Raw genomic sequence first — 144179 nt, forward strand, 5'->3', positions numbered from 1 at the left:
CTCTGCTCAGCAGGGAGCCTGCTTCTCTCTCTCTCTCTCTCTGCCTGCCTCTCTGTCTACTTGTGATCTCTCTCTGTCAAATCAATGAATAAAATCTTAAAAAAAAAAAAACAAATTAGCACAGACCTGAGCTAACATCATGGTGTCAGCAGGACTGGATTCTTTCTGGACTCTAGGAGATGAGCCTTATTCCCCAGCTTCTAGCAGCTGCCTGCCTTCCTTGGCCGATGGCCCTTTCTCCGTGTTCAAAGTCAGCAGTGTTGTTGCTTCTTTGAGTCTCTCTCTGTCTAACCTCCTGCCTCCTCCTTTCACTTGGGAGGATTCGTGTGATTACACTGAGCTCCCCTGGATGATTCATGATAACCCATCTCAAGGGTTGTAACCCAATCACTTCTACAAAGTCCCTTTCTTGCCCTGTCAGGTAAACTGTGTTCCCAGGGGGCACCTGGGTGGCTCAGTCAGTTAAGCGTCTGCCTTCGGCTTGGGTCACTGTCCCAGGGTCCTGGGATGAGACCCTTGTCAGGCTCCTGGCTCAGCAGGGAGCCTGTTTTTCCTTCTGCCTGTTGCTCTCTCTCTCTCTCTCTCTCTCTGAAAAGTAAATAAATAAAATCTTTATTAAACAAACAAAACAAATCTTTGACAGCACAGGAAACAACCAACTCTGCCCGTGGGAAGACCCATTACATTTGATTGGATCCTTCTAGTCTCTGCAAGTGTTTTATGCAAGAGAGCCCTGGCCCAGGAGGCAAAAGGGATTCACAGGAAGAAGGTGCTTGCACAAGGCCTGGAGAAAAGAAAGTATGGCTAGTATTTTCCTTTTTTTCATGGCTTGCTTATTTTTGTTTTTGGAAAGACCCAACCTCTGCTGGGTTGCCACTAGGGTTTAGAGGCTTACTACCCTCCACGGCAGCTCATTTCTTCCTATGGATGACTCTGAACAGAGAAACTTCCTTAAATTGAACCCACTGCCTTCAGTGGAAATGGAAATGTTAGTAGATCCCACGATGCCCAGGAGGTGGACCAGAAAGGGGTGCTGGGCAATGGGAGGGTCACGGCACACAGGGGTCTGCTACATTCGGAAGTTTCTCTGAGGTTCATCCTTGGACAGGCTGTTCTACCTAGATGCCTCAGAGCAGGTCACCAAGGCCAGTAACTTATTAGAACAATACCATTCCCACGGCAGGATGGTCTGCAGAATTTCACTGATGCCACCTCCTCTACTCCTATGCTACAAATCAACTGAAAAGAATCTGAGCTGAGGCTGAATTTGAACTTGAACTCGAGGGGATGAAAACTCAGAAGCGCTGACATGTGGAGCTAGGGAGGAGGCCCAGCTCTCCGCCCTCTGCCAGAGACAAGCCAGGGTTCTGGCGTCCTCAGTCTAGGGGTCACCGCTGTCGCCCTCGGGGCGGGGAAGGGAGGGCATCGGAGGCCCAGGAGCTCCAGGCTGGGGGCTGTGGAGGGAGGACAGTGCCACAGAAAGGCTGGCTGAGAAGACAGCTCCAGCACCTGATGTCTGCACATGCTCTGTTGACATCCTTTGCCCCTGGGCCTCCTCTGTGCCAAGCAGCACCGTTCTGGGTGCTGCTTCGGGGGTGTGAGACAACAGAGCAGACGCCGCCCTGCCCTCAGTGCTGAACAGAACTTTAGTTTACAGCGCATTTTTATACCCAAGACCTCTGACTCTCGCAAGCCACTGGTGAGGGGAACTGAGTCTGAGGCAGGGCTGAGACCCGCATCTGAGCCCAACTCACCCCTGTTCCCACCACAAGTAGACACCACCGGTGGGCTCTGCTCATTCCTGCTGGGTCAGGGCCAGGCCTGCACTTGAGATTTCCAGCGCCAGAAGAGACTCTTAACTCTGGGGAACAAACTGAGGGCGGCTGGAGGGGCGGTAGGTGGGGGGATGGGGCAACTGGGGGATGGGCGTGATCTAATGAGCACTGGGTGTTATTGCCACTGATGAATCACTAAATTCTACCCCTGAAACTAATGATACAGTATGTTAACTAAATTGAATAGAAATATTGGGGAAAAAATATATTTCCAGCTTCTTCCTCTCGTTTACTTCCCTTTCCACCACCTCTCCCCCCAACTCTTTTTTCTTCTGTATCTGTATTTCTCTATTTCCCACTTCTTTTCTCCTTCTCCCCAGCCAAGAGCCCCACAAATGATGCTCAGCTCTCAGGGGCGCCTGCTAGACTAGAGGGACTAGAACCCCTGAATCAGAATGCCTACAACCATGAACATGAGTGTCCTCCTGGTTCCTGTGTCCCCCAGTCAACAGGTTCCAGCTTAGGCAATTGAGCCATTCATACCAGAAGCAGCATTGGGGGTGGGATCTGGGAAAGCTCTAGGCCAGAAGCCGGGAGAGGACCTCACATGACAGACCTGTCAGTCATAACCTTAGATATGTTACTGCCCCACCCTGGACCTCAGTTTCCTCATCAGTAAAGTAGGACAATAACACCCACCTCCCAAGGCAGTTGTAAGGGCTAGGAGAATTGATTTCATGGTGCTGGGCATGTATTCGATGTTTAATCAAGGTTGGTTGACTGTGGCAGCAGCTGGAGTACAGGAGCCTCCTGAGGGCTGGACTTGGAAATATCAATATCTGTGTTGGGATAATAAGAGCCAGGAAGCACCAAGAGAGAGGTAGAAAGGGATGGAGGAAGGGAGTCACGGGGCAGAGGCTGCTCATCATTTTTTTCCCCTAGGCATCTCAGGTTCCCGGTACTCTGGACCCAGACACTGAGTGCAATTAATGCTTGTTTCTTTACGATGTTGATGAAATCATCTTGTAACATTCCAAATGCCTAATGAGGGTGTGTGCAGCTACTGGACAGAGAGTCCTGGAATCTCCCTGCCTTTGGCACGCCCTGGGAGTAATGGTGATTTTTAAAAGCTGGGAAGCCCAGAGTGACTTCTCCCCAAACAGACTTGCTCAGTCCCAGTGTCAGTAGGGATTCAGAGTCCAACCTCCAGTGGTTCCAGGAAGAGAAGCCAATTACAACTCTCAGTGGGTGGGGGAAGGGGTGGAGGATGAGGAGAATAGGGGGGATCCCAAAGTACAGGAGGAACCCAGGACGCAGAACAAGGGAGACTCAATTTTGCCCAGGGGCACTCAAAGAAACTCCAGAGCTAGAAACTTGTAAACTAGAAATAGATGGGACTTTCAGTTAAACAGGCAAATTAGTCACACCCAGTTGTCTTCTCTCCCTCCTTGGATCTCACTTAGATGGCAGGAAAGGTATTGAAATGGTATAAACCCACAGCATCATAGGGAATGGGAGAGGCGTATTAGTGGATTGGAGACCTCAGCAAGTTTATGGAACAGAACAGTTGAAGGTAGGTAAGGAGAAGGAGGAAGTAATTACCAGCATGAGGAGAGAGAGCCCTTTTTCCTCACAGAGCCATATGGAGGCCTAAAGATTGATTACACCAGGTACAGGGCAGGACAGATGAGATGAGCTATGGAAGTAAAAAACAGGGAGTTAATTGAAAGCCAGTACATGGGACAGTTGTCTCTATATCCATCCCTAAGAAAACAAACAAAAAAGTTATTTAAAGAAATTACAAGGGCCTGGAGAAAACAACCCTCTACAAACATTCTTACTTGTAGAGATTCCTAGTATAATACTCAGCTTGCTACCCAGAGCCCTAAAATGAAGCTTGTCAGCCCACGACTCTTGTCCACGTGTAAAGTTCTCAAGGTGGGCTAGCCCTGTTGCCTCACTTTTAAAATATGAACTGACAAACAAGGATTTAAGGGAAGGAAGCAACAAACAACAGCAACAACCACAAATCCCAGAGAAAAGAGATAGTTCAGAAAATAAAAGGGAAATTGAAAAGCTGCAAAATTTCAACTCTAGTGTCCAAAGAAAAATCCAAAAGAGACCACATCCATAAAAAAAGAATAAGAGTCTATAAAAAGGAAAAATTAAAGAACAAGAATCACAGAAATGAAAAAATACAACTACAAGAATTAAAATTTTAATTCAAGTGTTAGAAGATAGACTTGAGAAGTCTCCAGGAAGTAAAAGAGAGAGATTGAAAAGAGAAGAAAAAAAGAGAAGATAAGAAAGATTTAAAGAGAGGACAAAAAATTAGGAAAGTAATAGAAAAGAACTTCACAAAACTTAAGGTTACCCCTCTCCTAAGAACACTGGATGTTTTCAGCAGTGTGAATGAAATTGAAATAAAGAGCAACACATGGGTGCAACATATTGAAACCAGAACATAAAGAACATAGAGAAGGTCATAAGTCTTCTAAAAGAAACAATGAGTCGATTCTAAGTAATAACAAATTCTCACTGACAACCTTTGGGCAAGAAGATAATTTGAATTCAGAATTCTATACCTAGCTAAACTAGCAATCAAATGTGAATGAAGAATAAAGAAATTTTTAGGCAAGGACTGAGAAAAGGGGATATTCTCTGTATCCCCTTTATAAGAAGTTATACAACGAGGTGTCCCTAAGGTGGAATTTAAGTACAAACATAACTTTTAGAAAAACTGCAAGTGGTTCTGGGACTTGAAAGTCGAATCACATGAAACTGTTGGTTTTTATGTTAAAAATGGTTGAATATCAGAAATTTCACTTGGTTCACCCTAACCCATATGAGCAGAAATTTACAGTATATCAGAAGATTAAGTTCAATTACAAAAAAAGAAAAATCCTTAACCAAGTTTGAAACAGTCGAACTCAAAGTTAAATAACAAGATACTGAAGATGGTTGTGTGTTCCCTGGGGAGGGAAGACAGTAAAATCCACAGCATGTTTGGAAAGAGAAAAGATGGGGCACCTGGGTGGCTCAGTCCATTAAGCATCTGCCTTTGGCTCAGGTTATGATCCCGGGGTCCTGGGATCAAGCCCCGCATTGGGCTCTGCCTATTTCCTCCTCTCTCTCTCTGCCTGCCTCTCTGCCTACTTGTGATCTCTGTCAAATAAATAAATAAATAATCTCAAAAAAAGTAAAAAAAATAATTCCTAAAAGAACAACAGACAACAAACAAAAAACCATATATATATATATATATATATATATTTATATATATATATATTTATATTTATATACACACACATATATATGTATATATACGTATATGAGACAGAGGAATACAAATTTATTAATCTACCAGCGAGTGTGAAAAGAAGAGGGCAATAAAGCAAAGACAGAAAAATGGGAAATAGAAAACACAGAGTATCTCCATAGTAACAATACAACAGGGAGAAACTAAAATAAATGTCAAAAGAGCAATTTCAATTATTAACAGAAAGATGTTATCTAGATAAAATTTAGAAAAATCCCACTGTATGCGGCCTACAAATACACACCTACAGTAAAGCCAAAGAGAAAAGGTGAAAATAAAGCATAGAAGAATAGACACCCTGGAGGGACAAAGCAAAATAAACTGGTATGGCTACAAAACCAAACCAAATGAAACCAAACAAATAAACAAAAAATCCCATATAAAATAGAATTTTAAAAGAAAATGCTATAGGGATAAAGATTAATACTAAATAATAACTTTTTAAAAAGACCTATAAAGGGGCGCCTAGGTGGCTCAGTGGGTTAAAGCCTCTGCCTTCGTCTCAGGTCATGATCCCAGGGTCCTGGGATCGAGCCCTGCATCAGGCTCTCTGCTCACTGGGGAGCCTGCTCCCTCCTCTCTCTCTGCCTGTCTCTCTGCCTACTTGTGATCTCCGTCTGTCAAATAAATAAATAAAATCTTTAAAAATATAAATAAATAAATAAATAAATAAAAAGACCTATAAAGCTTTAGGACCTTAAAAAAAAAAAACTTACATAAATAACCTTACAAAATATTAAATTAACCAGGAATTTTAAATTTCTATGTGGCTATTATATATTATATACATGTGGCTATATATATATTATATATGTGTATATATAAAGTATACATACAATACTTCTATATACTATATATCAATTGATAGAATTATAATAGGAACTTAAGAAATTCACAAACTTTTTTTCTGTAGGTCAGCAAACTAAATCTTAGTAAGGATACAGAAGTCTTGAACAACACAATTACCAAGCTTTATTTATTTTTTAAAAGATTTTATTTATTTACTTATTTGAGAGAGAGAGAGAGAGAGAGAATGAGCAGCGGGAAGGGCAGAGGGAGAGAGAGAGAAGCAGACTCCCCGCTGAGCAGGGAGCTTGATGTGGGGCTCCATCTCAGGACCCTGAGATTATGACCTGAGGTAAAGGGAGACACTTAACCAACTGAGCCACCCCACTGCCCCAACAAGCTTTATTTAATGTTTGTATAACAACCTGAACCAGTTTATTTATTTTTTACGTTAATGTGTATACCCAGTGTGGGGCTTGAACTCAGGACCCTGAGATCAAGAGTGGCACGCTCTCCTGACTCAGCCATTAGGATGACCCGTGAGCCTGATTTAAAAGAGAATTTTTTTCTCAAGCACATAGAGCCATTTACAAACATTGCCTACGTACTAGGCCATAAAACAAGTCTCAAAAACGTTCAAAATATTGGGATCACACAGGGGAGGCTCAGTCAGTAGACCGTGTGACTCTTGATCTCAGGTCGTGAGTTTGAGCTCCACGTTGGGTATAAAGATTACCTAAAAATAAAATCTTTAAAAAACAAAAACAAAAAATTGAGACAAAAGTATTCCACGACTGAGTTAGAAGCCAATGCAGGAATGTTTCCTAAAAATCGGAATGAAAACATCAGAATGAAAGGCACACTTCTAAATAACCGAGCTCAAAGGCAAGCCCCTAAGGGGAATAAGAAAATGCAGAAGGGGCGGATAACAGAGACCAAACAGGAATAGCAATACCCCAGCCTAAAACAGGAGCGGCTGGCGGAGAGGTACCTTGGGCAGACGGCCATCCTGAAGAAGAGAACAGTAGAAAACTACTGGGCTAAGAATCCCACCCACAAAATCATGGGGAAGAAAAAACTACAAAGACTCCGAGGAAACAGAAGAGAGCTGCCAGCGAATGCGAAAGAAAACAATCATACCATAGAGGGTTGTCCCGAAGCCCAGTTTGCTCTTAGTAAAAGCTAATTAAACAGAAAAAATAGCCCAAGACGGATCAAGAAAGAGGAAGATGGGTCTGAACAACAGTGAGGACGAGAAAAGGACAACTACACATACAAGAGAGATTTTAAAGCAACACAGAAATAAAAATATGTGGAAAATGTGGGGATAACAATTTTGGAAACTTAAGAGACAACAGGAACAATTTCCTAAAATATATATAATGTGACAAGAGTGGGAAATAGAAGATTGAAGAGATCGCTAACCACCCGAAGCCATGAACTCAGTGGTTAAAAATAAGCCACACAAAGGCACACATGCGGTAGGAGCCCGGTTCCAAAGCTGCCCCCAAGCACTCCTTGCGCCCAGGACTCCCGCTCCTTGGACAGGTGTCTCCCGTTCCAAGCAGGGCAGACCTGCGTAAACCAGGAGGATGCTGTGCAAAGGAGGAACCGTGACTTCCCAAGCTAAACTGTGAAAGACATTGTGACTTCTGTCCTGATAGCTCTCTCTGAAAGGATGAGGGATGCCCTGGGGGATACCAGCTGCCAGGTCGGGAGACATGCGGGCAGCCCAATGAAGAAGGCCATGTGGCAAGGATCCTGCCATCGGCCAGCGGAGACTGCCAACCACATGAGAAACAGATCCTCCAGCTCCCGTCAAGACCACTGTAGTTCCAGCCAAGCTTCAGAGATAACCCATGAGAGATCCAGAGCGACAGCCACACAATGAAGCTGCTCCCAGGTTTCTGACCCTCACAAATGGGAGCAAGTAAATTGAAGCATCTAGAATTCGGGATATTGGGGCGCCTGGGTGGCTCAGTGGGTCAAGCCTCTGCCTTTGGGCTCATGATCTCAGGGTGCTGGGATCATTCACATGGGGCTCTCTGCTTAGCAGGGAGCCTGCTTCCCTGCCCCCGCTCCCCGCCTGCCTCTCTGCCTACTTGTGATCTCTCTCTCTCTCTGTCAAATAAATAAAAATTTAAATAAATTAAAAAAAAAAGAATTCGGGCTATTTTTAATGCAGCCATAGATAACTAGTACACACACGATAAAACCAAGCCAAGATGGTGTTGGAAAGGAGTCCTAGAATACATTCAAGGAAAATGTAATCGTATTTTTTACAAACTGTTCCCAGAGAAATTGTCCCCTACTTCATGAGTCTGTATAATTTGAATTATACTGTCAGGATCAGTCAAAATTTTCAAGGGAATCTTGTTAATGAACAGATAATAAAAGTTCCAAACAAAACATTAACAAACTGAATCGAACATCTGTTTTTTAAATATGTGATTAGGCTTGGTTTACTTTATAGGATTTTAAGAATGAGTTTATTTTTCAAAATCTATACATTTTATTCACCACTTTAACACACTGGAGGAGAAATGCTGTATGAGCATCTGAATAGCTGAAAAAAAAAAAATTCAACACCTACTCACAATTAAAAAAAAAAACACTCAGTGAACTAGAGCTAAAAAGGTCATGTTTATCGATGAAGCACTCAAGGCGTTTGCCATCCGGATGCTTTTAAGGATGTTCCCTGCGACCATTGCTATTCAACATTGTACTGGAGGTTCTGGCCACTGCAAGTAAGATTTTTTAAAATACTAAGTTAATAAAAGGTGTAAGGTTTTAATGGGAAGAAGCAAATTATTGGAATTATTGTTGGATAGGAGATAATTACATAAAAATGAATCCCATTTTTACATACTGGTAATAAACCATGAGAAAATGTAATTTTTAAAAAAGATAACATCTACAACAGCCACAATTCACAAAAGGGGAAGGAGAGCTAGGGAAAAACCTATCAAAATCTACGCCAGATTCTTATGCAAAAAGTTCTGAAACCTCATGGAAAGATTAGAGAAGACCCAAATGGATAGAAAGGCCTACCATGTTTACAGATAATTGCACTAGGTATTGTAAAGGATGAAAATTCTCCCCCAGATTGGTTTACAAATTCCCTGCAATTCCTGTCAGAATTCCAGCAGGTTTCTCGGTGCAGCTGGCCACACTGACCTTAATGTGTGTATGGAATTGCAAAGGGATGAGATTTTCTCCAAGGAAGAATGAGGCGGAGTGGTGACTACTCCAAGAATTATGAAAGCTACAGTGAGTTTCAGACTCGAGCAACAGGCCAGTGTTTTAAGCTACAGAACCCAGAAGCCAACCCATGCACATAGGGAAAACTGACAAGTGACAGAGGGAACTTGGCAGACCAGCACGGAAAGGCTGGGCTGGGTGACGATCGGTCTGGGACAGTGGCATGCACGTTTGTAAAACATACAGTTGGTTGGCTACATCACACTGCATAAAAAACAAATTCCAAAACAAACAAACAAAAAACCAAATTCCATGTGGGCTAAAGCCCTAAACTTTACAACTTTTCTAAGAAAATAGAGGAGATATCCTCTATGACTTGAGAGTAGGAAGAATTTTTTTTTTCCCTTGAAGATTTTGTTTGAGAGAGAGACAACAGCATGCCTGCAAGTGAGGGGGTATGAGGAACAGAAGTAAAGGGAGACAGAATCTGTTTTGTTTTTAAAGATTTTATTTATTTGACAGAGAAAGAAACAGCAAGACAGGGAGCACAAGCAGGGGGAGTGGGAGGAGAAGCAGGTTTTCCTCCAAGCAGGGAGCCTCATGCAGGGCTCAATCCTAGGACCCTAGAATCATGACCTGAGCCAAGGGCAGATGCTTAACAACTGAGCCATCCATGCGCCCCTAGAACATAATCTTTATAGGGCCACTGAAATCACTCTTTTGTATGTAGTAGGCCTTCAGAAAATGAATGGCTATTCATTGTATTTTGCAAATAGTTTTACTTTTTTGTGTTTTGTTTTGTTTCCCCTGCTTATAATTCTTCTTTTAGAATCTGAAGCAGACTCCACACTGAGCCTGGAGCCTGACCCAGGCTCGATCTCACGACCCTGAGACCATGACCTGAGTCGAAATCCAGAGTGGGACGCTTAACCGACTGAGCCACACAGGTGCCTCGAATAGGAAGAATTTCTTAAATGAGATTCTTTTTTAAAACATGAACCATAAAATTACATTGCTAATTTTGACTAGATTAAAATTAAAGCTGCCATTCCACAGAAGACAGCATAAATAAAGTGAAATAAGCCACAAACTGAAAAGAATCATTCCAAAGCATACAATTTACAGAGGATTAGTGCCCAGGATATGTAAAGAATTCCTACAAATCAATAATAGTAATTAAAAAAGACAAAATGCTCCATTATAAATGGGTCAGTGTATACAATTTTCAGAAGGAATCTAAACATTTAATTATAAGTTTAGACATTTAAAAATAAGTATAATAAACATGCAAACATTTAAAAATAAATTCAACTTCAATAGTTATCAGGGAAATGTTAAGATTAAACAATGAGATACCACTTCATACCTATCAGATTGATAAAAATTCAAAATTATAATGCCACCGAGAGTTGAGGAGGATGTGGAATAATGGGGAATAAAAAGAAAAGAAATGGGAATCCATGTCTATCAATAAGAGAACAGATGAGCTGTGGAAAATTCATCCAATAGAATATTATGCAGCTATTAAAATGAACTAGAGCCAAATGCTTCACATGGATAGATCTCAAAAAGCATGTGCGGGGGTGCCCAGCTGGCTGTCGGAAAAACATATGGCTCTTGATCTCACAGTCGTGAGTTCGAATCCCATGTTGAATGTAGAGAATAAATAAACTTAAAAAAAAAAAAATGTGAGCCCTGGGGAAAAGTTTGAAGAATGCTACATGCAGAGTCCCATCATTTATAGAAAACTTAAAAACTGGCAAAGCATTATTTTAGCCTGTTCAGGGTGGTAAACCCATGTAGTTAAGAGTCTCAAAGCAGGGACAGCAGGGTGGCCCAGTTGGTTAAGTGGCTGCCTTTGGCTCAGGTCATGATCCCAGGGTCTTGGGATCGAGTCCTGCATTGGGCTCCCTGCTCAATGGGGAACCTGCTTCTCCCTCTGCCTCTGCCTGCTTGTGCTGTCTCTCTCTCTCTCTGACAAATAAATGAATTTTAAAAAAAGTCTAAAAGCACCACTAGGAATGTGGAATGCCACATTTTTATTAAGTAGCTCCCTGCAGAGGAGTACGCACAGAGAAGATACAGGCAGGGGCTTTCAACTTTGTCACATTTCGTGTTAAAAAAATAACTGAAGGGGGCGCCTGGGTGGCTCAGTGGGTTAAGCCTCTGCCTTCGGCTCAGGTCATGATCTCAGGGTCCTGGGATCGAGTCCCACATCGGGCTCTCTGCTCAGCAGGGAGCCTGCTTCTCTCTCTCTCTCTCTCTCTGCCTGCCTCTCTGTCTACTTGTGATCTCTCTGTCAAATAAATAAATAAAATCTTTAAAAAAAATAAATAAATAAAATAAATTAAAAAATAACTGAAGCAAATATAGTAGCATTTTATTAAGCGGGTTGAGGTATCCATAGCTGTTACCCCATAATTTTCCAAGTGTTTGAAGAGAATGGCCAGGAGTTCGGGGGAGGTGTTTTAGTTGGAGGGGGCACCAAAAGGTAAGGCCCACTGAAGGGTGTACTTGTTCTATGCTTTGCTCTGTCCCTGCACTTAGAACTGGGCTTGGTACAGAGGAGGTGCTCCACAGAGAGCTGCTGAGTGCACGAGCAAATGCAAAGGCACTGAGGCACGTCAGGACACTGTGTTCTGAGAGCTAATCAACGTTAACAGCCAACGTCTGTTAAGCCACCTATGCTCCCCCTCAGCCACTGACTTCACTACGTGGCTTGGGTTATCTCATTTCATCCTCGAGACAACAGTATGGACCAGAATCCTCCTCGCTCTCCTGGTAAGGAAACAGGCTTTGAGAGCTAGGTAGCTTGCCCAACAATACAGTGGTTAGGACTAGAGTCCACATTCCATCCAAAAGTCTGGGTTTTCTCACAAAACAGAGGGTTGGGGGTGTGGAGGGGGAGGGAGAGGGTGGTGGGGTTATGGACATTGGGGAGGGTATGTGCTATGGTGAATGCTGTGAAATGTGTAAGCCTGATGATTCACAGACCTGTACCCCTGGGGCTAATAATACATTATATGTTAATAATAATAAAAAAAGAAAAGTCTGGGTTTTATGCTGTAGGTAAGTCTCGAAAGGTGGAAATAAACAGGACAAGGTAGGGCCCAGGAGCCCACAATGCAGGGGGCACATCAACACAGACTCCAGGCTCCAGGGTGAAGGGTGAGTGGACCACCTGGCAGGGAGGAAGGTGCTTAGAAACCTGAGAGGGGAGTACACAGCAGGGAACACTTGAGGATGCCTGGGCCTCAAGGAAGGCTTTACCCACTTGGCCTGGAAGAAGTCCACGTGGAAATGCCAGGAACCCAGCTCTTCCTGCTCTGTATCCAACTGGCGTTCAGAGGACCCCCTGCTCTGGACCATGAGCACACAGACCTCAACCACACAGGGCTGAGACCAACAACAGGTGAAGACAAGCTGCTTTAATGTGATCTCCCATTTGAGAAAGTTTGCTCTCACCTTCCCATGCACAGAGAAAAAGCCAACTCAGAACTCTTCCTTTTGCAATCATGACAGCAGGAATAATTGCTTGCTCTTTAATAAGAGCTAACATTTATTGAGCATTGACTGTATGCAGGGCACTAGGTGGAGTCAGCACATGATTTATTGCCCTTAACTCTCACGAAAGCTCTGTGAGGGCAGGTCCTCTTTGTCCCTCTCCAGGGATGAGGACACCAAAGCTTGGAGAATTTGGGGGTCTGGCCCAAAGCCCTGTGCAGTTAGTAAGTGGTGGGGCTGGGATTTCACACCATGGCTGTCCACTCTCCAGCCCATGTTTAAACCAGTGCTTCTCACAAGCACAGACACACAATTAAGCAACAAAGGCTTTATAGCTCTCAGCTGGGAGACTAAACGAGAATGTGATGCTACCATAATAAACCGGAAACCAAGCTTATCATCACATTCATGAACACCCTGCCCATGAGAGGTGCTCCATAAATGCTTTGAAATGAGGTGGCATTTAGTTCCAGGAAATGGAAACCAACCCAGTGTCACAATGACACACTTCACCCACAGGGGAAGCTAGGAGAAACTTATAGAGCACGCACACATGCAGACAGAACTCTCCTTGGCAGGCACACACAGTTACTCTGCAGGTCCAACCCCCTCGAGGCTTAAGCCTCCCAGTGACCTCCCCCTCCTCCCACTTCCGTGGGATCCTGGCAGAAAGGCTTTGGGCTCTGTACCTCAGTAGGCCTCCTCTGAAAACAGGCGCTGCAGGAAGGAAAGCCAGCCAGCACTCTCCCCAGTAGCCCACAGTTCAGAGATACATAAAGCTAGAAAAAGATAAAACAAGGGAAGACACCCGAAGAGTTCTGTTTTTCTAGAGTAAAGAGAACGATCCATCCTGTCCCCCAGGAAAAGCCACCGTCCCTGGGATCGCGCAAGTTCATTTTATTCATTCATTTCATAAACTTTTACCGGACATCCCGTGCAGGAGACAGGCCCCGTCCTGGAGTTGGCTGGCTCATCTACACCCTTCCTCCACGGGGAGGAGACCCTTCTCTGCCCCGGGGAAAGTGCAGCCCAAACACACACACACAATCCGCGGCCCCTGGGGCACGGCGCAGTAAGGGTACACAAAGGCCAAGCTACGCACCCAATTTAGAGGTGTAAAGACTCCTTCTGCGGGGTGGAGGGAGGAGGAGGGACAGCAGGAGGTGGGAAGGGGTGAGGGAGGGAAGGAGACGGGAGAGAGAAGAGAGAGGAAGACAGCAGCAGCCCGGCAGTATTCTCCCCCAGAGCCACCTCTGCCAACACTCTGACCCCATTTTAATTAGGTGCAAGATTTCCCCTTTGACTCGAACAAGAGCTCCCTCTCTCTCTCTGATTAATCTTCGAAAGAGCCGGCCGAGTTTAACCACAGCAAACACGATGATCCCTGTTGTGACGGCCTGGGTAGCTAAAAGCAGAAAATAAAGCCCCCAGAACAGGCTGTGGTCTTGGTGTGGACCCCGGGCCCCCTGCTGCGCCCGGACCCCCCCCCCCCCCCCCCCGCCGGGCTCCGAGCCGGCGGGCGCCAAGGCCGTCCGGGTGGCGGCTGGGGCAGGGCAGGGCAGGGAGGCGGGCCGCGGGTGTCCGGGCACTCCGGGTCCTTGTCCAGCAGCGCCCAGAGCGGCAGACCGGCGCGAGGTCCGGGACCGCGGCACCGCGGGGGCAGGCCGCAGTGGCAGCGCCAGGGATGGTGGCCCAGCCCGACTTCCGCCTGCCGGGGCAGACCCGCGAACGCGTCAACGGGCAGGGTCTCCAGCTGGCTGCGCTCGAGCTCGACCCGCTCCTGGGCGCGGAGGTGGCGGAAGAGCGCGCGGGGCCGGGCCCGCAGCCGGTGGCGGCGCAGCGACTCGCTGCGCAGCGGGTCGAGGCCGCGCAGCAGGGCGCCGGGGAGCGCGGCCAGGCGGTTGGAGTGCAGCGCGAGCTCCCGCAGCGCCGCCAGCCCCCGGAGGGCGTCCTCGGGCAGCGCGCGGAGGCGCGGGCTCACCATCACCCCGAAGGCGCGCAGGCCGCTCAGGGGGCGCAGGGCGGCGGCGGGCAGGGTGGGCAGCCGCGTGCTGTTCACCACAGCTCCCGCAAGCCGGCCAGCTCCCCGAAGAGCACCTCCCGCAGCTCTGCCAGCGGGTTCTCGAACTGGGTCAGGAAGGGCAAATCTCGGGAATGAAGGAAGAGCGCGGTGGGGGGAGGAGGAGCAGAAACTCCAGGCGGTTTCTGGAAAGCGTCAGGTAGCTCAGGCTCCGGAGTGTGTCGAGGGCTCCGGGGGCGATGGAGCGGAGGTGATTCCCGTGCAGCGGCAGCTCCTCCGGGGAGCGCAGGGGGCTCAGCAGCCCGGTTCCCAGAGCCTCGAGCCGGTTCGAGTGGAGCGCGAGCTTCTCCGGCCTGGCCTACGCCGCAAGCAGTTCCCGGGGCAGGTGGGCGGGTTGTTTGCCGACACGTCCAGCAGTCTCAGGTTCCCCAGACGGCTGAGGCGGCGAGCGGGAAGGGCAGCGAGCTGGTTTGGGTTCAGGAAGAGCTCCCGCAGGTGAACCAGTTTCCCAAACATGTTCTGGTCGATGTTCTTCAGCTCGTTGCGGTCCAGAAACAGCTGCTCCAGCAGCACCACCTTGTCCACCAGCGCGGCCGGCAGGTGCGTGATCCCGTTGCGCGACAGCCGCAGGGTTTTAAGTTTGATCAGGTCGTGGAAGGCGCCAGGGGCGGTGGAGGCGATGGGGCTGTCGGTCAGCATCACGCGCTGCAGGACCGTCTTGCCGCCAAAGCTGTCGTTCCGCAAGGTGCCAGGGCTCATTCGGAAGAGCAGGATGTGCGTGAGGTTGGCGGGCAGGCCAAGCTAGGCGGGGCGGGCCCCGGGGCCCCGGAGCACTGCACGGTGTCCCGCAACACGCACTTGCAGGCCGGGGTGGGGGCAGGGGAACGGCTGGGCGCGCGGGGGCCCCAGCGCCGCACACAGCAGGCGCTCCTCAGCATGTCTGCAAAGGCGACAGCGGGACGTCTGCAGGCGACACGCAAGGGCTGGCGCTCGGGTTCGAGCCTTGGAACCGTGTAGAGGCAGGAGTCTTTCGCCCGGACTGTCACTGACTTTGAATGTTACCCAGACACAACTAAATAGCCCTCTTTTCCCAGGAGGGCAGATGTTCCTGGGTGGTGGAAACACATTCGCTTCACCCCAAGAGGTCCCATTCTTCGGTTCTGCCGATTTTCTCCTCCCGGTTGAAAGCCCCGAGATTAAAGCGTTTTCCAGCTATAGTGAAAAGCCAGTGCTTTAAAGTCTTTCCACAGAATTAATGAAAACAATCATTCTCACATCGAGGCTCACAGACATCACTGAGCAGGCCCCACGGTGAAGAGAGCCCTGCTCTTCCTGCCTTTACTCAGCGGTGGCTATAGCCAAGTCAGGACGGTAACAGCACAAAGTCTGGGAAAACAACAGCAACTACCACCAGATTCCTTGCACAATTGTGCTACGTGCACAGCACCTATTCTACAAAAACAGAAACACCCTCAAATAGCGAACACCTTCAGTTAGCCACAGCGAGAAAAACAGGGAATACCTATCACTTTATGCCATTCATTAGTCTCAGCGTTTTATTTACATTAATTCATTCAATCTTTACAATAACCCTATGAGGTAGACCCTATTCTTATCTCGGGTTAAAGGATGATGAAACTAAGGCACAGAAAGGGTAAGTAACCTAACCCGAGTCACAGAGCTAGAATCTGAGAACAGTATTTCTGTCTCAAAAAGGAACTATCATTTCTAAGATGCTTAACAAAAAATATGAACTCGTGGCATTGAATTACATGTGAAATATACACAATACTACTCTGCCAAAACATTTCTCAAATGTAATTTTACGCAAATAATTTCTTGTACAAAATTTTATAATTTCTGCCCATAACCAAGCCCTCAGTTACCTTGGCCTTACCTAAAATGGTGCTGTACCCGAAAGTAACGGAAGGACTCAGGGCTTTGCCTGTGGTGCAGCACTTTCCGAAGGAAGAGGGAAGTATCCTTGCATCCTGAGGATAAAGACTTTACCAGAATAAAAGTCATGGGAAGGACCCTATCTCAGAGGGCAGATTCTGGTTTTTAATGACAGAAAGCTTCAAACTGAAAAAGAGACCATATGTAATTTAAATCCTACTATCAACCCTGAGTAAGAGCAGAAGAGAGAGTGGTTTCTCCATAAAATGGCACACTATGACAGTGATGCTAGGACAGCATAGTGACACGGCTGGATCACTGTGGCAACCATACCCCTGGATGGACCACACTTCCATCCAATCTTCCTTTCCCCACCACATTGCCCCAATTCTCTATTCCAGTTCTCTTCTCCCATTCTGAGGAATATTAAGGCCAAAAACATTCTCCAGTGTGTTTGAAAATGGCACCACAGTGTTGAAGGGTGTTCGTATATTCAATTTAACTTAGGAATGTCCAGCTGCTTTCCACAGTAGTATGCATATGTAATGTCACCTACAGTGTATGACAGTTTCTGTGCCTCACAGCTCTGCCCATAATTGGAATTGATTTTTTCAATTTAATTTTTTCCATTCACATAAAGTCATTGTCTCTGTGTGGTTTTTTCATTCTTCCCCATTTCATGAGCATGAGCATCTTTTCATATTTTTAATGCCCACTTGTGCTTCATTTTCTGAGATGTTGGGTTCTTTTGCCCATTTTCCTATATGCAAAATATGTATTTTAAAAAAACTATATATTCTGGATGCTAATCCTTTTGTCAGTTTTTTGTCGAATATCTTCAGCTAGTTTGTGGTTTGCCTTTTTCATCTTCTTCAAGATGTCTTTTGATGGACCTAAATCTTAATATAGACCAAGTTATCAATCTTGTTTTTTGTATTAAAGTAAGTCCTCCTCTCTTCCCAAGTAAAAAGAAGAAAGTTCTCCTATAATGCCTTACTGAGTTTCATAGTTTTGTCCTTTCTTTTTAGGTCTTTAATCCATATTGAACTGATATTTGCGTATGATGTGTTTGAGTGGAATCCAAGTTAATTTTTTTCCATTAACATAACCAGCTGTCCTAGTCCCATTTATATATAACTAAACCCCTTCCTTCAGAGCTACAATGTCAGTATAGTCATGAGTCCATATTTTAGGAACGTGTGGGTCTGTTTCTGGGCTATCTGGTAATCCCTGCACCAACACCATACTGATAGAACCTTTTATTGTTTAAAGCCTGAAAATATCCAGCATTTTAAGTGTGAAGAAACAGACATTCTCATACTACAATGGTGGATCACACATTGGAAAAAACTTTGGGGGAAATATTTAGCAGCATCAACCAAATTAAAAATACACATATCCTTTGTCCAGCAGGTCCACTGCTAAAAATACGTCCTATGTCTAAGCTCATTAACATTTGCTCACAAAATGGGGCACCTGGGGATTCAGTCAGTAGAGCACACGACTCTTGATCTCAGGATCGGGAATTCAACCGTTAGGTGTGGAACCTATTTAAAAGTGTGCACAAAAACACTGCAGGGCTCTGTGTAGTAGGAAAATAAAGAAAAAACCTTAAGTGGCCACTAACAGGGAAGTAGTCATCTAAGTTATGAAACATCTGTGCACTGGGATGGCTTGTGGACTTTTTTTTTTTTTTTAAGATTTTATTTATTTGACAGAGAGAGATCACAAGTAGACAGAGAGAGAGAGGAGGAAGCAGGCTCCCTGCTGAGCAGAGAGCCTGATGCGGGACTCGATCCCAGGACCCCGAGATCATGACCTGAGCCGAAGGCAGCGGCTTAACCCACTGAGCCACTCAGGCGCCCATGGCTTGTGGACTTTAAAAAGAATGAATCTGAGCTGCAAATGCAGACATCTCTCTCTGATACACAGAACCATGTGAAATAAGGGCAGCAGAGCATACACGTATGGTTCTATTTGTGTAGATTTTAAATCAGAGTAAGACTTCGTGTCAGGCTCTTGTAAGCTTCTGTGGCCCATTTCCTCAAAGCACTCAGATCAGAATGACCTCCAACGTTTATTCTTTGAAAAGAGCAGAACATTCTGAATGCCCAGAAGGGTATGAAGTTGCAGTCAGTAGAGGAACATTGTTGAGTCCATTTGCTGAAAAATTGGATGAGGTACTGAGAAGTATTTCAAACACTGAAGTCGGTGGTTCCTGTGTTTTCATGTCCTTTGAATTTTGGACCCATGTAGCAGGTTAGAAATTCGCTATGCTAAGAGGCAACTTCTGTGTAAGTCACCCCGGCCTCTGTGGTTTGGCCTTTCCAAAGCAGAGCTGTCTGCCTGAATGAGACCTGCTTGTCTCCTCAGTGAGGGGAGACTCTATGCACTGGAGGGATCTCTGTGCACTTACAGAGCAATCACAACTCCAATTCTGAACAGTGACTGTCTCATCCAAACTCCTCCTACTCCATCCTTCCCTGCGATACATACTTGAAACACAGCACCTGGCAGTGACACCCTGGGAAGAGAGAGACATGGAGAACCTCGGCCCTGCCACTTCTGCTACACAAAACACAGTGAATGGGAAGAACCTGGGACCCTAAACCTCCACACCGCCCAATCAATCACACCACGGCCAGCCACATAGGCCACAGCAAGAGGCAGGCCTCCTGTAGGACCTGAGACCCAGAAAGACCACCCAGCCTGGCACAATGCCTTCTCAGGGATTTCTAGGACCAACAGTTAGTTCCACAGTTTCTCCCTTCCTGGGAGTGCTCCTTTTGCACCCATGGCTGCCACTTCACTTCAAACTTACAATGCGTTACGTGACATTAGCTCTGCATTTGACCTTCCCAACTGTTAACAGATAAGCCTGTAGTCTTAACATTTTACAACTTCCCTCAGACCTCCTTATACTTACCATCTGGTTCTACACTATATCTAGTGAACGGGTTTCCAAAGGATGGTCACACACATGATGTGGTATCTATGTGGGATGTGGTATTTATTCCCTTCAAAAATTAAAGTTAAAAAAGTTAAAAAAAAGGAAATGCACACGTATGAAGTAGAAAAATAAATCCAGAACGGCAGTATTTGTATGGCTAAAAGGTGAACAAATGTATAAGGAGACAGAAAAAAAAACGTTATTTCATTCATTTACATTTTTATTTTGAATAGCTTCAATCCAAAAAAAGATTTCATAAGGTTATTTACAGTGAATGTACAATTATGAATGTATGCCTTTTCGACATCAGGGTACCATTCTTGAGCAGCAATACAATTTAAAAAATATAAAGATGCAGTATCATTTCTGATATAAAGTTACTTAAAAAAAATCCAAAGTCTTAGGGAATTCACAAATCATAACAGGAAGTAACTATCTTATTAATTTAATATGCACATAATTACCAAATTTTATTACATTAAAAATGTGTAAATGCCCACAGACTGTACAAAAATTAACATCCCACATTTTGTCAAAAGTTCCCAACCACCTCCCACCATAAATATACAAAAACCTATTTTCAGATATGTCAAAATTGCATGCGTGCGGTCTTAGAATGTTTTCTAAAGCTTGAATTTTGCTCTTTTCTGGATATTGTACTATAGCCATTTGGGGAACAGAATACATAAACACTGATATGTTATTTGCCATGCCTCTGACACTGTGCAGTATCTTCACAAACACGGGAGACAAAATACATACAGTTAAGACTGCAACAGTTCTGTTTAAATGCAAGTGCAATTTGGAAAGCTCTCGAATGTAAGAATTATAAAACTAATATAAAAAGTATTTCTTTTGTTGTTGGCTTAGCCGCTTTTATTCAAGCATTATTTGCAGCATTGTTTTACAGCAGTTGGTGCTAGAAGATACAAAACATATAGTTACCACTATTTATATTTGAGGGAGAAAAAAAACTTTAAACAACCCTGAGGGAGACACACATTAAAAATCTTGTTATTTATTTAAAAAGTTAAAAAGTTACATATCATTATTTAACAATTACTTTCCCGGACATTTCTGTCCTTAAGTATGTGCATAAATAAAATTTAAATCGGCAATATTTATTAATCTTTAATACATCAAAATAAGATATGTACAGATTTTTTAATTTCGGTCTGTATACACTCAAATAATTTAATGTGAAGTTTAGAATCAAAATTACTATGTAACGGTGACCTACAGAGAGAGAACTCAGTCTGTCTATGGCACTGAGTAGGACCCACACCTGGATTCACAGACATTCTTCAAATAACATTCTGGAAACCATCAATTGCAACCTGAACAACCCACCTTCTCTATGTTCAAATCCAATATCCTACAAATGCTCTTCCACCTACCTAAAAACCGCATTCCTTTGAAAACAATATGGACAAATGAGATACAAAACCCTTATAAAACCAAAATGTTAAAAAAAAAAGAAGGGTGTAAAAAATACAGCTCTTTATGATCATGCGCGTTAAGATGTTAAATACAAACCGATGACTGGATTTTTAAGCTGCTACTTAGCAATTACTTTAATTATATGCTTCAGTATTTAAATCAAAGAATAAAATTTACAATTCTGGGAAATCACTTAAGAATAATGCTTGTACACACTGAAAATGAATGTGGAAATTAGAAAATGATCAGGAGGATAAGTAACTATAGAAAACAGTGCTAATTCACAGCTCAAGAGGTCTAAGATGCATAGCTTCATAGAATCATTCATGGAACAATTGTTCTTATCTAATGTGTATTAATATCATATTCTACTTTTTGATGGAAAACTTCGATTATATTTTTGTAAGAATCATCAGTGGCAATAGCAGTAACAGTGATCCTGAGTGTAACTTACATTTTCCTATAGTTACCTAACATCATTCAGGTCTCTGCAGCATAAAAAAAGAGAACCATGTGGTTCTATAGTTCTGGCTAACATTTGATAAACTGGTAAATATCTATCAGGAAAATAATGATCAGCTGGAAGTGGAAAGCACAAGCCTGCTACCAGTTAAGGAAGAACATAGGATAACATCACATAGTTTTAGGAGTTCAGTGTCCGTTTTATAGCAATATCAGTTTCCTTGTTTATCATAACTGTGGGCTTTGCCAAACTGCTGGATCTTACCTAGAAAGGCATTTTTAAAGTTACTTTAATTTTGTTTAAAATTTAAACATAACCAGACAAAAGAGAAAGGTGAAAAATACTTTTCACATTTCTTTTGGCTCAATGTATGTCTATTCTTTAACTTTATTTCAATTTTTCTTCCTCCCAGCAATTCTTAAAACCAAAGAATGTCCTGTGTAAACATCCAACCTTAAATAGGTAAGCTCTGGCCTCTGGCGCCACCTAATGGCATAAAACAAACGCACCAAGTTCGTACTGCTTTGAAAAAACAGCTGTCACTCAAAACCACTCACTCATTTTTAAGCCTCATTATTTATAGAAGAGACATGTACCAACCCTTAAAAATTTTAGGAGGTTGAAGTCTAACTCAAACACTAAAACAAAACAAAACCCAATGCATTATTACCCTATGCTGTTTTTTAGAAACATAGAAGAAAATAAAAATATTTAAAATGATATAAAACCTGAGGGGGGGGGAAGATGTGAAGAGATATTAGACAGATTTGTATCTACTGCCAAAAAAAAATTTTTTTCCTAGTGAAAATGGTTCTACAACATTTAAGTGAAGTAAATTATAATAGTGACAGAAGACATACCACAAGATCCATTTAATAACTTTGAGGGACATCTGAAGAAGGCAGTGAAGCACCTTGCTGATTAGAAAAATAAAACCCAGGCAGTTTGTACAGAAAATATAAAACCATAAATGGAAATTACCTGAGTTGTTCTATAAGCAACACCATAAAATTCCTAGGCTATCAAAGGGAACTGGTGTATGTATATACAGAATTCTTTGGAAGAAATTTTGGAATCAAATGAAACGGGCTTTCTACCTATTTTCACTGAAGGTTAATTAACACCCATTTTATTTACCAATCACAAATTTAGGGCCGGTATGTAAACGAGGACTTTTTCTAATGAGGTTGTGAAAATAAATTTAAATGGATAAACCAAGTCTCAGAAGCGAACGTTTAAAAACCTACCAAATACCACTTTCTTCTGTACCCTATATAAAGAGTATCACTGAGGGCAACCAGAAAATTCTAGAAGTATATATAATATGTAGTTACTGAATGAAGATACAGGACTTTACAGACTGACAATTTAACTGATGGGCCAATCTTTTTGTTTTGTTCCTTTTATTTAAAAAAGGAAAAAAAAGCTCTCTATCAGCTACTGTACTAGAAGGGACATAAATTGAATTGGTGCCATTCTGACACAAAGGATCAGAATGTCCTAAAATTACATTCTCCTGCTACTAGCATACCACCAACAGTGATGCACTGCTATGTTATGGTGATGATTTGACATGATCCATTCTCCTTAACTAAAGCTTTAGCTTCTGTTGTTGTCTGAGGTTTTGGTGGCCATTCTGGATCAACCAAGAGCTCCTGAGCCAGATACATGTACTTTGCCTTTGGTATCTTCTTTCTACAGCGCAAGGCCCAGGACAAGCAGCATTTCCCCCACCGATCCACTGACTCCTAAGAAAATAAGGGGAAAAAAGAACACACTAGTAGATTAAGGTCTGCTTGTTTTTAACAACAAAAAAAAATTTTTTAAAGCATAATACATCAAGACAGAAAAATAAGAGGAAAGGACTTCTGAGTACAACAAATAAATGAAAAAAAAAAATCCAAGTTAAAAAAAAGTCAGCTTTTAATTATTTAGGAACATAGTTTTTAAGATTAGACTTTTTAAATTATCAATGCAACTTCATTTTAGTTTTATGTACCTATTCTCTTGTGTACAGATACATTTTTAAAATAACTTGCAGATCTGGATTCTTTAACACAAAATATCAGATGTGTTAAAATAAGTTTAAACTATTCAGAAAGGAAACATTTTTAATATTTAATATGGAAACCCTCATATTCTATTCCAGGTTATACCCTTGCTCCTAGCAATTTAGCCAGCTGACCATTTTTCGAAGAAAGCAGCGTAAAAATATTATTACTATTAACGTCATCTTTCAAAAAAATAAAGCACAATGAAAATATTGTTCGGCCAAAATTAGAACTCAGATCGTGTTTACTGTCAATCACTTCTTTTCACACATCTTCATCAATATAAAACATTTTTTCATTTTATAATTATGGTTTCCCCTGGTGTTCCACTATTGGAAAGAAGTATACAGAAAGGTATAAAATCAAGTACTATTTCTTAGTATTATTTCATTACAAAAAGCTCTGCTGGCGCTAAAATCCTTCTGGATCAGTCCTGATGTTTTTAATGAACGTGATCTTAGATAAATTAATCTTTGATGAACAAGAAGGCGGTCCCTAGTTATTATACAAAAATGTAAATTCAGAACGGGCCCTCAGAATTTAACTGAAATTTGAGATAAAAAAAAAAAAACACCGAAATAAGAAAACTAAAATAACTATACTAAGACCTTAGTTATATTCACCTCTGAAGAACAGTCCATTTCTAATTATTTTGGCTGTTGCTCTTTCCAAGCAGAATTTAAATCCCAGGTTGTTTTGTTGTGCCATCAACATGTAACTCAAGCTGCAACTAGGTTTTCTCTCAACTGAAGTACTCTCATCAAACGAAATGTAATAACTGAGGTAAGCATTCTCATGGCATTACCCAAAATGGTTTCATCATCAAGGAAGGCAAATTTGCCAGAACATGTTTTGAAACATGTGTTTCTAAATTGGCCAGCAGAGAACAAAAATAATTTAAAAACTCTTTAGAACTTTTAAAGGTCTTCTAGTTCACTGTTGTCAACAAAACACAGTAAGCTACTCTGGTGCCAGGGATCACAGACAATAATAATTATCTGTATGAGGATGGGCGGGGGCCACTGGGCATCATTTATCTAGCAGCCTCTTCAATGTCATAGCTACAGAGTTATCCTACCCTTAAAAGACATCTACAAGAAAATATCTGGCATTAGGATACAAAAGAGACTAGGTGATCCAAGTAACACACACAACTGACCCTTGAACAATAATGGGTTTGAACTATGCATGTCCAGTTAATGCAGATTTTTTTTTGATAAATACAGTCACTATGGTACTGAAAATTTTCTCTTCCTTATGATTTTTTTCTTTAAGATTTTATTTATTTATTTGACAGAGAGAGCACAAGCAGGAGGAGTGGCAGGCAGAGGGAGAGGGGGAGGAAGAAGCAGGTTCCCCACTGACCAAGGAGCCCAACTTAGGGCTCTATCCCAAGACCCTGGAGCATGACCTGAGCTGAAGGCAGACTTTTTTTTTCTCCTTTTTAGCTTTTATTCTCTCTTCACCTGGAGATGCCATGTCCCTCCATGAATCCCCACATCACAGTTTCTCCTTTCCTGGAGAGGACCAGCCTGTTTTCACTTCCCTTTCCAAATATCCAGGGATCTTTCTATCCCTGTTCACTTGGGCTATATTGCACTGGTCCTTGCTAATGGCACAGGATCTGAAGGCAGACTCTTAACTGAGTCACCCAGGTACCCTCCTCATGATTTTCTTAGTAACATTTTTTTTTCTCTAGCTTACTTTAAGAATATAATATGTAATACATACAACACACAAAATGTGTGTTAACTGCTTACATTATCAGTAAGGGCAACAGCAGGTTATCACAAGTTTGTTGTTTTTTTTTTAAGATTTATTTACCTGGGCAGTGGGGGGTGGGGGTGGGGAGACAGTGTGAACAAGCAGGGGAGGGGAGCCTGACCCGCGGCTCAATCTCATAACCCTGAGATCACAACCTGAGCCAAAATCAAGAGTTGGACAGCTTAACTGACTGAGCCTCTCAGGCGCCGCAGTAGTTAAGTTTTTGAGGAGTCACAATTTATTCATAGATTTGGGGCTGCAGAAGGAGAGGGCGGTTAGCACCTCTAACACCTGTGTTGTTCAAGGGCCAACTGTAATTCCTGTCCACATACACATGTTGTGTAGGCACATACACAGTACACCTTAATATTTAACCTAACAGGGGACTCACTACTTGGATCCATCTTTTCCCCAGTATTTAAATTCTTCAGTGTTAATTGTGGAAAAAATCATTGTTCGTAAATCAATCTGAAAGCTGTAATTTTTTTTTTTTTTTTTTTTTTTACAGCTTGTAGCAGTGTTAAAGGACCACAGGAAAAGGCTAATGGTGAATGCTGACTTTTTAAAAAAGCTAAAACATATAGGTCTTGTCTGTCCAGACTGAAAGGCCACGCGACAATGCACAAGCAGGCTGAATTAAGTCACAGTCCGGTGTCTTCAAATTTAAGAAACCAGACATGCCTAAGTCCACTGTTTTCTACCTGGAGGAAGTGAGGCAAGCAATAAAATTAAAGCTAATTTCACTGCAAACAGAACCACAATAGAAATCTTTTAAAATTAAGTGCATATTAAAAAAAAATCATTTCCTTATTAAAAACAAGTACACTAGTAATTAAGACAAAATAAATTAAGTCACAAGAAACACTAGGGAATCCCCATCCCCCTTCCACTATAATTAGAAACATTCTGTTCTGTACACTTTCCCCAAATATCCTACACACAGAATACAGGCAAGCATAGGTTTGTTAGTCTACAAACACAAACACACCACATACATCCTCAAATACAATATAATTCACCGGCAGAGAAAAAGAAAAGGTGCTATAGGCATGCTAGAATGAGAAATGAACCAAGGGACAGATGATGGTAGCAAGAGAAAGGCAAGTTCTGCGCCTCAAGAAGGCGAAGAGGTAGAGCATCACGGGGCCCAGAATGAGCACTCAGGTCTCCCCAGATATCTTGGCTTAAGTCCCCGAAGCAGGAGAACACTATTATTACAGCAACTGGATCTTCTCATTTGCTACCAAAAGGGATGGTTAAATCGCCAAGTGTATCCCTCAAAGACCGGTAAGAGGCTACCACGGTCCAGCAAAGAGACCACAGAGAACTTTCAAAAAGATCTACAGCTAAGATTCTCCTGCTTCTTAGACCATTCCAAGCTGTTCATTCTAGAATCCCAATGCCAGTTTACTTTAAGGACATGTTTTCATGGGTAGCATGTAAAATACAAAGCCATGCTTATGGGGAAAATGTTGTAATGATACTGTGGTTTTCATAATAGTCTTCTTCCATACCAATCCTGAATATAAAATAAAGACAATCAGAATAAGCATTCTATCTAAATAAGCTCAAATAGTATTCTAAGTGGCATAAGGATTACAGTTAATACTTGCTTTTGCCCACAAAAGGAAAACATAATCAGGCACAAATCTTCAGGCAGGATCAAACTACATGACATGATCCTAGGTCCACATCTACCACTAAGTGGCCTCAGTTTACCAGACATGGGATACTAACAAATCCTTCTTAGTAAGATAATATGCAGCACAGATCTTCCTGAACAGGGGTAAAGCTTTATAGAAAACTCTTCTTGCAATCAGAAACCCTGGGTTTCAACTCCCTACTCTATCATTCATTAGACGCATAATGACTTGACAAGTCAACTGAATGTTGCTTCTTTCTATAGAAACTGAAGTTAGAAATACCTTAAGATTGGGAGGATGCTGGAGGTGCTGTACACTGTGCCTTGTAGCTCACCGATATTCTAGACAAAGTTACTAGAGATTTTCAGTTAGGGCTCTTGACTTCCCAACCCAACTGTCTAAGACCTGGTGCCTAATCCAGGGTCTCCAGCTTTCAAACTTTCAACCCAACTCAGTGGCCCTTGGGTCTATATGGTAAGGAAGGAAAAAAAAGAAATAGTGTCTTATTCCCCCCAGAATACATACAGCTGGTTGGGAGTTGCAGTCTGAAAAGATCTCATGGGATTCTTCGTAGTAAAGAGCACAGAGCAGGCAGATGTGGAATGAGAGTTTGTGGCAGAGGAGAATTGTTACAGCAGCCACAGAAGTCCTTGATGTAGCAGGTTACTCTCATTTTCTTTTTCACCTTCAACCTTGGCACCAGGACATCCTGGGACTAAAAATTCTTAGTGGTGAGGCTCCTGGATGGCTCAGCATGGCTAAACATCCAGCTCTTGATTTCAGCTCGGGTCACGATCTCAGGAATCATGGGATGGAGTCCCATGTCAGGCTCCACACTGAGCATGAAGTCATGAAGTCTGCTTGGGATTCTCTCTCTCCCTCTGCCCCTCCCCACGTCCTGCTCATGTACACTCTCTTGCTTTTAAAAAAAAAAAAAAAAAAAAAATCTTTGTGGTGAGGGGTTTGTCGTGCTTACTACTCTAGGATGTTTATTTAGTAGCATCCTTGGCTGCTACCTACACTACATGCCAGTAGCAAGCCCTCTGCCTCCAACTGTGACAACCAAATATGCCTCCAGATACCAGCAAATGTCGGGGTGGGGAGGGGCAAACAGAACTGTCTGAGAATCAGAGCCTTATGGTAATAGGACTACCTGACTGGTTCCTGAAGGGTCACAAATATGAAAAGTGAAACGGCATTACACACAGGTGTGTCAGAAGATGAAACTGTATCATTCTGTGCTAAAATACTAAAGAACTTTATCTTTTTTTTTTTTTAAAGATTTTATTTATTCATTTGACAGAGAGAGCACACAAGCAGGAGGAATGGCAGAGGGAGAGGGAAAAACAGGCTACCCACTAAGCAGGGAGCCCCACACGGGGCTTGATCCCAGGACCCCAGGATCATGACCTGAGCCGAAGGCAGGTGCCTAACCAACTAAGCCACCCAGGTGCCCCCACAGAAGTCTTTTCTAAAACCAGTAATTTTTAAAAATGCTTTCTTAATCATGACTACAGGAACTGAAGACTAAAATTCCTGTCTACTCCATGAATCTCAGGACAAAGTGGCAAACACAGGGGATGGTGGAGCTGCCTATGCTAGACCACGCTCTACCTTCACTCTCTACTCTGAATACTTGAGGTAGGACTTCATGTGAGAGATACAAACTCTCAAAAATAAGAAGGACAGAAACTAACAAATTTCTAGAAAACAGGGATTTAGCAAATGACTGAATTTTCTCCCACTTAATTTTGGTTATAGAGTGAGGAGAAATTTCCAATTCAAATATTTTAAAGGAGGCTTATGATACCCACTTTTAACCAAATAGGGGTATAATGCCTCCTCAGAATCTGTGTTTCCTGTTTAAAGATTTTTTTTTTTAAGTAATCTCCTAACGTTGGGGTCAAACCCACAATCCCAAGATCAAGCGTCACATGCTATACTGATTGAGCCAGCCAGGTGCATTTGAATTTCCTGTTTAGATCAACAGTTAGAGAACTCTTTGGAGTCGGTGAAAACTCAATGTAAATGTTTTCCTTGTCCTGGGCCTTTGCCAATACAAACATTTCATATGGGGACTGATGATATGAGCCAGATTCTACCCTTTGAGGTCATGTAGTGAGGTAACCCCAGGGAAAAAACCTGGACACAGAGGATATTTAGCTAAAGACATGAGCCCCTGAAACAGCTGTGGCCGTATCACTACCCTGCTTTAAGAAAAAGGAACTGAAGCTGAAGCCAGACTCATCCCATTACTATCAAAATCTCATTCTTCATCATAAAGCAGTAGAAAAGGAAATAGCGTTCCACAGACCTCTTATAAAGAAAGCAATCTGTGATATTACTCTCGGCATCAAGCCTGCTGAACTAGCAAAATAAAGCTCAGGAAGTTGCTACTTAGGTAAAAGAAGGCTAAAAGTAAAGTGAATGGCCCAACTCAGAAATGCCAGGGAATCCTCTTGAACTCTGAAAGCTTTCCCCGTGCCTCAGGATGAGCAGAAGATTTAGAACTTACATGTTTTTGTAAAAGCACATCACCTACCGACAAACAGCAATGGGTCAGATAATGAGGTGGGAAGACATGGTACTGTCACATTCTCTATACCTAAACGGGGGGATCAGAGCTGACTCAATGGTTTAAAAAAAACAAGACAGATCTTACATGCTACCTTGTATGTTGTATAAGTACATACATACAAATGCTTCTACACAAACCCTATAACATATATTAGTTATATTCTGTATGACTGTAGGTCATAGCATATAATGATACTTCAACATCCAAACACCAGGAAATGGATTTTACTCATTTGTTTCTCTTCTCTTTTTACTATGGAGCTTGCCTATCTGTCATATAACAGGCTACTGAATGGATCCAGACAATCAAAAGTCCTAAGCCATGATTTGTATGAAGATATGCAAGGTCTCTGAGAATTTTTCTAAAGAGAGACCCTATGTCTGGAAAAGCTAAAAATCCACCCCAAATTAAGGCACAGTAATTGCTGGCAACAGATCAGAAATAACTCCTCAAGCTTCTGGCCTCTGAACTCTGATTCATGAACAAGTCCCATCTCATAACTATAGTCATTTACATGAATCCCATTTAGGTTCTAATAGGACTCATGAAAACTGTAAACACAAAAACCAGAGAAAAATGGAAAACTTAACTCCCACCAGTGAGAACAAGATTTTTATAACACAACGAAGATAAGGATTGGAATGGAAAAGAGACTTATGAAATTTCTGAAGTCCTGAAAAGCCTGTAACAAATGTTTGCCAAGAATTTTCTAGGACTCCTGACAGGGAATGAAATGCCAGGCACAGGGGAAAAGGTTGAGGCAACACACAACAGAACCCCATCCTACAGAAGGCAGGGCACACAACTAAAAGAGCCTAAATACACGTGAAGAATTGAGAGTAAGTGCTGATTTCCAACCTGTGGTGGCTGTGTGCTGGTGAAGCGATATTCTCCTTGTTTGTCTCGATTGAACACAACTTTCCAAAGGACCATGTCAAGGAAGAAGTTCTGAGAGATATTCCAGTGAGTTAAGAATTAAAAATGACTAAGTCATTCTTTATTAATGTGCACATTTTAAAAGGCTCATATAATGCTGCATCATTAGTGAAAAACATGACTTGGTTTTCATATAGACAATTTCAGTTAATATCTGAAAAGGATAAAGTATAACAGAACTTTTTTTTTATGAGAAAATTCTTGTAACAAATACAAATCACCATAAAATTCTTGATAAAATGGGGCCTCTAAAATTTCTACAAAATAAGGCTTTTATTTGAATCCTTGGGTCTTTCCCATATTAAAATAATGCTTATAATTTGAGACTTTTTTCTTAACAATGAATTGCTTTCATTGAATAAACAGAACATTAATTCTGTATCTATGAGTATGATTTCATCAGAGTCAACACAAATAATCTTTTCATAGTAAGCAAGAATAATAAATTAAGAGATTATGAGAGGATTCCCTAAAAATTGTTTTTCTTTAAATTTTATTTTAAATAACATTTGTGTGAATAGATGGAACTTACACCATAGAAAAAGGAAAGCTTTTAAAATATATTATCTTGGATGTGCTTTCTAGTGTCCATAAAATAGCAAAAATACTTTCCACTGGGCAACTTAAAAAGATCAGTAGCATAATATTCACACTGCCCACTATGGCCCAAATTTAAATACCAAGTCATCTTTTAGAAAGATAACAAATTAAGCACAATTTTCAAGTCGAGAACTATTATCACAAAAGTATACACATTTTCCAACAAATTACCTAATTTTAATTCAAAAGTTTGCTCTATAAAGAAACCCTTCACTTAAAAATCACAACTCTATCTCCTTCTTCCATTTCATATATTGCTACAGTAGGAGTGAATCATAACAGTTCTGAGAACAGACAGAATTTTATCAATAAGCAGCAAATAAGAACTTACTAGCTCCTTTTATAGAAGTCAACTTAAAGGCAATCCTAGTAGGAGAGTAACTATATAATATACAATGGATCAAAGAGGACATAAGACCTCCAGAGGAAACTCAGAAGTAAATACCAAAGGAGGCAGATCCAGTAAGCAGCGCCAGTAAGTTCACAGTGGTCATTATTTTATGACCACTGTTAACTGTTATTAAAATTTACGTTTCATCGAGAGAGCCCCCTCCCTCTTTTCCTTCCTTAAATGGGAGATTTTATTGTATATCACAGGTCTCTGGTGGTACACACCCACTCTGATTTCATAGCACTGATTTACTAGTTTAGGGCCACCTGAGCACCAATCTTCTCCCCTTTCTATAGATCACTAATTTTTGCTATCTCACTGCTTATTTTCTCTTATCTGTATAAGTGCAGCTGTGACATATCACTTAACCTAACAATTATCAGTTGTGTTTCTTTTCCATGGAAAAGGTCACAAGAGAGAGCTAAATCAATTTAACTAAAATGAGACTGAAACTCTTTGTGGGCTTTCATAATGTTACCTGTCCTCTTCCCCCAGGACTGATAAATCACCAAGAATCCCAAAGCAGCAACGTAGCCATCTGATTATCTGAAATGCTTACCTCCACCATGATAGATACAAGGGCATTGACAAGAACAATCATGAGCATAGTTATACGCCACTGATATGGTACACACACTATCTGTAAGACAAAAAATTTTTTATAAGACAAAAATTTTTAAGTTAAAATTGTAGTATGCAGTTGATATTACAGCATTATATCATAATTTCAAAATTCACTGAATTCCTATTACACATCAAGCACCTTCATATACATTATCTACTCAATCCTTAACAATGCCACAAAATATATCCACTTTTCAGAGGATAAAACTCAAAAGTATAACTCAGGGTGAAAAGAAGAGGGTACAGCAACTGAGCTTAGAGTCAAATCCTATTTACGCAGACTGAAAAGCCCATGCTTTCTACTAGTTTATGAATTTCTAACAATTCCCTATTTTTAAACTAAAATCCTGTGTTTAAACAATGAAGCAGATACTGACCGAATGATGAAGTATCACTCAAAACTCTATATACTGTTACAGAAAGAACTGTAAAAATCAATTTAACAAATACAGTCTAAGTTTTCACTTCAAAATCTGGTTAATTCCTAAGATCTAAAAAATAAAACAAAAAAATCCCATTCATGTGTTCACCTTTTAGCCAACAAATATTTACTGAGTACCCAGAAGACTGGGCTAGGTGCGGAGAAGTAATACGATCTAATATGTTATAGAAAAACACCTATGACTCCAGCAAGAAAAGATTTCAGGGGTGGAGACTCCTATAGTGATCAAGACAAGATGATGGAAGTCAAAACTAGTGATGGGGGCACAAAATAATATATATATATTTGGTCTTGTGCCAATAGGAATGTCTTATCCTGAGCTTCTAAATGCCCTGGAATTTCCTGGGGATCATGTTTTTTATTCTAATTAGGCTACTCTTGGTGGGCTCCTGGATAACTCCAGGATGGGGCCTGGTCATCAGAAAGACTAAGCCCTGATCAGTCTTGGAACTTTCAGCCCCATCCTCCTCGGAAGGGAGAGGGGCTGGAGATTGAGTTAATAATTGACCATGACATGATGAAGCCTCCTTTAAAAAAAAAATCCCTAAACTTCAGGGTTTAGAGAGCTTCTGCTTTGGTCAACACATCCATGTGCTGGGAGGGTAGTACATTCCAACTTCACAGGGACAGAAGCTCTTATGCTCGAGACCCTTCCAGACTTTGGCCTATCTGCTTCTTCATCTAGTCATATATCTGTACCTTTATTATAAACCAATAAACAGTAAGTGTTAACCTGAGTTTTACAGCAAATTATCAAATCTGAGAAGGAAGTTCTAGGAATCCTGATTTATAGCTAATTAGTCAGAAGTACAGGGGTTGGATGATGTGAGACTTTCAACTGGTATCTGAAGTTGGGGAGCACTCTTGTGGGACAAAGCCCTTAACTTGTAGGGTCTGTGCTAATTCCGGATAGTCTGTATCAGAACTGAATTGTAAGATACCCGGTTGGTGTCCAGAGTCAGAGAATTAACACATTTCGTGTTAAAAGTATTGTGAGGAAACAACAGCTTCCCTTTAGGTGGCAAATGGGATGGAGCAAAGCTAAAATAGACTGAGAGTAAGAAAACAGAGAATCTAGCAACTGACTGACGATGCAAAGAAGAGAAGGACACATATACACACACTTCCAACTTGGATAAACAGTGGTACCAAAAAAGACAAAAGCAGGGTTGAGGGAGAACATGATGATAAGCTTAGTTATCAAGATGCTGAATGAGAGAACTGACAGGTGAATCATGCGTATAATATTCAGTATGTCAGTGGATATTCAATTTTAAAGCTCAGTTGTGAGAGCTAGGCCAATACAGAAGATACTGAGGGGGAAGCCAGCACTACAGATGAGCTCATCCAAATATACAGAGTAACACGAAGAAGAACAATGGGACTGTGTGAAACATTAACATTTAAGGAATAGGAGGAGTCTGGAACCACCATGGAGAGTAAGAATAAGGAGTCCTAGGGGTAGAAAAAAATCAGAAGGGAGTACAGCATCATAAAATTACAGTCTTGAGAATGACTGCCTGGCTAACTTGTCAAAAACTGACAAGTGGTCAAGTAAGGCTGGAAAAAAACTAAAAGGACAAGTCCACTGGATTTAAGAAGAAAGCTGTTAATGCCCTTGACCAGGGCAATTTCATTAGACTGGCAGGGGTAGAAGCCAAACTATTTGATGAGTGTGTGAGAGGTGAGTCCAATGCTGCACTCTTTCAAGAAATAATGTGAAGCTGAAAACACATGCGGCAGAAGAGAAACAAAATGGATTTTCTTCTGTTTTCTTCTTTTGCTCATATACACACTGCTGGTTCAGACTATAAACTGTCATCCTCTTCGAAGTTCAGTAACACAGCTGCTTGTACCGGAGACAAACCAACTATGAGCACGGGAAAGACTGCAAGTATACTCCTGTAATGCCGTACTACAGAGTAGTGAAAATGAAACGTACCAACATGGACACATCTTAAAAATAATGCTAATGGAAAAAGCAATTCCAGAAAAATACAAACAGTAAGACATCACTGTCATACAGGTCAAAAGCAAGCAAAACTATCTCTCCAGTTTCATACAGTATGGTAAGTGTACAATGAGAGAAAAAATGAGAAGAGTGGTTCCCTCAGGGTGTTTGGAGAAGGGTATGCTATAGTGCCTTACTGGTGTTGGTAATGTTACCGATTTCGGTTGGATAATGAACTCGTGGATGTTATTTTTATTACTCTTGTGCTTAACAATTTAATATACAGAACAAGTATTTCATCATGAAGTTTTTAATGAAACGATGAACTCAGTGGAGTTCACTTTTAATGAAAAGATGGAACTCAGTGAACAGTGAAAAGGCAGTAGGTACAGATTATTCATAAAGTAGGTTGAGAAGGGACAGATCAAGGAACAGAGTCCAAGTTTTTTATTTTTAAAGACCAAGGAACATTTGTTTGTAGACAAGAAAAGGGAACCAGAAGCAAAGACTGAAGAAACAGGAAAGAAACTTAAAATATCAGCTAGACTCAAAGCTGTTGTTTCAATTATGTTCTTTATTCTTTTCAGGGTACATATGGGTTAATGTAACTGCATCTTAGAAAATTCAGAAGGAAAAGATTATGGGGAAAACAATCTCTGTCCCCAGTAATAAGAGAGCAAAGGAGGGGGTAGATCATAAGTCCTAGCAAACCTCCAAAAGTCCCATTTGGCTGTGTAAGTATCATGTAATACTAACGCGTCATTTTCTATTCCTGCCTTACTGCTGCTATCCTACTTATTATCACCCTCAGACAACCAGTAGTGACTGATGTGCTGAACCCTTACCTGAAGAACCTGGTCAATAGAGGCAACTGGATGCAACATGATGAGTAATATGAAAACATACAAAATCATCACAGACACAACAAAAAAATCTGAAAAAGAAAGTAAAACAATTAAATTAGAAGTTCCTTAAAATAAAAATGCATATAATACAACTGGCATACTGGCAATCTTAAATTTGGTTTTGAATATATCTATTTAGGTTGGTGAAGTATATAAAGTCTGTTTTATGTTATTTTCTAGAGTACAGTACATTATTTAGGCTCAAAGATTTCACTTATGTGATACAGCATTTATAAAAGTAAGAGACAGACCTTTATGGACATTTATTTCTCTTTTTCCCATAGACATCTTACTCTGTAAGATAATCAAGCCCATATATAATTCGAAGACAGGAGACTAGACTATGTAGAGCAAAATGAGATTATCATTTAAAACATGTATGCACTAATTACTATTGACTATGAAAGTACTGAACAATATTTATTCCCAGTACTGGGTAAGCTATAATCCTAAATAAAGGCATTCTAATTTGACCATATTTCTGTTAAATGAATCCTACTTTCTCAACGACCTCCTCTGTAAAAATATTTCCAAAGAAAATGTTAGCTAAAATCCAGAATCTGAGCTGATTTACTATTTTAAATGTGGGCTCACCGCTTGCTGCAGTACCTGGGAATGTTAAGTTCAATCAAGCAGTTTGCATTACTTTCCTAACTTTGCATTACTCTGCATTAAGTATTTTGCATTACTTTCCTAACTCAAAAATAAAACTCCCTGCTCATGGCCATTCTGTTAACTGTGTACATACACACATTCATCTGTACTTATATAAGCATACTCTTATATAATGAGCCTTAATGATCAGAAATTTCCCCATTATACTGATATTCCCCAACATTTTCCCTTTTTTTCTTTGGCTTGGATATTTATTTACAAGTTCTTATTTCAGGTCATCTTGAAACTTAAATGTTATTGTAATTTAGTAAAACCATGTAAAACCAAAATTTTATCATAGAGCCTTCAGATTGGGTAAAGAAGTTAATATCCTATTTTATGGACTGTAAAAGGATCTCATACTATTTTTAAATGTAGGAGTCATTTATAAATAAAAAAAACCGTTAGTATGTCAGTTCAAAACCACAGGCCAATATTTACTGTCCCACAGAAATAACAGTGTATTATATTATTTTGTATATATACATTAATATACATATTTATTGTTGTAACAACTTAGGCTGGAAGTTCTATTAACATTCATGCCAAAGGGGGGAAACTTTTATTTTGAGTCACTGACCAAGAGAATAAAGAATTTGGAACACATGTTAGATTTGTAAAAACTTTTTTTTCCCTTCGATTTTTATTTTTTAAAAACGTATTACTAAACTGTAAATGGGAAATATAATATTCTGTTCAATGAATGTAGCAACCAAAGCAATATGTAAGTTAATTCAAATAGTTATTATGGACAGTTAAAGTGTTTAGAAAGTGCTAGTTGGTAGTACAGAAACACACATAAAACAAAATCAGAAAAAGGACAAGAAATGGTCAGAATACAAATGCTAGAGAATACAATTAGAGAGACACGGAGACAGAACAAGTTATTTCAAAATAGTAATAGCCCATATTGGGTATTTTCCAAATCTTACTGCATTTTTACGGCTATAAGCAAAATAGATTTGTAATCTAGTTCCTGATATATTGCCAGAAAACATTTTTTTACTCAGGCTCACAAACTTCTCACATCCACCTCAACAGTATTTCTCAAATTTTCCTGTCTTTCTCCTAGAGCCACTCCCTCTGATTACAACTCCAAAAACCCACCAAGATTTCCATGTGAAGCAGAAAATAAGTAATTAAACCTCTCCTTTGTTTAGCCAGGGGAGAAAAAGAGGCACGCTATTCAAAGGAATCTGACAGCGACAATGCATGGCTGACAGATGTATATAACCACTGAAATGAAAAGATCAACAGAGAAACCAAGAATGGGAAAATCAGGTTTTCATCTTCTAGTAGACTGTGCTCTCTGCTCCTAGACAGTCCTGGCACTGCTACTGAAGTACAAGTAATACTCTTCACGAGAACACAGCAATCAAAACAAATCCTGTGTTGGTGGTGACTGGAGATCAGTGAAGAATGTTGTGTACGTTACAAATTCAGATTCTACCACAAAGCGTGTGAACATGAACAAATCCTTAGGAGTCAAGGTATTTGAACTAATAAGATGGGGATATGATGAGGACACCATAGAGAAGAGCAGACTTGGTCCTTAAAATGCAAAGCATTTGTAAATTCAAGTTATTATTATTAAATATGTCCCAACTTATGGCATCACAGACATGTTAATGATACCAGATGGTTTTGATGGAATATGGCATCAAAATCAGGCACCATAAAGGATTTCCTTTGCGTTCGTTCCCCTTAGTATATGACTCAAAAATAAAACCTTACACAGAATAAATAAACCTACAATACTCGTTCATGATTTTGATATATACTCCTCTTGCTGTTCCGTCCTCAAAAATATGAACTAGAGTATTCTAATCTATAACCACAAGTTTCAAGTCTTTGAAAGGCCACCTTATCCTGCAGGGCTTCTAGATATCTGCTCCACCCAATTCAGACATGGCAGAGGAACAGGAAAAACATGCATAGACCCTGAATAGGAGGCACTGGCAGTTCAGCAGTAACAACTGCACAGACTGAGAAAGGATTTCGGTGTCACAAGCAAAAAGTTACCAGAGGCAAGTAAGAAACTGTAGCAAAAACCAAAGCCAAATTCCAAGAGATCACATCTAGTTAAATGACAATGTAAGAATTAAGTCCGTATCATCATGGTCCTTGAAATGACAGCATGGTTAAAGGAGAAAATAGAACTGGGCTAAGCTAAAGCTGAAAATGGGTCACCGCAGACTGAAATTCAGTTTGATTCAGAATCCAACCAGTAGGAGAGAACAAAAACATTCTGACGAGAATCCCTGAAATGCCTGAGACTGAGATTTAATTTTTAAAAACAATAATCTCAAAATAGGTTTAATACATTTCACTGCTTAGATATAAAGAACAGCAACCAGCAAGTCCTAACAAAGAACGGCTGTCAATTCTAAAGGAGAAAATGAAAAACTAATGTCAGCTCTAGCAAAGCCCTAACCTCTCCCCATTCATTCCCAGTCTTATTTATACTTTACACATTACTTTATAAAGTTAGACTTTATTTCTATCACTCTCTTTATTCATCAGTAACTCCAAGATTAAGGGGCTCCAATGAGAGACAGAAACAAGATGTGAAAATTAGCAAAATACGTTTACGTTGTCTTTAGTGTTTCTATTTTATTTTTTAGGAGGCATGTTTTAAGATAGCATGCACTTCTGTTTATCCACCAACAAACACACACAAGCTATTTATATTTAGGACAAAGGTTTTGTGGCTGTATTTTTGCTAAACATAATTTTTAATACTATGTTTTAAAAAAATAGTCCAGTGATCAACAACTGAGTTTACTACTTATTCAAGTCAATTTGAAACTAACTGCAAATACAAAATATCTTCATACAAAATTAAATGAGAATACAAAGCCTTTAATTTTTTTTTTAAGTTTTTCAAATGATACAAAAGATACATTTTAAAAACAGGCAATTAATAATCTTTTTTTTTTAAACTGGAGAAGCATGGATAGGGTGGATTTACTTAGATCTCTAAAATTAACTTCACTGACATCGCCATCTTACTTATCAAACAGTCTGAACACCAGTTTTCTTATATAAAGAAAGCATTATTCTCTGATAGATGTTTGAGCTACACTTGGGCATGCTAAATACTTCCTTGAAATATAAAAATATAGAACTAAAAACAAAACATGTATGTCAATTTTAACTAAGTTCACTTCAACTAAAGCTGACTTTAGCTTTTTAGCTTAGAAGTGATTGACCTTCTATGGAAGGCTTTTTGTCCCAAAACATGCTTCCAATATGGCTCTCAGTAATACAGATTCTGCTTTTTAGATAATGGATTTTTGTTTTGTTTTGTTTTTTCAAGATCTACTTATTTGGAGGGGGCAGGGGCAGAGGAAGAGGAAAAGAGAGAATCCTACGCAGACTCCGAACTCCACGCAGACTGATGTGGGGCTCAATCCCATGACCCTGCAATCACGACCCAAGCTGAAGCCAAGAGTCAGTTGGAGGCTCAACCAACTGCACCACCCAGGTGCCCAGTATCAGTTTTTTTTTTTAAAAAAGTAAAAAGTAAAAACAGATTTCAGTATTACTGCTAGGTGAACAGTCTTAACCTGTCCAAAACAGAAACTAATAAAATGTGACCCACAAACCACATACTGTAGAAGAATAAATAAGACATATGGGAAAATGCTTTGCAAACCCTCATGAGATAAGAGATGCTAGCAGATGTTACTTACACCTATGGGACCTGACAGTCTGCCAACCAGAACACCGGCATTTCTTTCTAACTACAGCAAAAGAATGACTACTATTTATTCTAAAATACTGCAAAAATCTAAAGTTCTTTATGAAAAAAATTAAGTTGTCCTACATGTTAATAGTATATTCTTAATTTTTTTAAAAAATTAGCACTTTATATACAGTAACTGATTTTTTCCCATAAACCCTAGTTTTGATCAATAGAGAAGCTATCTCCTACTGCCATAGTTAGATGAGTCGACATAGGCACAAGACTCCATTTTACTGACCCTTTCAGCAGTGGATGCAAAGGTGACACCGATGAAGAATTCCAGGTGAATAATGTCTGTGCCAGTATCAAGAATGATGACAAAGACAGCTGGCACTGTGCAGACCACCCAGAAGCAAAGTATAATACCCACTGTTCCAACTGAAGAACCTCTGTTCCTGTTTCTAATTCTAACTCTGTCTGCAATGGGGTGTAAAAATAAAAGCTGGAGCCAGAAGCAACAGTATGTGAAAACCAGGACTGTTTAGAACTGGTGGCTTTAATTTTCAACTTTAGAGTGGCAGCTACCATGAGAACAAAACAAGACAGTAAACATCTAAATCACTAGGTTCATTTTATGTGAAGACCCATTTCACTCTGAAAGAACAATTTCAACTCTACTCTTCTTATATTATTTTTAAAGAAAGAAAGCAGGATAAAAATCACAAACGCCAAACTTACAATTCTTGTAGCAAGGCTGCCTGAAGGGTTTTCCTTTTGAAAAGGCAATTGCCACTATGAGGTACTGAAAACTGGAGATAAAAAATACTGTGGTATTTTCATAATTTTGAATATTATGTGTATCAACATTGCTTTCATTGTACAAATGTGAAGAATTCCAATATAGGCTTCTCGTTGTATTACAAGCACTAGAACACAAAACATTTTTACATTACTAAATACCATACTCATTTCCCAAAAGCAACCAACTTTACCTTAACTATCTTAAATCACTCCCATTAACAGAAATAAGGTTTTTATAGGAAAAGATCCAACAATATCAAGGTAAAATATATAGAACAGGCAACAGAGTGTTAAGGGTCTCTTCTCCTTAGTCATATTCCAATCAGTTAATTCCAATCATATTTAACAAGTCCCTCTTACTTTTTAAACTTGGAAATGAAACTAATATCACACTGTACATTGACTATACTGAAATCAAAATTTTAAAAAAAGAAACATAACTAAATTTTGGGAGTCATTTTAACATGGTAAAGGTTCACAGACCTTAAGTTTGACCTTAGCTCTGTCACTTTTTAGTTTAACCAAGAATTATTAAATTTTTAAGCCCCCATTTCCTGGCCTGTAAGGGTGGGTATCACCTCACTATCACAGGGTTTCTGTGGGGAGTAGATAACTCGTGTGGATGTCCAACAAAGCACTGAGCACTGTCAGTATTCTGTGGCTGTGGTGCTCTCTCAGCTTTACTTCCAGTGGGCAGGACTGTCAAACATGTATCACACCCATTAATGAAACATTAGTTACATAAGCACAGGCAAGTAGTAACAAAATGTTAATTTGCTACAAATGAATTCTGGAAAGCTTCTCCAGAACAATTCCATCTATTCCTTTGCATTGCAGTGTTTATATGTACATACAGGCAAACATTAATGTTAAATTTTTCAGTTTCCCAAAACTTTTAAAGACAACTTTTAGTCCCTTCAACAAGCAAGCTATAATGTTTGTATCTAAAAATGTAATTCTACAAAATTACTTCAGGGTATAGCTTACATGTTGTTTTGTTTTTTGCAACCCCGATATCAAGACCTAAGCTAAGATCAAGAATCAGATGCTTAACTGACTGAGACACCCAGGCACCCCAGCTTATACATTTAATTAATTAAACTAATGTTATAATCTGTGACTGATAGAACACTCTACCCATAAATAAGAGAAACACTTGGTGTTTTTTTGTTTTTTTTTTTACCAGTTTTTTCAGATTTTAAAATGTCACTTCCTAGGTCTGGGGTAGAAAAGTTAGATGCACAAACATTCTGGGTTTAGAGAAGAGAACACTGATTAATTTCAATGCTCTCATTTTACAGATAATCTCAGTAGCTAATTAAGAAACTGGTCTGATATCCCCTTCTTGGTAATGATTATGAAGAACCTGCCTGACCATCCTTCTAAAAATAAAAAGGAGTTACAATGATATAAAGTCAAATATAGGCCAAATAATTTAATTGTTTAATCAAGCTGCCTGCAAAATTTATATAAATTCTAAAACTTATTTCTACTATGCATATATGTTACATACATTCCACAGATTTTTTTAATGGATTGACCAACTTACTCTGACTGTGGCTGCCATACTTCATACCAAGGTTGCTGCTTGACCCAAAAAAACCCCAAAGATTGAAATCCAATGCAGATGATGATCTGAGACAAAACGGAGAAGAGAAGGGCCCCAGATATAAGACCTGAGGGTGGTCTTTGCGCCACTAGTTCCTTCCAGGCAGGATTTAAACTCACTATAATGAGGAGGAAAAGGGGAGAAGTTTTTATCTCTATAGTTGTTATATAATACATAATCAGATTCATTTAGGAACTTAAATTCATTTTTGTCTAACAAATCTTTAATATGAAAAATGTCCAAAATCCAAGCCAAATGTCATACATATTTAAGTTATCTGTAAAAGTAAACAATTTAGGCTTTTTCTAAAGTACCTCACCAAGTACTTTTACATTAGCCTACTGAATTTCAGAGAAATACTAGTACAAGTAAAAAGAATATTAAACATAAACATATAAACTATAACATTACCATGCTTATATGTTAACTAAGTTTATATGTTAACTGTATGTTTAAGAATTTATTTCTGAATATTTAATTGAAAAGCTATAGTAAAAAGACATATTTGCTTCCTCTTAAGACATTAACACACACACAAAAAGAAGACATTAACAAAGGTTGAAAGCTATATGAACAGTAACCAAAAAAGGCTTTGATAACTTACTAAGGTAATGTCCACCAAGTTTCTCTACTGTAACATTTCTGCTTTTCTTTTTGTAATTAATTTATAAAAAGATATAGAAAAATCCTGTTCTTTTTTTTTTTTTTTTTTTTTACAGAGATCACAAGTAGGCAGAGGCAGGCAGAGAGAGAGGAGGAAGCAGGCTCCCCGCTGAGCAGAGAGCCCGATGTGGGGCTCGATCCCAGGACACTGGGATCATGACCTGAGCTGAAGGCAGAGACTCAACCCACTGAGCCACCCAGGCGCCCCAGAAAAATCCTGTTCTTCATTAAACTTTGACTCGACAGTTTTAGTATTCCCTAAAGATTGTCTAACTCACTGGTTCTCAACCAACATGATTGTGCCCTGTAGAGAATATCTGTTAATGTCTGGAGATATTCGTTGTTGTCAAAACCAGGGGAATGTTACTGGCATCTAGCAGCAGGTAGAGACCAGAGATGCGCGTAAGCATCCTCTAATGCACAGAAAAGAAGCATCTGGCCTAAAAGGTCAATCAGATCAGTGTATTTCCATGGTTGAAGTCCATCATTCCTTCTATAGTTATCAGTTTGCATTTTACTCTAAGGAAGAGCTTTCTCTTCTCTCCCTACTTACTTATTTCTAATATGGACTTGTGAATTTTTATTTGATTAAACAGGTCATATCCCATTACATCATTATTTATTCTGACATAAACACAAAGACGAAAATAAACCACTATCTTCTGTCTCCTCATATGGTCTACTTAGGGACATGGCATCACTTCCGCCATACTCCTCCCAAGAATTCACAGCCTGAGTCTAATGAGACTACTTCAGACCAGACAAATCCATTTAACTGGTTTCTCTTCTTTCATAAATGTCAAAACCAAGATGTCCCCCAAGAAAGGCTGATGTAATATTCTGGATTTAAAAAGATTTAAATGGGATGCCTGGGTGTCTCAGTTGGTTAGGCACCTGCCTTCAGCTCAGGTCATGATCCCAGGGTCCTGGGATGGAACCCTACACTAGGCACTCTGCTCAGTGGAAGAAAAAGATGGAGAAAGAAGAGTAAAACAACTAGGGCAAATAAAAACAACTAGTAGTAAAAAAAAAAAAAAAAAAAAAAAGAAGAAGAATTTATAGAGAAGAAGTATGCCCTATGTTATAATTATTGATACAAATTTACCAAAGTTTAAGGAGTTAATCAGAATTTCATATGCTTTTAAATCAATACTAAAGCAAATTACTCACTTGTAAATACCACTACCAAAATGATTGCCAGATCAATGAAAAGAAACTGGAAGTCTCCTAGGTTACTTAAGATCTGCAAGAGTAATTTTAAAAGCATAATTAGTTTTCAGAAACTATTTTTATACCACTTTCCCCAGCTTTAGATTTTTCTTCTTTGATTTTAGTTCCCCCACTCTACCCGCGCCCCAGCCCCCGCCATCAATAACAACTTTAAATATTTGGACTGCTTAAAAATTAAAATACATTTGCCTCTGATAGTAAAATCTTTTAAAGAAAATACAAGCTCTTATTATATTCAACACCCTTGGAAATTAGTATCTCAAAGCTTCCTAATATCCATCTAACACTATCCCTCCTGATCCTTTCTACAAATGGTAGAAAGGGATAACTTCACAAAAACTCTCTGGGATGTCACTACTGTTTGTTTTGAGAAAATTCTAAAGTGAGATCACTTCAGTTATAAAATCTGATGGAGTACCTATGGACATCACCATTTATAGTTTTCTCCAAATGCATAAAGTCCTACAAACTACTACTGAAACATCTTTCTCACTCTGGCCTTTTTCTGTAAATGTTTAGCAGAGTTAACTACAAATGTGAAATACGTCACAGCTTAACATTTTGAAGAGCTCTCAGAAAGATGCCCAATCTGTGCTAAAGGCAAAAAAAAAAAAAAAAAGAATACAATCATCTTTTACTCACAAAGCTTTAGCCACAACTGCCAGCCTTAAAGAAAATGCTATTCCAGATTAATGAGATTTTCAATCTGCTACTCAAAATATAATAAACTAAAGGAAAATTTATAGATGCTAGTTATGTAAGTTCCCTAATTAGTGGATGCATACATACTCCATTTTTTTTGGTTTAAATGCCTTAACAAAAGCACCATCTCTGTAAGCAAGGTCAGTACTCACGGAATATAGCAGAGTAACACTGAAGTACTGTATAATGCTGTACAAAGCCATAAATTTAAACACACAGAAAGAAGTCATTAAAGCAGCACGGCCTTCCCTGGGAAAACAAATGTTGGCATGTCAATAAAAGCATCTGAACTCCTCTTCCAAATCACAGTAATATCCTGACTGATGAACATCAACATTCAACAGCTATGACAAAGCACTTTTCTACCAAAAGATCAAAACTAAAGCAGAACCTGAAAGAGATGAAGAGTAGCAACCTACTGCTAATGAAGTTAGAGATCGAATATACTAACACATCATCACAACAAATTCGTATTAATTTCTATGATGATTTTTTTCTACGTTAACAGAGCACATCACAAAGAGATAATGCTGAATCTGTGCTACCTGATAAGGTTTGGCACACAGGAAATACTAGGAGTTTTGGAGGTAAAGGGAGATGCCACTGAAGCCTCGAGCTCTGATAACGAAATGCCTCCATGTGCCCGCTTCAAAGCCTATGAAGAAGAAAAGAGGTTAAGTTTTATAAATGTGACTTAGACTAAAGAAAGAACTATAAATCACAAAAACCATACTTACACCACAATCATTTGCACCATCACCGCACATCCCAACAAAGTAACTAGAAACAAAAATCACATTAAGATTTTGATTACCTTTTTAAAACAAACAACATTTAACTTAAGATTCCTCCAATGTTATTATGAAGAGCTAATAGACCGAGACCTCCCCACTGGAACTAAAGAATCTTTTTATCACAAGGACTACAGGCATGTTGCTTTTGCAACTGGCATCAGCTTGCAAGTCAAATGACCTGGGTTATTGTCCCATTTCTGTCACAAGCTGGGCAAATCAGTTTATCATCTGGCATCTCAATTTCCTTATCTTTAGAGCAAAGGTCTTGGGTCTGTACAGTCTTTAGTAACCTACTTTTACACTAAAACTTAATTATTTACACAAACTATGAAGTCACTTCTACAAGCTGAGTAAATGAACTCTATCTTACAGATATTACCTGGAAAAGGAATTGTAGATATTGTACTTTAGCTAAATAAATTAGCACATGAACCTCTTTTAAACAGGCAGTTCAGAGCTGTCACCTATCTGATAGGTGACAATACTATATACATGAAATATTAGTTACTTTTCTGGTTTTGAAAATGACATTAAAATCCATAAAAATTAAGAAAAAGAAAAACAATACTTACTCTACATTTTGCAATGCTTCTATTAATTGTGTCTTCTGATCAGGTGCCATACGAGCAAACACAGTGCCATGCAACATCAACTGGAAAAAATATAAATTTCTTCAAAATATTGTTCACAGTTTATTCGTGTGAGCACACACATACATAAACCCACATCACTAACCTTAGGAGCAAGGTCTTGGAAATGTTCTAATATTACTGAAAATGATTTTCCATTCATTGCAAAATGGTAACGAGTCACCTGAAGATCCTCTAAGCTATCATGGACCAGTTTAATTGGAATAGCCTGTGTATGAGACATTTAAAACAATATTTAGGCAGCCAGACCAAGTAATAAAATCCTATTTTAAATATATTTGATCTATGGGGTGCCTGGGTGGCTCAGTGGGTTAAGCCTCTGCCTTCAGCTCAGGTCATGATCTCAGGGTCCTGGGATTGAGCCCCTCATCGGGCTCTCTGCTCAGCAGGGGGCCTGCTTCTCCCTTCTCTCTGCCTGCTTCTCTGCCTACTTGTGATCTCTCTCTGTCAAATAAATAAATAAATAAATTTTTAAAATTTTTTAAATAAATAAATACATACATACATACATACATACATTTGATCTAGGGGTGCCTGGATGGCCTAGTTGGTTAAGCATATGCCTTTGGCTCAGCTCATAATCCCAAGAGTCCTGGAATCAAGCCCAGCATCGGGGTTCCCTGCTCCACAAGGGAGGCTGCTTCTCCCTCTGCCTCTACCTGCTCTTCCCCCTGCTTGTACTCTCTCCATGTCAAATAAATAAAATCTTTATTTAAAAAAAAAAATCACATATATATTTGATCTAAAATGAAATTCTTTTATTTGATAATTTACATAAAACAATGAAAGTTTAATGTTTATTAAAAGTAAAAGGAAATTCAGTTTTAAGGTAATCTACCTATAGTGGTTATTTAAAAAACAACCACCCAACCAACAAAGGCTAAAAATCAGCTTCGGTTTGAAAGAATGCATGGACTAAATACTATAGACCACTTGCATCATTTATCATTACTTTTAAAACAGCTGCCTAGGCAGCTCAGTCTGTGAAGTGGCCACTCTTGGTTTCGGCTCAGGTCGTGATCTCACGGGTGGTGGGATCAAGCCCTGTGTTGGGTTTCTAGCTCAGCAGGGAGTCTGTTTGGGGATTTTCTCCCTCTGCCCCCTGCCCCATTCTAACACACTCTCTCTCCTCTCTCAAATAAATCTTCTTAAATGGTTAAGATAGGATAAATATCTGGAATTTTCATTCTTTAAAATGGTGCTTCTCAAGTTCGGGCTAAACATCACAATTTGAGGTAGCTAGGTCTCATCCAGCCCTAATAAGTCAATCTCTGAGGATGTGGCCCAGGTGTCTGTTTTCATTTCTTTTCTGTTGTGTTTTAATCCATCACCTTTTATTTTTTCAGACTAAATTCAAACAAGCAAGCTTCAAAAGGGAAAATTCTTCTTGACATTACCTCTGAGTCAATTGCTGATGAATTACTGCACTGTGTTAGGGTGTCTGCATAATGCCAGTTTATCTTGGCAACTTTCCCATCCTTCGGAGGTAATGCTTCAGCAATAATAACTTTATCCTGAGGTAGTATCATTCCACAGTCTCTGGCCACAGAAACAGCAGTCAACATATTGTCACCTAATTTTCAAAATATTGAAAATGCATTACAATTAAAATGGAAACATAAACGTACTCAACAATGAATATTTATCAAGAATACCTACTACCCCATGACTGTGCTTGGCAAAATGATGATAATGTACAGTATTACTCTTGAATCTTAAAGACAACAAAAATCAAAACATACTTTACAAAGGAAGCCTCAAATAATTCAAGCACACATATGCTGAACAGTCATACCATTCTTACAATTACAATTTTTAGAGCCAGATACACTGTGATCTCTTTCGGTCAGGCACTAGTAGTACCTAGCGACACCTAGCGCCGTGCTGCACATGCACAGAGCAGGTGCTCAAAAAGTATCTGTTGGAATAACTTAGAGGAGTCACTGGGTCTGTACAAGAATACCTAGTATCACAGGAAAAAAGGAACGGGTTCCAAAAGCACAACGATGAGCCAGGTAAACAAGAATACAATCTTCACAAGATAGGAAGAGAAGACAGACATCCTCTCAGTCAGGAGGAGAGAAATGAAAAGAAGCCCTCCCTGTAAGGACAGGATCAAGAAAATATCCACACATATGTGAGAGGCGGGCAAAGGTCTGCAAAGCCCACTGCTGCCAAAACTGAAGGGCAACAGGATTTCTTCCCCCAATTCCCACACACAATTTCCAACGGTGGCCTCTTGTGACCAGACAGACCCCCAGTGGGACAAAGGTCACAGTCAGTCATGGCAGGGAAAGAGAGGAAAGAGACAGAGATGGAAAGTGCTTTGAAGGAGCAATCCTTAGAACCAAGGAATTGCTGGGATGCTAATAAATTTCTACTTGAGCTACACAGTGGTAAGTTTGCTATTAGATGGATCTCAGAATCTGAAACAAAAAAACGTCAATTGCTTTTTCCACATAAGTCTTAAGTGAACACATAAACGAGACATAGAATGATTATCTTAATTCTTATTATTTCTTAAGAAAAAAATACTTAAGAGTTGCCACAATTTCACACAACTAAGGAATGGGAATTATCTAATATCAACAAGATAGTACCACCAGAGAATCATTTGGATATAGTCGTCAGAAATCAAAAACCAATCAAACAATGGCTATTTTCACTAGTACACATTCAGGCAATGAAAATAAACATACTCTTACACATAGAAGTGTAATTCTAACAAATATCTATTAGTCATTTTCCTTGCATCTGGCATGATTCTAAAAACTGCACAAGACCCCAAAACGAACAAAACATTCTCTTAACTCTCTAGAATCTTATGCTCTAGTACAGAAAACAAATCTACAAACAGCTTACACAAAATAAAATAACTGCTATAAAAAATATATGATTAGAGGGATAACAAAAAAGAGCAAAATCTAAATTTTTACCATATGCCCTTCACTGTTTTACTACTTCTATAAAAAGAATTTGCTAGGCCTCAGGAGAGTTCTGCAAAGTTATCTTATACCTTTAAAAAACACTCTGAGTTGAAATGGGGCAAAGTAGGATGGAGCCACTATATGCTTGTATAACTAATCATTCCACAATATCCTATAACCTGAACTCTTAAGAGTCACATTCAATTTTTCCTGTGTCCTTTTATAAAGTCTAACCTGTGACCATGACAGTGCGAATGTTGGCTTTATGCAAATCTTCAAGTACTGCAGGGGTTTCTTGCTTTAATTTGTTCTGCATTACAATTAATCCCATAAAATCCATGTTGTTTTCAATGACATCTCTGCAGAAAAAAGAAATTTTAACACAAAATGGTTTAGTCCAGAGAACAGATACTTTTCTCTTTCTATTAATAAAGCAAATTAAAATTCCCATAAATTACAAATTAAAACATTTTATATGCTGAATAAGCCATATATATGTGTAATCGAGCTTAATATCTCAAAAAATTCGTATCTGGAAAAATAATTCCCAAGAGGCATATTTTGAAATAAAACATTACCCTTTGAAATGTGAGAAATAAGGATAATGTGAAAATGTTATTTTTTAAGACACTGAACACCTGAAGTACTGAAAAATGTTCATCTTGTATTCTACCCACAAAATGAATGAGCATAAGTAAATCTATGCTTTACTGGACCCCAAATATAACACAGCCTAACATAAATGTTAAGAGAAAAGGAAAAAACTTGGCCATAAGCACATTCAACACAGTTATACTGCATTCATTATTATCAAGCCTTTGATGATTTTAGAAGTGATCAAATTCTTTTTTTAAGGTTTTATTTATTTGAGAGAGAAAGAGTGAGAGAGCACAAGAAGGGGGAGGGTCAGAAGGAGAAGCAGACTCTTCACTAAGCGGGGAGCCCAATATGGGGCTCGATCCTGGGACTCCAGGATCATGACCTGAGCCTAAGGCAGACACTTAACCAACTGAGCCACCCAGATGCCCCTAGACTCTTGATCAAATTCTTGATCCTGACAGTGTGATATAAAAATTATTTAGCAGTCTGACAATGAGCCCCAGAGATGGGGCTCTTACAGTATTTATTAATATTCAGGGCAACTGGGTAGCTCAAACATTAAACATCTGTCTTCGGCTCAGGTCATGATTCCAGAGTCCTGGGATCGAGCCCTGCTTCAGGGCCTCCATTCAGAAAGAAGCCTGCTTCTCCCCCTCCCTCTGCCTGCTGCTCCTCCTACTTGGGCTCACTTGCTCTCTCTGTCAAATACATAAATAGAATCTTTAAAGAAAATTTCCTTTAAAAAATATTAATATTCAGGGCGCCTGGGTGGCTCAGTGGGTTAAGCCGCTGCCTTCGGCTCAGGTCATGATCTCGGGGTCTTGGGGTCAAGTCCCGCATCGGGCTCTCTGCTCGGCAGGGAGTCTGCTTCCTTCCCTCCCTCTCTCTCTCTCTCTCTCTCTCTCTCTCTGCCTGCCTCTCCGTCTACTTGTGATCTCTCTCTGTCAAATAAATAAATAAAATCTTAAAAAAAATATATTAATATTCAATAGCTATCAAGATGCTATTCCTTCAAAAGTTAAGTACCCACTCTGCACCAAGTAGCACTACTATTCCCTGGAAGGTCAAAGATGAAAAGGTATGATCCCTACCCCCAAGGGGCTTTTGTGGAAAAACAGACATGCTGGCAAAGAGATATATGCAGGGGCGCTCGATCAGCTCAGTTGGTTGAACATCCAACTCTGCTTTGGCTCAAGTCATATCTGAGGCTATGAGATCAAGTCCCACACTTGGTACAGAATCTGCTTGAGATTCTCCCCAGTCTGCCCCTCCTCCCTCCCTCTCAAATAAATAAATAAATAAAACCTTTTAAAAAGATGTGCATGCAAAAATAACATGTGCTTCAGCATCATCATGAAGATGGCTGCATTCTTAAGAAATCTCAAGTTACTGAGGCGCCTGGGTGGCTCAGTGGGTTAAGCCTCTCCCTTCGGCTCAGGTCATGATCTCAGGGTCCTGGGATCGAGCCCCACATCATGCTCTCTTCTCAGTGGGGAGCCTGCTTCCCCTGCTCTCTCTGCCTACTTATGACCTCTCTCTCTCTGTCAAATAAATAAAAATAAAATCTTTGGGCGGGGGGGAACCTCAAGCTACTAAAATTCTATCACAGAATTATTTCTTCTTTTTTTTTTTTTTAAAGTAGACTCCACACCCGGTAAGGAGCCCAATGCAAGGCTTGAACTCACGACCCAGACATCAAGACCTCAACTGAGATCACGAGTTGGACACTCAACCAACTGAGCCACCCAGGTGCCCCAGAAATATCCCCCCCACCCTGCCCCACGATGGAGAAAGAAGACTTGAGGTTAGGAACCAAAATTTCAGACTTCCAGTAAGAAGTGGTTTTTTGACACAAAATTCAATAAAGGCACTTTAAGTACAAAGCTCTAAACCCTAAACAATCTTTGAAATATAATTTATAACTATGGGTGGTAAAGGTATTAAAGAACAGTTAAGAAACAATATAAAATGACACTGCTGGTGGTGATAGGAGAAATGAGCCTTTAAGTCTGAAAATGCACTTCAAGGAACAAAGCTGTACCAATGTGAAACATTGGGGTCCAAGCACTATAGCCATTTTCCCATGACCAGCTAGTTTCTGGCTACTACTGGTTTCCTGACTTTTTCCTAACAATAAAATGACACAGGTCATGGAAATTTTGTCCTCTCATGAATGAACAATACAATATTCAACTCAAGATGTAAAGGTTCAAGCAGTAAGAGAAATGCCAAAACCTGCCCCGGTAAGACAGAATGGAAAGACGGAGAAGGCCTTGGTTTATAGATGCCAAAGAAGGAGAGAAAGAGAGAAAGCAGTAGAGAAAGAGGGAAAAGTTGACAGGAATAGGATATTCTGGGCAGAAGGAATAGCTTATTCAAGGGCATGGAACGATGTCTGATTAGGACAGGCTCAAGAACTACAGACAAATCAGTAGTTAGTCTTTAAGGGGAAAAAATGGCAAAAGGTGGAGCTGTAGAGAAAGAAGAGCCTCATGTGTCCTTCACAGGAATTAGAACACAGTATTTTACTGCACCTCTCAACCACGCTTATCGATCAGTCCCGTCAGCTGGCTACTGCTTTTCTTTTTTTTTTGAAATGTTCATGCTTAAACCACATCCCCCAAACATTCCGTGTGAACAGGCAGAATTCCTAACATAGCTTTTCCTCTTAGCTATGAGGCTATCTGCTCCACTCCTTTAGTTCTCATTCAGAAAACCAAGATTCTACTATAAACACTGCCCTAACTCTTCAGGCTTAGGAATCATCTGCTTTTCAAAAGCTTGCATTAGGCCAGTTTTATGAAAGACCTACATCAGTACTTGTTTTCAAAAACCCAAAGAATTCTGAAGACTTTTCACTTTCAAGAAAAAAGGGGGAAAGGCAAAAACAGCATTCAGCATTTATTTTGCCGCAAGCCAATTCAGAAGCAGTGCACGCCCAAGCAGCTGGGAGTGGCCCTCCCAAGCTCCTTCCCTGGGTATTACAGTCAGCACCTCAGCATCAAGCCACATAGGTCTGAACTGTGCCTGTGAGCATCTTGCTCTATCTTGATTTATTGTGCCTGCATTAGCAAGATGTGTCCCAAGTTATGAGAGCTTAAGAGAGATTATTTTTGGGGTCTGGAAAAACTCAGAATTTTTCCACATAAATTAATGATAACGGTTTCCTCACTTTAAGCTATTCCGGCTTATGAACAGCTTCACAGGAACACTCTACTTTTGCATAGTGGGAAAAGGTGTAATTAAAAGAAGTGTTAATAGTCTGTAATTTAGCCACTGCCCTATTGTTGTGCTACTGACACTATTTAAACCTGAACCTGGTGGGGGAGGGGGGTCGAAAGAGGGTGGTGGGGTTATGGACATTGGGGAGGGTATGTGCTATGGTGAGTGCTGTGACGTGTTTAAACCTGGCAATTCACAGACCTGTACCCCTGGGGCTAATAATACATGTTTATAAAAAATTTTTAAAATATTAAGAAAAAAACCCCTGAACCTGTGCGTAACTTGTGCATAACACACATAGAAATAGCTCTTTAAGATGGATTCCTAGAACCGCACTTGCGGGATCAAACTGTAGAAGCAATTTAAATTTTGACAGGTACTACACATGTTCATTTAAATTTTCTCAAGCCTTCACTAACACTTGATATTATCAATCTTTTTAATTTCACGAACCTCAGGAGAGAAGTGATGTCTCACTGTGGTTTTATTTTGTAGTTCCCCAAAGAACAAAATAATGTACTACAATTTCCATTTGTTCATTGGCCATTTGTATGCCTTTTTCTTTCTTTCTTTTTTTTTTTAAGATTTTATTTATTTATTTATTTGAGAGCAAGCAAGGGAGCACGAGCAGGGGGAAGGAGCAGAGGGAGAAGGAAAAGCAGACTCCCTACTGAGCAGTGAGCCTTACGAGGGGTCCTGGGATCATGACTTAAGTCAAAGGCAGACACTTTACTGACTGAGCCACCCAGGCACCTTTGTATGTCTTTTTCTGATTTTTTATCTGCTTCTATCACTTTCCCTTTTTCAAATTAAGTGTTACATATTTTGTTTCTTTCCTGATGCATATTCCTGATGGTGAACTCTTCTAGAAGATGATGGGAGGCCATTTACTAGAATTCCAGGTAGAAGACTGGTATTAGAACTGAATGTTAAAAAGCTCTGGAGGCACTGTGGAACACAAATTGGAGAGATTAAGACTAGAGAAAAGTAAATGTGATGATGGCAATGTCACTCGACCTTTGGGAGTTGGGAAAGAGTACTGGTATAATTGTTATTGTGACTCATGAAACTCTGACCAAAATAATACTTGGTTCCAACCACTGGGCGAAACCAAGTAGATTCTTTGGGAAGAACAAAATACAAGAGAATTATGCTTATATTTTAAAACTGTATTCCTAAAACATGCCTGACACATAGCAGGCACTAGATATTTAACAAACAAACTGGTAAGAGTTCTGAAGAGCTGTACTTGTATCTCAATCACCTAAAACAAAACACTACATTAGGTGCAGCTGCATACATTCGACAAATATTTAATAAATACAACATACAAATTGCCATATGAGACGCATATAAACGAACATTATTGGATAAACTGTAGAAAAACCATTCATCAACCTTACCTGCTGATATTCTGTACTTTATGCCATGTGAGTTTTGACTCTAATTTTCTGTGCGCAAGAGCAATCACACGGAAACCCTGTTTAGTGTAATCCTCTAAAACTTTTTCAAAATCAACAGGAACTTTTAAAAAGAAAAAAATAAATGTTATTGTTAAAACTGCAAATACAAGCTCACCCAAATACCAGAATTTCACTCAAAGCCTAGTTGCTTCCTTACCTGTTTCAGGTTTACAAAGACTGGCAATGACCTCAGGTGCTCCTTTCATGTAGGCATCCATCTTCTTATCCCCCAGCACCCTTGCAACCACACTCATACGTTGCAAAGCGGAAGAAAACGGGAACTGGCGAACAATTCCTATCTCATAAATAGCCTGTGTAATTTCAAAAAGATGCATAAAGCATTTACTATTTTTTCAGAATTAAAGCAAGTATACTTAAGTAACAAGTAAACATTCTTTACTTACTGGAAGTTCAAACAGCTCCTAAAAATAAAGCGAAAAGAAAATACCATTTAGGTTCATTAACATACTCAAGTTAAAAAAAAAAAAAAACGAAAACTTGATACATCCACAAAATATTACTTAAAAAATAGCAAAGGAACTTTGATTATTTCAAACTCAGTTTTCAAGACTGCTTCTCTACTATGTCTCATTTAATAAAAATACATCCTTCAGTATTTTCAAATAATTTTGCTATCCTAAAATATTAACATATTAAGTACTAAAAGAAACTAAGGGGGAACATAATTTAAAATTCACCTAAAATTCACCTTTCACATATCTTTTACTGAATCCTAAGAATACAGTTGCAATTTATTTTTTCTCTTCTTTTTTTTAAAGATTTTATTTATTTATTTGAGAGAGAGAGAGCATAAGAGCAGAGAAGGTCAGAAGAAGCAGACTCCCCATGGAGTTGGGAGCCCGATGCGGAACTTGATCCCAGGACTCCGGAACCATGACCTGAGCCGAAGGCAGTTGCTTAACCAACTGAGCTATCCAGGCGCCCCTACAGTTGCAATTTAAAAAGATAAATCACCATGTATCTAAATCACAAGACACTAAGTTGCTCAATAAACAGGAAGGAAAAGTAATGGTAAAGAGAATTAAATCTTAATGTTTTACACAAATAGTGCTTGAAACACATCAGGTGTGTAGCTTTGGATAAATGCAGTTAAAATACTCTTATCTGCATAAGTCAAATAAAGGACATGTGATTTCATCTTCTAGCAACATTTCAAAATGAGGATTAAACATGAGCATCAACAGTTTATTATCCAACTTAACGTGATTTCACACCATTTCTTGGTTTCCTGCAGGTGTGGATTCAGGAAGCAGCTGTTTCGCTGGACGAACCACAGTGGGCATAATTCGATTATGAAGTGCTGTTTCCTCTTCAGTTGCTTCTTCTAGAATCTGAAAGGAAAATATCCAACACATTACTTCATAAAATTCAATTCACTGGTTCTACTTTAAAGATTTTATTTTATTTTATTTTTATTTACATGACAGAGAGAGGGAGATCACAAGTAGGCGGAGAAGCAGGCAGAGAGAGGGGGAAGCAGGCTCCCTGCTGAGCAGAGAACCCAACGAGGGACTTGATCCCAGGACCCTGAGATCATGACCTGAGCGGAAGGCAGAGGCTTAACCCACTAAGCCACTCAGGCGCCCCCACTGGTTCTACTTTAAAAATAAAACAAAACACTAAAAAACATTACGGTTACCTTCAGTAATTAAAAAAAAAGAAAAGGCAGTGCCCAAGGAATAAACACACACTACTAGATCACTAAGGTGAATAGAGTAAAATATAAGCGAAATCAGTTAAAGTTCTGACAACCCATGGAAGATGAGAAGCAGAGGTTAGAAGTGAGATAAAGAACTAGAGAACAGAGAAAAACATCTCATTTTGCTCTTACAACCTGCTGAATTAGATTCTCTTTGCAAAAACAAACAAACAAATAAAAAACCCCAAAAGATTCCTACAGTACCACAGATGTTCAGTCTTTCATCCAGGGATTATCTTCTGCTACCAGGAAAGGATGCAAAAGTATACAGAGTACAGGGGAGGATTTAAAATAGCATCGTAGGGGGACGCTGAGCTTGCCTTGTCCCTCAAACACAGCCAGATCAACAGCCAACCATTCTGAGCAAGTAGGAATAAGAAAACAATCTGCACAGCTGGAGAGAATGTGGCAGATGCAGGGTTTGGAGCCATGAACTGGGAGGGGAAGAAAGCCAAGGAGCCCCGAAGGAGCAGGAACCATTTCAAGCAGCAAAGTAAGAAAGAGGGAGAGAGCGGGAGAGACCCCAGCAGGTGGGGAGCACACTGTAAACCAAGACCAGGAGACCCCTTGGGTCGCATGTGGGAGAGAGTGCTCCTTTCCCATCATACGTTTGGAAGAGCGTATTTTGTCTCTCCAAGGACAAAAGGTCAGCTGTGAGCCACTGAGCTCAGCAGGGACAGAGGTGTGCGCAGAGGGCAGATAACCTCCCAGCAGCTTTCCACTGTGAGCCACAACAGACCTAAACCAGCGAGTACAGATAACCTCGCTTCGCTTTTCGCTGTCTACCACAATCGATTCAGCCTCTGTGCAACTGCTTTTCTGAGACAGAGTTGGGGACTGAGCTGGCTTTCTGCTGTGAGTCACATGAACTCTAGCATGTGTGTGTGAGCTGTATGACTGTTCTTCCCGGACAGCATGGTACTGGTGAACCACAAGGTTCTCCTCCGGGATAGGGACTGAAGTGGGTATGCACCTTGCCAGGCCCCTTGAAATTTGGGAGTTTTGAATCCCAGCCACAGGCCGGAGATAAAAATACAGAAGATCCGTGGCACCAAGGGTACTGACAGCCCAGGAATCAGACAGGTGAAGAACAGGGAAATGACAAAGGCCTGGGACACAAGAGATTATGGGCTTTTTTGAGAGGGCCTCCTGCAGAACAGTGGCCAGGAGTTCCCTCCCCAGGGACAAGAGGGTAGAATGATGCCACATCCTTCCTCTTCCACCACCATCCCTGCCCCACACCAGCTCCATGCAACTTCTGAGAGAAACACAATGCCTCCCCAGAGGCTGCAGTCCCCTACAATTATCCCTGCCCCCTGACCTGGCAGGGGCATCTTTACAAGGGCAAGTCAGCCTGTAAACCAGCACAGCAGGCCTCTCCCTCAGAAAACCAACATAGGCCTCCACATGTACCAAGTCTACTGATTAAAGAGTGCTCTAAAACATCAGCTTCTGGTGGAAAGAAGACCAGACTTGCTTCTTCTTTTCTTCCTTAATTTTTAATTTTTTTTAATTTTTCCATTTCTTATTTTTTATCTTTTACTTTATATTTTTTCTTTCTCTCTTCTCTATCTTTTTTGGGGGGGGTATCAGCCTTATAACTTTTTGTTCATTTGTTGGTTTCCTACTCTTATTTTTTAGAACAGGCTTATATATTTTTTCTTCTTTCCTCACTCTTTTTTCCTTCGTTCTTTCTCATTCTTTGGCATCAGGCGTTTATAGTTTTTTGTCTGTCTGCATTTTTGTTCCTTTTCTCCTGTCTTGGATCAGGCTTTCTTTCTTTCTTTCCAAATTAACAGACAAATCAAAGCACACCAAGTTAAAGATCCAAACACTCCCCACTACAAGCACAGAAGGACTCTGTAGAGGACAGACCAGCTGGATAGAGAAGCCAAAACACAATAGCAGAGTGCACACAGCATACACCAGAAACACTTCCTGAAGTTTTTGTTACTTTTTTTTTTAAAGATCTTATTTATTTGAGCGACAGTACGAGCAGGGGTAGGGGCAGAGAAAGGGAGCAGCAGGGAACCAGCCGGGCTAAATCCCAGGAGCCTAAGATCATGATCTGAGTTGAAGGCAGCTGCTTCACTGACTGAGTCACCCAGCCGTCCCTTCTTGTTGTTCTTATTGGGGTTTTTTTTTTCCCTTTTTCTATTTTTCTTTTCTTGACAAAATGACAGGATGGAGAAATTTCCCCCAAAATAAAGAAAAAGAGGTAATACTCATAGCCAGGGATTTAATCAATATGGACATAGCTAAGATATTTGAACTAGAATTTATAACAACAATTATAAAGATACTAGCTGGGCTTGAAAAAAACAATGAAGACATGAGAGAATCCCTTACTATACAGATGAAAGAGTTAAAATCCAGTCAGGCCAAGATTAAAAATGCTATAATCAAGATGCAGTCCCAAATGGAGGTCATAAAACTGAGGATGAACAAAGCTGTGATAAAGAGGATAAAATTATGGAAAATAATGAAGCTGAAGAGATGAGGGAAAGACTATTAGATCACTAAGGTAGACTTACGGAACTCAGCGATTCCATAAAGCAAAATAATATCCATATTATAGGGGGTCCCAGAAGAAGAGCAAGAGAAAGGGATAGAAGGTTTACTTCAACAAATTATAGTTGAGAACTTCCCTAATCTGGGGAAGGAAACAGGGATTCAAGTCCAAGAGGCACAGAGAACTCCCCTCAAAATCAACGAAAACTGGTCAACACCACAACAGATTATTATAGTGAAACTTGCAAATTACAAAGCCATAAAGAGAAAATCCTGAAAGCAGCTCAAGACAAGAAGACACATAAAGCTGGCAGCAGACCTGTCCACAGAGACCTGTCAGACCAGAAAGAACTGGTATGATATAGTCAATGAGCTGAATGGGAAAAATATGCAGCCAAGAATACTTTATCCAGAAAATCTTCATTCAGAATAGAAGGAAAGATAAAGAATTTCCAAGACAAACAAAAACTAAAGGAATTCATGTACCTAAATCAGCCCTGCAAGAAATATTAAAGGGGATGCTTCAGGCAGAGAGACCAATAGTAATAAAGACTAGAAAGGAACAGACACAATCTACAGGAACAGAGAGTTAACACGTAATACAAAAGCACTAAATTAGTATCTTTTTTTTTCCAGAAAAAGAAAAGTTTTATTCAACCAGAAGTCAGCATTAACTGCTTTCCCCCCAGTGACAAATTTCTCCAAATACCATATATTTATAAAATTCAGCATGTTAAAATTTACTCAAATCCTTCAATTACTTTTCTCTATTAGAGAATGTTCTGTTTCTTAGAGTTCCAAATGATAAAAGTGGTAATCTGTTGAGAAAAAGGTCAGATGAGTGTGATGGATATGGCAAAAGTTCTTGGCCCAATGCAGTCATTCCTTATGGTGGCCTGGGATTTCAGTGGTCAAATGTTGTCATGGAAAACTATAGGCCCAGCCATATCTGATAACCAATGCAGACTGCTTTTAGATCCATTTCTGATACATATAAATTTGTATCTTTCAACAATTATTCTGAATGTAAATGGACTAAATGCTCTAATCAAGACACAAGGTATCAGAATGGATTAAAAAAACAAGACCTGCTGATAAGCTGCTTACAAGAGACTCATTTTAGACCCAAAGACACCTCCAGGTTCAAAGTGAGCATTTATCATGCCAATGGACTTCAAAAGAAAGCTGGAGTAGCCATCCTTATATTAGACAAGCTAGATTTTAAACCAAAGACTATAGTAAGAGATGAAGGACATTATACCATAATAAAGGAGTCTATCCAATAAGATCTAACAACTGCACACATGTATGCCTCCAAGTTGGAAGCAACCAAATATATAAATCAATTAATAACAAAATAAAATAAATCAACTGATAATAATACAATAGTAGGGGACTTTAACACCCCACTCAGCAATGGACAGATCAACTAAGCAGAAGATCAAGAAGGAAACAAGGGCTTTGAATGATACACTGGACTTGATGGACTTGAAAGATATATACAGAGCACTTATCCTAAAGCAGAAGAATGCACATTCTTTTCGAGTGCACATGGAACGTTCTCGAAAATAGATCACATACTGGGTCACAAATCTGGACTCAACTGGTACAAAAAGGGTGAGATCATACTATGTGTATTTTCAGACCACAATGTTGTGAAACTTGAAGTCAACCACAAGAAAACATCTGGAAGGACCACAAATACATGGAGGTTAAAGAATATCCTACTAAAGAATGAATGGGTCAACCAGGAAATTAAAGAATTAAAAAAATACATGGAAGAAAATGAAAATGAAAACACAATTCAAAACCTCTGGGATGCAGCAAAGGTGGGCTTACAAGGGAAGTAGACAGCAATACAGGCCTTCCTCAAGAAATAAGAAAGGTCTCAGATACACAAACTAACCTCACACTTAAAAGAGCTAGAAAAAGAACAGCAAATAAACGGAGCTAAACGTAGCAGAAGAGAAATAATAAAGATTAGACCAGAAATCAATAAAACAACAGATCAACAAAACTAGAAGCTGGTTCTTTAAAAGGATTAACAAGATTGATAAGCCCTTGGCCAAATGTGTCAAAAAGAAAAGAGAAAGGACCCAAATAAATAAAATCATGGGGGCGCCTGGGTGGCTCAATGGTTTAGCCTCTGCCTTCGGAACGGGTCATGATCTCAGGGTCCTGGGATCGAGCCCCACATCGGGCTCTCCGCTCAGCGGGGAGCCTGCTTCCCCCTCTCTCTCTGCCTACTTGTAATCTCTATCAAATAAATAAATAAAACCTTTTAAAAATAAATAAAAATAATTAATTAATTACTTTAAAAAATCATGAATGAAAGAGGAGAGCACAACCACCACCAAAGAAATACAAATAATTACAAGAGACTATTATGAGCAATTATATGCCAACAAATTAGGCAATGCGGAAGAAATGGATAAATTCCTAGAAACATAGAAACTACCAAAACTGAAACAGGGAGAAAGAGAAAACCTGAACAGAACCATAACTAGCAAGGAAATCGGATCATTAATCAACAATCTCGCAACCAAAAGGACTCCAGGGCCAGATGGCTTCCTAGGGGAATTCTACCAAACATTTAAAGAAGAATTAATACCTACTCTTCTGAAACTGTTTCAAAAAACAGAAATGGAAGGAAAACCCAAACTTATTCTATGAAGCCAGCATTACCTTGACCCCAAAACCAGAAAAAGACCCCACCAAAAAGGAGAATTATGGACCAAAATCCCTAATGAATAAGGATACAAAAATCCTTACCAAGATCCTAGCCAACAGGATCCAACCGTATATTAAAAGGATTATTCACAGGTGCCTGGGTGGTTCAGCTGGTTAAGCAACTGCCTTCAGCTTGGGTCATGATCCTAGAGTCCCGGGATTGAATCCTGCATCAGGCTCCCTGCTCAGCAGGGAGTCTGCTTCTCCCCCTGCCCCTCTACTTCTCGTGTTTTCTCTCTCTCTCATTCTCTCTCAAATAAATAAATAAAATCTTAAAAAAAAAAAAAAAAAAGAAGGATTATTTGTCACAATCAAGTGGGATTTATTCCTGGGCAGGGATGGTTCAACATCTACAAATTAATCAACGTGATACACCACATCAAAGAAAAGACCAGAACCATATGATCCTCTTAATAGCTGAAGAAAAAGCGTTTGACAAAGTACAGCATCCTTTCTCGATAAAACCCTCCACAATGCAGGGATAAATGGACATACCTCAACATCATAAAAGCCATATATGAAAGACCCAAATATCGCCCTCAACAGGGAAAAACTGAGAGCATTTCCCCTAAGGTCAGGAACATGACAGGGATGTCCACTCTCACCACTGTTATTCAACAGAGTACTGGCAGTCCTAGCCTCAGCCATCAGACAACAAAAAGAAAGAAAAGGAATCCAAAATCAGTAAAGAAGAAGTCAAACTTCCACTCTTCACAGACAACATGATACTCTATGTAGAAAACTCACGACTCCAGCAAAGAACAGCTAGAACTGATACATGAATTCAGTATGCAGAATGCAAAGTGGCAAAATATAAAATCAATGCACAGAAGTCTGGTGCATTTCTATACAGAAAGAGAAATCAAGTAACTGATTCCACTCAACAAACAACTGCACCAAAAACCGTTAAGATACCTAGGAATAAACCGAACCAAAGAGTTAAAAGATTTTTTCTCTGAAAACTAAAGAACACTTATAAAAGAAATTGAGGGAGACACAAAGAAATGGAAAAACATTCCATGTTCATGGATTGAAGAACAAATATTGTTAAAATGCCTATACTACCCAAAGCAATCCACACATTCACTGCAATCTCTATCAAAATGCCATGAGCATTTTTCACAGAACTGGAACAAACAATCCTAGAATTTGTATGGAATCAGAAAACAGCCCAGTATGGTTCTGGCACAAAAACAGACACACAAATCAATGGAACAGAATAGAGAAACAGAATAGAGAAACTCAGCTCTATGGTCAACTAATCCTCAACAAAGCAGGAGAGAAAATCCAGTGGAAAAAAGACGGTCTCTTCAAGAAATGGCGTTGGGAAAACTGGACAGCCACGTGCAGAAAAATGAAACTGGACCACTTTTTTACACCATGCCAAAAATAAATTCAAGATGGATAAAGACCTAAATGTGACAGGAATCCATCAAAATCCTAGAGAACACAGGCAGCAACCTCTCTGACCTCAGTTGCAGCAACTTCTTGCTAGACCTGTCTCCAGAGGCAAGCAAAAATGAACTATTGGGATTTCATCAAGATAAAAAGCTTTTGCACAGCAAAGGAAACAAGCAACAAAACTAAAAGGCAGCCTATGGAATGGGAGAAAATACTCACAAAGGTCTTATCAGATAAAGGGCTAGTACCTATAAAGAACTCACACAACTCACCTAAAAAAAACAAAAATCCAATCAAGAAAATGGGCAGAAGACATGAATAGACATTTCTCCCAAGACATACAAACAGCTAACGGACACATGAAAAAATGCTTGACATCACTGGGCATCAGGGAAATACAAATCAAAACCACAATGGGATGCCACCTCACACCAGTCAGAATGCCTAAAAGTAACAACTCTGGAAACAGATGTTAGCAAGGATGCGGAGGAAGGGGAGCCCTCCTACACTGTTGGTGGGAATGCAAGCTGGTGCAGTCACTCTGCAAAACAGTATGGAGGTTCCTCAAAAAATTAAAAATACAGCTACCCTACAACCTAGCAATTGCACTACTAGGTAATTATTCAAAGGATAAAACAACAATGAATCAATGTTTCACCCAATGCACCCCAATGTTTATAGCAGCAATGTCCACAATAACCAAAATATGGAAAGAGCCCAGCTGCCCATCGACAGATGAATGTATCAAGAAAATGTGGTACGTGTAGTATACACATACACATACACACACACACACACACACACACACACACACACACACACACCAGAATATTACTCAGCCATCAAAAAGAATGAAACCTTGCTATTTGCAATGACATGGATGGAAATAAGTCAGCACTGAGTATTATATGCAACTGATGAATCACTAAATTCTACCCCTGAAACTAAGAATATACTATATGTTAACTAAATTGGATTTAAATTAAAAAAAATAATAAAAGTATATGGAATTCATATATGGTTACCAGAAACACTAGATCAAGCACATATCGAGGCACAAAGACTGGAGTTTAGTGTTTCAGACTGAACATTTCTGGTTAAGATACTACTACCCTAACTGCCTGAAAATTAATTTAAAAACACTTATTTTTCGTGAAATAATTCCAACAAAACATGTATTAAATACACATATACAAGAAACAATAAACTAATTTGACTTAAAAATGAAGGAATCAATCAATGGGAAAATGACTGGGAAGGGAACTGTGTCTAATTAACCAACTGGATACCAAGACATGTTTTAACATCTCTGAAATTGAAATATATCTTATATGGCATCGATCACATCACATAACAGCAGTGTCTGGTTATGTGAAAACATTCCATTGATACTTTGTGGTAAGCTCAAACATCGAGGCATCTCAGAGTAAACAAAACATACTATTGTACAAACTTAATTATAAAACCAGTTGTTTTTTAAGACCTACAAACAGAACACTAAATCTACTGAAAATCTGTTCAGCTGGAGAGAAGTTTTAGAGAACATCAAAGTTGATAAGTCTTATTCTGCCTTACTCTTAAATTTTTCTCTGTAAGCCTTTTGGGAATTAAATTTGGTAAGCATTTATTTTGGGCTATCAGAAGATGGCCAGCCATTCATCTCTCTCCCTGTCAAGACATTAACCAAAATACCAATAAATAAATAACCAAATAAATAAACCTACAGAAGTAAACAGAAACTTTAAAAAAAAAAAAAAAGGAAAAGGATTTCAAATATAAATATAAAAGGCAAACTGAAACATACTGATGGATATACCAATGAAAGAAACAGTAGTAGCCCAGAATAAATACAAGTGGACATACAGGAAAGGTACATTTCTGAACAGCCAGAGTGGAGCTAAGCCAAAAAAAAAAAGAAAACCAGGGTCACCACCTAGAGATACAAACTACCTACCTGGGAGGAAGAAGGGCTGCTAATGGGAGCATCAGCACTCCAGAACACAGCTCCGCCAGGGCAAGCATTGTGGGAGCAGGTGAGGAGAGCAACCTAAAAGGCTAGTAAAGTAACTCTGCACCTCTGGACTGAGGCACGCCCACTGGAGCCCTCACCCTCAGGACTCCCCTTGGTCAGTCTTCCCCCTCAGGGGAGACACATCTCAAGAAAACAAGCTAACACACTACAGGCAAGAATAAAATCCTAACTACCCAGAATTATCAAATCAAACCTTCATTCTTAAACATGGAAGTACCATCTAGATGTATAATGAAAACCAAAAGCATGAAGGAAAAAACCAAGTATAGGGAGGGGGAAAAGAAAACTGATGCAGAGAAAATAATTAATTCAGAAGTCAGAAGGGAACTTCAAAACCAAGCTCATTATTGCATCTGTAAAAGAACTCAATGCTGTGAAGTGATAACCAGAAAACACAGCAAGCACTCAAATTAAAATGATCACCAACAACAAACAGAAAGCCATAAACAAATAAACGTACGTGTGTGTGTGTGTGTGTGTGTGTGTGTGTGTGTGTCTCTAAACACTGAACATAGAAAATGGCGACAAAAAAACACTGAAGACACCTGGCTGGCTGTACTTTCCACCTGTAGTCAACAACTGTTGCTGCTGAAGATCATCTTACCGACTAGAGCCTACTACCCCAAGTTGGTGAGAGCTGACTTCTGCTATAAACATAAAGCAGGCACCTGAGCAGGTCGTCCTCTGTTAAAGGTGTTTAAGTGAGTTAATTTACCTATAACAGACACTTTTTTTTATTTTTTTTACAGAATTATGAATCTTTTTGTAAGGATGTATCTTTGGAAATTACCTAGTTCCTTTAATGGTACCATCAAAACAACTAACAGAAACAATCTCCTTCTGCAAGGTAGTTTTTACTATTATTTTTCTTAAAGTTACTTGTGCTTTAAAATATTGAACTTACCCATCCAATGGCTTCAAACATTTTCAAATCAAGTGGATCACCAGAAAGCACTCCTTCAATCTTTGTGAGTGAATGACAAGTAGCCATACAAGCAACAAACTGAGACTTTACCAATATTTCTTTGCAAACATTTTCTTCTGGCAAAAGGAAACTAAACAGAAAATGTACTGAATTAGATTCATAAGTCTCAAGACAATAAATATTCTATACATACTGTTTTATAAAATTAAAATATGCAAATAAAATTTTGCATTTCTGCATGTATTTTCACTATAGTTTTTGACATTCAAAAACATTTTCTTCCATGTAAATTATACTTAACTAAAATACCATATTACCAAAGATTCTAAATAATAATGCCAGACAAACCAAGAGAGAAAATACCAGATACCAAATAATTAAAATTCCTGCCTATGGCATATGATAGATCAGAATACATAAAATCTCTTCTGCAAAAACACAAAATGAATGTGTAACATGATCTTTTCAATGGGAAACCAAGCTCGTAATCAAGATAAGGAAATTTTCAAGTGCCAAAAATGGAAGGAAAGGAAAACAGAGGAGTATGAACCAGAGTTCTACAAGGGAGGAGGAAGGGAAGGGAGCCAGCTCAGTACCCTAAGGCCCTGGGCTTTAATACCTACACAGAAACAGAAGACAAAGTCCTGGCCAGGTACAAAGTGAGGAGTTCAAACTGAGAGGATCTTTTTCACCAAAAATAGCCAGTGCTCCTGAAAAGCATCCTTGGAAAAAGGATATACTAACTAAAAAAATGGAGCATCTTGGACTACACAACCAAAGGCATAACTAAGAATAAGCTTAATTTCTCCCCCCCCCCCACAAAGTTCAAGAAAATAGTTAATATCTGTATAATATTTACTATGTACTAGACACCGTTCTACTAACTTTTTTAAACATATCTGATTCATGTTCTCCTCACACCAGAGGAATAGGCTTTATTGTCCCCATCTTACAGATGCAGAAACTGAAACAGAAGGTGAAGTAAGTTTCCAAGGTTACAAAGTATGTTAAGTGGCAGAGCAAGGATTCAAACACAGGAGGTCTGGCTTTAGGGCCTCAACTCTGAACCACTACACCGTTCAGGAGAGGATCTGGGTTTGAACACAGCTACTGCAGGTCCAGAAAGCCTCAGGTTATGAAAGCAACATTAAAGCTCACCTGGCACCACTGATACCACTCTCGGCCAAGCACAGTCAATATTCTCTAAAGAGGAGCTCCCACAACACAGCCACAAAGAAATCGCACAGAAAAATTCTTCTAAGCCCAAGTCCATAATTTAAAAATGCACTGGGAAACATTCCCATGGCTCAACAGACACAACAAAGACAGAATTAGAATCCCATAAGTTTGAGATAATAGAATGGCAATCTGAAAGAATGCAAAAGGGGGGGGCACTTTTAAATTAAGACAGAAAAAGAACCCCACGGTGGGGGGGAAAGGAGGAAAATCAGATTTACAAAGAACCAAATGCAGTTTCTTATTTAACCTATGGTTAGGATTCCCAGATGGAGAAAACAAAGAATGGGGGAAAGGTCATAATAGAATAGGGAAAAAAGCTGCAATTTTTCCAGAATTTAAGAAAAGCATGAATCTTTGGAATCAAGAAGCAAATGAGTCCTACACAAATAAAAAGAGACTGCAAAAATCAAGGATAAAGAAGTATTCTTAAAACAAGAGTAAGAAAAGGAGTCGGGAGAAATGAAATCACACCATCAAAGCGCTCGAAGAACCACTGACACCCTGGAAAGCTACACAGCTACGCCATCCTTCAGAAGTGAAAACGGAAGCATCACCAATAAATGCAGCTGCAGAAGAGGACAATGCGGTCCAGGGGAGTGGGACCGAAGCAGCAGAGGTTGGCAAAGACAGTCCTGAACTGAGGGAAATCTCAGCATGCAGGGTATAAAACCCAAGTCCTAATCATAAAATACTGTGCAACAAATACATAGAAATAAGGGAGGGGAATAATCAAAAAAGTACTCTACAGTCCGTGGGTTTCCTGGGGGGTAGAGAAACCCAATAAAGACACCCATGAACTTAAGACACTAAAGACGACCATTAATAATTTAAGGACAAGCAGTAAAAGATTAAAATGTATAAATTCTGAGAAAATGTACGCAAATACGAAAGAGAAATTTGAGAAAATGTGTGTGTGAACTGGGGCGAGGATTTATAGAAATAAGTCCCAATATATCTGAAATTACAAATGGGAACACAACAGCACAGGAAGATTAAAAAGCAAAGCGATGGAAAAGACGACACACTGGGCAAACATTAGACCAAAGAAGGCCGGGATGTGTAACTGTAGAAATTTAAGATGAAATGGAATTAAGGCAGAACGCATTAGGGAGAAATAAGGTCACAATGTCACAATGTGACACACTACTAATCAAGAAGATATAACAACTCTGAAATTACATGAACCAAACAATATTCTCTCCAACTACAAACCTAAATCCCACAGACTTCTGAGGGGGAAAAATGACATAGAACAACTAAGCCATCAAAAGACAACAAAAACAGAAGTAAAAAAACCAGACAGACTGTTGGAATATTTTTGCAATGCATAGTACTGAAAAAGATTACCACCCAAAAATACAAAGGACTTCTAATAAATAAGATATAAGACTAGGAACACAACAGAAAAATTGTGCCAAGATACAAACTGACAATACACGGAAGAATGCTCAAAGACCATCCTTCCAAAAAGGTGAAAGTAAGATTGGCTTATTAAGTACTGAGGAAACTGCAAGGAGCCCAGTGAAAGACCATTTTGGATATCCTTGTGGCAATAATGAGAAGTCTAACAATACCAAGTTCGCCAAGGACTGGAGCAACGGGATCTTACATGTCCGAAGGGAGAGAGTGTGAGCAGCATCACTTAGGGAGTAACTAGGCAGTCTCTACTAATCGTGAAGCCATGCAGGTGCCCTATCACCCAGCACCCACATCTTTATGAAGCTAGTTTACTGAAACTCAACCACATGCTCACCAGGAGTTGTACAGAAGAACTGAAATTGCAGCACTAGCTGTGAAAGGGGAAAGGGAGAAAACAATGAAACTGCCCCATCGTAGAATAGATACTATGGTGCATTCCTATCATGGAATATTAAACAATAGTTAAGATTAATAAATTGTATCTATACATGCCAACCTGGACAAATCTTGAAAACAATGTTAAAGAGGCAAAGAAAGTGAAAAGATGTACAGTATATCAGTCATGTACGTTTATTAACAGACAGGTCTTGTTTAGAGACAGATGTGAATGTAGAGAAAATATAAAAACATGCAAAGATAGTAAGAGAACACAACTTCAGAATGATTGCAGGAATAGATTAAGACTTTTGCAATATCTACAATATTTTATATCTTTTTGAAAGAGATCTGAAGCCATATGACAAAATGTTAACTTTTAATCTTTTTTTTTTTTTTTTAAGATTTAAGATTTTATTTATTTATTTGACAGAGAGAGATCTATCAATGTTACCTGACCAGGGGGAGGGGAAGGCGGCACACGCGGTTAGGAAGCAGGCTCCGTACTGAGCAGAGAGCCTGATGCAGGACTTGATCCCAGGACCCTGACACCATGCCCTGAGCCGAAGGCAGAGGCTTAACCCACTGACCCACCCAGGCGCCCTTAACTGTTTAATCTTGGTACTGGGCACACAGATGTCATATTACTTTGTTTGAATATTTCATATTTAAGATACTTATTAAGAAGTAACTAATAAATGATCAAATCTAGCTGATATTTACCGTGTATTTTCCACTCGTTGAATCCCCCAAAGATCTAAACCATCTTCAGTAAGAGTTCCAGTCTTTAAAAAGAAAAAAAAGCACACATGTACAAATTATGAGTAAGTCCTCCAAGAACAGAAACCACAAAAAGTTACGCTACATATACACAGTAAAATAGAATACAGCTGTCAACAAAGGAAACTAGTAAGATCTCTGTATATTATAAAGATTAACTTCCAAGAAATAACTAAAGTTAGGGAAAAGGTGCAGAACATTCCTTACAGTACTGTTCCTCTGGACAGGTGGGGGAGCAAGGTGTTGAACCATATGTTTATGTGCTTGTATTACGAAAAAAACAGAACAACATACCAATCAACCTATCATTCAATAAAGGCCTACATACAGGAAGGAGACATTAGGACAGAGGGAGCCAAAAATGGAAGAGGAACAAGTTAAATGACACCAAGAGGAAGCAACTGGCTAAATCCAGGATGTGAACGACCTGGTTTCTTTAATAAGATGATTTAGGTCAAGGGGCAAGAAAAGCAACTGTTACAGATTAATTATAATCAATGCAATCATTATTTGGATTCTGATAGAAAAGACAAATTGTAAAATTTGAGGCACTTTTTGTGAAAGAAAAGGAAATCTGAATGAGAACTAAATATTAGATAAACCAAGAATTATTAATTTTGTTAAGTGGAGTAAGATAATGCTATTGCAATAATTTTGGGGGGGGCAACATCTTCTAGAGATAAAACTGAAGTATACTGGGTGAAACAATGTCTGATGGTACCACCTTCAAAATGTGGGGACAGATGAAGTAGACTGACAAAATGCTGATTAACCATTAAAGCTGGGCAATGGATAAATGAAGGCTTTTTATACTTTTATCTTCTCCACTTCTGTTAACCATTTAAAAATTTTAATAGTAATGTTTTCCAAAACGCATAAGTGAAATTTTTCAAACAGATAAATATGAAATGCAGTCATGGGATATGATTTTTTTTTTTTTAAATAATCTGTATGCCCAACATGGGGCTCGAACTCAAACCCAGAGATCAAAGAGTCGCACGCTCGGCCAACTGAGCCAACCAGGTGCTCCAGGATTTGACTTTTTTAAAAAACAAAATGTCTCACGTTTTTTTCCTTCAACGGTGAACATGCACAAAATCATATACCTATCGTATCAGTTATCAAGAAGAGCTTGATGGGAGGTTTCTTGGTTAATATTTAATTCTCAAAATAAAACTTTTAAGAAAACTAATTTCAGCAGAGGAAGAAAAATTCTTTATAAGAGGCAAGGAATATTTCACACAGGTACGTAATTTGTCACTTTCAAATAAGATCAGTGACCTTCATAATTTTGAAACATTCAATAAAATCACAGAGCAAACTTTAACTAAACATATATACATAACACCAATAAGATTCCAGTAAATATATCTGTATGGAGCTTACTCTGTTAAAAACATAAAAGATCATGTAATTTTGACTACTACTATATGGCATAATTCTGGATATGAATGATTAGACAATTGCAGGTTTGGGCAAATAAGCAATATCCAAAGTATTTAAAATCAAAAAAGAAAAAAAAAAGCAGTGAGAAGAAATATACAAAAATCATTCATGTGCCAAGAAAGTTGAAAAAGAGGACTATTAGAGGAACATTAAACAATCAGTGTAAATTGGTTGATAGAGAATACATACAGAAAACCTTAATCTAAGTATTTAAAAGCCACGAAAGCAACCTTTGAGAATGATTACGAAACTGAACCAACCTTGTCAAAGCAAACAAGATTCAGCTGTCCACAGATATTTATCCTTTGGGGACTGATACAGAAAATACCAATTTTTTTCAGTCTTCTTTGGGCATACACAATACCAGCTGTCATTGCAGCAGGAAGCGCAGGTGGCACAGTAATGGTAATGATATCCAGAGACTCGATAATTATTACCCCAATTTCTACCTACAATTAACACAAAAATCAATGTCAGGACCTCCCCCCATATCAAATATTTACTAATCTAATGTGAAGAATCCATAAACCATTTTCAATTTTACATATAAAGGTGTATAGAGTTACATTCATCAACCATTTACAATTCCTCTTCCCTTTAGAGGCTGTAAAATAGGAAGCTCAGTGAATTGTCAATGGACTGTGGAATGAAAGCTATCTTTAAGGGTTCTCATTTTAAGAGCTCTATATGCGTCACACACTACACACTTCAAAGTTCAATACACATCTATCAGACAATGACTCTTAATAACAGCATCGTACTATGCCTGTCTCTAAAGGGAATGGAAAGGGAAATTTGACAAGGTCTCTTAGAAATACCTTCAATTAAGTAATCGCAAATAACTTTAATGCTGTATATCCCAGAAGGTAAAAAAAGAGAAAAAATAAACCTTTGGTGAGTATGTGATCACCCTCCCTCTCTAAAGTCACAAGAGAACAAGAAAAAGACCACCTAAACCACAGCTGTCCCAAAGAACTTTCTGCTATGACGAAAATGTTCTATATCTGCACATTCTAAAGGAACAGCTACCAGTTTCATTTGGTTAATTTAAATTAAGTCAAAAGTATAGTTCTTTATTCTCATTAGCCACATTTCAAACCCTCAGCAGCCACATAAGAATCAAACTCTATTTAAAGTTCACCATTTACATACCTCATTTAAAATGCTATTGATGATAGTGTAGATAAATCCAATACCAGCCACTGCCACAAGACACAGTAAAAACAAGTAGGCATCTCTGTAGAGTTTAAAATCGGTTGGTTTGGGATATAATATAGAACGAACAAGCTGACCTTTGGAAGTACTAAATCCTTTAAAAAAATTTAAAGAAGAAAATTACTGTATTTTTATAAGAAAATGAGAATTATCTCCCAAAACAGAATCTCTTTTTAAACATTCAGTAGGCATCAAATACGTTAAACCATGCAAGAAGAGATGTCATGTTTTCTACCTGTTCTAACTACTACAGCTTTGACAAGTTCTCCAGTGTAGAAACGAGTTTGAATTACAGTAGTCCCACAAAACAAAGTGTGTCGTTTATGTATTTCTGGACTATAGAATTCATCTCCCATTCCTTTTATGTCCACTGAAGGATTTGGCAAATTAGTCTTTGTCACTGGAACACTCTCTCCTTTAAAAAAAAAAAAAAAAATCATAAAGCACACAAATCAGTATCAAATGCACAAATCTTGAATTGTAAAATAACCTAAATGTTATTATACTATTTCAATAGTTACTGGGAGTTCTCATATGAGGATAACAAAACTTACTCAATTAGCTTTCTATCAATTTCCTTAACCAAAAATATCAAGTCTTATCTCTCACAATAATTCCTGAAAGTGAGCTGTGAGTTAAAGTAATAATCTGGAAATGATTTTGTCAAGTTTCAGATAAAAAGACCAGGCAGCTGCCACGGCCCCAGCATCTGTTCACTGATCCCCAAAAACTGAACTGAGAAGCACGCTACAGCCTCAAGCACACCCAGATGTGAACACCTACTCCTACCCCCATTATACACACACACACACACACACACACACACAGAGAAGAGAAAAGGCATCTAGGAAAGGGAGTAGAGAAAATACGTAGTATGGTAGTCCTCTCAAAAACAAACTGCCAAATTCTTTTCAACATTAAATTTTAATTCTCTGTAGCATTCACATTTCTTGTTTCAAAGGTGACAAGTACGTGGGGATATTTGTTGACTGTGTTTTAAGAGAAAACTCTTTTAACAATTTTAAAACATAGCAATCACTTCTTTCCAGATTGACTCTGACAAAAAATAAAGAAAACATAAAAAGGTATCAAATTCTACCTTCAGATTATGAATTTCCAAACAGAAGTCATTTCAAAGTCTACTTTCCCACAGTTTAAGGAAAACATAAAATCTTTATTCCCACTTTCTACACATCAAATAGGGAAGTAAATATGCTGACACTCTCTGCAGGCAAAGGACATATTTCTAATTCCTCTTCCCTTACTATAAAGTATTTCCTCATGTCAAAAGAAGTATGCCCAAAAATGTAGAGAACACCAGCATAATGATTTAGTACCACAACTGAGTATAACGCAGAATTTGCTCTCTTCAAAATAAAAAAAATCTTCATTATCCATCACATTCATGAGTAAATATAAATAATACAGTTTTAGTTATAGATACAAAATAGTTTTTAAATAGTTTAATCAGTAACTACTTAAATCTTCATATCACTATAAACAACTGATCTGATTTTTACTCATTTAGTTTACCTGTTAACATGCTTTCATTTACAATGCAAGTACCATTAATAAGAACTGCATCACAAGGCATGACTGTCCCATTCAATGGAATGACCATAACATCTCCTGGCACAAGGTCTGTAGAGAAGATCTCTTCTATTTCTGGATTTAAAGAAAGAAAAGGAGAAATGTGAATATTCTTTAACTTGAAATAAAAACAGAGTAAATAAAAGATCTGCCTGAAGGTAAACTGACCTCAATGCTAAGTTAAAAATATAATGAAGTTAAACAGGACAATCTCAATACACGAAAATAAGACAAGATTATTATGCCTTAGGGTAACAAAGCATGGTGTTTAAGTATGTCAGACAGTTTGTTCCCTGACAGGATGCCAACTGCACCCAGGTGATGCCAAGTCCCCTCTGACCAAACAGGCAGCCGGACGGCAATACTCAGTACAACAGCCATCTTAGAAAACAGAGCCCAAGCATGAGATCCCAACAGGTAAATAAGCTTAGATTTCTAAAACTCCTTGGAAACAACAGAAAGCATTGACAATTTTAGTGTATTTTTTTTTAAATTTTATTTATTTGAGAAAGAGAGCACGAGTGGTGGGGGGAGGGGGACAGGGAAAGGGAGAAGCAGGCTCCTTATTGAGTAGGGAGCCCAACATAGGACACGATCTCAGGACTCCCAAGATCGTGATCTGAGCCAAAGGCAGATGCTTAACCAACTGAGCCACCCAGGCACCCCAGTGTATTTTTTTTTTTAATTTATTTATTTGACAGACAGAGATCACAAATGGGCAGAGAGGCAGACAGAGAGAGAGGGGGAAGCAGGCTCCCTGCTGAGCAGAGAGCCCGATGCGGGGCTCGATCCCAGGACCCTGGGATCATGACCTGAGCTGAAGGCAGAGGCTTTAACCCACTAAGCCACCCAGGTGCCCCGTGTATTTTCTTTTTTAACAGCAATTTTTTTACACCTTTTTCTCACTGCCACTATTTAAAACTCATAACGTTCCAATACCTTCTCAATATTCCTAAATAGTCCTAATATTTTAGGTCTATTTTAAATAAATTTATAACACTACATTATTTTATCTAGTTCATTTCCTTGGAAATCTGTATTATATTCAATTTAGCCAAACACTCTTTAAGAAGAGCTTCCCAAGTAAAAGGAGGGTTTTCTTTAAGACTGTCTTACATTTAGACTCTCTCTCTCATTCTTTCCTTCTCTTAGGCTTAATACTATCCTGAGGAAAGAGTTCTGCTAGTTTGCATGTAAAGAGAAAACTATTATTTGTGATGTTAGGCTATGGGCAAAAACTCTTTGCCTTTCTTTCCCTTTAACTAAACTATGAGGAAACAACTTCTGAAGAATTCTAATGATAGTAAAAGCACATACTAGGCATCATACTTTTCATTTTTAAATAAACATGACTCTTTCAAAACTTTAATGCCACTTGTGAAAGTCTACACCTCTCAGGTATACCAGGAAACAAAATACCAAGACTCATTAGCCTTTACAGAGGGGTAAAGAAAACATGAGTTGATTGCAAAGTGCTGGCATCCCCAGTGCCTTCAGCAGCAGCAGAGCAGTAAGAGGATGAGCGAGCACCAACAGAGAAGAGAGATACTTCCAACTAAAAAGAGCAGCAAGTGACCAGGAAGCACAGGGAGGAAGCACCTGCCAGGCCAAACCATGTTTGTGCTTGGACGTAGTGTACTGAGCCAAGAGAATGGAGACTGATTTGGTATTCTCAATCAATCAAAATGGCCAGTGCTTCCAAGGCCCATGCTGCTGTGTTGTCTCTCCTTTATGTCCTTTAACACTTCTTCAGTATCACACCAGACTAACTAATGTATCCAAAACATTATCCTTTCCTACAACACTGCTTCTCCTCCAGTGTTCCTTATTTAATTAAATGACACTAATGTCCATCCGTCAAGCCTGACACTGCTCTATCACCTCACATCCAATGAATTATTAAATCCAGTTCAATGCCCACATTTAAGTATCTTTCAGCCCCACCTCATTTTTCTCCATCTCCACAACCTTCACCTTGATCCATTTCATGCCTTCAACATTACTCTTCTCTAAACCCATCTGAACACAACAGACAGAATGATTTTTGCAAAAAGGAAAACATCAAATCACTCCTCTGCTTAAAAACCCTTCACTGGCTTTCCACTGCCTTTTGAAATGAGCTCAAATTCCTTAACATGCCTTAGATGGCTGTCCATCATCTAGCTGCTGCACCTGGCACACTGAATTTCTTTCAGTTATTACAGTGACCAAGCTCCCTCTCATTTCCAGAAGACTGGGCACTTAAAACCCTCTTCTCTCCCTCTCTCACCAGCCCCCTCACCTACCTCTTATCTGACTAATTCAACCACTTAAAGATACTTTCTCCAAGAAGCCATCTCTGACACCTACAATAAGCGAGCTCTAGTATCTAAATTCCCCTACCTCTAATCTTCGCATCTGTCACACTTTGTTACTATGCCTTTTCAACTAGACTGACGTTCAATGACAACAAGCAGTGTCCATCTTGTAATGACTGCATCTCAGTGATTACATCTCAGTACCTGTCACACAGTAAGAAAAAGAAAAATGCCATTTTACAGGAATGAATCTGATACACCCTCAGAGAGCAATACAAATCCAAACACTTTTTTTTACTTCTTAAAAAATGAATGTATAGGGGCTCAGGGGTGCTGGGTGGCTCAGACAGTTAAGTGTCTGACTTTGGCTCAAGTCATTATCTCAGGATCCTGGGATCCAGCCCCACGTGGAGCTGCCCACTCAGCAAATCTCTTTCCCTTTTCTTCAGCCCCTCCCTGCACTCGTGCACGCACACGTGCAGGCACACACACACACACGCACACACGCTCTCTCTCAAATAAATAAAATCTTACAAAAAAAAAAAAAAAGAATGTGTATGTATAATATATTAGTCTTGCTTTAGTTATTAGTGCTTAATGGGTATCCTATTTGGTTTATTTTTCCGAGAGTTACCTTAAGTACTTACCTTCATTCACTCTGCAAACTGAAACTCTCACAGTACTGTGAGCTGCCACCATGTCGTGCAACATAATATATTGCTGAAATAGGAAAAAAAAAATGTAAAAACTAGCTAATATAAACCCACTCTTCAAGATATATTAAAAAGGGTGCCATAAAATAAGGTAAGTTAATATGGCAAATACATATTACTCTGCCATTAATGCCAAGACTAAAAGATTCAAAGTTATTGAATGATGAGCTCAAGACAAAAAAAGATGCACTTTAATGAGACAGTCCTGCAAACAACAGAATAAGCCCTCCAGTATTCCAGTCTGTGGTAAGTACCTATAGATCCCTATGGCCTCTAAGCAGTCAAGTGGTAGTTTAACTCTAAAAAGCAACCGCCTCCCCCCACCTCAGAAAGAGAGGGGAGGGGCGCCTGGGTGGCTCAGTCGGTTAAAGCCTCTGCCTTCAGCTCAGATCATGGTCTCAGGGTCCTGGGATCGAGTCCCGCATTGGGTTCTCTGCTGAGCAGAGAGCCTGCTTCTCCGTCTCTCTCTGCCTACTTGTGATCTCTGTTAAATAAATAAATAAAATCCTTAAAAAAAAAAAAAAAAGGAAGAAAGAAAGAGAGGGAAGAAGTACATACTCATATAATTAAAAGAATAACTATACTGAGTATTACTCTGTACCAAGTACTGTTCTACACACTTTACATGTTACTACAAAATACACAGTTGTGAAAGCCATAATAAATTGGACTTACCTTTCTAATGGAATACAGAGAGCTTACAATTGACACTATAGACATAATCACAATGGCTAGAGCATAATAATAGTATTCATCAGTGCTCCACAGTATAACACTGAACAGCTGGAAAATGTAAAATGGGTTGAGAACCTAAAAAACAAGATTTTTAAGTCAAACTTATAATCATACAGATGTTCCACCTTTTCATTAAGAAATAAACAAGATATTTAGAGGATAAGCTCTGTAGTGCCCTAGGGCAAAATGTACTACTAAAAGAATAAGGCAAGATGTTAGCAAAGTACTTTTTTTACCACTAACCTACTAGGACTTGGCTAAATAAGCTTAATTTAAATTATTTGTATCCATTTAGTTACATACCAAACCCAATAAAGACTAAGCTAGAAATAGTTAAAATGTGTGTATTTAGCTGTTCTTCATTCTGCTTCAGCAATAAAGTACATTTGCTTCCAATAATTACCGGGCTACTAAAGGATATAAAATTCTTAATTAAATTGAACAAATGTTTACTTATTATGAACTCCAAATACCAATTTTCCTATAAGTCAAAGGTTCACTGGAGTCTCCAGGAAGACAAATATGAGATAATAAGTTACACTGCTTTGCATTCTCTAAGGAAATAAGGATTAAAACCTAAATGAGAAAAAAGAGATAAGGGAATCCTGGCAATGGACTTTGTTTAGCCAAATTTAACAGTATCCTATCAATTTTATTAATAACTTCCCCCAAATGTCTTAAAATTGATGCTTGTACGCTTTTCAAAGCACTTTCACATATATAGTCCCATTTTACTTCAAAATTAAACAAGATAATTTTAAAGGACTTCGGCCAATTGTATAAAGGAGCAGCAGAAAGGTTTTCTGATGATCAAAGCTAGTTACTGATGGGATTATATTACAAACCAGACTTTCTAATTCCTAATCACTACAATCTGCTATGTTGCACAACAACATTATACGGGCACTCTCAGGAACTGAGGGAAAACAATCTGTAACATTTACTGAAGGTATTCACCCAACTCTTGATCTTTAGCCATAAATCGAAAGGAAGACTAGAGAGCCTAACTCTGCCAGGCAAAATCCTGTACGTCCTTCCTTTACATATGTAACTTTATTCACAGCTCTTCAATGGCACCTAGAACTGAGCTCTCACTGCAATAACTATTGACCCGTTTCCCTCCCAGGATAAAGTACAAGTTCGTCAATGTCAATCATCAGGTCACGTTTTGTATTCTAAACTTATGGCACAATGCCTAGTTCCCAAAAATGCACTACAAAACACCACATGAAAAATAAACATGATAAGACAGCTGCATACATCTATAAGATTTACATGTGCAACATACTGAGAGTAAAAAAAAAATTGCACAGGCAAACAAAGCAAAACAAAAAATAAGGTAACTAATAAAAAGGTAATTTATGCCCCCAAATTATTTCTCTACCAACTACTTTTACATTTCAAGTTTAAAAAAAAGAAAAAAAAGAAAAAAAAAGAGTGAGGGGGAAACTAAGAGAAAACCAAGAATATTATATTACTTAAAAATCATAGCTCTTTCCAAATTGACAACCCTACTGATCACAAATGTTGTCTTACCTCCTTAATTAGAAGCTTAAAAACAGAAGGCACTTTCACAGTAATTTCATTTACTCCATAAAGCAATTTTCTATAACAGGAAAACATAATAATAGTGTTACATTATATTATATAATAACAGTATAACTTAGGGATGGCATTTCATTAGGTAAGGTTCAAACCACAGATTGCTCTTAAATATGGAACTTAAACATTCATGTTTCTACATACTTGTCTTCTACAATTCAATTCTCTACCTACAGTATTTAAAACAAAGTAACTATACTGTTGTTTCATTCTGCCTCATTATCTCTGTGTGACGAGTATCTTTCCCACTAGTCTATAATAACCATGTCTGCAAATGCTTTCTTTTTCATCCTTGAACACAGCAGGAATCAAAAACTTTGAATTGCGATTAATTTTTACAAGAGACTAAAATATATTTGAGAGGTCCTGTACTATTTTTCTAATGAGAATATTATACTAAAAATATTTATTTCAAAAACTATACATTTGACTTAAAAAAGTTTTCAAAAGTTTTTTAAATCCTTCCAACTTAAACTCCTAGTAGTACTTTCCATATGAAAGAGTAATGAGTAGTTCTGAATAAGTCTGAATGAATTAAATTTTTAGTATCCTAACCTACTGAAAAAAGCCAGGAGTATAAAAAAACTGCCAATTCAATTTGAAAATGATAATTATCCTCAAAATATACAATATGCCAGTATATTTTTACACTGTAGCAAAGAATAACATGATTAAAAAAGATTATGCATCCCAATTTAAAATATTCATTGTGGTAAATTTTTAGCTCATGCTTACAATTCCCAATACAATTCAGAAAATCTAAGATGCCATCAATTATAAGACACACTCATTATTTTACATGCCATCAAGACAAAAATGCTCTCAAGGAAAACACTGCACCCAACATGACACATCTCTACTTTAGATTAGGTTAAAATGTGGAAAAATGTGCCGCTTGGAATTGATGAAATATGGTATATTTTCAGGGATATCACCTTCAAAATTCCAGCTTCAACATTTTCATAATTCTTAAACTAAGAGACAGTCTTACCCAAATAAAATATAAGCTGTCAACTACTATCTCTATAAATACCTGTGAATATGTACAACTATACGGTAAAAGGATGGACTACATATACTACTTTATTTAGGAACTTTGATAACAGGTCTAACTTTAGTTGGATAAAAATTACCTGTAGGCATGCATCCCCTTTGTCAGTCCTGCACTATGCTTTTCATAAATTGACGTACAAGAAACACCTTCATCCAGTCCCCTAAATAAATCCAAAGTTTTTACTTTAAACAAAGTTTAAAATATCCAAATGTCTTAATGCCTCATTTTTCTATATTCCTGATTTTAAAGTGTGACTTCCTTACAAATAGAAACCTTTAACAAAAACTGAGATAATGAATGAGAATTTTTAAATCTCCAATTCCCAAGATAAACAATAATTAAAGTTCTAATTCTCAAATGTGCAAATTCTAAGTGATCCAATGTATCTATCACATGATAAAATGGCTATAAATACTCAAGTTTATGTAATAATATTATTATCTTTTAAGGTTGTACCAAAGCTACAGGAGCTAATAATTAAACTAATAAAACTAAAGTATGACTAATGTGAGAATTCCAAAGTAAAATCTTTTTTTACTTTTTATCTATGTAATTTTCCCTCTTCAATTTTTTAAGCTTCACGCTAAAAAATCCTATTCATTGATTTTTCTTTCAATAAAAGCATCAATCCAAATCTGTCCCTCTTCTAATACAAACCTAAAAGAGAAGTACAAAATTTATATAAGTCACAGGCATTGCCTAAAATCTGTTCACAGTTCTAACTGGATTCAACCAACAGATCTACTTTTCCCCAAAAATGTCTTAATTATGCTTATTTTAACTGAGATACTGGTCACAGCACTCTAAGGAAAGTTTTGTACATCACTTAACTCTAATCCTTTTCTACTTTTTTCAGGTAGAAAAACTAAGCTCCATAATGAACAGCTATCATTGGGAAAAGTTTAAATTCTGCGAGTTTCTACAGTTGGCAAACGCCACATGGCAAATAGGTTTGAAATTTTTTTCCAACTTTAGCTGGTAACTTCTCAAAAGCAGCAAAGATCAGCTCCAAGTCTTTTTTTAAAAAACAAAATGGCAGCTCACTGGCAGTGTTCTACAAGGCAATAGTTCTTAATTAGGAATGGTCTTCAGAACTAAGCATGTGGAAATGCCCAGGGCTATTCCAGAGTATTCCAATTCTTTAGTGTCTGAGGAAAAAAATCCAGGCATGAATATTAAATGTTCATAAGGTGATTCTCTTTAGATTACTAATATTAAAAATTCCTTCAGCACTCAAGTAATGATACTTAATGAGTGTTTATAATAATCACTTCAACAATAGAAATAAAAACAGAATCCTAAATATCCAAGTACTTGCATAATTCGAAGCCTTCACAATAAATACAGTTTAAGGGATTCCTCCAATTTGTCCTACTTGAGGTTTAACACATTTGACAATGTCTGAATCTTTATCCACATAGTAAAGTTAAACTTCTGTTGATCTATGACTCTTTCTCTCAAGGATAAATAGATGGAACTATCGGCAAGTTGGGAAATGAGAATTCAGGTATTCTGACAGGCTGCAGAATGTACTCAAAATTCACTCTGAAATGAATCCATAAAAAGAAAAGAACTCCAACTCGGAGTAGATTTGGAGAATCATACTGTTTCAAACTTTTATGTAAATTTTGCCAAGGTAAAAGTTACAAGTAGGCTTTACCCTCAAATGGTTAATAAGCATTCAAATAACAATAGGGAGTTTTTATTAAGTGAATAAAAGTTATGCAATAAACTCCTCTTTGATTTTATGTAACATTAAAATGAATTCTTTTTTTATCTAGAACATTTTCAAGATACTCATAATATAATCCAAACAAAGGAAGAATACTTACTTTAAAAAATCAAAATTGTGAAGGGTATCATTCCAGAAGTATTTTACACTGTGGTGGGTGAAATAACGGACCTGCAGAACACATATAAATGTTACATCAAAAGGCATTACATTACCATCACTTGTTTATGATGAAGTTTACTAACACAAATCTATTATCTATTAAAACTAAAGTGATCACATACAAATGCAATCTGCTTCTTCTACTAGTACCTAAACTGTGCTACGTATAGTAATAAATATTTTATATGTATATGAATTTATCCCAAACAAAAATAACTTCATGTACAAAATTATAGGTTATGATAGCATAAAATATAACAATTCCGGTTTTCAAAGAAACTTTGACACTAAGATCATTATACCTGCTGTGGTTGAGTCTGTGAATATTTATTCATCTCATGCCTATTCTCTTCAGCCAAATTTTCAGTTAGATGAACAGCATGGCCATTTGCAACTTTATTAGTCATAGATTTGGGGTTCAAAAATGGGTGAGTTTCCAGAGAAAGAAAGCGAATTTTTGCACAAAACCACATTCTGAATTCATCCTTACAAGAGAGAAAGGGATAAAAAGTCAATCATGTATATTACCTAACTACCTACATATTTTTTAATTACCATTCTTTACAGATTATTGGTTTGTCCCTGAGAAAGCATCACTTCCTACTCACTAAATGTTATACCATTTCAAGATGTGTAAATTTTTTTAAATCCTGCTCAAAATTTTTGTTTTTCCATCTTTTTTTAAAAGATTTTATCTATTTATCTGACAGAGAGAGAACACATGCATGTGCGCAAACAAGCAGGGGGAGGGGCAAAAGGAGAGGGAGAAGCAGACTCCCCACTGAGCAAGGAGCCCGGTGCGGGGCTCTATCCCAAGACCCTGGGATCATGACCTGAGCTAAGGCAGAGGTTTAACCGACTGAGCCACCCAGGCGCACCCAAGATGTATAAATTCCATACATGAAGATGTATAAAAGCTTTCCAGTGTTCATCATTTTATGACATACTTCACTAATACAATATCCCATGCAAGATTATGAGTAATTTCTTAATTTAATTATCAACATACTGAGGCTAGAAATTAAAGCCTCTGAGGAAACCATCAACAAAATGAAAAGGCAACCTACTGAATGAGAGAAGATACATGCAAAAGATGTATCTGGTAAGGGGCTAATCTCTAGAACATACAAAGAATTCATAACTCAACAACAACAAAAACCCAATTAAAAATAGGCAGAGGATGGAATAAACCTGTTTCCAAAGAAGACATAAAGATGACCAAGTGACAAAAGATGCTCAATACCATCAATCATCAGGGAAATGCAAATCAAAACCATAGTGAGATAATCACATGAGTCAGAATGGCTAGTATCAAAAAAGACAAGAAATAACTAGTGTTGGTGAAGATGTGGAGAAAAGAGAACCCTGGTGCACTGTTGGTGGGAATGCAAACTGGTACAGCCACTAAGGAAAACAATATGGAGGCTCCTCAAAAAATTAAAAATAGAAATACTATGAGACCCAGTAATCCATGTGCAGGTATTCACCCAAAGAAAGCAAAAACACAAATTCAGAAAGATATATGCACCCTTATGTTTCCTGCAACATTATTTACAAGGGCCAAGATATGGAAGCAAGCTAAGTGCCCAGTGATACATGGATTAAGAAGATGTGGTATATATATTTATAATGAAATAGCACTCATTCATAAAAAAGAATAAAATCTTGTCATTGGGACAACTGGATGGACCTAGATGGTATTATGCTATGCTTATTATGAAATAAATCAAACAGAAAAAGACAAATACTACAACAAAAAAAACAAAACAAATACCAAAAACAAAACAAACAGAAACAGAAACAGACTCAAAAATACAGAAAACAAACTGACACTGTCAAAAAGGGAGGGGGAAGGAGGAATGGGTGAAACAGATGAAAGAGAAAAAAAGGTACAAACTTTCAGCATAAAAGAATTAGGTTATGGGAATGAAAAGTACAGCACAGGGAATATAGTCAGTAATATAATAACTTTGAATGGTGACAGATGGTCAGTACACTTACTGTGGTATTTCATGATGTACATAAACCTCAAGTCATACTGTCTACCTGAAACTAATACTGTATGTCAACTCTACTTCAATTAAAAAATACACGTAACAACAACAACAACAACAACAACAAAAAATGAACTCACAGACAACAGATTAAGTGGTTACCAAAGGTACGGGGTGAGTGGGGGTGAAATGGGTAAAAGTTGTCAAAAGGTAAAAACTTCCCGGGGATCTAATATCCATCATGGTGACTACAGTTAACAGTACTGTAGGGCATATTTGAAAATTGCTAAAAGAACAGACCTTACAAGTTCTCATCACATGAAAAAAAAATTTCTATAACTTTGTAAGGTAACATGTTAACTGCCATTATTGTGATTATTTAAAATCTACACAAATACTGAATAATTATGCTGTATGCCTGAAATTAATATAATGTCCTATGCCAATTATACTTCAATAAAAACAAATTCTTTAATTAAAAGAAAAGAAAAAAAAGAAATTAAAGCCTCTGATAAAATGCTTCCAATTAAGATTTAAAAAAACAACAACAACAACCAGGGAAGCAGCAGCATCACAGAGTAGAAAGGCAGCTGGTCTAGTGAATAACAGATCTGATATAGTCCTTAAACTGGCTGGTGACCTTGACAGACAAGCATCTAATTTCTCACTGCATCAAGAATTATAAAAGGAAGGGGCTGATAGAATCATTTAAAGATTCCTTTCTATTCTAATCACTATCACTTAGAACACAAATGCTTTTAGGATCAGTATTCCCAATTATATCCTAGCAGTGATGTGCTCCTCATATATTATTTTGAACCAAGTACACACAAAAGCATTATATAATGCTTCGAATAATCAGCTCCCAATAAATACAGACTTACAGTAGTCCTCAGCAGCACCACTTCACAGTCTCTAACCGCAGCTCTAATACAGGTTGCCTTCACCCGCCATTCAGGCATCCAGTAGAGGAGGAGGAGAAGAAAGCCACCAGTGCAAACCACTCCTAGAGAAACTATGGCAAGCTTCCAGCGACACAAATTATAGCCATAAATCTCCTGCATGGACACAGTGATCACACAATTGAATATCAAATGATAGGAGATAACTGCCAAAGTTCTTTGTTTTCCCGGTAAGTATTAAGTCTTGTCATATAAAAGGCTGACTTTTTTTTTTTTAATAAACTTTTATTTTTGGAATGATTTTAGATTTGCAGAAAAGTTACAAAAACATTAAGAGGTCCTGTATGCCTTCCTCTGCTTTACCCTGTTAACTTGGTACATTTGTCTAATTGAAGAGACTGACAGTAGTACATTACTATTAACTAAACCTAGTCTCTATTACAATTTCACTAGTTTTTTCACTGTCTTATTTCTGTTCCAGGATATAAGCCATAATATCATACTGCATTTAAATGAAGTAAGTTTTAACTTTATTTTTCTCCCAAATGATTAGCAAATTGTCACAATACCACTATGACTGATCAATTTGACCTCTTGACACAAATTATTTCATTGTTTCAGTTTACTACCACCGCCACCAAAAAGCTAACAATAGTTGCCAAATTTAGCAAATGAAAATGTAGAGGGCCTAGTTAAAACACAAATTTCAATTAAAAATTAATTTTGTTTGCCCTATGCTATGTTTGGGACATGCTTATAAAAAATGTATTCCTTGATTATCTGAAATTCACATTTAATGGGGTATCTTATATGACATCTGACAACCTTATCTTCCCACTTCCACACACAAAGAGCTGAAAAGCTCTTTTTTTATTAAGGTGATTTCAAACATTTTTTACAAATCAAAATTAGAAATCTTACATTTGGGATTACACTTAAAACATTAGCTAATGTAACTTCTTAAATTATCAAATAAAAATATATAAAATATAAGAAATATAAAATAAAATTAAATTAAAAATACATAAAAATTTTTAAAAATACTTTAAGTATTAGAGCTCACAGTCAAACAGGAATTACACTAAAATCAACAAATAGAGATGTTACATAATCCCAATTCAAAAAGGCAGTGGGGAGGAGAAAAGCACATTGATTTAGTGTTTTTTGTTTTTATGTACTTTTCTACTTTCCTAGAATAATAAATTACAAAGATAATTCTTCATACTTGACAAATAAATTATAAAAACCAGTTACCATTTCATCTTCTTGACCCTGGTTGATAGTCTTCCTTTCTTCTTTGTCCATATCTACAGTGGTCTGATAGGTCCTGTGCTTCAGAACAGTTGAAGACTACTGAGGGGAAAGAACAACAAATATTAGGGAATTCTGCTATATCTTCATAGACTATATAACTTCATACGGTTAAGACTTTGTTGTAATTATGTACTGAAGTTTAACTGATATTTAAGTACTCACTAAAGTGCTGGCTGGTTTTAATGACATTTTCAATAGTGTGCTAGTTCTTCTGATACATACTATCACAAAACCTGACATATTTCATCAATTAACTTATACTAACAATAGCCTTGATACAAAACAATTTAAGCTCTATGAGAAACTACTGTAGAATCTTCCCTTTTCATTTCCCAACTCAGAGAACAAATCCAGTTTAACCACCTTGAGCTAAAAATGCTTCACACAACTCAATTTATTGCTTGAAGTTTAAAGGTAAAGCAACAGCAATGAAAGCAACCCCAAAACCTCTCCATGATAATTAAATTAATCATCTAACAAATATTTACTGAGCACCTTTTACATGAATGGTAATGCTTGGCCAAGAGTCAATTCCTAAAGCAGGTGTACCCCTACTGGAGATCACTCCCCTATTCTGATTCCAAGTACACTAAGCAATCTTCTGATTGTTTGACTACCCATGATGCTTGCCTAGGAGAAAATTCATTGAGCTCACTGACAAATTTTTTTCCTGTATTAAAAAAGGATACTGGAAGGGCGCCTAAGTGGCTCAGTTGGCTAAGCCTCTGCTTTCATCTCAGGTCATAATCCCAGAGTCCTGGGACGGAGTCTGAGTCTGGCAGCGGGCTCCCTGCTTAGCAGGGAGTCTGTTTCTCCCTCTGCTTCCCACTCCCCTGGGCTGTGCTTCTCCCCTACCCCTGGCAAAAGAATAAAATGTTAAAAATAAATAAATAAAAATATTTATTTGAGAGAGAGAGCGCACTCATTCAGGGGAAGGGCAAAAGGGAAAGAGGCAGGCCCCCCACCCCCATGGAGCAGGGAGCCCAACATGAGGCTGGATTCCAGGACCCTGGGATCATGACCTGAGCCAAAGGCAGCTGCTTAACCAACTGAGCCACCCAGGCACCCCTATTACTTCATGTCTTAAAGAGTTTTGTTAGGTAGGACCAGAGTAGCTTTTAGTTGAGGGCTAAATTGATCCCACCACTGAAGCAACACCCTTCTAAAACGCTCTTCCTGAATCCTTGTGCCCAGTGAGGTTTTCCACTGTGGGTTGGTAGGAACAGGCATTCTTCTCAGCTCTGTGTAAGCCCTGATGAGTTTTTCTCTTAATCCTTTTGGTTGGTGCTTTCCCTGATCTTCAGGAGTTTCCTTACACATGCGCTGATTCGTACTCAGCTGAAGACTTGAGGGGAACTATTTTGGATATTTTCAGTGTTTCTTCTCTGTAAGGATCCATTTACTGATAATCTGCCCTGAAAACCTGCTACTCTGATGTCTCCAAGACTCTTAGCTTCATCTCCCCAAATCAGGGAGACTCCTGGGCTCCCTCTGGGTTCCCTGTAGGATTGGGCTATGCCTTTCACATTCAGTCAACAATAGCTGGTCTTCATGCAGGGGAAGAGGTTAGGCTTGCTCATTCTCCCAGTACTCTATAGCAGTAGGTTATGGCCCTTGAGAACAACTGCCACTTCAAGCCAGACTGATTTGGTGAATCAGGCTTACCATGGTAGAATGACTCCAGTAATATGCTTCATAGCTGTAATACCACCCTAGACTGAGAAGCAATTTTTACTAAATTGCTCACAGAGTTTTGTACGATAATGTGGCTTATTTTGGAGATGCTGGACCAAATATCTCTAAGACTTCATTCCCAAGATGGCACTGAGTCAAGGAATTTATAGGAACGCAAAATATCTTGTCCCAATTAAGTAACAATATCTGACGTCCAATTAAACCTTAAAAGGTATGCAAAGAAAACCCATAAGGAGAAAAATCAATTAGTAGAAAAAGACCAAGAACTGACACAAATAATAGAACTGGTAGATAAGGACATTAAAACAGCTGTTGTTAATTGTAGTCCATATGTTCAAAAAGCAAGAGGAAAGACTAAACACATTAACTACAGACATGAAAGATATAAAAAAGAACCAACTTGACTATAAGATAAAAAGTACAGTACCTGAGGAAAAAAAGTTACTAGATGAAATTAACAGCATATTAAATATGGCAGAAGAAAAATCAATGAACCTGAAGACAAAATAATAGAAATATCCAAAATGAAAAACGAGCAGAAACAAAGAGAAGGGGGAGAAAAGCCCGTAACATCAATAAACCATCAGACAACTTCAAGCACCCTAATATACATGTAAGATAGGAGGGACCAAAAATATGTGATGATATAATGGCCAAAACTTTTCCAAATTAGGTGAAAAACTATAAGCCTACAGATCCAAAAAGTCCTATTAAGCAAATAAACAATGAAAAATTACACCAAGGCATGTCATTATCAAACTGCTCAAAAGCAGTGATGAAAAATATCTTAAAAGGAGCCAGAGGAAAAAGAATGTTACAAATACAAAGGAAGAGAGGTTAAGAACAACATCAGATTTCTTGCTAAAAATAATGCAGGTGGGAACAGCTGAGCAACATCTTTGAAGCAACGAGAAACAGAATTCTATATTCAGCAAAAATATCCTCCAAAAATCAAAGATGAAATACGTTTTTAGACACAAAACCTGAAAAAAATCATCATGAGCAAACCTACATCATTAAAAAAAAGTGTTAGAGGAAGTCCTCAGGTAGAAAAATGGAAATGGAAACATGGATCTCCACGGAAGAAGGAAAAGCATCAGATATGGTACATACATAAATAAATATATATAACAATAGAAAAAACAGCACAAAGAAATGGAAGTATACTCTTGTGAGGTTCTTACAGTATATGTGAGTGAACATAGTATTACTTGGAGATAAATTTTAGTAAGTTAGAGATATACACTATGAACTCTAAAGTAACCATTCAAATAAAAGAGAGTCACAACTAAAAAAATCAACAAAGGTGATTAAATGGAACCAAAAAAAATTACTAAACTGATCTAATAGGCAAAAAAAAAAAAAAAAAAGGAGGAAAAGGGCAACTAGAGATGAGACAAATAGAAAACAAATAGCCAGATGGCTGATTTAAACTTAACAATATCAATAATCACATTAAATATGAACAGTAATTAAAAGGCAGGGATTGTGGTTTTATTTTTCAAAAGCAAGGCTGCAGAGGCACCTGGGTGGTTCAGTTGGTTAAGTGTCTGAGTCTTGATTTCAGCTCAGGTCAAGATCTCTGGGTTATGAGATCCACCTGCTTTGGGCTCCATGCTCAGCAGGGAGTCTACTTGAGATTCTCATTCTCTCTCTCTCTCTCTCTCACTCTCCCTTTGCCCCTCCCTCTGCTTTCTCTCTAAAATAAATAAAATCTTAAAAAAAAAAAAAAGCAAGGCTACAAATATATGTTGCCTATAGGAAATGCAACATAAAATAAAGGCACAGTAGGCTAAAAGTTAAAATAAAATATATGTGCAAGTGCTATTCAAATTAAAGCTTCAGTAACTGTATTAATATCAGACAAAGGAGATTTCAAAGCAAAGAATATTATCAGAGATTAAAAAATATATATTTCCAGGGATGTAGTCATTTCATAATGACAAAGGGGTTAGCTGATGGACATAAAACCATAATTCTAAACATGTATACATTTAACAGATCTTCAAAATACACAAAGGACACAGAAGATCTGAACAACATTGTCAGTCAAATTGGTCCCAACTGATATTTACAGAACACTCTACTCAACTGCAGAAAAATATACATTCTTTTTACGTATGCACAGAACATTCACCAAGAAAGACCACATTTCGGGACATAAAACAGATTCAAGTCATACAAAGTTCTAAAAACAATGGAATTAACTTAGAAACCAGTAACAAAAAGATAGGTAGAAAAGCCTTAATACCTAGAAACAAAATACACTCGTAAAAATCCACGTGTCAGAAATCAATAGGGAAATTACAAAGTACTCTGAACTGAGTAACACTGAGGACATATCAAAATTTGTGGGATGCAGCTAAAACAGTATTTAGAAATTATTTATACCACTATATTCCAAAATCTGAAAGAAGAAATGCCTAAAATCGTGACCTCAGCATTGGCCCTAGGGAAGTAGAAAAAGAACAGCAAATTACACCTATAGCAAGCACCAAAGAGAAACTGATAAAATTCACAGTAGAAATCAATGAAATAAAAAACAGTAAAATGGAGTAAAATCAATGAAACCAAAGGCTTTTTTTTTTGAGATCGACAAAAGTGATCTTTTCTAGTAAGACTCAAAAAGGGGAGGAAGGCAGCACAAATTACCAGTATCAGGAAGACGAGAGATGACATTACTATAGATTCTGCAGATATCAGAAGTATAATCAAGGAATGTAATGAACACTTTACAAATACATGAACTTTTCTGCAGGTCTGAACCTACTTCCAAATAAAAAAATTTTAAAATTTTAAAATTTAAAATTTAAAAATTTAAAAACTCTCTATCCATCACGGGATGGCCACAAGTTAGTAATTGCTACAGCTGAATTAAAAGCTGAATGTAACAGGTATATGAGAGTTCATTATACTATAATCTTTTTTTTTAATCTTCTTGTTTTTTAATATGTAATAATTATAAGAGAAGGTGTTTTTAAATAAATAAAAGTCACCCATCTTAAACTTTTAGACAGAAAAACATTTTCAGAAGATATTCATCTCTGGCTCCAAAGGCCATAAATCTTAAGAACTCTGACTCTATAAATCTCAAATCCACTGACCTAACTGATCATATACCAGGCATTATCCACAGTCTCTTACTGCTGAGTTTTGACTCATTCTTCTTCACTTTTATCTTTTCTCCACTGCCTAGAAATAGAGATGTACTTCTGCACTTTTGTAAATCCTAATTTTCCAATGAAGAATGTATTAGATGAATAAGCATGTGTTTATAATTTTAGAAAAAGAATTACCACTAATATTCAATGTGTTCATTAACTTCACATACTTACAATTATTTAAAACCTTTTCGCCAAACACATCTCGAGAGAGCTCACCTCAGTCTAACACAGCTGTATTATCAACTCATCCTCCATAGTTAAAAAGTGACCACAGCAAAAAAATACTGCAGTAATTTTTTAAACAATCTATTTGTAATGCTCTTCTAAATTCAATTCTTGACCATTTTATCTCACTATTCTTTTTATAAGTGTTACTGCTCTAAAATTTAGCTTACTTTTTAAGGCAAAACTATTAAGTCTTACCAAATTTTACCAAACTGGAGGCATTAAAAATAATTTAAATAAAAAGTTGCTCTAAAAACTATCGGTTATTATTCTCTTTGAGCACACTATACCACATAGAAAATGATCAAGACTTCACCAAGACTTTCACATAAACTTTTAATAAAAATCCAGTAAGACAATAATTGCAACAGCTTATGTTTAACATATAAATACATATTTAAATTCTAAAAAACATGTACATAACAGAAAGCCTCTAGTATTTCTGACTAAAGATAAAAACCTATATATTTTAAATGATATTTCCTATTAAGATGAAAAAAATACATATTAAGCTATTCTACCATGTATCTATTTAGAACATTTGAAGCATTAATATCGAACTTCTGAAATCCATTTAACTTTCAGAATAAAACTACTGTAGCTTGTAGGAGTATATGTTTTTTAATCAAGTCAATTTCTAGATCATAGGAAACAAAGAAATTTTTCTTACCAAAAGCATTATAACGTCATTCTTCCCAACTGCTGTATCAGCAGCACTTTCAAAAGCTGGCTATTAATAATAAAAATAAAACTAAGCATAAAAATCCATTCGGATGAGAATTTTCTGCCAAATATTGTTTGATTCTTTGTGAACTGCTTTCAAAATGATTAAGATATTAAAATTTAGGATTTTTAAATTCACTGACTTTAAGTGGGTTTTCAGAAGATATACCCTGTGCCACTGGTAGAGCTACTATTGAATAAGTCCCATCTAGTCAGCACACTGAAGTCCCAATTCCACAGTGCATGCCTCAGCCTTGATCTTATCTACATAGAAAGGAGCTCATAGGCTATTGTGCTTAACCAAACCCTTCCTTGCATTTACAATGAACATGATTTTTTGTGTGAATAAAAACAGCAGCAGGGGTGCCTGGGTGGCTCAGTGGCTTAAAGCCTCTGCCTTCGGCTCAGGTCATGATCCCAGGGTCCTGGGATCGAGCCCCGCATCGGGCTCTCTGCTCACCAGGGAGCCTGCTTCCTCCTCTCTCTCTCTGCCTGCCTCTCTGCCTACTTGTGATCTCTGTCTGTCAAATAAATAAATAAAATCCTTTAAAAAAAAAAAAAAAAAAAAAACAGCAGCAGAGGACAAAGTGAAGCTATCAGGAATATATCTCACTAAATCAAATGCGAATTCTTGGACATTTACTTATTTTTTTCACATTATATAATTAGTAAGAGCCATCTGTAGTGTTCTAGGATAAGAGTTAGTCATATCTCATTTCCTAAAACAAGAGGAGCTGGCCTCAACAGGCACAGAAATCCCCAAGCCTCTAAGCCATCTTTGCATCAAACCTGAGTTTCTTATTAGCTGGAACAACAGTTTTATAGTAGTCTGTGCGTGGAAGGTTTTCTTTAAGGATATTCCATGTACATACCCAGAATTACGAAGTTGGTAATTTCACAAGGTGATTTAGAGTGTGATCTATAACTCAAGTAAAACTTCAAGTAGTTATTTTGAATAACACATTATTAGTTTTTTGAGTATTTGCCCAGTTCAGAGAGAAAGAAGTAAAAAACTAAAATTAAAAATGTATTACTCAAAATTCACAAAACTAAGTTATTCTGAAAAATTCTTAAATAATCTTTTTTATAGTTTATAACATATACTCTGCAGTTTTAGAAATTAAAACTACATTAAGATTTAGGGGACACTTTGTGGTGCACGGGTGCCACCGTTGGTTAAATGTCTGACTCTTGGTTTCAGCTCAGGTCCTGATCTCAAGGTCATGGGATTGAGCCCCATGCTCAGTTCACTCAGCAGAGTCTGCTAAGACTTTCTACCCCCGCCCCTCTCCTCTGCTCACTCACACATGTGTGCACTTTCTTCTCTCTCTGAAATAATCTTAAAGAAAAAAAAAAAAGGACTTTTTGGGCCACCCTGCATTGTTGAAAGACAGAATGAACATCCTACTTGGCTCTGCAGTTCTAGATTTTTTCCCTGAGACATGCCTATCCATGTTAAACAGAAATCTGACAAACCCATCTTTAAGGACCATTCAGCAAAAGATTTTTTAAAGATCCTGAAGTATAAACAGTCCAGCCAGCACTCTGAATATTATTTCACTGTCAAATCTGTAGCATCCACAGCAACTAAGATAACCTTCTGTAATTCAAAAGCAGTCCTCCCTTTGAAATAAAAAGTACCCTAATACATATAATATCCTTAATCTACTCACTGAAACACCTCAATTTTAAAAAGCTATACAAATATTTGTATAAAAGAATTTTTTAAAAAACTCAATCCCCTAACTATAGAAATCAAATTGTCACAACTCTTTATGAGGGCAAAACTTAACACTTCAAGTCAGCTCCTAACAATAAGAATGACATAATATAATTTAATGAATACATGGAAATTTTACAAGGATACCAGCTAAATTTTAACAAAGCTCTAGTGAATACCCATTTTATCACTTCCCATCTTGAACTTTCTCTTATAATACATGCTTTTGTTTCTGTGTTTAGGCTTAAGGAAGACCATTGTACCAAATATACACCAAACCAAGACTATTTACATTTGTAAAGTGCAGTCTTTGTATAATTATGCTTTTTTGTAGGTTACAAAACAATGCCATAGCTAAAACAAAATAAGTTATAACTAGGAAAAATAATGTAATTATCTGCCTTAGGATCAATATTAGAAACATTAAGAGTTACAACTTAGTACACACTACAACATACTTACATACGTCTTTATCACTTTTATTAAATACACTATTTAACAAATCAGCCCTTTTATTCAGAGAAAACTCCATGTGGTGAGAGTGTCATCTTAGGTAAAACAGTGGCTTTGAGTATTAGTCAACTGCAAAGTATTTAATTAGTAAAAATGGGAAAAAGTAGCTTTGGACTAACAACTAATATCTATGTTTTAACTTTTGCTTTGTAAAAATGGAAATGTGTAAAAATTCTTTTATATACAACGTAACTTTACATTTTTAAAATGTCTACTTACATGAATGAGAGATTCTCATTTATTGACGCTAGTGTGATCTTAAAACTTCTAAATTTCCTCTTAAATCCTCCTCATGTACATAACTTTTCAAAACTTCATATTCAAGGACTGAGAGTTACAAAAGTGTTATAACTGTTAAACTGATTTCAAAATCTTACTATCTATTATGAAAAGTGCTATACCGCATTAGGAAATAGTAGATAACATCACTGTGATAAGACCAGTCCTACAGACTGAATATTCAAAACAGGGAGAATCAAAAAGGCCTAGAAAGAAAATTGGCTTCTAACCCCCCAGATAATCAAAAACCAAAAAAAAAATTGGAAACAGTGGCCAGTAGTGGTGACAGTATTGCAGAGTGAGAATAAGGGAGAGACTTTAGTGTTTTCTGAATGTTTTTACCATCTACACATATTAATATTTTAAAATAGTTAAAGAAGGTAGGCTGAGCATATGTATAACTTCTAATTCTACTGTGCTTGGCCATCCTTGGGTGTGAAACTTGTAGGAACCTGCAAAACACTTCATGGTGATCTATCAAACCATTCTCCAGATTCTTTGGATCTCTCTTAATTAGGTCTCTTTACCCCAGGCAAGATAAAGTGGTGATTTTGAAGTCCCCCTTAACAAGCACATTTCTAGGGGCGCCTGGGTGGCTCAGTGGGTTAAGCCTCTGCCTTCGGCTCAGGTCATGATCCCAGGGTCCTGGGATCGAGCCTCACATCGGGCTCTCTGCTCAGCGGGGAGCCTGCTTCCTCCTCTCTCTCTGCCTGCCTCTCCTCTGCCTACTTGTGATCTCTCTCTCTCTGTCCAATAAATAAAAATAAAATCTTTAAAAAAAAAAAGTACATTTCTAGTAAGTGACGGTGTGATTATATTTATTTTTGTACAACCCCTCCAAATTTTGGCTCCACTAGGGAAAAGTAGCAGCCATTCACACACCATAAAATAGCAGCAAACCCTAAATTATTTAATCAAATTAATCCATCTAAAAAATTAATCCACCTATAAGCATTAAGTAAGTATATATGCCATGTTCGTTATTATATTAGGAACTGTAGGAGATAAACAATTTTACCCCAAAATACAAAAAAAAAAAGAGAGAGAGAGAGCACACAACTCAAGAGTCAAGGTTTAACTTGTTTTTAAGACAATTCAACATGAACTATTTTGCAAGTTCCTTCACCTGTCATGGTTTCAATTTCTTCTCCACTGAAATGAGGCAGTTGTAATAGGCTGTATGATTCATTCCAACTATGAAAGTTTTGACCTACAGTAAGTATTGGTTCTGCATGCATCTTGCTGTTACACTCTTTCACCACTAGGTGATGTTCCAACATTGGTATGGAAAAGGGCTGACAGTTTTCAGTAGCCTTAACAGAAAAGCTGTGGATCAAAAGTGATTATGAGAAGTTGCAAGATTTTTGTTATTGTTGTTTAGTATGACTGGAGGTACTAATCTGGGAAAGGAGGGGTTGGCTAAATAATACAGCCTCTGTTTCATGTGTCTCAATGGAAAAATAAGACAAAAACACAAAACAAATGATAACGGTGGTAGAGAGGAGAGAAAGCAGGTATGTTATTATTGCCTTTTACAAAGATTACTCCCAAATTCACAGTTGTCTAAAACTAGAATTTAGGGATTTTATAATGTTGTGAAGCAAGGGAGGGAGAACAGTAACAATTAAAGAGCACATGAACCTATCTGAGAACAAGATGAGGTGAAGTATAAAATTATGTGGTAAAATTACTACTTGCTCATTAAACTGGGGGTGGGGAGGAGCACCCTTATACACTGTTACAAGTGAATCTGGGAGCATATGGGTGGTTTAGTTGGTTAAGTGTCCAACTCTCGATTTAGGCTCAAGTTATGATCTCAGAGTCGTAATACTGAACCCTATGTTAGACTCTGTGCTGGGTGTGGAGCCTGCTCATTAAGATTCTCTCCCTCTCCCCCACTGCTCCCTCCGTAAGAAAAGGAAAGGGGGAAAAAAAAAAGTGAATCTGTACTACATTTTTGGAAAACTGACAGTATATTAGAATTTAATACTCCAACACTTTGATCCAACAATCCCAATTAAAAATCCATGTCACATGTACATATATAAACATGTTACCATTCATTAACTTCAAACTCATGAAATAGAGTACATGAGTTTTGTGCTTTGAGGGTAAAAGGGATACTTACATGCAGAAACACCTAACTGAAACAAGTTTTTTTGTTTTTGTTTTTTTAAGATTTTATTTATTTATTTGACAGAGAGAGATCACAAGTAGACGGAGAGGCAGGCAGAGAGAGAGAGAGAGAGAGAGAGGGAAGCAGGCTCCCTGCTGAGCAGAGAGCCCGATGCGGGACTCGATCCCAGGACCCTGAGATCATGACCTGAGCCGAAGGCAGCGGCTTAACCCACTGAGCCACCTAGGCGCCCCTGAAACAAGTTCTAAAGCAAGCACTAAAGAAAGTGTTTGGAATTTAATACAGTAAGAAATTGACAAATCTAGAGTTCTAATAACAGCTTGTATAAACAACCCAAATTGGTACATGAGCTTAACTGCCCAAATAAAAGCTACACTTTTAAATTTAGAAGATAAGCATTTCTGTTAAGCAATGCATTGTTTCTTCCATTGTAATGCCAATTAGTGATTATTTCTTCTAAAATGTAATACTGTTTTTTTTCTTTTTTTGAAGATTTTATTTATTTATTTATTTATTTGTCAGAGAGAGAGAGAGAGAGCGCGCGCAAGAGAGAGCACAAGCAGGCAGAGTGGCAGGCAGAGGCAGAGAGGGAAGCAGGCTCCCTGCTGAGTAAGGAGCCCGATGTGGGACTAGATCCCAGGACTCTGGGATCACAACCTGAGCCGAAGGCAGCGGCCCAACCAACTGAGCCACCCAGGCATCCCTAAAATGTAATACTGTTAATCCAAATCCCTAATAACTTGTTGGACACTTCAATCAGCAATTTAAAATTAAAATTTGGGAGGGGATGGGATAACTGGTTGATGGGCATTAAGGAGGGCACATAAGGTGATGAGCACTGGGTGTTATACCCAACTAATGAATCACTAAACACTACACCAAAAACTAATGATGTATCGCCTAAAATGAATTTAAATTAAAAAAATAATAATAATAGTAAAATTAAAATTCAAACATTCAGGGGCAGGTACCTGGCTGGCTCAGTCGACAGAGCATGCCTGGAGTATACGGCTCTTGATCTTGGGAGTCTTATGTTCAAGCCCCACACTGGGTGGTAGAGCTCACTTTAAAAAATAATAAATAAAATTTCAACATTCATCAATTCTAAGACTCATATTATCCACATGTTTGCACAGAAGCCAGGATATAGCTTACATAGTTTATATTAAGTTTATATTAAACCTTATACTTGCTACTGGCAAGTGACCATCATTATGCAGTGGTCACTGCATGCACTGCTTCAAGTTAGTCTCAACTTTTCACAGTACTGTGTTATTTCAGCTGAGCAAAGTACATTGTTGGTAGAAGAGTGCTGAGCTGAAATTGTTGATTAAAGGTATTGAAAAAGATTACACTGCAGCTGCATTCTGAAACAAAAATAATAGCGTACATAGATAGGTACCCAATCAGAGCAGCAAGGTGCAGAGGAATGGCTTGGAGGAGAAGGGGTGGGATGGGTAGGGAAGAGTCAAAAGGGGGGGCAAAAAAGCGGGAAGAAAACCCTATAGAAAATTATATTCTAAGTCTTAAGTAATATGTTAAGAAGGTACACACAGAAATCCAGAGATTTTCATTTTTCTTATTAACAGCAAAACCCAAAATATTTTTTCTTTATTAACTCAGCAAGATTCACTTCAGGATTACTGTATTGTGTTGGAAAGAAAGCAAAATTAGTTATACTTGTCATCTGTACTGTCATCTGTACACTGTGGTTCACATTTTATTTTTCCAGACATGATGAAGGCCTGAACCTGACCACAAAGGAAGCACGAAATCACTAGGAAGCTATTCTGTACAAAAAGTACAATCCTGCTAATTTACAAGTATAATTGACAGGCACTTCAATCACCTTTTTAAAATTATGTGAATTTATCTTTTTCCACTTTATTCCTTTTCCCCAGCTGAAACCTACCCACACTGACTCAGCATATAAACACAGTGCAAAGCCCTTAACCTCTGCATTCAACAAATATTTCAAAAACACACTTTAAATCACTGTTGAAGAGGATAATGGCCTTACTCATGGTACAATCATCACAGAAATCTGAAATTTCTCTCTCATTTCCTATGGTCATTCTGTAATCCACTATCCAGGATTTAAAAAAAAAAAAAATCAATGCATTTGGGTATTATACCAAACATAACAAAAGTAACTGACATTCATACAGGGGTTTTTAGTTTACAAAACACTTTTACAGGGCTTTTCTACTTTACTTACCAGTTTTCAATCAATATCCTCTTTTAAAAACAGGAAAAAAATAATCTTCATTTAATCAAAATTAGCATTTTTTACTTTCCCACAAAGTCAAGCATGAGGTGACTTTATATCAAAATGCCTTACCAACAAATTAAGGAATTAACATGCAGACAGTACCATCTTTCAAGGGTCTATTTTTCAAAAATTCATTTGATAGTCAAATGTAGTTGAAATACTGACTAGGTTCCCAAGATGGCCCACAAATGACCTTTCACCTCCCACAATTCCGCTAAATTATACTGCATACTACAATAGCCTGGATCATAAGGCAGGCAGCCAGGTAACCAAGTTTCTACTTCCTCTGCCCACTTCTTTATTATTAATATTTCCCAAGCCTCCACATCCTCTGCCCAGTACTTAATTATTAATATTCTCTGGCCTTCTCTCTCTATAACAAAACAAAGGGCCAAGAGGGGCTCCACTGACCCATCTACGGTGAAAACTGCCAAGAGCTGACAATCAATGTTGTCAGCACTAATCTCTAGAGCTCCAGACCCACAGATATAAACATCAACCGAACATGTTTACATACAACTAAAATTCAACAGATTCATTTTATCTTTCTTCCAAACCCACCCCCCACCACAAACCATTCCTTCTACTCCTTTAATGAATATGATTTGCTAAAATTCCATGCCAGGATTTTGGAAGTCATCCCAGACTCCTTCCTACCCCACAAGGAGGTACTTAGTCATCATTTCTACCTTTCTCACACCCACCCCCCCCATGCCTAGCTCCACTGGCACTGCCCCCAACTCAGGTCCTGATGCCCTCTCTAGTCTCCCTCATTCATATCAACATAAAATCCAGACATGATCATTTCTCTGCTTGAAATTTCAATAGCTTCCCATTGTCTGCAGCAGCATTTCCCAAACTGGCAAGAGTCCCTCCAAAAAAAAAAAAAAAAATTGAGGGGCGCCTGGGTGGCTCAGTAGGTTAAGCCGCTGCCTTCAGTTCAGGTCATGATCTCAGGGTCCTAGGATCGAGTCCCGCATCGGGCTCTCTGCTCAGCAGGGAGCCTGCTTCTCTCTCTCTCTCTCTGCCTGCCTCTCCGTCTACTTGTGATCTCTCTCTGTCAAATAAATAAAGAAAATCTTTAAAAATAAAAATAAAAATTGAAAAAGCATCCCCGGCTCATACAAATTGAAGAAATATACTGGATTAAGCAAACCTGAACAACTCTCTTACTAGCAAGACACTTAAAAGTCTAGGGCACCTGCATGGCTCAGTCAGTTGAGCATCTGACTTCAGCTCAGGTCGTGATTTCCAGGTCCTGGGATTGAGTTCCAGTCGGGGCTTTCTGCTCAGTAGGGAGTCTGCTTCTCCCTCTCCCTCCACTTCTCTCCCCTGGTCATGCTCTTTCTCCCACCCCCCATCAAATAAATAAATAAAATCTTAAAAAACAAAACGAAACACTGAAAACTCTGACAATGCACAATACTATGTGCTTCCCTACCATAGAGAAGTAAAGCAGGAGTAGGAGAGAGGCCCAACTGGGCTCCAAGGACAAAGTTACAACTAAATAGACATGTAATACTCTCCAGAATGTGGCCCTGCCTAGTTGTCACCACCACCTGCCTTTCACCAATGTTTATCATTCACCTCTAACAAACCTTACATTCCATCTATATACAACACATTTGTAATTCCTCTAAGGGCTATCGTTTCCTGACTCCATTCCTTTACATACATTGTTCCTTCTGCCAAGAATGCCTTTCCCTAACAGTGTGGCTGCAGAGCTCTTACAAGTCCTTCTAGACCCTGGTCAAGTTTGCTCTCCACCATGCTTTGACTGTCTTTTCTACCTTCCAGCAGAAGATAGCTCCCACCTTTGTCTCTCCTTGCAAGAATCAGAACATCTGTCTCACAATGTTGGACTTACAGACTAAAAACCTTAAAGGCTGAAAACCAGGCCAGTACCAAGCAATGGAGAATGAATGAAGAAACAGAGCAAGACAAAGGGTGTGAGGAAAGGATAAAATCCTTCCTGGCTTTCTGGGTTAAAATTTCACAACAAGTACATATTGTCTTTGGCATGCGCCACACTCAACCCAATGCCCTTTTCCAACTCTCCCAATACCCTCTCTTAGGTCCCTTGGTGACTTCATGTAACCGGGCACAAAACCTCCATCTACAACACTATGTTCTTCAGTATCAACTCCTTCTTCAACAGTCATTCTGCTCAGAAATTAATACATAAATAAGTTATAACTTCTCAAAGCTGAGAAACAAAAGATAAATCTCCAAATAACAAAACAAAAAAACTAGGGAGGTGATGCGGAGAGTGGGCATCATAGTTCTACCACCCCCCCCATATAAAAGTCTCGGAGTATTCCTGACTGGGCTTCCCTCAGTGTTCTCACTCTCCACTACATCCACTCCTGCACAGCAGCAGCGATGGGCACTACAGGCAGAAACAGAGCTAGAACGAGTGCTACTGCCATCCTCTGGGTCACCCATTCTTGGAATGAAAAGCTCTGTTCATCTGAGAGACCATATATGACCAACTTCTCATTATTTGGACAGAGAAGTCTCACTAACGTGTTCTCCAATGAACTTAAAACAGTGCCTTTACCCCAGCCAGGCAGTATCTTGAAATATACCTACACCATTACTTGATTTAGGAAAAAAGCCAATGTTGCCCAAGTGTCCTAACAATTCAGAATAAATCTGTAAGTACTAAACTAGCATTTAGCAAAAATTATTATGGCTTATCGCTGTTTCTGATTTCATAGAAAGTCATGTTGTAGGAAGTCACTCTCTGGGAAGCCTGGGTGGCTCACTCTGTTAAGCACCTGCCTTTGGCTCAGGTCATGATTTCAGGGTCCTGAGATCGAGCCCCATGTTGGGCTCCCTGCTCAGCAGGGAGCCTGCTTCTCCCTATCCCTCTCCCCCCAGTTTGTGTGCACATATGCCCACACTCTCTCTCTCTCTTAAATAAATAAAACCTTAAAAAAAAAAAAAAAAACTATCTACATGTGCCAAATACCATGTTAAATGCTGGAGATTATAACCCTTGACCTAAGACCTGAAAGGTGGGAAATTCATCAGACAAAGAGGCAGTAAAAAGAGGGGAAATAACAGAGGCATGGAATCCAAGCAGAGGAATTACCAGAGGCAGAAGTACTGAGGTGAGGGGTGGGGGCTGGGAGGATGTTTTAACAGCTGATGGGCATGAAAGAGTATACCTGCCATGAGGAACACCAAATGATATATGGAATTGTTGAATCGCTGTACCGTACACCTGAATTTTTTTTTCAAGATTTTTATTTATTTGACAGAGAGAGAGATCACAAGTAGGCAGAAAGGCACACAAAGAGAGAGGGGAGCAGGGAGCCCGATGCAGGGCTTGATCCCAAGACCCTGAGATCATGACCTGAGCCTAAGGCAGAGCCTCAACCCACTGAGCCACCCAAGCGCTCCTTAACTGGAATTAAAATAAAAACTTAAAAAAAAAAAAAAAAGAAGAAGTACTAAGGTGAGAAATCCTAGAAAATGTCATGAATACAAGTTAAACCCGCTAGAGCACAGGGTAGTCTCTAGGGAACAGCTAGAAATGGAGCTAAAAACACGGGACAGGATCAGATTGTCTGATATGATAAAGATATGATAAAGATATGGGTTAACTTGCATGTGATGGAGATTCTGAATTTTTTTCAACTGAGAAAGACCAAAGCCCATACCATAGGGCCATATTCCAAATACAGTATGAATGGTGTCTTCGGGACTTGTACAGTGCAGCAGCACTGTGTTCACCTGCTAGACTGTTTACCTTCAAGATGCCAGAACTCAGTCTTCAATACATAGCCAACATCTAGCCCTGTGCTTGGCACATACAGGAACTAAAAAAAATACTGAATAGTTAAATTTGCCAACGCAATCCTAAAGGCATAACCAAGAGGCCCTAACCAGGCCTGCTTCCTTCCTTCCTGCCTGCCTATAAAAATCACAATTCTTATGTACCACAATAATTGATAATTGCCACAAGTTTTAAGGGAACATGAAGAAACGCCATTCACCATAGGCTGCATCGGAGGTAAGAAAGGATTTGGGTGTGGGGGTGGAACACATTAAGATGCTTCTGAACCTAACTAAATTAAGCACTTTATTCTGTTCTTCTCACCAAAAACTGAACAGAAAACAACTGTGGGTTAGTTAAAACTTGTTCATCAATGAACTCTAAGGCAGTGGTAGTAACTATAAAAAGCCTATTTTCGTATCAAAAAGATCCATGAAATAAAAACCCATTTTAACAGAATTTGTTGGGTTAAAAGATTTTATTTATTTTTGCATGCGCACAAGCTGGGTGGGGGGACAGTGCGGGTAGGGCAGAGGGAGAAGCAGAATCCTCGATGAGCAGTGAGTCTGATGCAGGGTTCAATCCCAGGACCCTGGGAACATGACCTGAGCTGAAGGCAGACGCTTAACCGACTGAGCCACCCAGGTGCCCCTATTCTTTCAAATATTTAAGCGCTCCAGACAAAATCAGGCTACTTGCCTGCAGTACCTTACATTTAACTTAGCAAACTGAATCACATTATTACAACTGGCATTAAATAAGGATTCCATCTCTTATGCTTGGTGAAACAGTAAAGCAAAAAAATTTAAGAGAAACTTGAGGAAATCAAAGCCAAAACTAAATTACAAATGAGCTTAGAAAACTGATGGCTTAAGAAGTTAGGGTGCTGGGGCACGTAGGTTCAGTTAAGCTAAGCCTCTGCCTCAGGCCCAGGTCATGATCCCAGAGTTACAGGATGGAGCCCCACGTCAGTCCAGTCAGGCTCTCTGCTCAGCAAGGAGTCTGCTTCTCCCTCTCCCTTTGTATGCACACTCACTCATGCATATGCGCGCGCTCTCTCTCTCTCTCACTCTCTCAAGTAAATAAAATCTTAAAAAAAAAAAAAAAGAAGGCATAATCTAAAGCTGGACGAAAAATCTTTGGTCTTTGAAGAACTGGTGACCCACATTTAAAGCAATCAATCCAAAGGCCAGAGAAGTAAAATAAAATTTCAAATCTTCCTTTTAAAGAAAAGATGTAGACACATTTCACTAACAAGTATTTTCTATTGTTTTATTTTTACTTATTTTTATTAACCATTATTTTTAAATAAGACACATGAAAGTCTATTAAATAAACCTAATTTAACATATTTTTACATTTTATAATGTGACCAGGAAGAGACAGAATCAATAACAGTAACACAGAGGATGGGGGGAAATGATACACCCAGAGACAGAAAGGGAAAGACAAAAACACACATAAAATGTACATTAGAGATACATGAGGTTAACAGCTTAAGCCTTTTAGGATGCTGTTCCCAAAGATGCAAAATCATGATATCTTTCCATGAAAAGCCTGAGTACAACACTATGTCATTACTGCCTGCTGCTCTAGTTAAAATAAAATAGGCAGCAATTCTCAATCCCACCCCCACACATTCTCATCTCTCTCTCTCTCTCTCTCTCTCTCTCACACACACACACACACACACACACCCAATACTTGTTCTGAATACATTAAATGTTATTAAACCAATAATAGTACATTACCATTTACTGAGCCTCTTATCCTCACAATTCTCTAAGGTAGCTTTTATTCCCTCCATTTGTCAAATGAAGAAACTAAAAAAGGTTAAGTGACTTGAACCCGACTACAGAGCTAGTGATGAGGCTAGAACCCAAGTCACTTGTATATGGCTCTGAAGCCCACATTTTAACCACTATACCATGCCAATTCCCCAGACATCTTTAGCCACTATTACATTTTTTTTATTTTTATTTTTTATTATTTTTTAAAGATTTTTATTTATTTAATTGACACACAGAGAGAGATCACAAGTAAGCAGAGAGAGAGAGGGAAGCAGGCTCCTTGCTGAGCAGAGAGCCCAATGCAGGGCTGGATCCCAGGACTCTGAGATCACGACCTGAGCCGAAGGCAGAGGCTTAACCCACTGAGCCACCCAGGTGCCCCTACATTTTTTTTTTAAACTGGTGTTTTTACTATGCTTTTCCAAAAATAATGTTAAGATTCAGATACTTTAAATTTCATGAAAAACATCAACAACTTATACAGTTCTATCTATCACTTACTTTCAAGTAAACTCTGCACCCAAGGTAGGGCTCAAACTCACAACCCCAACATCAAGTCTCATGCTCTAGCAAATGAGCCAGCCAAGTGCTCCTATACTTCTTTTAAAATAATGCAGATTTTACTAGCAGTAAGGAAGATATTAACACTGAATATAGCTGAGTATCAGTCCAGAATTACACAAAGTACAAATGGTCCCCCAATACTCCCCAATTTTATTACCTAGCCTTTTAATTATGCTAGGTTCTTTGTATGGTGTAAAATACCCAGTATAACCCTGGGGAGATAATAGATTTTCATAGATACCTAATTTCTTTCTCCATTATTCACATTGTGGACTCTTATCATATATGCATTTAACTACTCCCATTCAATTATCTGTGCTACACGAAAAAAGAAAAACAAGAGAATACTTTAAATGATGGCAGGATGCCTGCCTTTACATCCTTGTGCCAGAGTGAACATGCAATGAAGACTATAAATTTGCTGTTCCTCAGCCAGTCTAAGTCCCATTCACTTGTCAAAAGGTATCTTGCATAGCTAATTATGATCCCCCTCACCAAAAAAGTAACCTATTTTAAAAACTGGAGGAAAAACGGGCTGTTGGAATTGAAACAGTATGTCAGTTAAGAACCAGTTTTCTAACTGGTATCTTCCTAAAGGACCTTTTCAACAGTAATTTTGCCTATACAGGATTTCTACCTTAAATGAGAATTTAGGCCTGAAGCCCCCATATATAAGGTATGATTTCACTTTACCCAGCTCTTTAAATTACAAAGAATTAAGAACCCAAACATGTGTCTTGTATATCAAAGTAAGTTAATAACTAATGCATTATTCATCCTATTTCACAAATGGGAAAAAGGAGAGCAACAGGGACGCTGTTAGAAGGCATGCTTGGGGCACATGGATGGCTCAGTCGATTAAGCATATGCCTTTGGCTCCAGTCATGGTTCCATAGTCAGAGGATCAAGCCTCACATCGGGCTCCCTGCTTAGCAAGGAGTCTGCTTCTGCTTCTCCCTCTCCCTCTCCCCACCCCCGCCTTCATGCTCTCTCTCCCAATCACTCTCTCTCTCAAATTAATAAATAAAATCTTTTTAAAAAGAAGAAGAAAGCACACTAGGTACATGTGGGAACTATTCCATGATTTATTTTAAAATAAAATAAAAATGTAGTAAAAGTCTGTCATGTGGGGCACCCGGGTGGCTCAGTCGGTTAAGTGTCTGCCTTTGGCTCATGTCATGATTTTGGGTCCTGGCACAGAGCTCCAAATCAGGATCCCTGCTGCTTCTTCCTCTCCCTCTGTCCCTCCCCCTGTTCATACTCTCTAATAAATAAAATCTTTAAAAAAAAAAAAAGGCTGCCACGTAATCAAAAGCAATCTTTAACACTGGTTCTCAGTAGGGGAAAAAAACAAAACAACAACAGTGAGTAGTGAGTTGAGCCATTACCAGAGTACAAAAGCAAGCCAAGAGTGGAAAGAATAACCTACCGAAAAACACTGTCTAACATCAGGTCCTTTACTGGTATGCTATCACTTATTCTCCACACGTTTCCTTTTCTGTAAAAAGAAGAGACTAGTCTATCACCTATCTGTGACGATCCACCATATTGTTTTTCAATCTCACACTTCATTATTTCAATATCCAACTCACAAATTTCTTGTGAAGAAAACAGGTAAAAACCAAATAAAATAGAGGAGTCAATTAATCTAGCTTGCTATCAGAGGTAGAACTTTCATACCACCCACCTCAAAACAGATACAAATATTTTTATTTTTTTCAAGATTTTAAGTAATCTCTACACCCAACGTGGAGCTCAAACTTACAACCCCAAGATCAAAAGTTGCATGCAACACCAACTGAGCCACACAGGCGTCCTCTAATATTTTTATTTAAAGCTTCTGAGAAAATCTACATACATCATCAAGTTCCACATCATGTAATCATAAATTCTACATAGTTAACTCACTTTTCTCAGAAATTCATTTTCTTACCTGAGTATCAATAGATCATTTAAAAGCAGGAAGGTCAGCGAAGAGAGGAATTTCAATTAAGAGACTGATTACAACTCACTTAATCCCTACACATACACAAATAGACAGGGGGGTACTTCTTATTGGATTCTCAGTTCATACTAGTATCAGTGGTCTCGGGTGACAGGAAGAGGTAAAACATGTATCTTCATCTATACCCTCAAAGAAACAGGTCTCTGTGGAGCTCTGTTTCCAAAGATCTATATGGCCTCTTCCACTGGGGAGATGCCCTGCAGTACACTCCTTTTTTAAATTTGGCAGTCTTGTAGTTTGCTATCTGAGTTAATGTTTTACTAGTTAGACCTAACAAAGACCCCATTATGAGTCTTTCGGTCTAAGGTGTTACCAGATCCTCTGATGGGACCGTTCTCTCGAGAGAACTCTCGAGAGAGAGAACTGTCCCATGGAAACTCTTCAGCAATCCAAACCTTCAACTTTCCTCGTTCTCAGACATTTGACTATCTGATCAACTTTCCCTTTCCTTCATTCCATCTTCCCCCTCCTGACTTTTTTTAACTAATGATTACAAAAGTAGTAATTTTTATTACCATTCATTCATGACATTTCACATCATCTCTATTTTTTTTCATCATCTCTATTTTTAATCTTACTAATATAAATCTTTGGTGGGTTGTTTTGTTTTTTAATTAGACGGCCCAACACAGGGCTCAATCTCATGACCCTGAGATCACAACCTGACCAAAATCAAGAGTCGGACACCTAACAAACTGAGCCACCCAGGCTCCCCACTAATAACTAACGTTTTTTTATTTATTTTTTTATAAACATATAATGTATTATTAGCCCCAGGGGTACAAGTCTGTGAGTCGCCAGGTTTACACACTTCACAGCACTCACCATATCACATATCCTCCCCAATGTCCATAACCCCACCATCAACAAATTTTTTTAACTCATGGCTTATATAATAACTAGTTACCATTAAGTCTAGGACATTCTACCCCACAGATACCACCTACTTTTCCCTAATTAAATAAACCCAGAACTTTTACTTCTTTACATAAATCTTAAAAGATGTGCTTTAATTCCAATGCTCTTTTTCTTTCTCTATCTCAAAAAATGAAGTCAACAAAATTCAAGTAAGGCTCTCTAACAATTATTTCCTTGCCTCTCTCATGTTTCCTGGACTAGTTAGATGGGTTAATAATTAGAACATGGTTTTAGTGACTACAGATTCATTCTCTCCATAATCCAGTTAGCTTCATTTCACACAAACTATCTCCCAAAACCAAAGATTAAATCCCATCAGCTATCTCTGGGGTGCAGATTTAACTAGAAGAGCTATACAGCACATTCAGAATGCATTTCATCACTGGAACAAACCTTCTGCTGATGTTAGATGTCAAGCACCAGACTATCTTCTTTTACCTAACCACAATTAACTGGTTTAAGAGTGTTATCTTTAGTAAGTGTTAAGCTGCTAACTCCTATTCAACTTGTGTTCCATTCACAATGTCTTCCACTTATTACATATATAGTTAATTTAGGTTACCGAATATACCAATGCACAGAATCCAGCGTTGGACAAACCAAGTAATCAAGATCATTTTAAAATTCTATTTCTGTCTTCCCAGATTTTTAGTAATTACAACCATTATGCTGTCATTCAAGTATAAAGTTCTTACTTCCACCATTACCTGGACCATTGGGGAAAAAAAAATACAGAATAAAGTTTCACAGGATGTCCCCATATCACTGATCATGGCCCAACTCCTAGGACTGCTATTAATCGTAGGAATAAAGTGTACTCACATTTTTAAAACCTTATATTCACAGTGGTTACAAGACCACCATGTTATATAAGCAGAGCTCAATTTAGTATAGAGAATAAAAGAGGGAAAGGGAGAATGTAAGTTCTCAGCTAATCCTCAAAATTCTCTGAGCTAAGTATTAATATTTGTTTTCAATAAAAATGAATTAGAAACCTGGCAATTCAGACCTGTACCCCTGAGGCTAATAATACATTATATGTTAATAAAAAATTTAAAAATTAAAAAAAAAAAGAATTAGAAGATGATGATAATCAGGGAAGTTAAGCAACTTACAATGTAAGGGCCTCTGAAAACAGCACGAATCTAGCTCTGTTACTGCATGTGACAAGCTGTTTCTATTTCTAGGTTTACCATGTTAGCTGTCTATGACTCTGGGTAACTTAACATCTCTGAACCTCAAGTTTCCTCATCTGTAAAATACAGTTTAAATGAGATAATCCATGTTAAGTGTTTAATTCAAAGCCTAGTCAAAGAGCTAGTTACGGAAAGTCAAAAATCAAACTCCAGTCTGATTTCCCAAGTCCGTGCTTTTTCTATATTACATTATGTTGTAGCTACCAACACACAATTATTACCCACATAAGAATCCATATTTGGAATACGGCACAGGTGGAAAACTGATGTACCTAAATGAGACAACCGTTAAGGGCTAACTAAACCAACGGAAATATTTCAGCTCTAATAACTAATAGGCAAAACCACACAGAACTCATCAGAAGATAATGTTCAGACATTCAGGCTTAACAAAGCTTTGCTCTAAATACTATAAAACTATTCCCCTACCTATGTAGGAATTTATTTCTTTTTTAAAGATTTTATTTATTTATTTGACAGACAGAAATCACAAGTAGGCAGAGAGGCAGGCACAGAGAGAAGAGAGGCATGCTCCCTGCCGAGCAGAGAGCCCGATGTGGGGCTCGATCCAGGACCCTGGGATCATGACCTGAGCCAAAGGCAGAGGCTTTAACCCGCTGAGCCACCCAGGCGCCCAGAATTCATTATATTTATCTCAAATCAAACCAAATTAAAATTTTAATAACCAAGCATACCCCAAGTAAAGTATTCTGGTTGACCTAGACAAAGAAATCAGCCCTCTCACTACATAATTTGAACACTGCATCAAATTGAAGCCTGTCAACTGTATTTTCAAAATAAATTGCAACTTTGTATTTTCATTTATAGCTATACTACTTATAAACTGAGATAACCAGTGTCATCACTTTTCCTACCCAATGCCCTGAGCAAAAACAAGCTTTGTTGTTCTAACAAAGTTCAAAAATCTCACTGAACAATCTCAGGCTCCCCTGATCTAGAACGAGTAATGCAAACGGATAGTAGCAAAAGTAAAGTTGCATCACAATTAATAATAGGCTTACTATTTGGAACTTCCAGGAACTGATCTGCATTTTAAAAAGGGTTGCTAAACCAGAATGGAATACCGGAACAGATTTATTTTGGCATCTGCAGCCTATTCTGCAAAGCAACAATCCTCCGGAGAAAAGAATGCCATAAAATATATGTACCTTGGTAAGGAGGCTGAGATCTAACAAAAGGCAGAGCACTTTTAACTATGAAATCACCCCTTAAAAGATAAGGAAATCAAAACACCTTCACTTTAGCGACGAAGCCTTTAGAACACAGTATTCACTTTGCAATAATCTTTAACATTCCTGCATTTCTTGGATTTTAAAAAAATTCTAACTTCCTGACTCATAGATCTAAAATAATCATTACATACACAAGTGTTCTACTTGTACAGTTCAGAATCATAAGTAGGAAACATAGGTTTCTGTTTCTAGATTTACGACTCCATACCCATTCATTTTGCACTAATATAACCACTAAATACAGCTTTAAGACACTGACAATTAAAAGGAGTGAATTACGTGAGTGACTCATACCTCCTATGTCCAGACACCAAGATCCAAGGATGTTTCTGTCAGATCTATGGGAAGAGGAAATGATAAACACCTGTCACAAAATCTTTCCAAATTGGGAAGCCCCGAATCGAGTTGTTGTCAATCTCCAATCCATTCCCCCAGCCACAACCCCTCTAAAAGATACACTGCCAAACCTAACTCTGTGAAGGCAATGGGGAGAATTAAAGGCCATAAAGAGAGTGGCCACGCAAGTAATGGAGAGAACCCCGGGGTTTTTCTAGTCTTCACTTACAGAGTCAAAGTGAGAGGCCTTAACCAATTAAGAAGTCACTTTTCCTCTCTGGGCCTCACTTAGTCATCCATAAAATGCGGTGATGGCAGGAAGCTGTTACTACTCCGACGTTAAGGACGAACTCAAGATGCCTTCAGGCAGCACCCGCAGAACACATCAAGCGTCCTGCCCTTCGACCACCCATCTGCCAGACTTTCTAAAAGGGCTGGACCACCATCCTTACTTCCCAGTCCCAACGCAAGCAGCGTGTCCGAACCAGGCCTTCACACCCACAACGTGTATCCCTTTTTCTCGCCTCACCTGTCCCAGGCAGACATTCCGCGGTCTCAGCGCTCCCCTCCCCATCCCACTCATCTTCCCCGGGAAGTGATGCGGGATTCTGGACCAAGGAGCCCAGCAGAAGCTCACCTGGTACCCGACAACACCCTTCTTCTCTTTCAACACCCCGCCATCACCATCACCACCACCACCACCCACCTACTCCGCGCCCCGCTCACCCTGCCCCCGGCGTCCCGGAAAAGCCCGACCACTCACCCGCCGCCGCTGCGCCGTCTCCTCGGCGGCCTCTGGGCCGGAGCAGCCGAGGGACCGCGGGGGGCCGGGGCCCGGGCCCGCTGCTGTCGCCGCCGTCGCCTCGCCTCAGCCCAGCCCCATCGCCCTCGGCGGGCGCCGGCGGCCGCGGGTCGCTCGGATTCGAGGCGCCGCCGCCGCCGCCGCCACCGCGCGCTGCAGCTCGGGGTAAGGGGAGGGCGGCGCCGCGGCCAGGCCCTGGCTGAGCCGGGCACAGGGGTGTCCGCGTTCTCCTCCTCGGCGCCCGCGGCGGCGGCTGCTTGCAGCCGGACAGAGCGAGAACAAGGGACGGTGACGGGGGTAGGCGGGTAGGGGAGGGGGGCGGTCTGCACTCCGAAACGGCCTCCAGCCGCCAGCGACGAAGCGAACCCCCCTCCCCTCCGCCGTGGCGCCCAGATCACGCTGCGGGGAGAGCGGGCGGGCGGGGGAGCGCGCGGCAAGCTCGGGACTCCCGCGCCCGGATGTGAGGTCACGTGGTTGCCTCATCCCAGCGCCGAGCGCGGAGGGGCGCAGAGGGGACGTAGTGGGGCGGAGCCAGAGGAGACGGGCGGGGCCATTGGGTAGGCCCTGCCCACCTCGCCTTTAGGCCCCTAGACCCGCGAAGGGAAGAAGGGGGTAAAGAGGACCTTTCAAAAGAGCTACGTCCTGAGGAGGCGAGGTTACCAGCGGAGGAGGGGTTTTTTGTCCTGGAGGAGGTGGAAATTGCCACCCTGGCCGTGCAAAAACAAGATCATAGTACAGATCCCCATTTAATGAACAGGGAAACTGAGGACCAGCGAGGGACCTAGAATAGACTTGCCCAGAGTCAAGGTCAAGGTGGAAACTTGTGCTACAACGGAGAGAAAACCAGACCCTGGTTCTACTCCAGGTCTTCTTTATTCCTTAAGAGCGCCACCACCCCCTTCCAAAAACAAACAAAAAACTGTAATTCGCCTTCGACAACCAGCCCAGCGCACAGGGCCTCCGGCGGAGGATTGGAAACCCTACGCAGGAGAAAGCTCCTATGCGCCCACCCCACTGCCTCCGGCGTAAAGGAGTTTCTTCCGATGGCGCGGGAGGCGAATTAAATACTTCCCTCCGCAGGAGCTTTATCTCGGAGCAGGGCCCCGGCCGGATATACAAATCGCGCGTTTGGTTTTCGCGGCGTCCCTTTGGCGACGCGCACAGGGGGCGCGCCCCGCCACCTGCAGCCTAGTGCTCTGGCAGTCTTCTGGCCCCAGCCTGCCGCGCCCGCTCCCCTGAAGCTCCGCCATCGGTGGTGGTGGTGGTGGTGGTGGTGTTATACCTTGCGGCTAACAGAACTCTTAGCTGCTTGAACGTGAGAAAGGGAAGGTAGCGCGCCTGCCCGACCCCTGGTCCACCGCACTTAAGAGGCACCTCGCAGGAAGCGGAGAAACACTCGGGCTCTGGTTGGTAGCACATGGTGACACTTCTCTGGGGTTACTACCCGGGCTCCGTGACATATGCTGACACCTCATCTGGGATAGCAACTGCCCCGAGTCCACAGCGCAGGGAGCCAGGAGCCCGCTGCTTCTGGCCCCCTAAGCTGTGTGGAGCTGAACAGTTTCCATGCATATTTCCTCACGTGGTGGAGACAGCATACTGCACCTAGTAGGTGCGCATCTCTCTTCACAGCCCCTGGGCACAGTCTCACCTTTGTTTGAAGCCTCACAGTGTTCAAATGATGACAGAAGATAGGGGGTGTGGAAGCGTGGCAAGTTCTAAGAAGCTAACTTGGTGCGATTGAGCCCTCAAAGCCTCCTCCCCACCTCTCCTGGCTTTTTGGCTCCAGGCTGTTTCCCCTCAGCCTTATTATTATTTTTTTTTTTTTAAGATTCTTACTTATTTGACAGACAGAGATCACAAGTAGGCAGAGAAGCAGGCAGAGAGAGAGAAGGAAGCAGGCAGCCCCATGCAGGGCTTGATCCCAGGACCCTGGGACCATGACCTGAGCGGAAGGCAGAGGCTTTAACCCACTGAGCCACCCAGGTGCCCCTCCCCTCAGCCTTTTAACAAGTTCAGGTCTCACGTCTAAAAACCAAACTCTGGTCCCAGCCCTCCACTCCGACTGCCCTCTCCAGTTAGCTACCAAGTGCTTCTCTCCCTCTCACACAGGCTCTTAAACGGTATGTGTGCGCGTGCCCTCCTGTCCTGTCGTCCCCTCCCCCACCAAGTCCTCAGTTCTCAACACTTGGCCGTCTGGCTTCTCCCCACCCACATCCCCTTTCCTAACCCTGCTAGGGCAGGAGTAACTCTTACCTTCATTTTCCCAGAGTGGGCAGTTAGTTACTTCTCAGGCCTATCTCTCTGGATCTCTCTGCTCCTTTTGACACTTCCAGATCGCTCTCACCTTCTGGAATCTCAATACTATCTTGGATTCCAAAGGAGTGCCCACTCCCAATTCTCATGTCTCAGTAAATAAGGCCCCTGCCTCCTCTGGTGACATCCTTAAGTGACACCAGCTGTGAGTCTGCACCTTATGTGCCAGATTCCCTGTAAGCCCCACAGCTCCTCTCACTCCACTCTCCTGGCATTGCCTCCATCCTCATGGTTTCAACTACTGGGTCAGCCCTCTCCAGCCCAGACCTCTTTCACAAAAATTAGACCCAACTCTCCGACTGCCTGCCTGCCTTCCTGCCTGGCAGCTCTATCTGGATACATCACACAGGCCCCCCCAAACTCAGCATGTTGGAGAGACTGAACCCATCCACTAACTCCATGTGGGCTCTCTCTCAGTGGTCCCCACCAGCACCTACTATCCTCAGAATGAGAAAGCTAGAAACCTTGATTCATCCCTTTGCCTTATCAAGTAACCCAGTCCTATTTCACCTCCTTAATAAGCCTCAAATCCCTACCTCCATTCCCACTGGTGTGGTTTGCGCCATCCCTGGTAGCAGCTGCCTGACAGTGGCCTTCAGGCAAACTCAGCCTCCACTCAGCCTCCAGAGTGAACTACCTGAAATGTGCTCTCATTGAAAATGCTGCACAAGTTCCCCCTGTCTTCTCTGGCTGCCTGGGTGCCCTCCAAGGCATCCAGCATGAACCTGTCAATGCATTGAGGGTTTTCAAAGCCCCAGAAGAGCCCCGGGCTTCAAGAAGCAGCCAAAATCCCCAGGGCAAGGCAACACCCAGCCGGCCAAGGGAAAACTGTAGGAAGAAAAAAAGCAATTGAACATTTCAAGAAATTCTCTGCTACAGATGTCCTGGGGACAAAAGAAGAGAATTTGGACACTGACAGGAGGAGATGCTGAGTCACTAGGAAAGGCCTGAGCTTGTTTCTGGGCTCAGGGAAAAGACAGAGCCAGGAAAGGAGGAGAAGGCCAAGAAGGGTAGAAAAAGAGTGGAGCAAGTCCTGAGAAGTTCTGGGAGACTTGCTGACTCTACACCCATGATGAGTCTGGGCCCTGCAGCTGCTCACACAGGGCCCAGCCCCTCCCTCCTCTGATCCTGCTCTCTCTTAAGACCTAGCCCAGATCACAGCACCAAATAGACAACAGTCCTCCCCCGAAGGTCTGACTTCACCTTCCACAAGGACCATGTGGCATCTCCTCCACCCTCAAGACCCCAGTCGTGCTTGCCTCACTTATTCACCGTTACCTTGCCATTCAGACCCCACCAAGAGGAAACACCCACACATTAACTGCACCCAGTGGCTGTCCTTCACGCTAGTCAGCAGAGGGTCAGTGCCTGCTCCCAAGAGAGCTCACCCTTCACAGGTATGGTCCTGGGCCTCCCCAAGATCATCTGTTGTCAATTCTAGCTGACGCTTTTCAGAACTTGTCTTCAGGATTTACCTCCTATCCTTGAAACACTTTTCTCTTAGTTTCCATAACTTCTTTCTGGAATCGCCCCTCCCTTTTCATTACCCCTCTCAACCGCTAGTGGGTGGGTGCTTCCTCTAGCCTACTTCTAAATGGTGCTGGTCCCCAGGGCTCAGTCCGGGTACATGTCCCTCTCTACACAAGTTTTATCATCTCTTTGTTTAATTTGTCATCTATCAACTTCACAGGAGCTATGGATGGGCTTCAAGGGGTCTATAAATTTCTTAAGCTGCAATGCAAAAACTTTTAAAGGAAGAAGTATAGCTTTCATCAGCTTCTTCAAGGTGTCTGGGATCCCAAAAAAGGAAAAGAACGCTAAGCCAAATGCAACCTCCCCTCGTGACCTGTCCATTATGGCTGCAGCTAACATCAAATAAATAAATAAAATCTTTAAAAAAAAAAAAAAGATAGTTACCCACCCAGTGCTCAAACCAGAAACCAGAAACCTAGGAGTCATTCTTTCCAATCAAATATGTAGTCCATTTCAAATCCTTTCACATCTCTCCATTGCTACTGCTCTTAGAAATACCTAAGCCACCTCCTTCTCTCACCTGGGATACCGCCTTAGCCCCCAAAGAATTTCCTTGCTTTCAACCTTCACACCTTTCCAGTCCTTTCTCACACAGCAGCCAGAGTTTATTACTGTGTATGACTCAGAATACAGCTCTTGATGAAGGCTTCCGATTGCTTCCCATTTCACGGAGAATAAAATGTGAACTTCCTTGACCTACAAGGTCCAGTGTTGGGCCTGCCCATTACTCCCCCCTTCCTGGCACTCCTCCACCATCACCCTCTTCTTACCCCACATCTGTTTCCCCACCTTATCTCATCCATATCTAAATATGCCTTCTTTTAGTTCCCCAAACATACCAAACTCCTTCCTGCCTCAGGACCTTTGCAAAACCTGTTCTTTCTGTCTCCTCCCTTTTTCCCTCACCTGGCTAGCTTCTTACCAATCCAGCCCTCAGCTTAGATGAGTATACATCAGTTCTTGAAAAAGCCCTTCCCTGGCCACTCATTCTTTATTTTTTGATGACCTCCATTTATTTTCTTTACAACCATTATCGCAATGTTAACTAATTGTGTTAATTACACAGTGTAATTACATGTGAGTTTATGTATGTATTTAACACCTGTCTCTCTCACCAGACTTCAAGTTCTGTGAAGATGAGGACCAGCTATAGCTCCAGAATTTTTCTAAAAGGAGCTTTAAAGTGGCAGTCTTTTTGGAAGAGGAAATGAGGGTTTGTCCCAAGACTGAGTGGCACTTAATTAAGAGTGACAAAGTGTTAGTTGTCTAATTTTGTAAAAGGGGGAGAGGACATTGGGAATTATGGAAAAGAGGCACATAAAATACCCCTCCCAAGCCATCCCTTGGTGCTTCTCCCGGCAGAGACTGAGTTGATTTCATTTATCAGTATATACTCCACGGTAGATGAAGCCTGGCGTATGGTAGACAGTCAAATTTTATATTCAGATGAATGAATGAGTGAATTAATGAGTAGATGAATTCATAATCTCAAAAATCATCTCTCTGAAATGCCTTCCCTGAATCCCAGGCTAAGAATCCCTCTTCTGTGCATCTTTTTTTTTTTTTTAATCACATTTACAACCTTAAATAAGTATCTGTTCGGTGTTTCTATCTTCTATTTGTTTATGTTGTATATTCATAGTTTTGTTTTTACACTTCTAATATTTTCTTGTGTTATTTGATCATCACAACAACATTGTCAATACTGAAAGTCGTAGTTACCATTATCTGTATTTTCTTTCTTTTTAAAGATTTTATCTATTTATTTGACAGAGATCACAAGTATGCAGAGAGACAGGCAGAGAGAGACGGGGGAAGCAGGCTCCCCGCGGAGCAGAGAGCCAGATGCGGGGATCTATCCCAGGACCCTGGGATCATGAGCTGAGCCGAAAGCAGAGACTTTAACCCACTGAGCCACCCAGGCGCCCTGTCATTTAATCTTTAGAGCAATCCTGGGAAGTAGGTACTATTATCATCTGCATGGATACAAGTGAAATTGAGGAAAGCTTAAAATCCCATTTTACAGAATAGCAAAAGGTGTGAAATAACTCACTCAGGTTCACGGAGCTAGAAAACATTAGCATAGCCAGGATTCAACCCAGAGAACTTGGCTCCCGATATGAGCCAAACTCTTCACCAATATGATCAAATGAAGCCATAGGGATTCCTCCTCTAGGATCCAAACACTTTGGATTATCTGATTAAGAACCCAGACTCTTCTTTCTTTTTTTAAACATTTTATTTTATTTTTTTAAAATATTATTTTTTTATTTGACAGAGATCATAAGGAGGCAGAGAGGCAGGCAGAGAGAGGGAGAGGAGGACACAGGCTCCTCACTGAGCAGAGAGCCCGAAGTGGGGCTTGATCCCAGGACTCTGGGATCATGACCTGAGCTGAAGGCAGAGGCTTAACCCACTGAGCCACCCAGGCACCCCTCTGACTTCTTTCTAAGCAAGAACTAACTAACCAATCTCCAGATCCTCAGCCCTTAGCCAAGGACCCAGTACCTGATAGCATTCAGTAACAAATATTCTAGGTTATGGATCATAAAGAATCCTTGACTTTCACAGCACTCTGTCAGACTAGCAGGGGAATGGTTATGATTCCCATTTGATAGAGATGAAAATTCAACTTCACAACTTCACAAGGGGGAGTGACTTGTCTAATTGTCTTTTTTTTTATTATTTTATTTATTTGACAGAGATCATAAGTAGGCAAAGAGGCTGGCAGGGGGGAGGGGGAAAACAGGCTCCCAGCCGAGCAGAGACCCCGATGCAGGGCCTAATCCCAGAACCCTGGGACCATGACCCGAGCCAAAGGCAGAGGCTTTAACCCACTGAGCCACCCAGGCGCCCTCTAATTGTCTTTCTGACTGACTCCAGCTCTCTTTTCTATCTTCTCTGATGCTTCCCTAAAAGGTTAGAGGACACATGTTTAGATTAGGAAGACTTTGCCTTCAGAAAGACTGAAAAAGAAAAAAAAAAAAATATTATAGCACTCATAGTCTTTTCCTAGAGAAAGTGGCCATTAAAAGTTCTTCAGTGGGTACTGGGTGGCCCAGTCAATTGAGCATCTAACTCTTGATCTTAGCTCAGGTCTTAATCTTTGGGTCCTGTGTTTAGGCCTGGGGATTGGGCTCCATGCTGGGCATGGTGCCCACTTAGAAAAAAAAAAAAAAAGTTATTTGATTATGATGTTTGCCTAACAAGCTTTCTTTCCTTTAGCTCTACCTAAGCTATTTTGTCCCCATTTAGCTGGAACTATGCGGGCCTGTGTGTGTGTGTGTGTGTGTGTGTGTTAGAAAAGGAACAGGGAACAGAGCTGTGAGTCAGTTGTCTAGAAATCAGAGTCCAGGGGCTATCACTGACTTGTTTTTCTTTTTTTTTTAAGATTTTATTTATTTATTTGTCAAAGTGGGGGGGCACAAGCAGGAGGAATGGCAGGTAGAGAAGCAGGTCCCCCGCTGAGCAGGGAGCCCAATGTGGGTGGGACTCCATCCCAGGCCCCTGGGATCATGACCTGAGCCAAAGGCAGATGTTTAACCCACTAAGCCACCCAGATACCCCTACTGACTTGTTTCTGTTGCAAATCAAAGTATATATTCTTTTTTGCCTCTGCCACAAAGCAAAAGCCAGGGGCCCCACATTCTTCTCTGGCCATGGTGCACTAGGATCTAGTGGTCACATGATACTGAATATTATTTACTAACTTGCTGTTTGAGTCATAGGGCCCTTGCTGGAGAGTGCTCACTGATGGCATATAACCAGTCATGTGCTAGCAAACCAGTCCTCCAAGAGGAAAAAAGCCAGGATTTGTAGCACCTACCAGTTTCCTGGTGTAAATACTCCCACTACAGCCAATTTCAGGCTACCAACAGTTTAAGCTGCTCACAAAATTCCTGAAAATTTAGCAACCTGCTCTAATGAGCCAACACAAACCAGCTCTAGCACATTGCTGCTTAGAGGAACTTCTCATGTGATGGCGAGAGAGGAAAAATACAAACAGCCCTTTAGGGACAAGACCTGCCCCATCTGCTGTTACAGGGAATTTCCCTGTGTTTAGATGTAAAGATTTCATCTCTGATGACAAAAGAGCAATTGTACTGGAGATGGGAAAACTGTGCTCAAGTCTCAGCTTTCTTAGAAGTAATGTGTTTATTTCTTGGAATTTCAATGTTAATGGAATGATATTACCCACCTCACAGGATGGTTGATTATCTAACGAACATTTACACAGCATTTACTATCCCCTAGACACTGTTTAGTACTTTAAACATACTCATTTAATCTTTATAATAACACTGTGGGGTGAGGCGCCTGTGTGGCTCAATGGTTTAAAGCCTCTGCCTTAGGCTTTGGTCAGGATCTCAGGGTCCTGGGATCAAGCCCCGCATCGGGCTCCCTGCTCAGCAGGGAGCCTGCTTCCCTTCCTCTCTCTCTGCCTGCCTCTCTGCCTACTTGCATTCTCTGTCAAAAACAAAAACAAAAACTTAAAAATAATACTGTGGGGTAAATACTATGATGAATTTAGAGCTGAAAAGACCAAAGTACAGAGAATTTAACTAAGTTCTCTAAGGTCACACAGCTAGCAAGTAATAGAGGTGGTATTGGAATCTGCTCCAGAGTCTACGCTTTTACCTTCTAGAACCCCAAGTCAAAGCCAGCCTGTTTTTATAAGTAGTTTTATTGGAACATAGCCATGCTCATTCACTTACATATTATCCGTTACTTTTGTGATACAACAGGAGAGTCCTCACAAAGCCCATGTGACCTGCAAAGCCCCAAAATATTTATTATCTGGCCCTTCACACACCCACAAAAAAGTTGTCTGAAGTCGTCTGACCCCTGCTCTATGAAATCCTGCCTGTTTGAATGGAGTGAGACTATAGTCCCCAGGGTCAAGCTTGCTCTGAAATTGTGTTCTGGGCCAATAAGACAAGTAGAAAAATCATGTCAAGACTGTAACTGCGGGGCGCCTGGGTGGCTCAGTGGGTTAAAGCCTCTGCTTTCGGCTCAGGTCATGATCTCAGGGTTCTGGGATCGAGCCCCGCATCAGGCTCTCTGCTTAGCAGGGAGCCTGCTTCCCTCACTCTCTCTCTTCCTGCCTCTCCGCCTTCTTGTGATCTCTGTCTGTCAAAGAAATAAATAAAATCTTTAAAAAAAAAAAAAAAAAGACTGTAACTGCACCCAAAGGTTTCACTATAACAATTGTATCAGTGAAGTCGCATTAAAATGTAAGCTTCAGTAACAAATGATCCATGGAAATGTGTATTAATAGAAACATGTATCTGAATTCATGAGATCCCAACATCTCAGGGGTGGAATTATTTCACAGATCGTTCATTCCAACCCCAACTCTTCGCTTGGAGATATTGTTTCAGGTTTCCAAAGTTAATTCTGGAAATCCCTCATGATCATCCCTTGAGTCCTGCAAGACGATTCCCCTCTATAGACATGGGCTTTTGGGGTTTTTTGGTTTTGTTTTGTTTTGTTTTTAATTTCATTTATTTATTTGACAGAGTGAGAGAGCACAAGCAGGGGAGTGGAACAGTAGAGGGAGAGGGAGAAGCAGACTCCCTGCTGTGTGGAGAGCCCGATGCAGGGCTCTATCATAGGACCCCGATATCATGACCCAAGCCAAAGGCAGAGGCGTATCTGTCTGAGCCACACAGGTGCCCCATCATGGGGTTCTTGCACAGCAGAGCAAAGGCATCTCTTTTACGGAATCCGGCCTCAGGCTCACATCTCCACACCTGTTCTGTCTCCAAGGAGCTCCACCACATGGCAGTTTCAAATTCCAAGCAGAGAAACTCCTCAAAGCCTATCACACCGACCTCCAGGACAGTCATTAAAAACTTCCCCTGACCTTTGCAGCTACTTCCTGTGAGTCTCTCAGGGACTGCTAGTGACTTGTGACCTATTTTGGGCTGACAGTTCTGGCTACCAGGATAAATGAGGAACAAGCCCAGCTACATTTGGTCAACTGTTTCCTTTGGGCTCCTGGCACCAAAAAAAGAATTGTTCAGTGAAAGGACTGCAGGTCAGACGGGTGCCTAATTGCCCCACTCAGGTCGGGAGATTTTCATTTCACTGTAAACCATGGGTCAATACCTCAAGAGCACCAGAAGGCTGTTGATCACCTTGTGTTTGCTGGAAACAGTTGCTTCCTTATAATCGTAGAGGAAAAGAACCCATGTGCTCTTCTTGTTGAGTTTGTTTCCCTCCCGCCCCTCAAAGCAGAGATGCCTCACTGGACTGGGTAAATTAAGGAGACACTGGTTGAGCTCCTGTGGGAAAGTCCCATTGCCAAGGAATTTCTTTCATAAACATTCAAAAGTGAGTTGATCCAAAACACGCTTCCCCCAGGAGGTTACCTGTAATCTAATCCTGCCTAGGAAGCACAGTCCAAACAGCTCCAGGTGCTGCAAATTCCACACAGCTGCACAAAATGAAAAGAGAGGAAGACCTCAAGGTAGAGAACATCAGAAGTGTGTCTCGATTTCCATACTGTTCTTTGGCACTACGCTCCTTAAATACATTTAAGTCACTCGTTATTACTGGTAAAGACAAGCAAAGCGAAAGCTCTTGGGGTTTTACTAAAAATTCCCTTCACAATTTTGTAAGCTGTCTGATTTTTTAATGTATATTTATGAATTTATAAACTTAATTTCATTTTTAAATATACATATATACATATCTAAATACTCACAGACTACTTTCAAGCTCCCAGACAGAAGGCAGAGGCATATACACCTTTTTATCACTCACAACATGTGGCCAGAGTAGTAGGTGGCCAGTAATTGCTCTTGTTGATATGTAACCTTCACATAACCTTCAAGATAGGAACTTTCTCTATTCTGTTCATTCTGATAGCCCCAGAAACTAGAACAATGGTCAACAGGTAGTACCACTCAATAAATATTGAATAAATTAGCCTGTACCCTTAAATGCAGGAGACGGAGGTTTAGAATTCGCAATACATTTTTCAGTAAATTCAGTCCTCCCTCTAAGGAATCAATCAGAGAGTTAGAGTGAATAGAAGATACATATTGACAAATAATGAAAGATTTTTTGCAAGCATTTGGCTGACATGATTGTGGGGGCTGGCTGGCAAGTCTGAAATCTGCAAGGCTGGTCCCTAGCACTCTTGGATGGAATTTCTTCTACAGGGAAAGCCTCAGCTCTACTCTTAAACCTTTCAAATGGTTGAATTAGGGATGCCTGGGTGGCTCAGTTGGTTAAGCATTTGGCGGCGCCTCGGGTCATGGTCCCAGGATCCTGGAATCAAGTCCCGGCATCGGGCTCCTTGCTCAGCGGGGAACCTGCTTCTCCCTCTGCCTGCCGCTCCCCCTGCTTGTGTATGCATACTCTCTCTCTGACAAATAAATAAATAAAATCTAAAAAACAAACAAACAAGTGGTTGAATTAGGCCCACTCATATTCTTTAGGATAATCTCCTTTACTTAAAGTCAATGGATTATGGAATTTAAAAACATCTCCGAAATACCTTCGTAGCAACATCTAGATTAGTGTTTTATTAACTAGCTGGAGCTATAGCTTAGCCAAGTTGACACTCCAAAAAGACATAGGAAAATCAGTAAATGTAATATACCACGTTAATAGGATAAAGGGCAAAAACCACATGATCACCACAATAGATGGAGAGGAAATATTTGATAAAATTCAATACCCTTTCATGATAAAAATATTCATGCCAAAGTTCATAGTATTATTTATAATAACCAAAAAGTGAAAACAATCCAAGTGTCCATCAACTGATAAATGAATAAACCAAATATAGTATATCCATACAATGGAATACTATTTGGCAATTTAAAAAAATGAAACATGGCTACATGTTACAACATGGATGAACCTTGAAAACGTTATGTTAAGTAAAAGAAGTAAGCCACAAAAGGTCACATATTATATGATTCCTTTTCCCCTTTTTTTTTTTTTAACATTTTATTTATTTAAGAAAGAGAGAGTGCTTCTGGGTTGGGTGAGGGTGGGGAGCAGCAGAGGAGGCAGGAGAGGGAAATAGTCTCCAGCAGGCTCTGCAATGAGCACACAACCCAGAGCTCAGAGCCCTACCCAGGTTTCAACCCACAACCTTGAGATCACTACCAGAGCCAAAACCAAAGGTCGTTACTTAACAGACTGAGCCATCCAGACACCCCTGATTTCTTGTCTATGATATATCCAGAGCAGGCAAGTCCATAGAGATAAAAAATAGACCAATGGTGGGTTGCCAGGACTGGGGGAAGGCGTGAATATGGAGTGACTGCTGATGCCTACAAGGTTTCTTCTGGGGATCATAAAAGTATTCCGTGGTCATACAGTGGTGATGGTTTTACCACTCTGTGAAGATGCTATAAACCACTGGTCTGTATACTTTAAAAGGGTGATTTTTATGGTATGTGAGTAATATTTTAATAAAGGTGTTATGTCCAAAGAAATAGTATATTTACAAAGGGTTTTAAATAACATAATAAGGGCCACAGGCCATGGTTCAGTAGTGCTTTATGTAAAGTTTCTATTCCTCTGGGTAGCATAATTCAATTCTTTCTTTGAATTAGACCATCAGAAGGCTCCAAATGGAATCATATTAATTTGGTGCACACAATCACACTCACAAAGCTTCATCTGAATATTTTACCCACAGTTTATAACAACCACATGGAGCTTAATTCTGTACTTTTTTGCACAAATAATGAGGACATTGCCCATCCCATCATCACACCACTATTGTTCTTTGTGTTACAGTATAATTCATGAAAATTTGATGTTATAGCTTATTTTAGGAAAGGCAATATCCCTTGGGAATTATCCTTTCTGATAATCAAAACTATACAACTGATTTTAATTTCTTTTTAGCCTGGGAGGAAACTCAGTTGAACCATAGCAATTACATTGATTGAAATAATTAACATTTTTACCTCCATTTTTTTCGTTCTGTTTTTCTTCTTCTGTTCTTAATTTGCTATTTGATTGCATGGAATTTTGGTGTAAGTCACCTCAAATCCCAAAATTTATTTGAAGGATTGGTCCAGGATTTTTTTTTAAGATTTTATTTATTTATTTGACAGACAGAGATCACAAGTAGGCAGAGAGGCAGGCAGAGAGAGAGAGGAGGAAGCAGGCTCCCTGCTGAGCAGAGAGCCCTATGTGGAGCTCGATGTGGGGCTCCATGTGGGACTCAGTGTGGGGCTCAGTGTGGGGGTCTATCCCAGGACCCTAGGATCATGACTTTAATCCGTTGAGCCACCCAGGCGCCCCTGGAGGATTGGTCCAGGATTTTAGACTAAGGTTCAATATTTAAATCAAGGTTTTTCTTTTCTTTTCTTTTTTTAAAAGATTTTATTTATTTATTTGACAGACAGTGACATAGTGAGAGAGGGAACACAAGCAGAGGGAGTGGGAGAGGGAGAAGCAGGCTTCCTGGCGCCCCTAAATCAAGGTTTTTCTATACTGGCACTTTTGACATTTTGAGCTAGATAATTGGGAAGTGGGGGTTGGGTGGGCAGTTGCTCTGTGCATTGTAGGATATGCAAGAGCATCTTCGGCCTCCACCCACTAAATATCAGCAGCAGCTCCCCAGTTTAACAACCAAAATGTATCGATACATTGCCAAATGTCCTCTGGAGGGCAAAATTGCTCTCAACAGAGAACCATTGCCATTAAACCATCATTGGAAAAAACTGACCTCACCACACTTCCCAGTAACTCTTGAAAAGTATCTGAAATGCATCATTCTAGATGGATAGGTGATAAATAGACAGATACATAGATCGATACGTAGATACTTACACAGATACATACATAGATTCATACTTTGCTGGCTTACTTGTGATAAAACCAGGACATCTCTTCACTTGGGGCCAATTCCTAAAGCAGATCTGCTTCCATGTAGATCTCATATTACAAGGGAATCACTTTCTGATCTATTATGTCATTTGAGCCCTATGATCCATTAAAAAGGAAATTATTATTATTCCAATTTTTTGAGGAGGAAACTGAAGAGTGAAAATGATCAACTTCTAGGCCAAACTCCAAGTTCAGTGCTGCTCCCCTCACTGCTGGGGAAAGTGCCCTTTCTCCCTTTCTGTCCAAATATCACAGTTATCTTGCCCTAGGTAGGTAAACATTAGGGATGGAGTTCTATAAGGCTAAAGATGGTCTTACAAAGCACCAACCATCTAAAACAGTGTTTCACCCAGTCAAAACCGAGAAAACAGGTTGCCCCTTCCCAGAGGACATCATATCGTAATTAAAACGCACACATTTCCATTAGTTCTAGCTTTCTAGAACTGGAGAATGCAGGGGATGGAGGAATGAGTTAGACACTGGTAGGGAACAATCAATCAAATGCAGAAGTGGGAACATTTTATAAGACAACTGGTCTGAACTTTTCCAAAAAGTCGGTATCTTGAAAATAAACAATCAAAAGACAAAACCATGGAAAGACTGTTTTAGAATAAAACAGACCAACAAAATATAACAATTCAATGCAATTTGTAAACCTTGATTCGTATCCTGGTAATATATAAAAGGAATTCTTAGAATGAAGAGAATTTCGAGTTTGGACTAGATATAAGATTGTGGAATCAGTTTTAGTTTTCTTAGATGTGATAATGGTGTTGTTCTTATTCTTAAGAGATACCTGTGGAAAGTATTTCAGGATAAATGCCATGATATCTGCAATTCTCAAATGGCTTGATGACAGCAAAACAAGATAGATGATAGATGGATAAAGTAAATACAGTAAAATATTAACATTTTTAAAAATGTAAATGGAAGCTATGAAGGAGTTTGTTGTACTATTCTTTCCATTTCTCTGAATGTATGAAATACTTTCATAATAGAAAGTGGAAGGGAGGGGTGCCTGGGTGGCTCCATCAGTTAAGTGTCTGTCTTCGGCTCAGGTCATGAACCCAGGGTCCTGGGATCGAGCCCCACAGGAAGCCTGCTTCTCCCTCTCCCATTCCCCCTGCTTGTGTTCCTCTCTCACTGTCTCTCTGTGTCAAATAAAGAAATAAAATCTTAAAAAAAAAAAAAGTTGAAGGGACATTAACAAGCCTCCTTGATGCACTGATTTTGGAGTAACCCACATGCCACTTTGGGTAGGGTATATGTGGGGAGGCTTCGAGGACCCCAAGAGCCCCCATAGCAGTGAATAACATTCTTTGTACAGATGGGACCCTACCTTCCTCTGGGGAGATGTTCTATAGCTCCTGATCTTTTTCAAAGGGGACCCAGAAAAGTCTTGAGGCTTGTCTGAGGATTTTAGGTCTGGGGCTGCACGAGATGCATGAGATTCTTGGTCTTGGAGACATTTTCTGGTGGCTTAAGCCACATACTGGAAATGGCTGCCTAAAGGCATAGGATCTTAGAACCCTCCTTCTCTGCTAGCTTACCCTGGTTCCCTCCTCCCTGCCACGTGGTCTCCTTGGCGTTCTTCCCAAGCGAGAGGCACACACGGTCTTTGGGCATTGCTTTGGCTGGTCCTTCTTGCAGCTCTGTCCTCCAAATGTGTGATTGCCTAATAGCCTCACCTTCCCCACATATGCTCAGATGGCTCCATGTGGCGAATCTCCTGTTTAATTCTGCAGCTCCCTCCCCGCCATCCCCCAATAATACCGGGACCAACCTATTATTTTTTCCATAGAACTGGTCTCCTAACTCCTATTCAATTTTATTTATCATGCTTTTTTGTTTATGGTCAGTTTTCCCTGTTAGAAAATAAGCTCCCCAAGAACAGACGTCTTCGTTTTATCTGCGGATAAAATCCTAAATGCTTAGAGCAGGGCGCAGTACAGAGAAGCCACTCAATACTGGAAACATTGGTTGAATGAACATTCTCTCTCTGCAAATCAGGATTTAATTTCCACTGAAAAGGGACCACAAAGAGGCAAGGGGTGGGGGAGGCAGGAAATATGGAGGACAGAGGTTATACTGAATGTTTTCATTGTTTAAAAGATGGGCTGTGGGTTTTGGGGTTAATGAAATATACAAACAGGCATTGGAGCTGTAGCTCCCCGTGTCTTGCACAATGTCTGCTAGCGCTGCTCTGTACTCAAAAGAGATTAGCAGCATCTCTTCCCGCCTGAGGGCTTACATGTTGCAATTCTCTTGTAATAAGTTCCTAAATATTTAATACTTGAATGACTTCCTAATAGGGTGTTGATTTACTACATCATAGGCATAATTAAGAGGCATCAATTCAGGTCTGTTGGGATTAAATTTAAAGCCTGAAAGCTTAGCTTTCAGAGCCAAGCAAATCAGACAACAGCAGTGTATGATGCAGGGAAACATGGACACACAAGCTCAGACTTGCAGCTGTGTTTTTCTAAGATCCTCACCTTTGCTTTGGGCCCCCTGGGCTACACCTTCTTCTGAGTGAGCAAAACCCAGATGAACCCCAAGGGCTGCTCTCATGGTGGGACTCCGTGGTGGGTCCCACAGTCACAGTACTTTTCAAGCGTTGGGAGGAGACCCTGAGCTAACATTTATGGAGACAGCTTCCCTCTCAACTGCAAGTGCAGATGGATGTAGGTGTTCATTGTGAAATTTCACCAAAAACTGAGGCTCAGCGTCAGAAGAAAAAGTGTTTGCTCGTAGCACCTAAACACGCCATATGTTTTGCTAGTAACTTTTCATTACAAACATGCATGTGTTATCTGACCAAGACCTCAAGTTACAGATGAGCAAATGGATGGATTGGGAAGGGATTATGAAAAGCTCTGACAAAATGTGGACAGGTTTTCTTTCCCCACTCTCAGCATATTGTGCACCCGGGCCTCTCAGTTTTCCCAAATCACAAAATCCTTCTCTTCCCTATGAATTCATCTTGTTCCTTTCTTTAAAAATATTTATTTATTTATTTATTTGAGAGAGAGCAAGCGAACGAGTACAGAGGCAGAGGGAGAGGGACAAGTGGAGTTTCCACTGAAAGCCCAACACAGGGCTCAATCCCAGGACCCTGAGATCATTACCTGAGCCGAGGGCAGATGCTTAACCTCCTGAGTCACCCAGTAGCCCCTCATCCCTTTTTTTTTCATGCAAGATTACCCAAATCATTATTGGCCTCCATTCACGTGGAATCCATCACCTCTGCTCACTTGTTTCTGGATTATGAGATGTAGGGAAAATAGGTTTAATGAGAACTTTCTTTAAAAAACAAAAACAAAAATCCCTTCTGTTTGTGGTTGTTGTTGCCATCGCCCATTGAAGAATTATTTTGTGAATGACTGCCATGTGTTTTAGAACGTACCAAGCACTGGAGAAACAACAGTATGAAACTGCTCCTGTTTCTAGGGGTTGATAGTCTAAGATGGTAAATCAGAGAAATAAGAAACAGGAAACTGAAACACAGAAAGAGAGATGCAGCAAAGGAGTAAGTACAGATGGTTGTGGAAACTTCCTGGTTACGTAAGGGACACTTTCGGTAAGAAACAGCGCGGTACAAATCTCTGAAATAGGAAGCGAGAATGAAGACAAACGTCCATAATGGCACAACCCAGGGGAGGCACTGGACACAGCGTGCCTATTTCCTTTCTGTCACTTTCACTCATTTTCATATGGTTGTGCTTATCATGAAGGTAGAACCTTTCATCTGACTTTTTCCCACTTAATACAAGAATATGAACATTTCAGGGCACTTGGGATGCTCAGTGGGTTTAAGCATCTGCCTTCAACTCAGATCATGATCGCATGGTCCTGGGATAGAGTTCCGTGTTGGGGGTGGGGTCCCTGCTCAGTGGGGAGCCTGCTGCTCCCTCTGCCTCTCCCCCTCCCTCTTCCTGTGCTCTCTCTCTCTCTTGCTCTGCACTTTCTCAGATAAATAAATAAAATCCTTTCAAAAAGATACGAACATTTCCCCCCATTAGTAAAAATTGGTTTTGCGTGTTATTTTAGCCATATCAATATGCTGTCATCTCCTTATCCAGCCCCTCGTTGTTCATCGTTTACATTAAACGCTGTTTTCATTCATAGCAACTCATTCTGCATTTATTGAACTCTTACCTTTCAAGAATCAGGCACTGGGTTTGATGATACAGAAATGAGTACGTCTGGGCCTCAAGGAGCTCCAAAGATGGAAGCAAAGCATCTACAATTAATATAAGATGACAAAAGGAGGCACAAGGGGTTTCAGTAGTCTAAGGAGGAAAGGGCTTACAAAGCAGCACAGACCATCAAAGAACAGATGTGTAGGGCACCTGGGGGCTTCAGTCGGTTAAACATCAGACTCCTGATTTCCTCTCAGGTCATGATCTCAGGGTTGCGGATTGAGTCCTACATCCAACTCCATGCTGGGTGTGGAGCCTGCATAAGATTCTCCCTAACCCTCTGCCCCTCCCTCCCTTAAAAAAAAAAAGAGAGAGAGAGAGAGAGAAAGAGAGAGTGCGCGAGAAAGAACAGATGTGTATTTTCTCATAGTTCTGGAGTTTGGAAGATGAAGGTGTCAGAAGGTCTCTTTCTTCTGAGGTCTCTTCCCTGACTGGCAGATGGTCACATTCTGGCTGTGTCCTCGGACAATCCCTTCTCTTTGTGCTCACATCCCTAGTATCTGTGCATCCAAATGTCATCTTCTTACAAGGACACCACCCCTAGAATGGATTAGGGCTCACCTTAACCATCTCATCTTAACTCACCCTACATCATCACTTTAAAGGCCCAAGTTCCCCCAGGGGTGCCTGGCTGGCTCAGTCCGGAGAGCATGTGACTCTTGGTCTTGGGGTCATGAGTTCGAGCCTCACATTGGGTGTAGAGATTACTTAAACAAGCACATAATTTTAAAAAATAAAATAAAAAATAAAGGTCTGATCTCCAAGCACAGTGACATTCTGAGGCTTGGGATCAGGGCCTCCACACATAATTCAAATCACGTAAATTCAATTCAGCCCAAAACATTTAATGACATTTAATGACAGAAAGTGCTTCATGAAGGAGGTGATACATAGCTGATTCTAGAAGGATGGTGAAGAATGGAAAATGAAAGGAGATAGAAGGATGCAGCATATATATACTAAGGCCTAGCAACAAGAGAGAAGCTGCAGCATGTTTCAGGGAAGCATTTAAGTATTAGAGTAGGACCAGGGCAAGGAGTGGAGAGAAGCCTGTCTCTCCCTGTTCCACTCTCCCTGCTTGTGTTCCTTCTCTCGCTATGTCTATTTGTCAAATAAATAAATAAAATCGTAAAAAAAAAAAAAGTCCAAGTTTAATTCCTAAATATTGTCACAACCTGAGGAAAAAAGATCTAGGCACAGTTGCCAGCTAAAAAGGGGGGGAGGGGCACCGATGTTGGGTTAAATGGTACTTTATTGGGAAACAAAAATCTGCGCCTCCCCCCCCCGCCCCATGTTTGTTTCTATCTAAGTGGATTGACATGCATTCAACATTTCAAATTCAACATTACTCAGCTTTGGTTTTGTCATTCTATTTTATGTGAAACTCTTACTTCAAAATGCAGCTTTTCTCAGAAGAGTGCCGTGCATTCTGCGGTTGCCATACTGAATGGAAGTCCTCCTCAGCACCTGCCTGAGACCCTCAGGAGGCACGCTTGGGGCAGGTGGTGCTCCGCCCCCTCAGATGCGACCTCTTGTAAATAGAAGCTCTCCTGGTCTGGCAACACCAGCAAAGGTCCAGTTTCCCTGTGGCTGTGAGTCTGACGCCAACACTAAGGACGGTGAACTTTTCAAAACAACCTCCCCTTTCTTCTCTAATCTGGTAGATAAACAATGCTCAAGCCAGGAACCAATCAAGTGGAGGAGAATGTGGCTAAATCAAATGAACACTGAACTTCACTTTCTCTGATACCAGTGCCTGGAACCTCTTGACAGGTGCAAGGATCTATGGGACAGGCTGTTTTGGAAAGCGTGGAGGAGGGGGCTGTCCCAGGGCCTGAGGTACAACATCGAAGAGGGTATGAAGGAAAGGGGGGGGTCCTCTTATGTTACTGTCTTCCTCCCAGCACCTACCCCCGAACCTCAAAAAACCTAAGAGCCAGGCCATCAGTATCACTCTCCATTAGAGCACTCCCAGGTAAGGTTGGAAAATACCTGAGTTGGGAGAGATTTTTGAGACTTTAAGTGCAAAAGTTTCATTTTACTGATGGGAAAACTGAGGTTTGGAGGAGGAAAGAGGCTTTTGCCGAGGTGATAGCCAGCTGGTGGCAGAGCTGGTAATGGAACCCGAGGTCCCCTCGACATCACTCCCATGCTTTCCAAATTGTATCTTGCCCTCCAAGTACTAGTTCCCCTCCTAGTTTTTCTATTGTTCACAGAAGTCCTTTTTCTCCCAGTTAATGACAGTGGGAACCTGAGAGTCCTTGTTAACTATTCTTTTTTTTTTTTTTAAGATTTTATTTACTTATTTGAGAGAGAGAGCTCATGAGCAGTGGGGAGAGGCAGATGGAGAGGGAGAGGCAGACTTCCCACTGAGCCAGGAGCCCAATTTGGGGCTCCATCCCAGGACCCTGGGGTCATGACCAGAGCTGAAGGCAGACGCCCGACTGACTGAGCCACCCAGGTACCCCTAACTATTCTTCTTCTTCATCCCACATTTCCAGTGAATGAATCCTACTGGATCTTACTATAAAATATCTTGTTCTCTCTTCCAGTGGCCATCACCCTTGGCAGCAATACTTTAGTCCTGTGTCCTGCTGGCCTCCCTGCCTCTGACCTATCTTTAACTGGTCCAGTAGGCAGCTAACACATTGACAGTAGCTGACAGTTGTCACACACATACGTGTTAGCATTTTTAAAGGTTTTACTTATTTATTTGACAGAGAGAGAGAGATCACAAGTATGCAGAGAGGCAGGCAGAGAGAGAGAGGGGAAAGCAGGCTCCCCGCTGAGCAGAGAGCCCGATGCGGGGCTCTATCCCAGGACCCTGAGATCATGACCTGAGCCGAAGGCAGAGCTTAGCCCACTGAGCCACCCAGGCGCCCCTATACATGTTATCACTGCTCTAAGAGCTCTACTTTTACTATCTCATATACCATCATAAAGCGCTAACACCTGGATGCTTTTATTACCCTCTTTTATAGATAAGGAAACTGAAGCACAGGGCAGTCAGATAATATGTCTGAGATTGTACACTTACCACCTGGCAATACTGGGATTTAAAACAAAACAAAACAAAACAGGTTGGTGTAAAAGTCCAAATTCCTAACTGCTATGCCTTATTGCCTTCTTCTGAGGCACCATGTCACACCTCTGCTCAAGAACCTTCAGCTGCTCCCCTGTGCCACTGCGGAGAATTCAGAGTCCTAATTTGGCATTCAAAGCACTGACTATTTTGGCTTTCTGTAGCCTTCGTGGAACTTAATTAATTTCTCTGGGTCTCAATTACCTACTCTATTGGTTGAGGATGATCATAATAGTAACCATATCATGGGGCTGTGGGGAGGACTGAATAAGGTCACCCAGGCAAAAAGCACTTACTTGGGTGCCTAGCACAATGTGAGGCTTGATCAGTGTTAGCTGTCACTGAGTTATTTTGGGACCCTCTTTCTCACAACTTCTTCATGGGCCCCTCTGACCAGGATGTTGCTGCAGATGAACAGTGCTTGTTGCTGAACTGAGTGCTGGTGTAATGCTCCCAGGCTAGAAGTTGTCCCCATTCCCATATGCCCATCCTGGTGGCCCTTCTTCAGCAGCCCTCCCCCACTGTGATCTGAAGTTCTGAAACGCTTACTCCCTCCACATCCTCCTTCTCCTCACCATCCTCTATTGACTCCCTTGTTAAACATTTATCAAGTGCCTATCTGATAAGAACAGAAATTCTATCTGGCATGAGACTTTACAAAAGGCTTCAAGTTGCAAGCCTGCCTCTGTAAATCTTTACGAAAGCCTGGGACATCAAGCATGGGTCCCAGGGACCGTGGGCAGCAAGATGGTGACGCAGGTGGGAGCCCATCTTCAGGAAGCCTACAGCCTTGTTCTCTCCACAGGGGATGACTGTCCAGGGCAGACAGTGGCCAGGCTGGGCAGAGCGGATGAGAGATGGTGCCATCACTTTCCACGCCGGGCCGGCTTCCGGCTAGGCAGACCCATGTGGGCAGTGCTGGGGGATGGGGGGGACATTACCCACCCTTGATGAAAGGAGGCTGTCAGACACAAAAGCTGCTTGCTCTCCAGCTATGCAGACCTCACCAGAAAATCCCTGATGTCACCATCAGCTGAAAGAGCGACCGTGGGAGAAATGGGGACTGCTCTCGTCCCAGCTAGGCGAGGTGACCAGGTCTTCCCGGGGTTGTCCTCTTCCAAGCACAGCTGAAGGCCACGTGTCACCGTCTCCCAACCTCCACTCGGTTTTTCTGAGAAAGGTGACTGAACTTTCATGGTAATAAATTGCTACATTATCTTGAGCTTTTTAGTTGAATGGGGTCGATTTTGCTCTCACGTATCCTCTGCCTTCCTTCCACGGGCCGGTGGGGGAGCAGAGCCCATGACCCCCGACCGCAGGGGGCACGAGGTGTCTGGCAAGGGTTTGGAAAAGGCCCAGGAGCTGCTGCAGAGACGCAGCGCCAACAGACCACGAGTTGTGTGTGTGTGTTGGGAGGGGGGTGTCCCTGCGGCAGAGACAGTGGGATAGCCCTTGGGGTTCTTCCGCCTCACCATCCTGTTGTTGGTACCATCACAGTTGTAATTCGCTGTGCCAGAGAAATCAGTGTCCCAGCGAGGCTGGCAATAGCTCACAGTTTTACCGAGACGTTTACTCTGACTCGGAAATATCACTCCTCGGAATCCATCCTAAAGACAGGCAAAAATTCAGAAAGTCAGTAATCTACCCAGGCCAGTCACTGCACCACTACTGGTAGCAGAGGACTGAAAACCGCCCACCCCGTACAATGGGGGCCCCCGGAGCATCAGCTAGGGTTGGGACACGCTGGGGCACTCTACAGCGGCGCAGCGAGTCGGAGGTATCCCTACATTGCTGGGAGGGAGGGGGGACCGCCAGGAAGCATCCCTAAGTGGAAAACGCCAGGTGAAGAAATTGATTGCAGTGTGCTGTCACAGCGGAAGGACACATGAATAGATTTTATATGCTGACTTAGTTACAGGATAAGAAGAAGATAGACCAAAACAATTTTTTAAATGTTATACGTAGGCAAAGGGACCCGAGTAAGGACTAGATGGAAGGTCGCCTTTTCTAAATATATCTTATTTGGTAGATTTCTTTTGATGTTTGTAGATATATTAGAAAATCATAAAACAAAATTTAGCTTTGGCAAAATTTGAACAAAACCAAACAAGCTAACTTGTTTTATGGAGTTGGTGGCATAAATACACGGTGAGCGGCTCTTTCAATGACCTTGAAATTCAGGAAAACTCTTCTCCCTGCAGAACGGCAGCCCCAAGTACAAGTTACTCTCAATAACCAGGTGCCGCACACCACGCAGGTGTTTCTCTCTGGTTCGGGGCGTGTCTCCCGGCGCCCTGGGCTCCAACAGCAGATCCCACAACACCAAGGAAGGCAAAATTCATTCTGCAAGATGCAGGCGCACTTCCTTGTGGCTGCCTCTACTGAGAAGCTTGGTCCTTTGTTCTTAACCGTTTATTCACTGTACGATTTTTTAAAAGTTTTTTTTATTGTAATTCCAGTGTAATTAACAGAGTGTTACATTGGTTTCAGGAATACAATATAGTGACTCAACAATTCCACACATCACCCAGCGCTCATCAGGATAAGTGTGCTCTTTTAAACCCCATTACCTATTTCACCCATCCCCCTGCCACCTCCCCTATGGTGGCCATCAGTTTGTTCTCTGCAGCTAAGAGTGTTTCTTGGTTTGTCTCTTTCTCTCTCTCTCTCTCTTTTTTTTTTCTTTGCCCATCTGTTTTGTTTCTTAAATTCCACATAAGTGAGATCATACGGTATTTATCTTTCTCTGATTTATTTGGCCTAGCACTATACTCTTTAGCCCCAACCATGTTGTTGTAAAGACAAGACTTCATTCTTTTTTTAAAAAAATTTTTTAAAATATTCTATATATTTATTTGACAGAGAGAGACACAGCGAGAGAGGGAACACAAGCAGGGGGAGTGGGAGAGGGAGAAGCAGGCTTCCTGCCAAGAAGGGAGCCTGACATGAGGTTTGATTCCAGAACCCCAGGATCATGATCTGAGCTGAGGGGAGACGCCTGACAACTGAGCCACCCAGGTGCCCCTCATTCTTTCTTTGTAGCTGAGTCATATTCCAGACTGTGCGTGTGCGTGCACGAACCACATCTTCTTTATCCATTCATCTATCAGTGGACATTTGGGCTGCTTCCATAATTTGGCTATTGTAAATAATGCTTCAGTAAACATAAGGGTGAATGTACCCCTTTGAGTTATTAGTGTTATTGTATTTTGGGGGTAAATACCCAGTTCATTGCACAAGTATTAAGTGTCTGCTATGTGTGTGTCTTTGAGTGTACCACATGACAACATAAAGCCTTTTTTTTTTAAGATTTTATTTATGTATTTGTCAGAGAGAGAGAGAGAGGAAGAGAGCACAAGCAGGGGGAGCGGCAGGCAGTGGGAGAAGCAGGCTTCCCCATGAGCAAGGAGCCTGATGCAGGACTTGATCCCAGGACCCTGAGATCATGACTCGAGCCTAAGGCAGAGGCTTTAACCCACTGAGCCACCCAAGTGCCCCTTGAGTGTGATTTTTTTTTTAAGATTTTATTTATTTATTTGACAGACAGAGATCACAAGTTGCCAGAGAGGCAGGCAGAGAGAGAGGAAGGGAAGCAGGCTCCCCGCTGAACAGAGTGCCCTATGCGGAGCTTGATCCCAGGACCTTGAGATCATGACCCGAGCCGAAGGCAGAGGCTTAACCCACTGAGCCACCCAGGCGCCCTGCCATGAGTGTGATTTTTAGAAAAAACTATATGCATCTGTTTCTCCTCCTTCCTCCTCTCTTTAAGACTACAAACTTCCAACAAGGCAATCTTCATGGCCTTTCTTTTCTCTCCCAGGTGCCTAGCTCCGTGTCAGGCACATTGTATTCCCTCAAAAAATATTTACTGCCTTGAAAATGTATCCAGCAAGAGCCAGTTGTATGCTGAGGATAAAATGTATCCAGCAAGAGCCACTTGTATGCTGAGGAGGACCAAAGTTTCCTGCAAAAAGGTGAAACTGGCAGGCCACACTTTCTTCCCTCTAAGCTCTCATTTAATCTTTATTGCCGCCAGCCTTGTTCAGAGCTTGGACATGAGCACTCCCCTAAACTCTTGTCCTGATTTGGCTCTCTCTTTTATTCCAGATTAATCACCAAACAAGATCACCTTAGAGCCATTGCTCCTCACTGAGAAAAGGCAGTGATTTGAATTCCTTAGCCTTGCATGCAGGGCCCTTCAAGATTTGACCTTATGCATCCTTTCTAAGGTTCTCTCATATTCCCTGTATGTACTCACCCATTGGCTAGGAGGGCTTACTCAGTCTTGACCCAATGTGTCTGATAGATCCATTTATTCATGCTTGGGCTATCGTATCCAGAAAGCTGTCTCCCTGTCTCATTCCCAGATGGTATCCAACCTTCAAGGCCCCATTCCTTTCCCCACTCCGACTATCCCTGCCTCGCCAGCCAATTGTCTTTCCCTCCTGTAAACTCCAACGCCAAGTCTGTATTTCTTGTTATATGTGGCCTTTTAACCTTGATTAGCTCCCTTATATTCGCTCAGGTTTTACTTTCTCAGCTACTCTGTGAGTTCCTCAGAAGCTGTGCACATCGTTTATCTCTCTAGGTCCCTAACTACAGGGCCTGCCTGGAGTGCGTCCTTGATGATATCTTTTCTATGGACTGATTTTGTAATCACCGTGAGGTCTGAACTCCTTAACGTGGCCTACAGGCCCCATATGTGTTAACCTTCTTCGGCCTCATTCAAGTCTCCTTTCCCTTAATACTTTATAGCTAGCCACCCCCAGTATCCATCAGTTCCTTAAGCACACCAGCCAAGACATCTCATGCCACTTCATCTGCCTGAATATTCAGTTCCTCTTTTGTGTCTGGGTGACTCTTACCCAACCTTTGGGTCTGAACCCAGGCATTGCTTCCTAAACTCCAGCAAAACCACAGGTCAGTAAGGTGGGGGCAGCCAAATGCAGCATGGTGTGTGCGTGTTTGGCAAGAGGAAATGAGAAATATCCACATCCAGCCATTCATGGGCTCTCTCCACCTTCCTCTTTTCCCCTAGAACCCTTTAGGGGGCAGCCTTGTGAAATTACTCACAGGACCCCTGTGAGGGGGTCTTTCTTTTGCTTCAGTGTCTTTGTGTGCACTTTTCATTCTGCCTGGATTCCATTGAATCTGCCACTACCTTTCTTCACCTAGTTAACTCCTATTCATCCTTCAATGCCCAGCCTAGGAGTCTATAAAGTGGGAATGGTAGTCGTAGTTTCCACCTCAGAGGATTGTTGTGGGAAGACTACTTCTTGGTATAGCTATATAGATAGATAGATATAGATATAGATATAACAAGCACTTACTATATATATCTAGTATATATATATCTAGTATATATATATATTTATCTAGTATATATATATATCTAGATAGATACATTATATCTACATATAGATTATATCTATATGTAGATATATATAGATACATTATATCTAGATCTAGATACATTATATCTAGATCTAGATATAATGTATCTATATATATAGTAAGTGCTTGATATATATATCATTTTATATATATGATAATTTTTAGTTATTATATGATTATTAGCACTAATATCATCTTCTCTTTCATCATTATTATCAGTATATATGCTACTTATATACAAGGGTCATGCCATTTATCATGCTATGCAGTATAGCTTTTCATGTGGGTCTCCCCACTACCGTACGATCTCCTTGTTGACTGAATGGTCCTCAAGTAACTAGGTCATTCTACCATCCCTGGAGAAGCATCAACAATCAAAACTCAGAGCTGCAGAAATCCTCTGAGGGCTGTGAAAAGGTAAACATCAACTGAATGAAAAGGCTGTGGGAAAAGGAACAAATAAATAAGCTTAAAAAGACCAACCACAGGACTCTTCTTCACCACTGGTGGGAGTACAAGTTGACACAACCTTATTTTGCAGGGAGATTTAATTCTTACAACTAAAATTTTAAGTGTGTATACCCTTTGACCAAGCAATATCACTTTTCGGAATCCATTCAATAAAACACTTACTCAAGTATGTGAAGATAGATGATACCGTTGACAATTTCAACATTATTTGTAAAATAAAAAATTGGAAATAGCCCAAATGCTCATCAAAAGGGAACTACTTAAATTCCTCGTGAGATTATGGGCATCCATACAACGAAATACTATGCAGCTGTTGTGAAAAGAAGGTAAAGCTGTATGTATGCCCTAAAGCATACATAATGTCCATAATACATAATTAAAGCGGTCAACTTTGTTGAGGTGAAATACAATAAAATTCACCAACATTAAGTAAGTTCACAATTAGATGACTTTGAACAAATGTATACTGTCATGGGACCACAATCATCACAATCATAATGTTGATAAAAGACATCCATCACCCTAGAAGTTTACTTTGAAACATGTCATGGTCATTCTACACACTCATCCTATGGTCCCTGGGCACCTTTGGTCATCTGGTTTTTATTACTATGGTTTTTTACATTTCTAGAATTTCACATGAAATTCTAGAATTTTCTCAAGTCTGGCTCCTTTCACTTAGCATAATGCTGTTGAGATTCATTCATGTTGTTGCCTACCATTCATTCGTTCTTTTTTATTGCTGAGTAGTGTTCCATTGTGAGGATGTAACACAATTTATGGATGGATATTTGGGTTGTTTCCAGCTCTTGCTGATTATGAAAAATACACTCTAAATGTTCATGTGCAGTTTCACTTAATTAAATTTTATTTCAAAATAATTATAGATTCACATGCAGTTGTAAGAAGTTCTACAGAGAGATCCTTTAATACGATTTCTGTCAGTGGTACTATTTTGTGGGCGTGGAGAGAGGATCACCATGAGGATACTAACATGTGTATAGTCAGGATACAGAACATCTCCATCCCCACAGGAGCCACTTGTGTTGCCCTGTTAGAGGCACACTTAACCACCCTTTGCCACTCTCCAGACTCCCGCAGCCATTAATTTCTTCTCCATTTCCATAACTTTGTCATTTCAATACTGTCATGTAGTAGAATCATACAATATATAATGTGGGATTGACTTTTTCCACACAGCATAATTCTCTGGAGAGCCATTCAAGTCTTTGCAAATATCAATAGTTTGTTCCTTTCTATTTACTGAGGACTGTTCCATGGCGTGGGTGTACCACGCTGTGTTCACCACGGTATGTGCAGCTGGTATGTTCAGCCATTCACTGGTGGGGAGGCATCTGGCTCGTTTTCAGTGTGGGGTTACTATAAACAATGTTGCTATGAATCTTTGTGTACAGGTTTTACGTGAGCATGAGCTTTCCTTTCTCTGGGATAAGTGCCCAGGAGAGCAATTGCTGAGCTGTAGGACAGTCCTGTGTTCAGGTTTTTGTTTGTTTAGTTTTTCTTTTAGAGACTATTTATTTATTTATTTATTTGAGAGAGAGCGTGACTATGGAGGAAGAGATAGAGAGAGGGAGAAATAATCTTTTTTTTTTTTTTTTAAGATTTTATTTATTGGGGCACCTGGGTGGCTCAGTCAGTTAAACGGCTGCCTTTGGCTCAGGTCATGATCTCAGGGTCCCAGGATCGAGCCCTACATCGGGCTCCCTGCTCAGCTGGGGAGGCACCCCCCCATCTACTTGTGCTTTCTCTATCAAATAAATAACATCTTTTTTTTTTTTTAAGATGTTATTTAGGGGCCCCTGGGTGGCTCAGTGGGTTAAAGCCTCTGCCTTCAGCTCAGGTCATGATCCCAGGGTTCTGGGATCAAGCCCCACATCAGGCTCTCTGCTCAGCAGAGAGACTGCTTCCTCCTCTCTCTCTCTGCCTGCCTCTCTGCCTACCAGTGATCTCTGTCTGTCAAATAAATAAATAAAATCTTTAAAAAAATGTTATTTATTTGACAGAATGAGAGAGAGAAAGAGAGCACAAGCGGGGAGAGTGGGAAAGGGAGAAGTAGGCTCCCAGGAGAGCAGAGACCCCAATGTGGGGCTCAATCCCAGGACTGGGATCATTACCTGAACTGATGGCAGACACTTAACCGACTGAGCCACCCAGGCACCCCAGGAGAGAAAATCTGAAGCAGACATTGTACTGAGCGTGGTGCCTGACACAGGGCTTGATCCCAAAACTTCAAGATCATCACCCGAGCTGAAACCAAGAGTCAGACACTGGACCTACTAAGCCACCAGTTGCCCCACGTGTTTAGTTTTAAAAGAAACTGCTAAATTAGTTTCCAGAGCAGCTGTACCATTTTACATTCTCTCCAGCAACTTATGAATGATACCGTTTCTCTGGACCATCTCCAGCCACTTAACTTCTTTGGTGTTGTCATTTTCATCCTAGCCATTCATTGTGTTAGGTGTGAAGGGATATCTCATTTTAGTTTAATTTGAATTTCCCTTACAGCTAATGATGATTGTCTTTTCATGTGCTTACCTACCATCTGTATATCCTCTTCAGGATGTCTATTCATGTCTTTGCCCATTTTCTAATTGGATTTTTTTTTAACAGTTGAGTTTTGAGAGTTCTTTATATATTCTAGAAACTAATTCTTTTTTTTAAAAAATGATTTTATTTATTTATTTGACAGAGAGAGAGATCACAAGTAGGCAGAGAGGTAGGCAGAGAGAGAGGGGGAAGAAGGCTCCCCACTGAGCACTGAGCCCGATGTGGGACTCAATGAGGGGCTCTATCCCAGGACCCTGAGATCATGACCCGAGCTGAAGGCAGAGGCTTAACCCACTGAGCCACCCAGGAACCCCTAGAAATTAATTCTTTGTCATATATGTGGCTTATAAATAGTCTCCCACTCATTAGATTGTATTTTCATCCCCTTAACAGCGCCTTTCATAGAACAAATTGTTTTAATTTTGAGGAGGTCCAATGTATCTGTTTTTCCATTCATAGCTTATGTATAGATTTTTAAAATGTGGACATATGTTTCTATTTATCTTGGATAGAAACCTCAGAGTAAAATTGCTGGATCATATGGTAAAGGTACATTTAACATTACTTTTTAAACTCCTGAACTGCTTTCCAAAGTGACTGTACCCTTTCCCATTCCTAGCAGCCAAGTACAAAAGTTCCAGTTGCCCCATATTCTTGCCAACACTTGTTATGGCTAATCTTTTAAAACTCAGCCATCTAGTGGGTGCATAGTGGTATCTCAATGTGTCTGCAATTTGCATCTCCCTAATGACTGATGATGTTGAGCATCTTCTCATGTGCTTATTTACTGCCATATATTTTCTTTGGTGAATTGTCTATTTGAATCTCCAGTCAACTTTTTTTTAAAATGTTTTTTTTATTAATTATTTTTATTAACATATAAGGTATTATTTGCCCCAGAGGTATAGGTCTGTGAATCGTCAGGCTTACACACTTCCCAGCACTCACCATAGCACATACCATCCCCAATGTCCATAACCCAACCACCCTCTCCCTGCCCCCCTCCCCCAACAACCCTCAGTTTGTTTTGTGAGATTAAGAGTCTCTTATGGTTTGCCTCCCTCCCGATCCCATCTTGTTTCATTTTTTCCTTCCCTACCCTCCACCCTACAGCCCCCCACCATGCCTCTCAAATTCCTCATATTAGGGAGATCACATGATAATTGTTTTTCTCTGATTGACTTATTTCGTTAAGCATAATACCCTCTAGTTCCATCCACATCATCGAAAATGGCAAGATTTCATTTCTTTTGATGGCTGCATAGTATTCCATTGTATGTATATGTGTGTGTATATATATATATGTATCACCTCTTATTTATCCACTCATCTGTTGATGGACATCTAGGTTCTTTCCACGGTCTGGCTATTGTGGACATTGCTGCTATAAACATTCGGGTGCATGTACCCCTTCAGATCACTACATTTGTGTCTTTAGGGTAAATACCCAGTAGTGTGATTGCTGGGTCGTAGGGTAGTTATTTTTTCAACTTTTTGAGGAAACTCCATGCTGTTTTCCAGAGTTTTGGTCAACTTTTTAAACTGGTTGTATTGTAAGTGGTTGTTGTAAGAATTATTTATATATTCTGGATATAAGCCCTTTGACCAATATATGTTTTGCCAATATTTTACCCCAGTCTGTGGCTTACCTTTTCATTTTTTTCTTTCTTTCTTTTTTTAAAGATTTTCTTTATTTATTTGACAGAGAGGGAGAAAGCACGGCACAGAGAGCAGCAGCAGGAGAGGGAGAAGCAGGCTGTCCGTGGAGTAGGGAGCCTGATGCGGGGCTCGATCTCAGGACCCTGGGATCATGACCTGAGCCGAAGGCAGACACTTAACCAACTGAGCCACCCAGGAGTTCCACTTTTTCATTTTCTTAATAGTCTTTTGAAGACGAGAATTTTTTAATTTTGATGAAGTACAGTTCATCCTTTTTTCCTGCTTTCTATGGTCTATTGAGCATATTATTATAGTCTCAACCCAAGGTCACAAAAATACTTATTTTTTTAATCCCAGAAACGGTCTATTTCCAGCTCTTATATTCAGGTTTATGGTCCACTTCTAGTTAATTTTTGTATACAGTAAGAGGTAAGCGTTGAGGCTCATTAGTTTACATATGGTATCAATGATTAGAGTACCACTTGTGTAAGAGTGCCATTTTCTCAACTCTAAGGATGTTGCCAAACTGCACAGTCCATAGGAACAGTCCCTACAAGGCTGCCTTCACTTTAGACACCAACTTCAAGTTTAGGGGTTCCCCAAAACCATCTTCAGCTTTGATACTTCCCTGGAATGACTCACAGAACTCAGGAAAGCTCTATTCCACAATTACAGATTTATTGTAGTGAAAGCATACAAATTAGAACCAGCCAAAGCAAGAATACACAGGCAAATCTGGGATTCTAAATATGAAGCTTCTATCATTGTCAGGAATGTGCTACCCTACTGGCATGGATATGAACAGAGCCTTGCCATCCATGGAAACTTACCCGAGCTTTCTATCCAGAGATTTTGTTTGGTTTCATTAGGTAGGCACAATGGATGGAATCATTGCCTGTGTGGTTGAACTCAGTCTCTAGCTCTGTCCTCCCTGGAGGCTGGCCTGGTATCACAGCACCCAGACTCCCAAACCTCTAATCACATAGTTGGCCTTTCTTGCATGACCAGCTCTTACTCCAAATCATCTTATTAGCATAAAATAGTAGGTGTAGTTCCAAGGGCCACCATGAATAACAAAGACACCCTTCTTGCTCAGAAAATTCCAAGGGTTTAGAGGTTGTGTCCCAGAACTGGGACAAAAGCCAGACCTCTTTTGTGAAGCCACATTTCTTACTACACTACATCTTTGTCAAAAATAGATCTACAACATGGTTCGTATACAAAGGCTTAGACTACATATGCATGGATCTATTTCTTTATTTTATTTTATTTTATTTTATTTATTTATTTGACACAGAGAGAGAGATCACAAGTAGACAGAGAGGCAGGCGGGGGCGGCGGGGGGAGCAGGCTCCCTGCTGAGCAGAGAGCCCAATGTGGGGCTCGATCCCAGGACCCTGAGATTATGACCTGAGCCAAAGGCAGAGGCTTAACCCACTGAGTCACCCAGATGCCCACATGGGTCTATTTCTAGACTCTAATCTGTTCCATGATCTATTAAATGGAACTATAGAAACTTTGTATTTTCTATGGAAAGTATTTTTGTAATAGTTAATTTTTAAATAATGCGCACATAATACT

General features: G+C 39.9%; 2 protein-coding genes across 6 annotated transcripts; both read right to left on the reverse strand.

Annotated features, from left to right (window-relative positions):
* Window positions 1–13652: 13652 nt before the first annotated feature.
* GP5 (glycoprotein V platelet) lies at window positions 13653–16881 on the reverse strand. The gene is given in 8 exon segments (XM_032869789.1): window positions 13653–14137; window positions 14140–14643; window positions 14646–14760; window positions 14763–14998; window positions 15001–15423; window positions 15426–15474; window positions 15476–15545; window positions 16835–16881. Coding segments are annotated over 8 exon segments (1902 nt in total). The 3' UTR covers window positions 13653–13679.
* Window positions 16882–22767: 5886 nt separating this feature from the next.
* On the reverse strand, window positions 22768–111635 carry ATP13A3 (ATPase 13A3). Of its 5 annotated transcripts, none has more exons than XM_032869276.1 (34): window positions 111468–111635; window positions 110663–110706; window positions 86071–86166; window positions 84799–84972; window positions 82223–82405; window positions 81859–81929; window positions 80106–80186; window positions 78907–78976; window positions 77311–77445; window positions 76570–76642; window positions 73569–73700; window positions 72271–72450; window positions 71973–72130; window positions 71081–71269; window positions 69318–69379; window positions 65541–65691; window positions 55478–55594; window positions 54647–54664; window positions 54400–54553; window positions 54183–54303; window positions 49192–49316; window positions 47428–47603; window positions 46116–46238; window positions 45953–46032; window positions 45324–45366; window positions 45132–45241; window positions 44739–44835; window positions 43825–43897; window positions 41932–42109; window positions 40320–40507; window positions 35180–35268; window positions 31877–31957; window positions 30249–30338; window positions 22768–23102 (listed from the first exon to the last, which is right to left on the reverse strand). In XM_032869276.1, exons 3-34 carry the CDS (start codon window positions 86119–86121, stop codon window positions 22905–22907), a joined length of 3771 nt encoding a protein of 1256 aa, XP_032725167.1. In that variant the 5' UTR covers window positions 86122–86166; window positions 110663–110706; window positions 111468–111635; the 3' UTR covers window positions 22768–22904. The 5 variants fall into 5 exon arrangements, with proteins under 5 accessions (XP_032725167.1, XP_032725166.1, XP_032725170.1 ...); XM_032869275.1 differs by having other exon boundaries at window positions 86071–86169; XM_032869279.1 differs by lacking the exon at window positions 30249–30338 and having other exon boundaries at window positions 86071–86169.
* Window positions 111636–144179: the final 32544 nt, after the last annotated feature.

Source organism: Lontra canadensis, unplaced genomic scaffold (genome assembly GCF_010015895.1).
Source record: "Lontra canadensis isolate GAN:19392208 unplaced genomic scaffold, GSC_riverotter_1.0 scaffold38, whole genome shotgun sequence".
Taxonomy (NCBI): Eukaryota; Metazoa; Chordata; class Mammalia; order Carnivora; family Mustelidae; genus Lontra; species Lontra canadensis.

What these genes read in the sequence shown, in the direction of transcription:
- ATP13A3 (XM_032869276.1), bottom strand. Translation starts at nt 86,121, where the DNA reads ATGGACAAAGAAGAAAGGAAGACTATCAACCAGGGTCAAGAAGATGAA. An exon ending in TCCAAGACCTTGCTCCTAAG is followed by an intron (nt 46,033 to 46,115) that starts GTTAGTGATGTG and finishes TATTTTTTCCAG; the next exon opens with TTGATGTTGCATGGCACTGT. An exon ending in GTATGGCAGCCACAGTCAGA is followed by an intron (nt 40,508 to 41,931) that starts GTAAGTTGGTCA and finishes TTTGTGTTCTAG; the next exon opens with TGCTTGTAATACAACGAGAA.